Here is a 144,179-nt window from a genome sequence, read left to right as displayed (position 1 = left end):
CTATGGTTCTTAGCAGGTGGTCAGTTACTGCCGTGGGCCCTATTGTTGTAGGACTGAGAGGTACCTGTATACAGAGGAGTTGGGAGGAGAGCAGACTCCCACTTATACATGAGATCATTTCAGTAGTTATACCCCAGCTGAACACTATGTACTGTACCATTGATACATTGAAAATGGAGGAATGAAAGGCTTATGAGAGAAATCTCTTTCTGCTACCATTGGCATGGAAAGCATATTGGGAACATTTCAAACCACAGCATTTGTAGATCTACAGTAGGAGCACTATACATGTTGATTAATATTCAATTGAAGAATCCTTGAAAAACACAGTATGCCGCAGACCACACCTTCACTAGGTGTATAAACCATGAAAGGGGTTAGTTGCTAGCATGTACTGAAGCAACATAGCAACAAGACCCACTGAAGAAGCATAACAGAATTGCAAAATGACCTGTCATTCTTTTTTCTTGGCCCTCTCCAATAATCAGGTGATGTCCACACATGACATATTCTCTTTCATAGCATATTAACATTTTGATACCATTCAAAAATTATGACAGGAAAATTATGGTGAAGCCAAGGACTGGGAAAGTGTTCATTAGAAAATGTCAAAGTGCTTCTATTTGCAGTTCTCACAGATTTCCCTTTTATTTTTTCCAGAAAATTAGGTGCACTGTTTTCACTGGAGACAAAGCAGAGCAAATATGGCTCCAGGGGTTGCCATGTTGATAAGGTGAGGTCAATGCAAGCTCCTAATCGACTTCAACAGCTTATAGCAGTCAGCCTCTGGGTATTTCTGCACAGAAACATAGCACTGCAATGGAAGTAATAATTCAGTAATATCTGGACTGTGGCCAGGAACTGATGGCTGTGAAAAGCTTCCAAAACAGAAGAAGAATGTTAAAGAAGAATGGGGAGCATTACAGTGATGCATTGATACTGTACTCTTATGAAGGATTGGATTAATTAACTTCAATACAGAATAAGTGTGCAACATACAGTACATAGAATTTTTCCCAAACACCATCCCAACTGTTAGTGTCAAATGTCAAATGTCCCAGTGATTATTTATCATTTACTGTGACTGTAAAAAATAACAAAGTCACTACAGTTCAATGCAACTTGTAGGTATACAGTACAAACTAGTGAGGCTCCACTATGAAATAGAAAAGAAAGTTCCTGAAGAAGCTTGTGGGCTTGCTAAAGTTCATAAAGTTAAAAGATGGTAGATGAGAGTGTAAATGTGCTTAATGTTTAAAAAGTCTAAATAGTATCAAAACTCTGAATTGAAGTTATTTAAGTGGAGTCAATCTACATTGTAAAGCTGAATTAAAATTTCAAGTGGATACATTTTGAAATGTCCCCATTCTGAGCAAATGGCCATAGGAATTAATGGGATTTCACGCAAATTCGAGTTCAGCTCAAAAAATATATATAATGATTTTTTCAAGCAACTGAAGTTACACACAAAAAAGTGGTGGTAAAGCCATGAATAGGATTCTATGCCTACAGTACACTTTGTTAGTATAACAATTCGGAATGGAAGTTCTTTAAGTGGAGTCAGTCTACATGATAGATAGTTCAGTGGAGTGGGTAGAGAGTTGGTTGGTTAAGTGGTTGAGAGTGGTAGTTGGTTGGTTAAGTGAGTTGGTTTGAGTGAGGTAGAACTGGTTGCCAAGAGAGTGCATTGCTGTAAGAATGTGTTCTGTACTGTAGGTCTCCTGCTGCTTTTATTCAAGAGTTCTGAAAGTTCCATGGCAGTTGCAGTAATAATGGGGCTCGCAGAATGTTGGCCTAACACAACATACTGTTTTTAAGTTTTTGAGTTACAAAAAGCTGAATATTTTTAAAAGCATAAAAGGTTTCAAAAAGTTGAATACAAGCAACTCAAGTTAGACATCTGCACATAGTAAAGTTGGATTGGTGTAAATAGTTTAAAAGCTGTAGGAGGAATAATAATAATAATAATAAGTGAAAGTAAAATAAGTCATTGAAATTTTTAGTAATTAAAAATGTAGTGATTTAAGCTCAAATATGCAGCATGTACTGTACAGCAATGTGATTACTGCATTAGTAAAGCAAATCTCTCATTTCATGAAGTAATACATGAAAGGCAGCATAGTTTGATGATCTTTTCAGATGGAGATGAACCCATTTGGAGATGGGTCAATCATTAGATTAATCATCTCCTCATGGCCATGTTGGTTTCTGTGTGAAAATTGTACTGATTATTCTATTGCTGCGTGTTCACTGCATACTTGTTATTGCAAATGGTGGAGGAGAATTTCAGAACTAATAACAATTAAACTGTTACAATTGTATCAGTTGCCCGACATGTGTCAGAGATAAAATACGTATGAGATTAAATGATTACACTTTACATGAAGTTGCTCTTAAGCATTTGTAGTAACTGTGCACTGTGCCAACGTGTAGATACTATTGTGTTACTAACGTAATGGCTGTTTTATTACGCACGTATAGATCAAATACCAATCAAATAACCTTTTTCAGTTTTGTATCTCAAAAGTCAATGGAGGAGACATTACTAGATCAATAGTGTTAGACACCAGAATATCACATTGTCCCTGATGTTACTGGCATGAACATAGTAAGTCAACAAGCATGAAGAACAAAATCTAAGGAACATGACCTTGATTATAAAGACATTTTTCAATCAATACCTGGTCAAAAACATGTCTATGGGATGGATGTCTCAACCCTCCCCTCCCTACAACAGTCTTTTGTAATCTGGATCAGATCCAAGAATGGTGCATCTTTACTTCAACTGTGACAGGATTGAAATAAAATCTCTCTATCGCAGATGTTGTTGTCTCTGATTCTAGTGTGCCGGCGGGAGAGACATATTTATCTGACATGTCGTCTGACACTATAACTCACACAGTACAGTAACATGTTAGTTATGTGAAGACTGTTCAATATTGTCGGACATTTTTGGAGCATTTTCCATCAGCAATCTGTTTAATCCCTGCCTTCGGTGAGGTTTGTAGAGTATGTGGGGTGGTGTTTTTTTTTAGTTTTTTTACCTCATCATGAAATAGTTCAATTGAAACCATGTCTTAATTTATGGATAAATTGTGGAATGTGAGAGAAGGGTGAGTGGTTGCACTGGAGCTGTGGTGGGCAGTAGAGCATGGGATGTCAACACCGTATATGAGAGAGAATCCATAATGTTGAACAGCTGGTGAGAGCCATGGTGAATCTCATTAAATAACTACAGTATTCTTCTCATCTGAGACATGCTATAGTGAAACAGTTCCTGGAACCACATGGAGATTTACACAATTACACATTTGCCCTTGTTTTATGAGTAACTAGAGGTTAGGAATGTAAACCAGGTTCTCTGAAGGAGATGAGGGAGACCCCTCAATATGGGACACGAACTCTGTGTACCTATTTGCTGAAGATCCCTATTCAATCACGTTAGGTACAGGTGACGCTTGCAGGCAGACAGCCCCACCTAGCGCCCGCCCTATATATAGGACCTAGAAAGCGCACCCATTTTATCCAGCGAATCACTCTTCACAAGCTCAGGGCATGTTCTCCTACAGAGAACCTGGATTACAGTTGTGACCTGTAGTTCTCTTTCAGTCGAATCAAAGCGCCCTGATTGCCTGCTCCGAACTGGAAACCTGGATACAAGGATGTACCCTGTCTACATCACACAGTCTCCAAACCAGTACTGAGGACAGTGTGAACCACAGAGGGGGTGGTCACATCCAGGCTGTAAAACCTTTGAAAGGTATGTGGAGAAGCCCAGATGACTAAGGCACATCTCTGAAACAGAGACACCCTTGAAAAGGGCTCACAACGCCTACAACCCGCAGGTGGAGTGCGCCCAGACGCCCAAAAGGGGCTACAATGCCCAACAATTCTAAGCAATTGCCCCTACAATCCAACGGGAGGGGCGCTGTGTGGACATAGCCCTACCTTTGGCAGGGTTTGCAAAGCAGACAAACAACTGATCACAAAAAAAAAGTGACCAGTATGGCAGCTTGGCTGCGGTACGCCATGGAGATGACTTTGGGATCGAATCGAGTTAGAGGACTGTGGCCAGCACTAGTAACAATGTCTTATAAGACAGCATCTTTACATCAACAGTCTGAAGAAGTTCGAAGTGGTCACTAGTGACCATTTCAAGAACCAAAGACAGCTCCCACGAGACGGGACACACTGTCTGACGACCGGACGAAGATGTCATGCTCCCTTCATAAAACGACTGAGGAGGGGGTGCATCCCAGTGGCCCACCAAAGCCTACGAAGCCTATGTGGCATGCCGAGATACCAAAGCCTACGTGGCATGCCGAGATAGATCCATCAGCTCAGGATGAGGGTGGAACAATTGGCCCTGTCCTTGGGACAATAAGTCTCTGCCAAGAGGACACATAGAGCAGCTGGGCAATCTGCAACCTCCAAGGTCTCCCAGGCCAATTCGGGTCTATCAGGAGCAGGGGCAAACCGTTCACTCTCACTCTGTTGAGTGTGATAGGGTTTAGGCCTACTGGAGGGAAGGCATACAGGAGTGTGCATGGCCACTGATGGGGGAGTGCGTCTGTGCCTAGCGGGCCGCGGTGATCTGTGATAGTGAAGAATAATGGACATTGCATGTTTTTCAGCGATGCGAACAGATCTAAGGTTGCCACACCGTAGCATCTCCAAACCTCTTGGACAACCTGTGGGTGTAGTCAGCCATTCCCCTAGAATTTCCCTGGTCTTCCTTGCGATAGTAAGTCTGCTCCTGTGTACAGCTTTCCTGGCACTTAGTGGCCCTGAGGGACAACAAATGTTCGCTGCCCCACGTGAACAATCTTCATGCCACAGACAGGAGTTGGAGGGAATGCATTCCTCCTTGACGATTGACATACACTACTGTGGACTTATTGTCCGTTCTGACCAGGACGTGATGTTCCTGCTGGAAACAGAGAAAATGCTTGAGGGCTAGAAACACTGTGTAGAGCTCGAGCACTTTTAACAGACCTGACCAAATGCAGCTTACTGGGCGTCCGTTGTGTAACATTGAAGTAACACATGTGTTGTTACAACCCTTTACTCGAGGACTCTTCCCATGCGGGAGCCCCGGAGCCAGAGGGACAGGTCTCTCTACCACGCCAGAGGGACAGGTCTCTCTACCACGCCAGAGGGACAGGTCTCTCTACCACGCCAGAGGGACAGGTCTCTCTACCACGCCAGAGGGACAGGTCTCTCTACCACGCCAGAGGGACAGGTCTCTCTACCACGCCCGAGGGACAGGTCTCTCTACCACGCCAGTGCTGCTAAACACTGTGTGGAGACGAGCACTCATCGTTGTCTGTGGCGAATCGGCTCCAGTTGGAGTGAAAACACCCAGAGCTGGAAGTCTTGCATGTGGAGGAGGCCAAGCTGAACAACCACAATCGATGAAGCCATTAAACCCAAGAGCCTCAGACACGTGTGGTGCGAAACCCACATAGCTGTCCAAAACACCTGCAGACACCCTGACAATGCTGTGGAATGGAATTGTATGAGCAAGCTTTTGGCACAATTCATTGAAGCCATGTGATAGCAGTATCGCTGTGTAATCCAATGCCTATGCCTCAGAGTCCACGTATACAAGCCAATCATCGATATATGCGAGAATCGGACTGCCTCTCCGCAATAGGGGGACAATGGCGGCTTCAACACACTTTGTGAATGTCTTTGGGATCAGGGAGACACCGAATGGCAGAATCAGGTATTCGTAAGACACTCCCAAGTGGGTGAATTTCAGAAACCTTCTGTGTGTCTGACAAACCTGGATGTGGAAATACGTGTCTTTGAGGTTGACCATTCTAAACCATCGTGGGACAATGGGTTCCAACGAGGCCTTGTGTGTAAGCAGAGAGGTCTGGGGTGTAGAAAGATCACTGAGTATCTTTCGGCTGAAGTCGAAGGTGGAGGGAAGAGGCCTCATGATCATGACCTGGTCAGGGAAGGGCCTCTTCAGGGAAGCCTGCCCTCTCCAAGACTTCAAGACTTCAAGACTTCAAGACCTCCTCCCATACAGCCAAGAACCTTGGGGTGATCCTTGACAACCACTTATCCTGTGTGGCGAACATCACAGCGACAGCACGCTCCTGTAGATTCTTTCTGTACAACATAGAAGGATACGTCCATTCCTCACCAGAGAAGCAGCACAACTTTTGGTCCAAACACTTGTGATCTCTCACTTGACTACTGCAACGCACTCCTGGCTGATCTCCCTGCCTCCACCATCAGGCCTCTGCAGCTCATCCAGAACGCTGCCGCCCGTCTGGTGTTCAATCTCCCCAAATTCTCCCATGTCACTCCCTCCGCTGCACCCTTCACTGGCTCCCAGTAGCAACTCGCATCAGATTCAAGACCCTGGTGCTTGCCTACCGGGCGGCAAAGGGAACAGCCCCTCCCTACTTGCAAGCAATGGTCAGCCCCCAAACCCCTGCCCGATCACTCCGCTCTTCCACCTCGGCTGGCTGCCTGGCACCGCCGCCTTTACGTGGATGCAGCAGCCGCACTACTCGGTCACGGCTTATCACCGTCCTGGCACCCCACTGGTGGAACGAGCTTCCCACTGCTGTCATGACTGCAGAGTCACTACCAATCTTCCGCCGTAAATTGAAGACCCATCTCTTCAATTTCTTAGCGGTCCCCCCTAAAGACCTCTTCATTCCCACTACTCCCCTGTACAAGTTTCTCTCCTGTTAAAAATAAATAAATAAATAAAAATAAAAATAAAAATAAAAATAATAATAATAATAATAATAACAATAATAATAAAAAATATGTTTTCCTTCTTCTAGCATTGTGACTGCCAATGGCCCCTGGTCCAAGCATTGATTACTTTTTCTTATGATGACTGATGGATAGATGATTCACTTACTGAAACAAATGTATTTGTTGTAAGTCGCTTTGGATAAAGGTGTCTGCTAAATGCCATAAATGTAAATGTAAAATGTTTCTCCGAATGCGGCCGGTCCTTGAAGGGAAGGACAGTGGTGTATACCTTCTTATCCTTTTTCCTGGACTTCAGGTCACCCAGGGCCACCCCAAACAGCCCAGCCGTGTTGATGGGTCCATCGAGGATGGCCCGGCTCTCCCTGTCAGAAATTCTGGACTTATTGTCCCACCACAGACATGATGGTGTGGGTCACGTGGTCCGCAAGGTCAGTTTTTCCATGTCGACACCTGCTCCTGGGCCCTTGGCCTCAGAGATGTTGTGCACCAGCTCTGCCAGGTAGACTGACAGAATTGTGTTAGCGTTCACCTCACAGGCCTCCTGTGCTGCAGAGCAGTAGATCCAGTCGTAGGTGTAGAAACTGAACTGGTCTATGCTTCTGGGTGCGGCAGAGGCACCAGCCTTCGGGTCGAGATATAATAACTTTAGGAATTATCATCGAGCTAGCAGGGGTTCAAACAATTCTAAAGAATTGCAAGCACACAAGCTAGCTATCAACCTTCTCTTGTTAGCCTGCTAACTCAGAGAGTAGCAGGTGTGCACAAGGTGTAAACCATTGAATTTGGCTTACCGAATATGTCGATATTCTGCCCCAGGAGAATCATAGGACTCTCAGTAGAACACAGTAGCAGACTGGCCATCTGAAGCACCGGGAAAATTCCTGGTGGACTGGTCGATCTGTGGGTTTGAGACACAGCCCACCGGTCCATCTCTCTTGGCGTATCCATTCCTCCTATCGCGTGATTGAAAAGGGGTCTTCAGCAAATAGGTACACAAGAGTGACTGAAAGAGAACTGTGTCTGACAGTTTCTTGGTTTCAAGATATGTTGTCAATACTCTACACTAGGCTGTATTAATGTGATATTATGCACTGTGTGTTTGGTAAAGTCAAACATGACAAACATGACATTGTCAAAGAGATAGTGGACAGACCATGTGAAACTGAGATTAACATGTGGGCTGTTCTTTTCTGCAGGGTGTCTAGAGGTGTCACAGCCTCTGAGAAAGGTACTGTGGTACTCAGCAAGCTACTGTACTGACGGTATCTTAGTGACACTGTAGCACCAGAGGAAACAAAGCCATTCAGTTCAATGATCTGTTGTGACATCATCAAATGTTATCTATGTCAGATGTATATTCAGTATATGGAAATGAGAGTCCTGCTTCTTGGATAATATAGTGAACTCATATTAACCAATCAAACACATAACAATGAAGTTGGTGATTAAATATGTACTATTTTTTAATCACATAAACTAAAGTATATCCGCTTAGTGAAACATGCTTGAAAATCCATTAAATAACAGTCACTGAGGATCGATAGAAATAGCCTGGGAATACTGCATGAGTAGAGCGAATAAACAATGATAGCAATGCTGTTATGGGCTATACAAACTCTTGTCAACAAGATAAGTTGTTTTTGCACATATTTCCATGGCTGAACATTGCTCCAGGCTTCAGTCTCTCTGAGTGTGTATTTTAAGATTCATTATATCCGTACCTGTGGCTGGCTGGTGTTAACACCTCTAAGCATGTTTTGACCTGGTGTGTTTCGGGACTGCTCAGCAGGCTGAAAAGAGAAGGCCTGGGGAAAACATAGCAGGGTCCATCTTGTTGGATGATGCAAGACTGAGCTGTCACATTGATGATAGGGTGGGGAGGTGAAACCAAAACCACCCAATTATCACATGACCTATACTGAGATTAATAGGTCATTATGTGTAGATGATTGTCTTACTCGATAATGTATCTTGTGACATAGTGGATGCACTGCACTTAGTATATGAACCAAAGGTTTTTGGATGGATACTATGTTGTATACGAATGTGAATATGAGTTGATATCAGCTAGGACGAATCACACTGAAAATAAAAGGATGCCCCATTTGTCCTGCTGCCTACTATTCCTCATCAACCCACCAACACCCAACATGTCAACATTCTGAATCAACTCTGCAAAAAAACAGATCTAATGAGTTTAAGGGCAGGACCTGTGCAGAACCCAACCTAAATCTGATACAGTGAGCCCCAGAGTAGCAGACTACACTTCCTTGAACTGTCAGTTCATCCTGCACATCCTCACATTCTGTCACACAGGCCTGGATCCCAGCCAGGCTTCAAGACAGAAAAAATAGGAAAATCATCAAAACATGTCAAGGACTCAAACCGTTTCATCATAAACTCTCAATTGGTGGAGCGCCTTTTTCAACTTTGGTGATAATAAGCACTTTCCATTCTGGCTCATCAAGCGTGAGCAACTGTTTAAACAAAGCTGAGTTTTCTCAGGTACCTGTCTTTAGGAGGGGGAACTGCTGTGTGTTTGAACTGTTGCTCTGTACTGTTTTGCATCACTGAATTGAATTTTTCTGGGTATCACCCTGCTACCTGACCCACTTTCTCTCCTTTGTATTTCCAATATTTATATATATATATATAAATATATCCAAGTGATATGAAGGCAGATAAATAGTATATTATTCTACCAGAGTTAATGGAGTGAATAGCATTTTATTGTGGGAATCTATCAAATAAAGGTCTAAATTCTGGATAACATGTCTTTATGGAAGATGTCTACAATTGGTGGTGAATGAGGTGACTTTCCTTTGTACAATCTCAGTGAAATGGATCAAGTTTTATCATTAGCTTTATTCATCTTGCATGTATTGAATGGTATATTGATTGTCTGCACATACTGTATTATATTTAAACTATATTGATCATTATGATTGTCCCTCCTCATTTGTTTTACAGCCTTCGTTGAGGTAAAACAATTTACAGTAATAAGGAGATATTCAAGTAAACAGTCAAGTTGTGCTTGTACTGTATCAAGAGGGGAATTGCTGCTTGTTGTGGTTTGTGGTTCTGTGGTTTGTGGGTTTCTCATTTTATGAATAAAAGGAAAGGTGACTTCAAACATGGCCATATTAAGCCCTCTGAAACTGAAGTTGTGAAACTGTTGTTTGAAAGCATTTTGCTATGTATCCTGTAAAAAACACACCAAATACTGTACATAAATTTATTTCAGTCTACAAATGGCAAAATGTCCATGTAACAGCTGCACCATCACCTTGTTCTGTGTTGCTTGTATTAATCTCATGTGCTAATCTCATGGTTTACCATATGTACAACTCCAGACATTATTATTCAATATGACAAACACCCCCCTTAGAAAACAGTGTGAGGAACGAGCCATGTCTAGGCAGAATCATTTGTTCAGGTGGCAGTGACAGGCTAGTTCAGTAAAGTAGCTGTGACATCTGGCCTGGATCTGCCTAATGAACTAACACGTTCATGTTGGCACTAGTGAACACACCATTTATTAGCAGGCCTGGAACACACTCAGGGTGTACTCTATTTGTTAATGACAACAGGCTCCAGATGACAATACCTCTCAGCATGTGTGGAATCAAGTGCTGGAGTGCCGTGACTTTCTCATGCATTATATGGGTGGAAGGTGATGCTATATTTGACAGCAGGACAAAATACTTAAACAATAATGTGCATCATCCTTCAAAACAAAGCATACTGAAGCAAATCATGTTGAAACTAATTACTTTTAATATTATTAACACTGGCATGAAATATCCATTTCTAAAGTTTGAGCTCCTGTGTAGAAATTGAGCACAGCATAAAGTACATTTTAACCTTAAATAGTTAACCTTCAGAGCTTATCACTTGCAACACCTCATGTCAGAATGTCAGAAACCTAATCCCCAGGCTATTGCACACCGCGCATAAAAGCCTGGAATAAAAACGACTCAAACCTGGCCTTAATTGGAATGAATTTACTGAGTATTTGTTATTATTTGATGAATTCAGTGAAAGGAAAACATATGGTGGCAATTACAATGCCACCTACTATAGCACACCTGTGGCTTAGAAAGCCTCCTGCTATTTAACAAATAGTAATTGGTCTCTTCTTTATTTTACTGTTGTGATCGCCTGCAGCTCGAAGCAGGCTACAGATAGAACATAAGATAAATAAAAATGGATTGCATATTTTTTTCTCTCTAACCAGTAGGACTCTTAGAAGACATTTGGTGTAGTCTGGTAGGCCTATTTCAGGAAATATGGCAAAACATTGTAATTATTATTTTTTCTTTTATGGAAATCACACCAATACATGAAGGTGACACATTAAACATTTTTAAACGATTGTGTAATGAAAGTGTTGAAGAGAGTTCAGAGAAATATGTGAACTGATTGGCTAAAACTAAGTTCCAAACCATACATTAATCTCTGACAATCACACAGCTGAGAAAGGGGTGCTGGGAAGTTGGGTTAATTTATACAACCTGATGGCTTTTCAAAACAAAGAACATGACCGACATCTGTCAACTGTAATTCTGTTAGTTATTGTATATAAAATGAAAATGGGGTATACTGTTCTTAAGTAACTCACTTTATCGTTAGATTAATTCTGACAAACCCTTTTATAAATCTAACAAAATGCTTGTGACTCTTCCTGATACTATTTTCCATGTGTTCCATTGAGATCTTTAGGATTCATTACTAACAAAGCCTTTTTATTGTCACAATTTTGAATGTCACACCAAATGATATAGTGTCACACCATAGGATGAACCACAGCACACCACAATTTGTCAATGCAAAAATGTGTATTATATACATTTAACATTCAAACAAAAAGACACACTAATAAAGACTAGTATCACTTGTATAGTATTGCCTGGTAAGTATTGTTTACTGCTTACATCTGCTGAATATTAACTACTGGTAAGTATTGATCACTCATATGTCAGGTAAGTATTGATTACTCATAACTACTGGTAAGTAAATCAGTCATATCAACAAGGTTGCTGAACAGTGAGGTTATTTCTGCTTTCATAAACATTCATTTAAAACATTCATTTAATACAGGGCATAATTCATTCTAGTAAATGAGTTAAACAACAACTGAATATCACAAGTTAATGATATCTTTCTTGTCATGTCAGCTGAAGTTTTTGTGTCTGTGTGTGTTCACACTTCATTATACACCCACCGGGCACTTTATTAGGAACACCTGTACACCTTCTCATGGTGGAGGTGGTGTAATGGTGTGGGGAATGTTTTCTTGGCACACTTTGGGCCTGTTAAGACCAATCAGTCATCGCTTGAATGCCACAGCCTATTTGAGTATTGTTGCTGACCATGTGCATCCCTTCATGGCCACAATTTACCTCTTCTAATGGCTACTTCCAGCATGATAATGCACCATGTCACTAAACAAAAGTCGTCTTAAACTGGTTTCATGAACATGACAATGAGTTCAGTGTTCTTCAGTGGCCTTCCCAGTCAACGGATCTGAATCCAATAGAACACCTTTGGGATGTGGTAGAATGGGAGATTCACAGCTTGAAAGTGCACCTGAAAAATCTGCAGGAATTGCGTGACGCAATCATGTCATCATGGACCAAAATCTCAAAGGAATGTTTCCAACATCTTGTGGAATCAATGCCACTAAGAATTGAGGCTGTTTTGAGAGCATAGGGAGGCCCTACCCAGTATTAGTATAGTGTTCCTAATAAAGTGATCAGTGAGTGTACTTAAGGCAGTCGTATTTCAAGAGCGTGGCAAACCGACTGCATGGCTTTGGTTCTGATGTCTTGATGGTGGTGATGTCAGGCTGGATTTCCACTTCATGGTTAAATGAGTTTTCTGGGGATGAAGGCATTAAGTTCATTACCACTTGTAGATTTATTTTCTTTGTCCTGTATTTTAACTGTGCATTTCTCCATAATTCTCTAAGCTTTTCTCTTTGTGATGGTGGAAGAGACTTCACTCTGAATGTTTTGATTTCCCCTTTGAGTTTCTTCTCTTTGTATCTGTTAACAGAGAAACAAAACAGTGTTTTCAAATATTTAAATACATACCCAATAATTAGATTAAATTAATTGTAATTAATTGACATTTGCACATGTTGCACCACGGCATATTTGACCCAGGTCTGCCTACTATTCTACCAATAAGTTTAACAATTCTATTTACTTGGTCTTTTTCTCAGGACTTCCTCTCTCCTTGCAGGATCTGCGTTTAATCTCTCCCTGTATCTCTGTGTTCTTTCTGCACTTTCTACTGTATGTGCCTCAAGCTGACAGAACAAAAAGGAAGCATGTGTGAGTAAGTATGACAAATGGAGTAGGTAAATATGGATTAAGTGTGACAAATGGAGTAGGTAAGTATGGATTCCCCTGAATGGAGTTGGTATACATCTTTTTTTATGTGATGATAGACAAAAAAGGGTTAAAAAGGACAAAACATACATTAAACTTAGCTATTAGTTATAAAATACAAGAATGAATTGAAATACAAGAATGACACCATATGAGGTGTTATGCACTTAGCACAACATTGGGCCTTGGAGTTATATGTTAGCATGCTAACAGCACACCCACTGCAACATGGCAACATAGATTTAAATCAAAAAAGTAATTTATCTTTGGCATTTTTATGTAAAAAGCGTCACTAAAATACACTGGGAAAGGGTACTGAAGTGGAAGTGCCAAAAAGATTTGATTTATTGAAAAAATTACAAGAGACAACTCACTTCATAACCCTTCCATGTCCTTCTGAGATGTTTTCTGTACTTCCTGGTTGAACAAGGACCCCTCCTCCCCGTTTAAATATCACAAAATAGTGTCACACCATATGATATCCATTTCTGGGACAAAATCTTTTTGATCAGAGCTGACTTTGAAAAGAGCAGACTCACAAATAGACATCTGTATTATCATTCTGTACTTTATTGAGGAAAATTGCATTTATTTTTCTTAGTTTTATTCAAGTTTAAACTTGAATAAACTGTGAAACGTGCTTGGGATAGTCACACCATATGAGCTTTTTCATGTTTGGTTGAAAATTGTGAAAAGGTGAGTGATGAATTGCATGAATGTTCAGTATGTTCATATAAAGCAGCATGTTCTGAACAATATAAAAAGGTTTTTTGACAAATTTAATTTTTATTTATTTGTGTTTGACGCTCGGAACCAGAAAAAGGCCATGTCACGTCAACCACCCACATCAGATTTTCCATAGGGATCCAAGCAGTGAACTCCTGAGGAAATATTTATGGACTACATGGCTGCTAGAGACATACAAACTACACACAAGTTTGTAACATGTGACAATAGCCACATATCACAAAGTTACGTGTTACAGCTTATCTGCGGGAGCAAGGGAACTATAATTATGTGGTGTATTACAAGGATATCCACACTCTTCAGGAGTCAACTTTTAATGGCTAAAATAATATGGAGAATCCTCGCAAAAAACGATGGGATCCATTTTAAAACACATTAATAAACAGCCATCGGAAGTGTGCGGATATCGGCTGTTAATGCACATGCTGTCATGCATTAATGCTTACTGATTATATTCCTCTGTATAATATAGCTTTGTCTCTGCTTTAACCTACTACTGACATGGCAAGAACGCAACTCAATCAAAATCTGCATGACCCCTTGTGGAAGTGAAGTGATTTCTGGGGTACACTGCAACTGAGTTCAAGGTAAAACTTCAATGTGCTCTAAACCACAGGTGCCAAGGACACAGCAATCACAATTACGCAGCTGTCAGTCTAAATTTGTACGCGTTTCAGTTGGGTTTAGACAAGAAACTATGCTAAGCTAGCTGACACAGCAATAGCATGTTTTTTTTCCTTTGTTCTGTTTCTTTCCTCGTCCATACAGCAGCATCGCAGAAGATGGAAGAATCAACTGTTCTTCAACAGAGGAATTACATTCACTGTTTTCTGCCTAAAGTGGGGACATAGAAAGAAAGAAATGTTAACAGAACACTGAAGTTGAATTACAGTTGAGAAACATCTATCACTTGAATGTGAATGCCTCAAATAAATAAATAATACGGCCATCACTCTCAAATAAAGAAAATAAATTACAATTGAACACATATCAATTTAAGACATCTGCAGACATATCAACAGTCATATGTAACCATAGTATTATGAAATGCAATCCAGACAGTTGCATACTTCACATCAAGAAAACAAATGCAGCAAATGAAAAAACATAAACAACAACCATATGATTTGCATATGCGAACAGAGCATCCTCATATCTTTTTGTATTGATTGTGAGTGTATATGGCAGTTAAAATTGACATGAGAGTGTGTTCTTTCACCTGGCGAGGTGGACTTGTCAACCTGGACAGGGAAGATGCCTCACGTTCAGAGAATCCTCAAGTGTATCTGAAATAGATGAAAAAAAAAAGCTTGACAGTCTGGGTATAGGAGAAATGGATTTACTTGGTTAACGGTTTTCCTGGTCTGATTTAGTGTTGGGTTTCAGTGTATGTGAAATAGATGAAAGAGAAAGCTTGACAATCGTGTTAATGGTGTTATTTATATAGCTACAGGCAACTTAAACCATTGGCCATCCTATGTAATTTGAAGTGTCGAATTGTGTCAAATGTCAATTAACTACATTTGGAGTTAAATAAGTACAGTATGTTGATTTCTCTAAATAACATGTTGATTCTTCTTGATTGCAATGGCTCTGGCTACTCACTCCCTTTACACCCTTCCCTGCCTCTCTCTGCCAGTCTGCTTGGTGGAGGTTGGCATGAGAGAGGGGTCTTCCTTGCATGATGAGCAGTCACCATCCATGCCATGCAATCAACATCTGCCAAGCTCATTTGTGTACTGGCAGGACTAGGAGGCTGTGGCACCAATCGTTGCTGCAACAGTAATTCAGTTTTCTTTTCTCTATCTGTGAGATGATCATGGAAAACAAACAATAATAGAAAATAAAACCATTTCATGGGTAAGCCACTCAGCTGTAAACTCAGCAATTGGTGTGCTTATTAACTTGTGAGTGAATCTTTTTCTTGTTAATACGCCTGCATCTGCTCCAGCAATCCTCCCTCTGCATAGCAATAATGCATTAATATGTGCCTTTAAATTAAATAACGGTAAACTATTACTACACTTTATGCTGCCTTTTATCATGCAGGCTATGGTGTGGTTCTTGCAACCATCTTTGATTTCTTCACAAATCCTCAGATAGACTTTGCCAAGCGCATTGTGTCGTGTGTGAGGGAACAAGTCACTGCCAAAGCCCCTCTGCAAACAGATGGGGTCATTGTATCACTGTCAAATGTTTTGATTCTTAGTCAGGTTGGATTAATTTTCTCTTCAGTCATACTTCTGCAGACTTCTCCTCGGTTCTTGTACGGTTGAAAGTCTTATAGCTCATTTCCAGTGGAGAAGGAATGTGTTATTTTCCATATCAATATTATTGTAGTGCACACAGAACATGAATAGGCTAATTCCTAAATAAACTGTGATGACAGCATAGGCATAGATATTCTACATTTCACCTGAAGTTACGTAAAAACCAAGTTGCATTTCAACATGGATCCATTGTATATGGGTCCTTATACAACGGGTTGATCAAATCAAGCATTGTGATCGACCTCATCGCGTTTTTTAAAACGTGTTTTTCAATAATGAAAACGTTGCTAGACCTATAGACGGATTCTGGCAATAATGGATTTGTCATTTATGGTTGCTACACAAAAAAACTGGCCCAAACTACAGTGATATTTCATGTATTCCAGAAACATCAACCAACCTGCATCCCTAACTAAGGTAATAGTTTTATTAACTACTTTTATAGGCGAGGGGATAAACCCATACCATATATAATGAAAAAAAAAGCACTTGCAAAATTGTTTGTTTGCAGAATTGTTTCGGTCAGTGTAAACCTGTTGTATAAAAGCAATAACACATGAGAGGGTCTGCTATATCGAGGATATCAGAATGGCTGTGATGGTACGACCGCATCACAGCCATTCTGATATCCCAGGTTTACACTGACCGGAACAATTCTGCAAACAAACAATGTTGCAAGTGCTTTTTTTGCTTAAATAGTGTATATTGGAGTATTAATTATATAGACTTTTTCCTAGGGCATATTTTTTATAAATGTGAGGCACCTTGGTCTCTGACAACCGCTTACATTGCATCTAAAAGAACAATGACTAATGCTATTGTCTTTGGGAATTCAGCTCCGGTAATGAGTCATTGGTAATCTGTATGTGAGACGGGTTTTAACAATGGTGCACACTTTAAGAAATGTACACCAAAATTCATAGCAGGCTTGGGGATTTGAGCCCTTGGCTCATGTCAAGCTGGCGACATGCTTGTTATGAAAATGGATCTGAGAGTGCTTTTGGCAAAGACGGCATGAATGGCACTGGCAGTCTTCTTCCCCCAGCTACACAAATCACTCCCAGTCACAACTACAAATAAACAGCCACCATGCAAATGTGCTCTGGAGGACTACTGAGGACAGGACACAGAACACACCTGCTGGGAGCCAAATGGCTCAGATGCTCCGAAGATGGCTTTCAATGTCAAGGACGACAGATGACAGTGAGGACGACAGATGTTTATGAAGCCAATGTCAAGCCTAGCGTATACCAGTAGGCAGAATTTCTTCATGTATGTAAATTGAATTAAATTTGATGTAAATTGACTTGGTTGAATATTGAAACAATTTATTGTTCACCATTCACAGCTTATGTTAAAACAATATCAATAGCAATAGTATTTGTATAAAGCAAAACTAAGGCTATGCCTTTACGCTAGCAACTCCCAACAGTTTATCAAACAGTTTCTTAGTCATTTATGTACCAAGGACACAAAATCAGAAAATTTTCCAGCAGGTGTGTGCAGCCCAGATACTTACCAGGCTCATTTGCACAACAGGCTGATTTATGTTGGTGCCCCGCACTTCTGATTGGCAAGAGCACCTTCCCCTGGGAAGAGTTCACTGTGTGTTCCAATATAGAGAGTTCAACAACCTGAAACAGAAAAGGAAACAACATGTAAGTGGTGATGAACAAATAGGAAAAGGGACACACCTCCGGAAACATAGGGAACTGTGTTCAAGTGTTCTAAATAATGCAGCTGATTTTCCTACAAATGAACAAACGTCTCTCATTGTACCCTCTAAAAAAAAAAAAACATAACATACATTTGACATTTTACACTACTGTTCTTAAATTATTGGCATTTTCTTGTTAATCTGGCTAAAGCTAAAACACATAGGTTGATGGGAGATTTAAGACTGAAGACTACCACTAATCTGATCTGCACATCTATCATTAGATCACTACCTAATAAAATCAATTCATCAATCATTTTCTACAATTGCCGACCAGATTAAAAGGACACTTTTGGATTCATTACAACCACAACACTAATCAGCACTTTACATCAATCAACACTACATTTAATTGTCTAGTAATGCTGAAATAACACTATTACAGTACAACATTGTTTAAACCATCTATGGTTTAAACATGAGCAGCTTTGATATGACATAGCTAAGGAATTGAGCATTATTGGATAAGGAGCAGCACTTACCATTTAAGTAATGATGCACTAAACCATTTGGAAGCAATATGGAGTTAACTAATAATAATTGACTCATGAATTTCGCCCACCAAAGGCATTTTATGGATGGTACCTTTCACTTATTTGAAATCTGCAGCTCCTAAACAGCTACATGTGCAGTTGTTATCCCGCAGTGTTAAAACCCTCCTGAATTCAATTACAGGATCAGCAAGCTACTTTTCTGGAACTGCGCTGTTGAATCAAATCATTTAAACACTCAATTCTGTGAAATATATTTCTATAAACAACAGCTTGATCTCTTGCATCTGTTGTACTTGAATCAGAGATGGATAACCAACTTATTTTTATGAATCCTACTGCAGGTAATGATACTGGAGCTTCACTTGTGTGAATGTACAGTAGTTTGTAAGAACGTTTTAATGGGTGCAATGTTTATCTATGAACTGTTTTAGTTGAGAGAACATTTCTGTGTCATATTAGCCCACTACTCTGTTATCTTCTAAGCTGGAAGAGTCACTTTTTGTGAATACTTTCATCGATTAATATGGATCCTTTCTGAAGACAAACAAGGTGCTAAATACTATATGATTTACAAAGTTTGTAGGTGACAAGGCTCTACCAGGAGCGTGACTGCAAGATAACAAAGTTGCCACCTGTGTGGCACTGATTAGAGAAGTCTGCCAGTTATATTTAGCAGGCTCAAAGCCTGGATATGTCAAACCTGTCTGACCACATAATGCCGTCCTATCGCTCTCTGGGCTCAAGCTCCCAGCTAACAGGGGACACAGATATATACTACCTCAAACATCCAGCTTAGGGTAAAGTTGTCATTAGAAAACTACTGTATGAAGATAGTATCCTGCGGACTCCATAGATGCTGATCTTTCTGTCTGTTGCTGATAACATCTTTCTTATTACGGCCTGCAATTTCAATTAAAATCATGCTGCAGCAAGATAATAGCGAGACTGGAATACACACAGGGTTACTTCTTAAAATGCATCTAATTACATTTAATTTACATTTACATTCCATTATGAAGTGTTACATTACCTAACCTGTCTATGTCTACCTGAGTTTGAAAGAGTCTCCAAGTTACGGCAACAAACAGTACTATAACAAAGTCAATGTAAGAGTGAATTATTCATGATCCAGTAATAATATTTTATACGTTGAATAATCTGTTTCACACAATCTGAGTCTATGACTACAAACCATAGTTGGCAATGGGTCACATTTCAATAAACGTCTCTGCAAATGAGAGGTCAAATTGCAAGTGCTTTTGCAATCAACATACATTATAGAGATGCAACTTCTCAATTTCAAAAGTTAATGATACATCTATTTACTTTGACTTGTCTTCATCAGGATCAGGGTATTTGAAAAACATAAATGACAAGAATCATCTTAGCTCCCCACTAAATTAGTTATCACTGCATATTTATTTTTACACAAAAGTTGTAAGAGACCCAACCTCAGCCTTAAGGCATTTTAGGTGAACACATTTGCACTAATGTTCTATGTATGACCTTAGGTAGGGCATAATGGGATCATACTATGGAAGGTGGTTGTAATGTGTGAGCCAGATGCCAATAAATCTACTAGCATGCTGTAAACTGCAGGGGATTCACGTCAAGCCAGCTGGCCCTCAATACTTGAAATCCCCTCAAAAAGTAGAGGTTGACAGCAATGAATTCATTAGGACGGAATATCAATCTCAATAATTACCTCCCTTCCATGTTGATAAACATCAGTCTGTCCTTTAATCTCTTAAGGAAGGAATCTCAAGGAAGAGATGATTATAGTGACACGACAAAATGTATAGTCAATAGAAAACAGTTACCCTGCTGATATTGATGCAGCTGTTCAGGGTAGACATCATTGTCTTACGACAAGGTGGCGTCGTTCCTAAGAGACGCTCTGAGCCTTGACCAACAGTGCAGACGGAGTCATGCTACCTGATGTGAGACAACAGGGTAGACATCTCTATATTTCTATCAATGGTCATGTCTCTTATCAAGATTTAGGAGGCTTGTTAAGAATAAGCAACCAACAAAAAAACCCAACAAACACTTAAGTTTACTGTACCTAGATTGCAATATTACAGTCTAACTTAGATATGCCTTGCTTTGAATTTGGAGAATGCTGTGTAATGTTTCATTGAACTGTTAATTACCCAAATGTCCTAAGCATTGCGGTAAAAGGGCTCAGTTCCACTAGAGCACATAGTCCCAGAAGACCGGCATTCATGTGTGTAATTAATCTGTATATTCTATCCAGCAGGACTACATCCTTCTGCACAGACTTTACCTTCAAGCCAACCCCTTAACCGCTACGTTGTTCTGCTAAGTATGTGATTAATTGTATTGTCTTAAGAAACCCAATTTGCATAATAAGTAAACCATGGCGGTATAACAGTGCTTTGAAAAAAGGTACAACATTTTTTGTTTAACTTGTTGTTGTTGGAGGTATGCAGGGTTTTCTACCATTACTATGCTATGTGTTTTGTTTTTTCAGATAGTGTAGCTAACAATGAGCAAGAATATGTCATGTTTATAGTATATGTAAATGTGTTTTATGCTACAGTAATGTTACTTTTTAATATGGTGAATGCAGTGTGGAGCTGTACATGCACTATTCTAAATGTTCAGTGTAGATCCATCGAACAAATAGTTCAGTTTTGACACTGCCCAGAATTAAATATCATGATAGAATTAATCATTTAAAAAATTAGAGTGGCAACAGACAAGTTTCAGGTCTCTCAGCGTTGCTCCCTGTCTTACTGACATATTTGATCTAGATCTACAACATTGTATCTTCTCCCCTCAGGATAATGAGGGGACTGAAAATAACATGCTTGCCAACAACTTCAAAGCACTGTATCATTATAGATTGCTTACTCATGCAACTATTGGATGCCAAATTACAATGTCTCTAAATGGAATTGTACCACTAGAGAAATTATTTACCTCCAGAATCAAACCTTTAGAGATATGTAGACAGGTGAAATTTGGTTGGCTACAGCATTGTATAACATGGAAGGTATCAACTCACCTCTCACACTCATCTTCCTATAACACAGTTCAGACAATATGCTACACCTGTAGGGGGAAAGAAATGTGATTAAAGCTTGGACACATTTCACGTGGTATCAAATACTGTATAATGAAATACAAATGTGGCAGACAATGGAAATACAATAATCTTAATTCCTTAATGATTGCATGCAATGTGACATAATGGACAGTAAACACAGAATGCTAAAACCTACAGTATGTTACTGTCAAAAAAGTAAACCAATTCGGGGTGGGACAAAAGCCATAGAAATAGGACAATTTCAGTTCTGAGGTGCTACTTCATCTTTTTGTTTTCTGGTTATATAGCTGAGTTTAGCTTGTAAGACATTAATATCAGTTTTAGTGTCTTTTATTAATTGTTGGGTTATCTCTTTTTACCGTAATTTTGATGAGCCATTTTTGAAGTCACTAGTTAACATTAATTAGCGGTTTTAGAATGGGGTCTGGGGTCTTATTTGGGGTTAGGAAGGACAGGTTTACTTTTTTAAGTGTAAGTAACTTTATTATTTATAATGGGCAAACGCAAAATTAGAGTTATTATTAGGGTTACCTGCTTAATGTTTAGTCATCCTTTGAATCCCGTGATCTATTCTCTTAATAATCGTCAGCCTTCAGGTCTACTAGTCACAAAAGAAAATTCAGATCTCTAAAAGGCTTTCAGCTGTAATATTTAAAGCACTGGAAATTACTGTACAAATGCAGCTTTCTAAGGTTGAATAACAGAAATGGGAAAGAGAGATAGCAGAGACACTGATGGGTTGCTGATAAAAAAAACACTGCAATCTAAGTGTATTCCATTCACTCAGCGATGACATCAGAGTGTGAATACCTACAATATTCACATACTGTGTGTTGAGTAATCGAGGCCAACTTCAAAGATTGAAGGCATTTAGACAATATTATGGTAATATAGGGGGACTTTTCTTACCTCTTTTATCTCCATATCATTCTCAGAGACATGCTAGTGCAAACAAGTCAATCAGAATTTGTGCTTAATAAGGTCAAGCTATAAGAAAATAGGTTAAAAATTCATTTATTAGTCTAAACAGTTGCTTCCAATTAACATATTATACATTTAATATGACTATTCATGATCCAATGAACAATTTAGCACTGACTTTAAAATTGTTTAACAAATGATTCTTTAGCGTGTTGATGCATGTAATCTACTGATGCACAAACATTACGAAAGACAGTCTCGAAATTTCATTTTGTGTGGATTTCCTGTATCAAAACATTTTTGCCATTACTGTACCTGAAACCAAGCAGGCATTTAGGGCTAGAAACAAGTCATTCAAATGTTTCTGTATTTACCAAACATTTTCAGTTTTATGAACAAGTTATGGCAAAACAGATTTACCAATTTATGGCCACCTATTTAGAGAAGCTTCTGAACACATGGTGCTTTATGTTCTTTTTATTATATGTTTAATGTACAAATACAGGTTAAACACAGAACAGAGCACTGGTAGTGAGCTACATACTGTACATAGCTGATTGCTTTCAACCCAAAAAACAAAATTAAAATTAGTTTTACAAGACCAATATCTAACATCATAACAAATATTAAAAAAGAAGTTATAAACTTGGTTAACTTCACTCAGTAGTAGCAACCCATTATTACTCTTATGAAATCAAAGTTCCCTAAGGGGTCAAAAAGCATCAAGTTTTGTGACAACTTCATGCTTTTATATTTAGAGTCAAACATTATGGACAACCAACAGCAGCATTCCAAATGCATGGTTTATTGAAATACAACTCTCTTTGTTATTATTTTCTTTGCTCATTGTTCTGAAAAAAGAGTCCATGTTATAAAAAAATCAAACTGCCTCTACTAAATGGTTAAGGTTTATGTACTGTATGTGGTTCCTTGTTGAACAGGTCCTGAAAGGGGAGAGGGTAATTTTTGGTGAAGAAATTGAACAATCTTAAGGTTGTCTTATGTTGGAGGTCACAGATGTGGAGCACCTTCAATATCTACCATAGGGATGTTCTCTGTAGCCCCCCCGTGAGAGCCTTGTTGCTGGGGCTTTGAGACTTGGACGGGATGTGGTCCACTCCTCCTCTGTAACAGGCAGTTTAGAAAATGCATGTAGTCAGATTATACACAAACTAACTATCTTCTACAATCTACTGCTAACTGCCAGATTTTTTTTATTTTTTTTTTACTAAAAGTCAATGTACCCGGAATTAGCATGTTTGAAATTTCCTGCCCAAATGATCCCATTTGACTCAATTGAAACGACTTTTAGATGATTTGAACATGACACTTTAAACTTAGGGTACACTGATTTGAATTGTTTTTTGGTTAAAGATCAGTTAGTGGTTAGATCAGTGTCAGTTAGTGGTTAGTGACAGGGCCCAGATAAACAGAACCAAAGTGTGGATTGATGTCTGCCCTTGTCCATAGACTCCTTTCAGGGTAAGAAACCAAATATGTGATTTTGTAATTTGGGTGAACTATCCCTTTAATGCAGTATTTTAGTTTACTACTGCACAAACATTATTCTGAAAACTGGACCCAACATCAGCCTTGGGCAGTCTGCTTTTTTTTTTTTGTATCCCAGACCACCCCATGAAGCATTCACAATATGTAGAGTACACCCACCCGAAACATCCTCCTGTCTGCCTCATCCTGTGGAGTTACAGTATACTTCACATGACACTTTTAGGTGCATAAGGCAACTAATGTTGAAAGAGAGATTTAGATTCAGGGTTTCCAAGAAACACATTCTTTGCACCCAGGAAAAATATGATCTTGGATCAACAGCCATCATTGCCATTAGATGTAGGGGAGACCAGGGGTGGTTGTAACACTTTTCACCTTTTTGTCAATTTCTCAGAGTTTGTCTGAATTGCTATATTCAAAATGTGATATAAACAACTTACATCTGTCTGCTACAAATTGGTATATATATTACCTCTTTAAAGCAAACAGACAAGGTATGGCATTTCAAATATAAGGAGTGAACTGTTACAATTTACCCCACCTCCCAGGTTAGTTGGAACACTGCTTGGGGTGAAATGTAACATTTTCAGAAAATGCATAAATCATAACCTGCAACTTAGCAATACATGCCTTCATTGAGCATTTGAACAAATATCAGAAGACCATTGTCATTTTGAACACATTATGTAGCACTATTCTTAACCCAGAACCTACTTAACTCACAAACCTTATATATAATATATGCCATTTAGCTGACACTTTTATGCAAAGCAACTTACATTGCAGTGAGTGCACACATCTTTCAGTATGTATGGTCCCAGCGGGAATCGAACCCACAACCTAAGCGTTGTTAGCACCATGCTCTACCAACTGAGCTAAAACAATCATTGTTCTATAATCATGTGTGTGTGCATGCCCAAAGAAAGTCAAATTCACAGTTGTGAAACATGTACACTTTGTGGGCCAACAACTTTGTGTGCTTCAAAGTATTGCACCCTCACTTGGAATAGTCACCCCAACCTTAGCAAACATTACATTGCTCCATGTTGTAGCTTAATGCTCCAACTTTATCATAGACAACTAGCATCAAAGATATCTCCAAAAACTGGTGATACACCTGATATAAAGTTGGTAATGCTTAGTACAACGTAGCCGTGACAAAAAAATATTCCTAAAACTTTCCCACCTCAAAAACAGATTTTTGCCAATAAAATGTGCAGTGTTTTACAGACACTTCCCTGCTTGCACATGGGTTCAGGATAGCCCAAGTGTGCACAGTGAGTCACATGATTCTAACTTCCTGATTGGAGATATTAAGAGTGTTAAACACTCTTAAACTGTCTTACAATCATCCCTGATCTCCCCAAATATGTTCAGAACCTCATATTCAATTGTAATTGCATGGTATACGGAGTTGAACATGAGTTAGTGTAATAACAATTGCTACTGTATGCTATTACAAACAATAACTAATGCTCTATGTAACAGCATGTTAATACAATGTTGTTTCAATAGATTAATTACAGAGCTAGTACACAGGTATAGGGAGATTGTAATGTACTGTAAAGCATGACTGAAAATCCTCCTCCTGATACAGTAAGTATTGCACCATAATGCCTCTAGCCAGGGACATGCATGTCCACAGGAGCCTTTTGAGGCACCTATGTTCTACTGTAGGCACCTATGTTCTACTGTAGGTACCTATGTTCTACTGTAGGTATGTTCTACTGTAGGTACCTATGTTCTAATGTAGGTACCTATGTTCTTCTGAGGCACCTATGTTCTACTGTAGGTACCTATGTTCTTCTGAGGCACCTATGTTCTACTGTAGGTACCTATGTTCTTCTGAGGCACCTATGTTCTACTGTAGGTATGTTCTACTGTAGGTACCTATGTTCTACTGTACCTATGTTCTACTGTAGGTACCTATGTTCTACTGTAGGTACCTATGTTCTACTGTAGGTACCTGTGTTCTACTGTAGGTACCTATGTTCTACTGTAGGTATGTTCTACTGTAGGTACCTATGTTCTACTGTAGGTATGTTCTACTGTAGGTACCTATGTTCTACTGTAGGTACCTATGTTCTACTGTAGGTATGTTCTACTGTAGGTACCTATGTTCTACTGTAGGTATGTTCTACTGTAGGTATGTTCTACTGTAGGTACCTATGTTCTACTGTAGGTATGTTCTACTGTAGGTATGTTCTACTGTAGTACTACTGCTTTCACTACAGTAAATTAATTACATGGGTTCTCTGTCCACTGTCGGCCCAACACTGGGATCTGGCTCAGACTCTAGCTCCCTTTTAGGAGTCAAATTACATAAAGAGCACAGCACTTTCTGTGCTCTGCTACACAGAGCTCTGGTTCTATGTCACAAAGTGTTTATGGAGCAGAAAATTAAATCATCGCCCTCTTGGTTTTTGTTTCGTCCACACTTCAGCACCCTAGTGCACAATTCATCGTGCTGAAAATGAATGACTGTACCGAGCCACAGTGGAAAGCGGCTTCAGAGGGGGAGCAGAGAGCGTGGTGCCAAAAGCAGCAGCATCCCTGGTACCCAATCTAATCCTGAGAGGGCACATGTTCAAAAGGCAGAACACTGGCTGAACGTCCACCTCCACTTTTACAATAGGCATGGGCCTCTGGGCATCAACTGGCAGATTCACCAAGCGACTAAAATCCAACTCTGTAGCTAGCCAGGCAAGGTAGAATGGGCAATGCATACAGGAGCTCCTCCTTGGACCTGAATGGTCATGCCTGGGCCAAAACCCTAAGGCATATTCCTTTATCTCTCAGCTGTGAAACATTATCTTCTCTATGGAGAGAGATTAAACTGCCAGTATTGTTTGGTGCCATGGCTGGTGCCACGACTGTGTCACATCCAATCTTGGCAGGTGGCTCGTTTAAGGAAGGTGGAAGCCATTTTAATGGATATGGATTGGTACTGTAAGAGCCTTGGTTGAGCTCACATGAATATGATCATCTTTGAATAAAGGGTCCTCTTTTGCCTTTTAATTAATGCCAGCTAGCTCAATACCTGTTCAAATTCAAGCCACTCCTCCGCTGTAAGCAATAACAATTCATACAAATGGTATTATGAGGCAAGGAGCCCCTCAAAGGTTTCCTTCAAGAGTGGTGCATCTTCATTTCAGAGCATCAGAACCAATATGAAAAATTACTAAAATGCTAATATGTGTTTACCATAATTGTTATAGGCTTCGTCATTGGTTCCATGGCCATATTCGTAATATTCTGAAATGCTGCAATAAGAAAAGAATTACAATTTAAAAAAAAATGTAAGAGCCAAATAGGAGCGTAATACATTTGTCTGTTCTAGCTTTAACATATGAAAAGAGCAATGGGTCTCACATTAATGGATTACAACTTAATAAATAGTAATGTACAGTACTGTAGGTCTATGCATTAAGGCACAGAACTCTCTAGAATTGTTAGATCTGAATTACATGAATTAATGACAAGTCACTGACCAAACCTTTCCACCCAATATGATCCATCATCATCATCATCATCATCATCATCATCAATTACAAAATATACTGTATGACCCAAATCTCTTTTGAATGTTGAATGATTATTTAGCCTATTATTGTTATATTTCTCATAGAAGAAATATAACATAATTTAGATACAGATATGAAATGGATATCTATATTTTGGTGGAAATATTCCAGATATGAAAACGAATCATAATACAGCTAATACTGCATGGCTAATAAACAGACGGCTTATGATAATCAAATATACTGTAAGAGGATGGGATTTGAATAGTGGAAGAAGAAAAACTTTAAACAAATTAAACAGCTCTTAATCTAGAATACTCTACTATACTCTACTATGAATGATTTGTAAAGTAATTTTCATTTGAAATACAGGAAATATGTATGATATTGAAAAAGCAAAATTTCAGAGTAAGATGCCTGTCAATAGGAGGTTGTCTCAAATAATGTAAAGTTATATTATACAGTGGTACCAAGTATGTGCATATGAGTGCCATTGAGTTTCCATACTCAATCAACTGACCTTGCAATAAGAATAAGAAAATATGCATTGTGTTAGCGAAAATTACCTCTTTGACTGATTGCTGTAGTTGTCCTCATAGGCATCATAACTCTCGTCGTCATATTCTCCATCATATCCATCATCATAACTCTGCAAAATAAAAAGTACTCTCCTGAATTCTGTTGGCAGCTCCAAAAAATCATAGAAGTCTAATTGTTTAGGTTTGGTACATTTAAAAAAATCAATGCTTCGTTCCATGGGGAAAATATCTCTATTACACACACCCCTTGAATAGGAGAAGTGACAGCACTAAATCATGTCCAACAGTGACTATTGATTAGGGTTTGCAGGGCAGTTGTCTTACCAGCAGTGTGTATTAGACACTGCTAACCTACTGTATGACCTTGATCCAACACTAAAACAGGACTGTGCTATTAATCAGAAAATATTGTAATCAACACTGAGAAAACAGTAAATCCTCAATGCAGACACATTGCTGGTCTAAGGTGTACACACTAAATACTCTAAGGTCGGGCAACAAAGTGGCAATAATTCAGCACATCTGCTTCCCATAGAATGTAAAGCATTTTGTAGAGCATTCTGTACAATTTTCACATGAAGCACCTTCTTAAGAAGTGCCTTAAAAATGTTTGTAGCACATTATAGACACAGTTATGAAACATTATCAAACTTCAATAAAGCGATATGACACAACAAGCTGTGATACATTGTGAAAGGGCCTATGCCTTGGTGATTGACAAGTCTGATATGGATACAACTGTTGTTCAATGTCAGTTGTTTCAGAAACTGTCCTCTTACTTGTAATGGATGTTGTTATAATGTACATTAAACTACAATGGCTTAATAGACAAAATAGAGAACTGGAATATAGGCGAATCATGTCTTCCTTATTAAAGAGACTACACATTACAGCATATATTATAAGAAAGACATCAGCTACTGAGACTCTTTGAAAGTGTGCTAATCCTTTGCTGTCATTCCATGTTTATTTTTGGCCCTATCTCCTCTGTCACATTTCTGAAGGTGAGGGCTTTTTGTAATCGTTGGATCTTGCTTATTTAAAGCATTTTGATGGTGTTCAAAGTGTTCATTTCTGTCATAATCTCCCTGGTCTAATCCTTGTACTCACACGAAAGCTTGCCATCGCAAATCAGAGTCTCCAATCCCAGTAAAATAGTTTCCTGTTCCTTTCAGTTGATTAACAGCTCACATTTCCAAGGGATCTTTTTGTGTAAAACTATAAATATAACTATTTAGATTCAGCCGAAAATAAAAACTAATCTTTGTGTCAATACAAAGGAACTGGTGACACTTCATCTGTCATCACTTCTGCACATCACAATACAGCTGTGAAAAAGTGTAATCAAATAAATAAAGCCACAGTTATTATCGTTTTTTTTAGAACATAACAGCAAAATGTAATACGTACAAAAATGCTATAATTTTCTAAAGCTACCTTATGACAGACATTATCTTAATATAACTTGAATAGTTTTAATAATTGCCTTCACAGCTATGTGTATAGGCTACTCTTAAAAAAGGGTGGTACTGGAAAATTCAGTACCTTTGTTGAGAATGTGTGTTAATAAAAGTGTAATTCCCTTTGTAGGTGTTGTTGGTTTTACACTGTGTTTCAGTAAAGCATACTGGCCTAGCTCCATATTGAGTTATCAATCCCCCGCCCCCCCCCCCTGCATTGGGCTCATTTACGGCTTTATAAGTATGAACATGGATTTGACTAAATTAAAGTTAGGGATTATGTCAGGGATTAAGTTGTTCAGAGGATCTAATGCCACTTCTGCTCTCTATGAGTCTTTTCCCATAATGACAGGGTCAGAGGCCTCCATATCTCACTAATTGACCATTTTGTTAGCATTCCCGCCTGACAAAATGCCACCTCACCTCGGAGCTGAAATGTAAAACAGCCGGAGGAGACTGTTAGGATCATGTCAGTATGGGAACGACTTCTTGCTCAATTCTAGTTTAACATGTAAATGCATTGTTAAAAAAATTCTGATTCTGTGTTCTCTGAATGTTTTACATGAGATATTATGCAGCGACAAATTGTTTTCAAACATTTCTAATATTGTCCTGTTTTCGAATTCCCGCCACCATGAAAGATGGTTTGAAAGGGATCAATACTAATGTTGAGCCTCAATACTGCCCTCTGACCACTGAGCCGATATCACTTATCCTGAAGTACAGTGTTGTTTACACAGCCGCCGCTCTTCACCTTGCTGACCTTTACATGGACCTACAAGGCACTGTGCATAACTAGTACGGCCTTTAGATAATGAAGCTTGATTCTTATATTTCAACACTCATTTGGAAAACCAATTAACGCTGCTCCTATTGAGCAAGCAGGGAGGAAATAAATCAAGTGTTAACACATGGGTGGAGAGTCTTGGCTCAGTGTAATTAGGACAGCAAGGAGCTAAAAGCCCTCAGCACTACGCTTCGTTATCAATTGACAACCTGTACGTCCTCTGACAGAGACTGATCTTCATAGAGGGCTGCCTCTGAATACCTATCCAAAAAAGAGAATGGAGGGAAAATTAGACTTGGGATCCTTTGTCTTTGCTGCACTCCAGTTTCTGTGGTTGAATTGACTAAATTCTACTCCTTTGTCATTCACCCATCCTTTGGGTCCACTTGTCATGTTTATTGCAGGGTGTGAAAAGCATACTGTAATAAAAGCCCACAACGTTTTCACAAAGTTTGAAATTTAACCAACTCAGTTACACTGTCTTTGTCTCCGCTGCTTTGTGATAGTGAGAACCTTGTTCTGTAACATGCAGTGACATTCAGTTCAGACAGGAAACTCTCTCAATGCTTACTTCAGCTGTCAGCCAGTTGGAATGCCATTGGTCTTCTTAGTTGACCATGCACCATTCAGACACTGACCAACATCTCAATATGGTGGTCGACTGTATCTAAGCTGCGGTGCAATATTATCTCAGTTCACCTGCTGCAGCTACAGTAGTACTGTACTGTATACCTAATGTCCTTGCTGCCATTGTTTTGTTTCCCAAACTCTACCCAACCCTCAACCTGTTCGGTTCTGTGTCTGTCAGGGGATTGTCTGATTGCACTCCCTGCCCATAACTTTGTCTTTAGCCATATTATGCTTTCCGTGGGCAGGGGACACCTTGCATAGCAGATCCTCAAATGCCAAGACCATATTTATAAATATGTATATGTTCAACACATGAAATGGGTTTATGGAAGAGACTTCAGAGAATGATGTTTTCAAACATTAAAAGGTAAGTTATATTAGTTGATGGCAAAACAGTGAGTAACCCCCTGCTGTGCATTTCAAATATAATACAGTAAACATCCACATCCACATAACAAAGACTTGAATGCATAGGCCCTTAGAGAGCACAATTATCAAAACCAAATTGGCTTATGGTTGTATCTGGTTTCATAGAACATTAACGAATAAGCTGTATTGGCACATTTGTCAGGTTCCTTTTATTTTTGTAACTCGTTCAACAGAGGCTGTCAGGAATGCTTCAAATTACAAATGGCTTTTGGGTATTCTGCCTACTTCTAAATCAGTGTATGAAATTATTAAACAATCTACTAGGGTGTATGTCTTACATCTGTTTTATTAAACAGGGGAGTTCTACATGGAGAATCCCATTTCCATAATTAGTTCACCTCACAAATGTGAACTCAGCAGTGAAACCAAGCCTATTGTTAAAAAGCAATTACTCCCGGTGTGCATGCTATCCTTAAAGGTAGCCCAAGAAAAGCAATTCTGTTTCATTCCCATGGTGTTCTTAGAATGCAGGATTGCCTCAGATCAATGCAAATTTCACATTTAATGGTAAGTGTTTACAAAAAAGCAACATCAATATCTATCTTCACATTTGAGCAACATCCAACACATTGGTTGAACTATTAGAATTTCACATATCTTTTCTATCCATGAAATAAACCATAAGCAGAGAGGAATTTGTTCCCGATTTCTACAGTGTGACCTTCTGCTGTATTTTCTGTTCTGGGATAAATATATTTTTTTTCTTCAAAGCTTCCCCAAGCCCTGTGCTTAATCACATTATGGTATTCCCTGCACAGCATCTGTGGGGTTGCAGTGTTCAGGTTGAAGACCAACCAATTCAATAGACATTTTTCATTGTTATGGTGATTTGTATGATTTGTGGTCTACCAAGGTTGGAGTTTCCATTTGAAGACATAAGAAACATCATAAATCTAGGTCGTGATCTGGGTATGGGTCTTGGCTGATGGACAAGACTGTTCAGCTTGGTTTAGATCTGAGTCTGGGGTGCTCCAGCATTGTTGTCAAGTGGACTGGCTTTGACCCTATGTCTTCTATGAAGTCCACATCAGAGAATCACAAACGTGACACCTGCCAAGACGTTTGGTGACAATTTGTCAGTTTAGAAATAATTCAGTCCTGCCATTCTGGGTTAAGATAATTCACTATCCGCTAAATTACTTATTAAATTAAATATTGCACATTTGCATTTGCTATGAAGTAATTAAATATAAAATAGCCTGATCCCTCCTAGTTGCTTTTGGAGACTTGCTGAAAATAGGGGTTGTTGACAAAAAAACTGGGAAAATAAATGGCTTTAGCTATGCTGATCCACAGAAGAGCTGTGATTAACTGGATTTCTACAAGTTGATTTGTCGAAACAAAGGAAGAGAGTAATGCCATGCAACATGATGTTTATTCATACTCTGCTACGGCATAAGCCAGATAAATGTAACGGATGCAAGAACAATGATTCAGATGCAAATGGCGAGCAACTCAAGTTAATCACTATGATACAAAACTCAACAATGGCAGAATTTCTGTGCTGCCAATTGCTGTCACCTTGTCCATCACCTACATATACAATATTGTAATTATAGAGCAATCCCACCCCCCCACCCCCCGCCCCCCTCATGTTGCATTGCAGCTGTGAATCAATACTATCCCCTAACAGGTGCGATTATGGTCATTGTCACAGTATCAGTTTTATGAGGCAGACTGACAACTTGACAGAGTCCATCAATCACTACGGCCTCTGGAGAACTTGCTGTTACTTGATGAGCCTGCTCTACGTTCTTCATCTTTATTCAGCATACACAATGTCTTCACAAAGACAAATAGAGGGAAGTAGAAACAGAACAATACTCAATAATGCTTTTTTATCATGTTCCACTGTGTTGTGAGCTACCCAGGATCCTTAGTAGAGGGAGAACAACCAGTGAGGAATTGCAGCATCCTGTAAACTTCAGAAGAAAAAAATACCCTGACCCGTTATATGGAGAGGTCTTGATACACTCTCAAAAGAAAATTGAGTACTGGAGTAGAGGATATAGCAAGGTGAGATTTGTGGGGAGAGAAATTGTGAAAAAATGTTCAGGACAAACTCTTCATTCCATAATCCCCTGGTATCTGTCTCCCGGTTCCCCCATCCTCTACCAATCCACAATTACTGGGAGAAAAATGTCCATTTTTTTGGGACTCCAGAAATACACAGACTCTCCATCAGAACTCAATTCGGTTTGGTAATGAGACTCTGCTTGTGCATTTCCCCATGCAGACAGGCCAATCTGTGTTGCCAGCACACATGGGGGCTTTGCATATCAGGAAAGCTCTGTGGAAATTGACTGGTGAAAATGTTGCTTTTTTCATTAGGTTGGAATTCTAGTTCTCCTTGATCAGCTCTCACAATATAACCTTGAGGGTCCTCGCTATCTGAGGGCAGATATATTCTCATTTCAAATCTTCAATACTTTTATCTACAGTATATGTCTTATAAAGATTCACGTTTGCCCTTTAGTTTGATAATGTAGCATTAACAAGAGAGGAGTGTTAGGCTAGTTTCATACAGCAGAACAATTCTCCATAAAGGATGGGATGGAGTGGACCATGTTTTACAATCTATAATCTGCCCTTTTATGATCTGCCATCACTGTTTAATTCTATTAACCTTTGGTAAATAGAATAGTGGCATTTTCCTATTTACTTCAGCAGATCTCAGTTCATAAACCTTAACTGAAGTGGAACTACTTGCTAGGATAGATATCCATTGACATTACCATGTTTCTGTACAAGGTTTTCAGTGTTGATTGTTACTGTAGTATCCTTCTCCCATATACGTTAATACCAAATGTTGTCAATGGATCATCTCCCACAACACAACATTGCATTCCCTGTTATCTATCTATAATTCAATATCAAATATTAAAAACCAAATGGCACATTGAGTATTCTAGTCATGATATTACAATATGTGGGGTTGACTTACGTAGTCATCGTATGATTCGTGTGTGACTGGTAACAGTGGGGGTCTGTATCCTGGGGTCCCCGTCGTCCCCCTGGCCCGTAGAGCTGGCACTCCCCTTGCTAAGGTGGCGGCTGGCAGGGCGTTCCGTGTACCTCCTGTCCCCCTGGGTGCTGCTGTGCACCTGCCGGGTGGAGGAGGTGGGGCTGCACCTCCACGCCCCCTGGTTGAGATGACAAAGCAACAATAATGACAGATTAGATAACAGCCTGACATTACATGTCATTTACATTACATCATTACATTAATGTCTAATCATCTTGAAAATAGAAATTGTCCTTCATTATTGTATTACACAGCTTATTGATTGATTGATAGTGTATGTTTATGATGTAAGAATAGTTTGAATTAAACAAAGATGTAACTTGTATGTATATAGTACAAAACATATTATCAACATCATTATGGTATTAATGGCAGAATACAGAATGGCAGAATCTTTTTACATAAGATACTGTATAATATGATCTCCTATTAACTTCAAACAACATACCTACAATGGTATAGCAACTTCATCGATCAAACTACTAATGTAGCATATTTGCAGACCCACACGCTTGTTCCAATCTCTGCAGATATCACAAACATTTCTTCAGCTGGTGGTGGTCACAAGCTTGAGTGTGCAGTGGAAGATAAGAACAACCCAATTTGGCACCCAGACAGATGTTGTAATGATCTGGAAGCAGAGCAGTGCCCTCATATCGCTTTCCTTCCAGACAGGCTATGGACGCAACATTGTTATTCACATGACTCGCTGAAGCGCTGCTACCTACATTTGTAGAGAATCATGAACTCCATCTGTCTCGCACCTCTGTCAGAGAATGCTCAGGCTCTCTATGCTTGCCAGCAGCGAGGGTGGCTATAATTTTCAGGGTACACTTACAGTTATTTGACTGTGCACACAACCTGCACCAACAGTCACAGATCAAAGGCAAATGCGCCTGGGCTCTGGTATCTGTACAGAAATTAGAGAGCGGATGCTGTCTTCTACCAAGGTTTTACTACCTAAAAGTGCCAGAGGAACACCACAAGGAGTCCAGGGTGGATTTAAGGTCATAAAGCTATCTATATCTGGAGATATCCAGACGTTTTAACACTAGCAAGACAGAGTGGGGGTGAAGACACGGTGTCTTCTGGTAGATCACTCACTAGGTACTGTAGCAGTCCATTATGATCCAAAAATACAAAAGACTCTAAGGAGAGTTATAACCACATTACGGGTGCATATTTTTCATGGAGATTTAAAGTAATCGCTTATCGGCACAGCATAAGGAGCAAATCAGGGGATGGACGTGGTGGTGGTTTTAAATTGGCAGCATCACATACCAGGGGCTGTATTTAGTTCTATTACCACCTGAGGTACTGCAAGCTGTCACTGCATAGTCACTGCTCTTGAGGGACTGTCAAACTGAATACATGGCTGGGGTTGACTATATGAAATATGAATTATGGAGCTCCGTCATGTCTGAGATATGAAATATATGAATAATACATGGCAATGAATAAGTTACTTTATGTGCGTGAAACAAAAGATTAAAGATGAATTAAACAAGGTTTGTTTATGAGAAGCAATAAAGCAAGCCCAGATTTGATTATTATCATTGAATCATACTGATGTAAAAACACACATTTGCAGGAACAGTTTCTTTAAGCTCTCTCAGAACAATGCAATATCACATACTGTAATAATTTTTTATACCAGACCTATTTGTGCATTTGTCAGGGAATAAGTCTGATGTATTGAGTATGTTTACAACTGAACAGAAAACACTGTATTCAACTATTTCATTTTTATTTTTCCAAAATGTACATCAGTGGCAGCTGGTGCAGTTCAAGATTAGGGAGGACGTTTTCTTTTTTAATGAGTATGGCCTTATTTCTATTACAGCATATTGGGTGACTGCAATCATATTCCATTCACCCAGCTCAATGTAACATTGATAGGTTTAGGCTATTACATACCCAGCCTGGGCATGATACTAGAATTTGCCCACCCTATACCCAACATCATAGCAACCTAGTTTATAACGCAGGTGCGCAGGAGACGAGATAGATAGTTATCAAGGTGACAGTGACACATTCAATGCCGCCTTGAACACTCTTTTCTAGTTCTTGAACACTCTTTCCTAGTTCTAGAACACTCTTTCTTAGTTCTAGAACACTCTTTCCTAGTTCTAGAACACTCTTTCCTAGTTCTAGCGGATCAGATCACTCGCCGCACACAGTTCACTTTCACAACAGCCACATACAGCATCATCACTTTGCTTGTTGTAGAATTCCTTCTCTCATTCACGCCAAAGTCTCTTTAAAGAAAGCCGGTTTACTCCGCCGCCATCATCGCCGCAAACTTCTCAAAAACTTCACTCACACCACAATTATAAGGATTAGCAACTTTTCCTACACTGAAGTGTGTAGAAACATTTTGTGCAGTCATTTGATCATTAAAAGTAGCTGTAATGGCAAAAAATGCACTTTATATGTATCCCCACATGGGACTCTAACAAAACCAATAGTAAATCAAGGGAGTGGCATATCTCTAGTATATACAATCAAGCACTCTTCTCCTCTCACCTTTTCCCTGCGCCTGGGAACTTCAGCGTACAACAGCAATCTGTGACCAGGCGCAAAACCTCTCCAATACCCGCTACACAGAATACACTGTTGTAACCATATTAACGACAGTAACTGAGAACTAACATGCTAAGAACTAACACACAATTCCAATCAATGTTTACAATCACAGAAACAACAAGCAGTAACACGGCGGGCCCCAGTGGCAATTAATTAACAAAACTGAAAGCTTACCTTAAAGAACAAAAAATACAATAAAACAATATTACAAAAATAATGAATAAGACATACATTTTTAATTCTCTCTCTCAGTATCTCTCAGTATCCTAGTACCTAGCTACAGGGAACCATCTGAGAACCATCCTCGAAGTTGCTCATTTTCCAGCAAAAATTCTAATTGAAAAAATAAAAACACAATGAATGGGGCTTAACGGAGCAGCGAGGAGAGTCTCTTCAACCAGCAGTTACCATGTTCTACCATGTTCTACCATGTTCTACCATGTTCTACTACTTCAGTTACCATGTTCTACCATGTTCTACTACTTCAGTTACCATGTTCTACCATGTTCTACCATGTTCTACCATGTTCTACTACTTCAGTTACCATGTTCTACCATGTTCTACCATGTTCTACCATGTTCTACTACTTCAGTTACCATGTTCTACCATGTTCTACCATGTTCTACTACTTCAGTTACCATGTTCTACCATGTTCAACTACTTCAGTTACCATGTTCTACCATGTTCAACTACTTGGGACCACTGTTGAGACTACTTCTATCTGAGCCAATACATTTTTTTCCCTTTGAGCTGTTTGAGTGTGTTTTGTGTAGCAGAATCGATTTACTTTTTTTGTTTTTGAACAGATTTAATTTAATTTAATTTAATTTAATTTAATTTAATCAAAATTCAAGGGAGAACCATCCTCCTCTTCCTCAATGGACCAGCCTCCATTGCTGTACATATTGTACATATACATAGACACATACATACATATAATATACATACTTTCATACATGCACACACACATAAGTACATATCCCGGATCATCACCCGCACTAAATCATCTGACCACATCACCCCTGTCCTCATCCAACTTCACTGGCTCCCGGTACATTACCGCATCCAGTACAAAAACCTTCTCCTCACCTACAAATCCCTCCACAATCTAGCCCCCACTTACCTCCGTGACCTCCTCCATGAATACACTCCCTCCCGCTCCCTTCGCTCAACCTCTGCTGGACTGCTAACCATCCCCACGTCATGCTTCAGCACCATGGGTGCCCGAGCCTTCAGCTGCTCAGCACCCAAGCTCTGGAATTCTCTCCCCCCACACATAAGACAGTCCGACTCCATCACAACATTCAAGTCCCAACTCAAAACCCACCTGTTCAAACTGGCATACTTTCTATAAATTGGACACTCTGCACTTCACTTGTTTTTATCTAAATGTGTTCTTTTTAATGATTGATGTCATGCTTTTGCTTTTACTTCTCTTCTGTAAGGTGACCTTGGGTGACCTGAAAGGCGCCTCCAAATAAAATGCATTATTATTATTATTATTATTATTATATACAGTAGCTTCGGAAAGTATTCAGACCCCTTCACTTTTTTCCACATTTTGTTGTGTTATAGACTCAATTTAAAATGGATTACATTTATTTTTTTTGCCATCAATCCGCATGAAATACCCCATAATGACAAAGCAAAAACACATTTTTAGAAATGTTTTTTTATGTAATTGTATGAAAATTGGAATACAGAAATACCTCATTTCCATAATTATTCAGACCCTTTGCTATGACACTCTTAATGTGTGCTCAAATGCAAAAATGTCTTAAACAAGTTACCCAACAAGTTGAATTGAGTCCATCTGAGTGCAAGGTGATTTTGGATATCTTTTGTTTTTATAGTCTCTGGTTTGCATAGGAATCAATTACACACTGTGTGGATTAGGCTATCACTACCAATTTAGCAATTTAAAAAAAAATGATCCTAAGAAACTCCCCAGTCCCTGCCGATGACAAACATACCCATAACATGATGCAGCTACCACTATTCTTCAGATGAGGGATGTTGCGGAAACTGCATTGCATATGCTGGACTTGCACTAAACTTAATGCTTTGTAGTAAAACCAAATAAATACATTTACAGCCACTTCAGAGATACATTATTTTCCTTTAAGGGATTCTTTTTAGCAACTTGGTTATAGACCAATATTATAGAGAGACTGAGATGATGTTGTCCCATCGACTGTGCTTTTTCCTCTCTGCCATTCAACTTTGTAGTGTACTTTTTGTAAGTCTCCCCAGGCCTCAGGGTAGCATTCCTGAACAGCTTTGTTCCTCTACATTTGCTCAGTTTGTAATGACAAAATGATCCACAGTGTGTAATTGATTGCTATACAAATTTAGAGACCCTATAAAAACAAAGATATTCATTCCAAAATCACATGAACTATTATCCTTGCATTAAGACTCAATTAAACTTACTGAGTGACTTGTTGACATTTTGGCGTTTGAGAAAATGTTAAGAGTATCATAGCAAAGGGTCTGAATACTTATGTAAATGAGGTATTTCTGTATTTCAATTTTAACACATTTGCAGAAATTTCTAAAAACATGTTTTCACTTTGGCATTAAGGGGTATTGTGTGTGGATTGATGGCAAAACAATTAAATGTAATCCATTTTAAATCTAGTCTATAACACAACAAAATGAAAAAGTGAAGGGGTCTGAATACTTTCCAAAGCCACTGTACATACATTTTGATATCAAAAATAGAAACAATAGCATATGGTGATACTAAATAAATGAATCAAATAAATAATAATAATGAGGAAAAAAGAAAAGAAGGGGAAGAGGATGATAAGGGAGGGAGAAGGAAGGAAGGGGTGTCTAGACAATTATAAAACCATGACTAGAAGTGTTATGCGATTCAAATTCACAGAACAGAACATTTCATTTGACGAGTTGAGTTTGAGTGTTGTTATGGATTTTTTTTTAAGTATGGTGATTCCGGCAATTGAGATATCCAATATCTGTATCTAAATATACGGTAAATGCACGTAAAAATTGTCTGGGGTGGTGTACTACTTTGAATACTAGTGCTAGGCAACTGTAAGATGTAAATAGAGTGGAACATCCCTTTTAGTGTGATCAATGGCCTGTGTAACTGAGTTGAAATGGAGACCAACAATCCAACAGATTGATAGTCAATATTGCTGGTCAAGAATTGTCCAAAGTGAAACAATAAAAACCTACCTTGTGGTTGTCGTTGACGCCAGCCGCAAGCCCCGCCCCCGTACACTCCTCCCTCTGCTTGTGTCGTCTGATCCGTTCAAGTAGGAGAGCTCCCTCAGTTGCTCCTGTCTAATCTCGTCATTGTAGTCCTGTGGGAACAAAATACAACATGCCTCACTTTAAATAAAAGAGGAGATTTGTCTTCCAACACCACCAGATGCTTGCAACTGCAGCAAAGTCACCATTATTCAAATTCTCTTGATATGCACAGGAAATGTGTGATTAAATTTAAAATGTAATATTCATTAGAGAATGTTATGGTCCGAGTTGTTTAGGGGAATGAGTCTCAGTACACTGACAGATTTTAGAACAGAGAGGAGGGAACTGGGAAGATTAAAAAAACATTATAGGTGAAATATCTATGTTTCCTACTAGCACTGTATAACAACTGTACAGTAGCTATTGTCCAACAATCACATTCATAGGCAAACAGACTGTAAAATATACATACAACTGTAGGAATTCCAAAACTGTATTGAAAATCAGTCTACCACATAACCTTCACCTACTCAGTCCTTTCTGATAGTCATATTGAGAACAAGGGAAGCCATTTAAGGCCATTTGTCCATATGCTGAGACAGGGTTGTTTTATGAAAGGCCATGGAAATTGGCCCATATTTTGCTTTCGAGTGGGAATATTTCAGCCTCTAGATTTTCTCTGCCAGTCATTGAACATGACAAGGATCTGAATCACAGGGCACATAACAGAGTGGGTAAAGCATATTTTATTATCTTGTCAGTGCCTTAGACAGATAAACAGGTCTCATTTCCTCCAGCCACTTATCCTCTTTCTGTTTGTAATGACAGCAAGGCAGAAGCAAATAGAGGCAGCATGTTGAACGGCAGCTTTGTCCTTTGTCAGGGATAACATCTCCATACTTCTACACTTTTGATTGACATGGTTGTAACACTCAATTAATATATGTTGTATTAGCACTGTGAGTATTTGCAGAGATATAATGAACACAGTCTGTGTGATAGACAAAGTGAAAAGTTATGCTCTAATTTTCAGTTTCCTTGATATGACTGTCCTCTGTTTAAACTGATACAGGGCAATTTATGGGCAATGCAGAACAGCCAAACTCAAACTGATTATAAACCCATCTGTGCATGACAAACACAATTCAGTAATTTAGACACTCCCCAGATAAAAATTTATGACTACTGTATGAAGGTGAGGTTTATTTGTCAAGACAATACATTGTCCGCTAATACTGTACATCTACAGTATATTGTTCAAGTCACGTTCATACTATAGATGGATTGAATGTATCAAGCATAATTACAGGTAATCCTCAGTGTGTGTCAGAAAAGAAAAACATGAAATCGATCCTTTCATATCTAATTTTGAGAGCAGGGTATGAAAAAGGCATTACTCACAAGCATCCTACTTGATTCATAATACATAATACATGCTAGCTTGAAACAACCTTATGGTGCGATGGACACTCTACCAGTGCTCCTAATTAGAAATTCTACACCGTAGCTATGACACAACAGTGTTTGGGCTTGTAAAAGGTTGATGTTTATGAAGGCCTTGAGGCAACGATTTGAAAGAAATCAACAGGGAGGAATACTTGTCAAGACTATTGAGTCTTTGTCTTAATACGTAATCTGACTGACATCGAATTTAATCATATAACCATAATGAGTGAGTGCTGTGCAAGTGTTGACGCATGATGACTGATATGCTTCAATGTGCCTCTTTTTCTTTGTACCCACAATACAACACAAGTGACAATGACGTCACATATTAAACCAATACATGACATCCCTCTTTTTCTTGGAAATAAACTTTCAGCTTACAATCAATTACCTTTTAACATGTGGCCTGTTTTCTGAAATGTTGTATTTCTCACCACTACTGTTTCCTAACACAGTGCAATTGTATATTGTATGTATTTCGTTTAAAGACATCTTACAAATATGTGGCTTTTCTTTTCAAATGAACAAAAACAATTTTCACATTCAAGCAGTAAAGTCCTTTTTACTTGACAACATCATCAGACAGTCTTTGACGTGCTCGTTTGACCCTTTGAGGTCTGGCTGAATTTGCATGTCTGACATGTTAATGTCTGTGTGTGGAGCCTGAGTTACAGTGGTGTGTGTCAAAGTCCAATCCACTGTCCTCGACCTCTTGTGTTTCCACCTTTTCATGGATTGTCTCTTTTGTTCCGTTTGCTCTATATTTCTTTACAAACGTGGTGTTCCTTGAGTAGCATGCTCCCGCTGGAGATTCAACAACTACTTGACTTCCTGTTTTTCTCATAACCTTGTGTGGCATGGCGTTGAACGGAGTATTGAACTTGTCGGCTTTGTCTTGCTGTAGGAGTACTGTGTCACCCATGTCGACCTCTGAATATTGTGCTATCCAGCGTGCATCCACATACAGCTTGGATTAGCCTTTTTGCTCTGCATCTCGATCACGTACATCCAGATCTGTGTGTGACTATGTGTCGACTGGCAGCTTTCCTCTCATTTTTCGATTCAATGTCACGGCATGACCAATGCTCCGATACACAGTCACAACTGTCCCAGTTCACGTTTCCAATCAAGTGCTTCTGACTGAGCTATCCTAATTCTCTTCATCAATGATGCATTTTACCGCTCAACCTCTCTGTTGGCCTGAGGCCATTTCAGTGTTGTTTTCAGATGTCTGATTCCATTGTTTTCGCAATATTCTCTGTATAGTTCACATTTTAATTGTGGCCCATTGTCCGATTTCCAAGTAACTGGTAGTCCATGTCTACTGAATATTGCCTCAAGACTATCAATAACCTTCTCTGTGGTTGTGGAGGTCATGATGTCATATTAAAATAATAAATAAACTACCACAAGAATGTAATGGTTGAATGCCAGGGGCCCGTAAATTTATAGCAATGTCCTGTCAGGGACTGTCTGGTAGCTGTGGGTCTCAGCAGTTCTGGTTGGTCGGGTCTGGCTACTATCTGGAAACCGTGGCACGCTTTATAATGTCTCTCGGCTGCTCTATCAATGCCAGGCCACCAAACCTTGGTTCTGAGGTGTTGTTTTGTTCCCACTATTCTTAAGTGTCCCTCATGAGATAGTGAAAGTGCTTGCGCTTGTAGAGCCTGGGGTAGCACTATGTGTGTTTCACGAAGAACCAGGTATCCTACTTCAGATAGTTAATTCGCTATTGCTGCTTATGTTTTACATTCTCATAATGTCCATTTGTGATTGCCTTACATACCTCAATGAGTTCTGGGTCGGTAGCAGAAGCTTCCTCTACCTCTCTAGTAGTGTTTTGGGTGTCATGTTCACAGCTACGAATCTCACATTCTCGTTTTAGTCATGTAGATGCTACTCCTGTCTTGCTGTCTCCCCCAGCAGTTGTGACAGTGGATCTGCAATGTTCTTGGAAAATGAACCACTTTAAAGTAATATGACTGTAGCCTGAAATCCCATCTCTCTATGCAGGCACAGGGTTTAGGGCGGGGACCGTATATTACCTCCAATGGCTTATGATCTGTCACCAACTCAAACATACACATATGGATGTAGTCTCTCACAAGCCCATACAAGACCTAAGGCCTCTCTCTGTCTGAGAGTACTTACATTCACAGTCTGTTAAACTATGGCTTAAATAGCACAGAGGCACCTTCTACCCCTGTCGGTCCTGAACTAATACTGCTCCTAAACCTACAGGACTGGCATCTGCTATCACCTTGGTTGGTGCCTCCTTGTCAAAGTAGGCTAGGGTGCCGGCTTTGGCCAGATCTGCCTTGAGAGCGTTGAAAGATTATTTCTGTTCTGATCCAAAGAGTGTGTTTTCCTTGTCAGGCGTTGCAGTGGCTCTGACAGTGTTGCAAACTGTGGGACAAATCTGCTGCTGTATCTGACGAGTCCGAAGAAACTCCTCACCTCCGTGGCGTTCCCTGGTTCCCGGGCCTCCGTCACAGCTCGCACTCTCTCTGCTGTTGGTCCGATGCCATTCTCTGACAACAGAATCCCCATGAAGATCAGTCTGTCCATGTTAAACTGCCAGAACATCAGCTATTTCATGCTGGTACTGCTCACTGGCTGAAGATACACTAAATATCAGTCTCTTGTATTTGTACACTCTGTTGTGCACTGCATATATTGTTATTTCACGTGACTCAGGAGTCAGCTCTAGCTGGTGGTAACCCAATTTCAGATCTAGCTTACTGAATATAGTTGAGCCATTCATACCTTGGAGTATGTCATCAACAGTAGGGATAGAATAACATTCCCTCACTATTGCTTCATTTGCTCATCTAATGTCTAAGCATAATCTAACATCATTGTCAGCTTTTGGTACAATAACCACTGGGTTTACCCAAGGGGTGGGGCCATTTACAGGTTAAAAAATTTCCTTGTCCATCAGTTCTTTCATTTTGGACTCTACTGCCCCCCTGAGGTTGAATGGTATGCACCTAAGTGGCTGGGCCACAGGTTTTACCTCTGGGTCAATGTACAAATTAACCTGCTTTGTTTTCAGTTTTCCAACTCCCTAGAACACCTCTGGATACTGCTGTTGGAGTGATTGTTTTATGTCCTTCACAGCTGAGACATTAGCTCCTATTCTCAGAAACCCCACTTTCATGGATGCCTTTTTTCCAAGGAGTGGTTCTCCATTATCGTTGCTGGTTATCCATTATCCTGCTCAGATCTATTGCTAATCGTGATTTCACATTTGAATCCACCCTTTTACAGTTTTCTTTCTGTCTTAGGGACAAATAAATGACACTTAATGTTTTCTGTCTTTAGTCTATCCCATGTATTTTCATCCATCATGTTGCTTGTTGCACCAGAATCAGCTAACAGTTTCAAGTTTAACCCCCCCCACACAAAAGTTATCTTAATAACAAATGCAAAGTAATTTTGTTCTTCATCATTATTGACATTTTGAGTCTTTGAACCCCTTAAGCGCTCACTTTAGAGAAATTATCGTTTACATTGTGACATGTATGTCCACGTGCGGGGCTTTCGGATCCCTGTCCATCTGTAGCTTTTCCTTTTGGTTTTACCCTCCTCTTTGTCTGTTGGTTTTCCTTTTTGAATAATGTTTCCCTCCTTTTTGTGACACGATGAATAGTCTCTGTCTCCGCCTTCGATGTACATGACATGGCTGACATTTGTTCCTCAATAGTCTCACACTGCGAAGCCAGTACCAAGGCGCGGGCAAGCGTAAATCTGCATCCTTCCTCCAGTAATTTTCTGCACACATACTCTGATGTACATTTACTCAAAACAGCATCCCTGATCTGGTTGTCTGCAACCAGACAAGGTGTTGTCTGCACCTAACAAATTGTTATTCGGTCTCACCTGATTTCTGGGTTAGCTTGTAGAAAGTTTGGCGGGCAAAAACTGCGTTGATTTGTGGCACGAAATACAAATTCAATGCGTTGATCACGTCAGTGTAATCCGTTACCTCCCCCGTATTCGATAGAGTTGAGCAGATGTCTTGAACATCTGGTCCGGCAAGGTTCAGAAGTAGAGCTCTTCTTTGCTTGGTAGCGTCCGGAGAATCAGCAGCAAGAATAAGTGCTTTACCGTCAGTAAACAGTTCAAAAGGCGCTAGTCATCTCGTCCATCTTGTACCTAGCGCAGTTGGTTCGGAGTAGCATGCAAAGTTTTGAATCCCGGATTTTTCCATTGTGAGTATACTTGAACAGCTAGCTAACTAAAACCAGTGTTTCGTCCCTCCTCGCCAATGTTGAGTCTTTGTCTTAATACTTAATTACACTGACATCGAATTTAATCTTATAGCCGTAAAGAGTGAGACAAAAGGATGACTGCTGTCAACATTTTAGTGTTGTAACAATACCGTCACATATTAAACCAATGCATGACAGTACTTTTGGAGTCCATGTTATAGGGTCTATCAAAATGGCTGAATTGCAGCTAGTACAAGAAGTACAGGTGCAATCAAGACTGTCCGTAAATGCTTTGCAATCAATGCCTTGCAAAGACATGTTGGCTAAAATTGGATAGGAAAATAAATGTATTCAGAGATGAAAAGAAGTAATGCCGATCCTAATAGGATCATTATAGAGGGTATTGGATGGCCAAGCGTCCTGAGTCAGAACTGAGTGGCTAATGCATTCAAGTGAACCAGGAGGAAACATCTTTGGATCATCCAGAGTTATCCTCAAAGCACTTTACATTCCTCACATTAGTTATGCTTCATTTCCAGTCTACCACTAACAAATGAATCCATGATGTTGGCATCTGGCGACAGGAGACTACACATTTGTTGTCATTTTCATATTATTTTCATCTGCACTTTCATCTGCACTGCATAAATGATTCATATTGTTATTATGATTATTATACGATTATTATTATTATATATATATTTTTAATTATTATTATTTTACATTAGTCAGTGTCCTGGCACACCCTTGTTTGGGTCTGCCTCAGCAAGGTACAGTAGGGAATCTCTCAGACTGTTTCCTCTCATTATGACTCTACTGCAGTCAATACTGCTGATACAGATAAACCTGCTATCGACGCTGCACATTGTACTGTATGAATCACTGCTCTCCTGATACTAAATGGCAGTATGAATTGCAGTATCAACTCACACACTTAATGGTCTTTTTCGCAGATGTCTTCTGCCCTTTGGTAAAAACCCTCTGGATCAGACGACACATTCTGACTACCATGACATTTGATTAGCTTGCCAGGTGGGTTTTGGAATGTGTCCATTGATCTAACCTGTCAGATGAATTTTAAACTAACAGGATCTAATGCTTTGGCAGGCTTTCATGTGTGTGGATTGCAGAACAAATTCCAAGTCAAGTTTTAGATACTTTGGTTGTCCTCAATAAAAAACATGGAAAGAAATACTTCACAAAAGATCCAACAACTCAGCAGCATTTATGCATTCTCTGGAGACTACATACTGCCTCTTGTAGATCTTCACCCAGGAGACATAAGGCAAACAGTAAACAAATATTGCAGTACTGTACATTCCAGGGGAGGTTGGTGGAGGTAGAAAACGGAGGAAGGACTCATTGAAATACATAGAATGGAATGAGGAATGGTATCAAAGATGTGATGACCTTCCTCTGATTTCTACCTCCACCTGCCTCCCCCGGTACATTCTAACTTGACCAAAGACAATACTTCAAGGAAAAGAAATACACAGGCATTCTTCTTGACATTCTCATCTGGTTACCAGGGAACAAAGTGGAGAATTACATAGTCCTATAATCTGGACTGGGGAGGATATGACCTGCTCAGTGCTGATGCTGAGATATACCTCTGGCCCTAAAGCAAAGGATAGAAACGGTGGTGAAAGCCCTTCGGCAAGGAGGGTGGAAGCAGAAGGATTGCCACAAGGAGACTCTTATACAGTGCCTTTACCTGAGGGATTTGCACACTTGTAAAAGCTTTATTAATATTTACAGCACGCCTATACAGTATGCACATTAATTACTGATAACTGCTCAAGGCCCTGGCGATCTTTGGCGAAGCCTTGCAAGTTGTTCCATACTGAACTTGTTAATTGTGGAATACATTAAGTTTCTTGTTAGCAAGAGGGGGAGTAGGGATCAAGCACAAAGCAAAATCTGTATTTGCTTTGTAATATACTGTAGCAAATGTACAGTATCATACTGTAGTTATCCTTTGCATTGTAAATTAAGTCAAAAATATGTTTAATTGTCTTTCTTGCAATATCTTTTGGGCATGTCCAACATTCAATTAGTCAGTCTAGTTTTTTATCACCTGCTTAACCCTCAATCCTTCAATTACATGTGAGAGTGCAAATAGGCCCTGGTAGAGCAATATAGGAGAGCAGAGGTGAAGTCTCATCTCCGTGTACAACTCACAATTACCCTCAAGGAATTAGAGTAAATTGAATGGTTTGAACATACTTACTGGTACTAGAAATTTTTTAATCTCCTCCAAGGCATGGCTCATGCGGGAATAGGCCTCTCCAGGTGGAGCAAAGACTTCAATTAAAACATGAAGATCATTACTCAAATGGGCGTACTTGGCCTCCCCACTTTTCCTTAACTCTTCTTCCTGTGAAAAAAAGGAAATCAGGTCAAATATTATTGCCAACCAGAAGAGAAAAAGGAAGTAACAAACAGTACATGCAGTATGATAGAGATATCAACTGAAGCATGTGGTATTTACAAGAATTTTGTGTGGCCCACAGCTGCCTGGTAATAAATTCAATCTCATAGCATGTTTTGATTGACTTGCTCCCATTATGGAGGAAGACTTCCTTATTGCATGCCAGACTATAGCCTTTTCTCAGTTGTTAAGAACACGACCCCTTGCATCCTCTCCTCCATCCTCCTTGTGTCCTACTGAATCCTTTGGAGGATCTACGTTCCTTTCCTTATACTCTCCTCCAATGTTTTTTGAGGATGAAGCGAGTGGAGGACGGAAGAGAGGAGAGTCGTGTTCCTAACAATTAAGAAAAAGCGTATCAGACTCTATCCACCCACTGCCATTTAAACAATGATAATGTGGTTGAATCATTTCACGAATTTTGGCTCATGTTATTTAAACCAGACACAGCTAAGTTGCATACATTTGTGCATGACTCAAACCACTGTAATTACATCCACAAAAAACAAAAGTTAGGACTTGGGGCCCAAGTTCTGAGGGTAAGACAAACTAAACTGCTTTATGAAATATGGGATAAACTTTCAAATGGGATGGTAGACAAAATATTTTTAATTTCACTTCATTGAGTGACCAATTTTTGTGAATGATGGCATTGCTACAAAGAAATACTTCAGCTGCAACCCATCTTGTCGTGTGACCCAGGACAGCCTATTCTGAAGCACCAGTCACCTTTCAGAGTACCCTGATTGCTAAAGGTCGCCATTTACTGTTCTTCAGAAAGACGCTAATTATGCCAGACTACAATACCTTCTTATGCTGATTTCCTTCTGCTCTGGCTCATATTAAAAAATTGAAGAGACTTTGGTGTGAGGGGATTCTCACAGATGGTCTATCACTGATTCACTCCCACTTCTTGATTCCCAGACAGAGCTACATGACATGAACACTACATGTTATGTATGACCAAAGACAACATTTTAGATGACCTTATTTGCTTCCAAGGTGAGGAGGTACTTCACAACACTCTGAAACTCGTAGCCTCCGTCAAGGGGAGGTCACTATGGCGCTAAAGGCAATGGGGCAAACTCCCTTAATGAGAAAAGGTCTGATCATAGCTAGATCAGGTAATGACATAAACGTTGATAAGCCGTGCTCTAAACAGACAGAACTGGTTCCAACAATGGCAGTTGGCTTTGAAGTACAGTACCAGTGGTTAACTATGTTAACCACTGGTACTGGTTAACATAGAGTTAACACTCTATGAGTTAACACTCTCAGAAATGACCGTTTTCTGTCCAAAAGATAATCATTTCGAGAGAAATACTATGTGCTATTGTGTTTGAGTGTATGGTAACTAAAATCTGACAAATGGATAACATGGGAGGTACTTGCTTGTTGACATCAATAGACAGACAACATAAAGGCTTTCCTGAATGAAGGAGGAACTCTTACCTGCATAACATTTGTTCTGTATCATGGATGAAAGTTTTAACTATCCTTTTATGCCAATCTGCAAGCAAAATGTTTTGTAGTTTTTATAGCCGAGCCTATCTTTCAGGGTTTTTTAATTAATTAATTAATTTATAAATGGTGAAGTGGTTCAATCTTAGTACAACAGAATCCTTTTAGAAATTACAAAATGACATGATTTCACAGGGAGTTTTTTCCCCTTGAGATGCACTCCAAGGATATAGCAAACTAATGGAGGAGGGGACAATTGAAGTTGAGGATAAGCAATATGAATGGGTCAAATGGACTGGTACAACTACAGTACAGTAACGTTTAAAAATGCTTGAAAGATAGTTTGATGTGCAGTATTACATTACATTGATTATTGTTTGGTTTTGATCTATAAGTAGTGTCTTACTGTGTATTTCACCAGATTACAGGGTTATTATCTGATACAATAACTGTGTGAAAATCATCATGTGTTTAGATGCTGGTTGTGTGTTGCTTTTGTGTGTCTACTGTTACACATAGGATCCTGTGTGCTGCTTGTGTGCTTTGCCTTTTGTGCTCTCGGTGTTGCTTGCTTATATGTTGCTTATATGTTGTGTTACTCTGCAGATGTTTACTTTTATGTTGTTTTAAACTGTGTTGCTGCTTTCTTGGCCAGGCCTCCCTTGAAAAAGAGGTCTCGTCATCTCAATGGGACTCCCCTGGTAAAATAAAGGTTAGATAAAAAATAAAAATAAAAAATATGTTTTCCTCTAAAAGGGACTTCCTTTATTACAAAAAGCCACACATCTTGGGTGTGTTTCCAAGGAATACAGTTGATGCAATACTGTTACTAGCTATGTCTACACAAATATACAGTACCAATGACTAAAACCACAGATATACAAAAAGACTAAAAATCATTAAACTCCTTTTTCTTAGTTCAATAAAATATGTTATGACCCAGTTTTTTTACAGTTGCAGCTACTCAAGTGCCACATGCCATAGACCCCATTTCTTTGAGGATACCCAGTTGGCACTGTGGTTGTTCTTGTTATTATTAATACAGCAGGAAGTTGTGCAATTTGATCTGGGATAATTGCTATACTGCTTTATATTAGCCGCTTTGCAGGTTCAAGGATACAATAAAGTGAAGGCTTTTGGTTTTCTTTTATGTCTAAATAATGTTCAATTACTTGATATCTCATATGCATAGATTGTATTGTTCTCTCATTTTAGCAAAATAAAGTCCTACATGTATAGTATGCTGTGAAGTAAGACATGAGGAAAAAGTGTAAGACTTTACAGATATACTGTAACTAACTGGACTGACCTTTATAACTGTGGTACACACACCCAATGCAATGCAAATTAGTGAGTCTTTCAGAGAATTACGTTGAAAATGCTTCCATAATACTTTCAGCATTCATTATGCAGCTTGTTTGAAGAGAAAAATTGCTTTCATTGCAAAATGTTCCTCAAAACCAAACAACATCCCCTGACTTTAAGTAACTATTAACAGCACCAAGCATAAATAGCTGTTTTGTCTGCCCATAGATTCTGAGCAACAGGATCTCACACTAAATTTGTAGGAATTCATACAAAAAGCAGAACACTCAATGCCAGCAACCCTCCAGTCACCAGCTCACATCCAGATCCCTCCTGGAGCGGGGATCGAACCAGCAACCTTCCGATTGCTGGCCGGCCTCTTTAACCTCCAGGCTACCTGCCGCCCCGTTAATTTCTTAACACTGGCCTCATTATTCTATATTAGTAAGCTTTTTTAAATGTACATTGTACACTGGAGATAGTTGGCAGCAAATGGAAAAAACATAATTAATTTCACTTTTTGCTATCTCCATATGAAAATTACAGCTAACCCAGGTTGCAGGGTCCACAGACATAGAGTAGAACAGTGGTAGTCTCTCTAGAAATCAATTTACATTTACCTGGTGTTAAACAAGAGACAGTAGACTTGTCTGAAATCCCAAGGCTAATTATTCATGCACATATATGCATGAAATATTCACCTTGAGTTGCTGCACTGATGTTGTTCATATGAAGTTTTCAAAATTAACTGGTCCAGAGTCAGACCTAATTGATTGTTCTGGCTAATATATGCAAATGTATGCAAGCACCTTTCTCAATAATAAAATAAGAGATCTAAGAGCTAGCAACATCAATGTGTTTATACTCAAGGGCTGATGATCATTGATGTTATCTTTCACAATCTACATTTGGAATACCGTCAATGCAGACCAGAGACCCGTCAAACTGTGTAATATGGAAGCAAGAAGAACCATCTCTCTTGAATACATAAATCAGCTTGCAAGTAGAGGGAAGGGAAAACATTGTGCATGGCGGCACATTAGGGTGACCAATAGCGTGACAAGCTTTCCTGCATGGAAAAATAATCAGAACGACGCAGATCAACACCAGTGTGTCAGTTACCATCACTGTGATGGAACAAGTCAGTGACAATCCTCAAGGTATAGTACTTACTGTATCTTTCTGTTTGGAGCTGAAAGGTGACAACATTTAATCATAATGTTGCATGGATGTATCTGCAAGGTTACGCAGTGTTGTGCTCATGAATAAAGAATGAACATTTGATCAGTTCTGACTCGAGAGGAGTACAACTTGGTAACACAAAGACATCCTTCCCTTGTTATAAACTCTCTATTGTACTTTGCTTCATTGTTTAGGTCAGGAATATTTAGTGTGTGTGTTATTACCCAGTCAGCAGAGAAATGACGGCACAGATCTGGCCCACATCTGTTTTCTACCGGAATCTGGATGTGGCCCAGGTACATCTTTATTCCCCGGGCCAGAAGTGGGCCGCCTCTGGCTGCCATTCCTGAGCCTTATCTTTGCCATGGAAAGGCCAGACCTTGGCCAGCATGTGGATGTGGCCCCAGGTCCCAACCACACTCAGACCAAAGATGGCCCAGTAGCTATAGGAACATATCAGGGCCACATTCCTTATACCAGAGCTGGCCCACAGCAAATTGCCAACTCTAAACTAGGGCTGGCCCCCCACATTTGGACCAGGTCTGGCCCATATAATAGTTATTATATACTCAGCCATATGTGCCACCACAAGACCAGATCTGGCCCACAATTGTCTGCTGACTGGGTATGTGGTACAAAACAACAAAGATAGGCAAAATGTGTATTGGTCCTTGGTACTAGCTAGGAGCTTGTTAAAGAGAAGACAATCCAGTTCTCCATTTTTAACACTAGCCACTTTTCAACAGCGGTGCCAGTGCGTGCCAAGGCTTACTAGCGTCCAGCTAGTGCTTAAAGCCCGGTGCTTCAAGCGTAGTGAACAAGCTTGTTTGAATTTCCACAGCTGGGCTTTCTAGTCAGCCCTGTAGTTGATCTCCAGTTTACTGCAGTTCGTAAGGTGGTGAACTATAGAGGAAACACTAGCAACACACGTCAAATAGACTCAGGTTACCCAAGTATTATTTAAATTAATTGGATTGTGTAGCTACAGCGAGCTGTAACTTGGATTATGCTTGCCACAGTTTGCTAGCCAACTAAAGCACTTGAATGATAAGAAAATAACACCTCGCTCTAAACCGATGAGAACCGATTAGGTTTTAAGCACCTAATAGGCCCGAGGAAATGGGGTTACTGAGGTTGTAGGGCTTCAGGTTTTTTTGTCATCCCCTGTAGATGTGTGGCCGTGTAGCCTGGGCTAACAATAGCTGTGTGACTCTGTATAGGAGTACACTGAGACCTCCAGTAATGACCCTAGCTACTTGGGTCACCCAGCCCTTTGACTTTATTCTCTGGGCTGCCGCTGATCCTGTGTACAGGCTCAGATAAGGCTGGTTTCAGGGGACCACGAGTCAGGAGGATGAATAGCTTGGCCGAGAAGGAAAATGCTCTCTATGTAAAGGCCTATTACATTCAGCCTGGACCTATGAGCTAGATCATAAGGACATGCTGTGGTCTGGTACCTCTATAAAACCTTTAATGAACCTCTTTATTTTACTTTCTTAAACGTGTTTGATCAATATGATTGATTTATTTCATACATAATTCAGATGACCCCTATAAATATTTTTGAGCATGTGTGAATTGAAGTAGTTGATTGATGTTTTATAAATGGTGCAGTATGTTTTTCCATTAAAGGTAATATCATGCAAAAATCAAATGATTAAATTCAGAGGAAGAGTGCTGATGTCATACCTTTCCTTTGTCCCTCATGGAGCCTTTGCCAAGGATGGACATCTTTGCTCCTGTTTCCTCTTGTAATCGTTTCATGGAATTGCCCCGTGGCCCCAACAGCTTCCCAACAAAATTAAACTGCAACAGAGGAAAGGAAAAACAATGTTTCTAAAGCAGCTTCATTCTTGACATCTTGCAATCATGGTCCCTAAGAGTGAATGGAAAATTACTTTACATGTTGAAGGAGAAAAAGATTAGTGAATAACATTTTTTTTTATAACGATAACAATTTTTTTAATAAATCCATTATATTTGGAATAGCTGAACTGAATAAATGGCTTGTAAGAAATACTTGCAAAAAATCTTCATCATTGAGGCTTGTGTGCTGCACAACACCAAGGTGAATAGGTTTCTCATCTGAGGTGCAACATAAGAGGGACTTCACTTATCCACTCCATCCTTTGTTGAACTATGCCCTAGCCAGTCATGTGTCTTATTGATGCTCAGGGTCATCAATGTTGTTCTGAGAGGAAATACAACATGTGCACAAGCCAATAAAGTTCCTGGGAATGTTCCAGAGGTCACAGCCTGGATAAAGTGAAAAATAATGAGTTTCCTTCCAATGGGAAATCAAGTAATACTACAGATTCTACAGTAGATGACGAACTATCAAATGCCTGCCTTGGGGCACTGGCTAACATTTCCCACCGACTGTGAATTGGCTGTTGTTAATAAAAAGTAGCCCTATAGGTTATTACTTTCTCACTATTATTCTCTATCACTGTAAGAGACCAGTTGTAACCATCATCATGGTTGTGACCCTCATCAAGGTGACCCTTAATACCCATAATGGGCAGTCATTTAGTTTATTAATCTGCTGATTAAAATATGTATTTTATATATATTTATATATTTAGGACAGGCATGCAATGACACCAAAAAATAATATCAATTCCTCATGCGTAAATCAGTAATCCCACTGCCAAAATTCTGCAGAGGTCCTCTGTTATTCTAATCTCTGGAACATCACACCAATGTTTCCCTAAATTAACTGCTTTCCGCCAGAGCTGAACAGTTGGTCAACTAGCCATTTAAACATAACGTGGTCCTCAAATGATGACAACATTTTCACAATGCAAGCTCTCCTACTAAAGTTCTGCCGCCAGCTGTGTGCAGCAGCAACTCCAGACTCTCAGGCAAATGACTGCATGCTCAGCTTATCTCCTCTCTTACATCATGAATGAGCCCTACTGTACAGGTTTGGATTAAAAGCAAGGGATATGGAGAAGTGCAGCATCACCAAAAAGTCACCATCTTCCATCCCTCATCTATGAGGTGAATGAGTTAAGGACCCTGGTGGTTGTCTGTTTTCTGTGGGGGTTGCTTTGACAGGAATATCCTACAGCTGGCTGGGAGCCCTTGAGCAGATGGTCGTGGCGGCTACAGCAAGAAAACACTCGCTGGGCGGCAGCAGAAGAGTGGCCTGTTTTCATTAAGCTAATGAATGTCTGGAGCCACTCTGCGGCTCCATGGTGGGCAATTTGGACTTTATAAGGGGCATGGTTCAGTGTTAAATGAGGTTTGAAATGATGCAAGCCGCCCCCTGCAGTCCCAACACCGATAGGCCTGCGGATGTTAGAAATGGGGTGTTGCTAATGCAGCAATTATGAACTGGGACATTTTTAGACTTGTAAAGAAATACTGCATTAATGAGAGAAATTGATGGACACATTTTCTTTGAATAAATACAGTGCGTAGTATATGCCACCAGGTTGATAAGAGCTTCAGAGAACAGTAGACCACTACATTTCTCAGAAAATTCTTAATTCTGCATTCCTAATAGTATACAGTACATTATTCCATTTGTGAAGACATTTAACATTTAAAACTACCACAGATAGAATTACATGATCAGAATTTATCATTTTAATTCCTGAACATCTAATAAAGCTATTCCACATAACTACAAGTATCAGGTAATATTGTATCTGTGCAGCTGGCATGAGCACAACCAGCAATACATTTTTGTCCATTCTAATGGACATTTGTCTTTCGTCCGTATCTCTGAGGCCATACATGCCAATCTTTGGGATTATAGGCTAAGTAAAGTTGTTCCTGTTGACCATACTGCTTAAAACCCTTTGAATTCTCAAAGTTACAGTGCCGTCGTAAGTATTCAGACCTCTTCATTTTTTTCTACATTTTGTTGTGTTATAGACTCAATTTAAAATGGATTCAATTAATCCACACACAATACCCCAGAATGACAAAGTGAAAACGCGTTTTTAGAAATTTCAGTTAATGTATTAAAATTGAAATACAGAAATACCTCATGTACATAAGTATTCAGACCCTTTTCTATGACACTCTTAAAATTAGCTAAAATGCAAAAACACAGGTTTGTCATGTTCTTACTGTTTTCCTTTTGATTGACAGGAACACTACTACAATGCCAATAGAGTGTCACCTGGCCTGGATTAGGAGAAGAGAAGAGATCTATGTCCACATACCAAGATGGCCAAAAGACTAAGCTTGGATATCTTCCCCTGATTCCTTGACATATCAGGCTCGGTAATTATGATTAGAAGCAAGCTTTTTGCCATGCTTTGTTGATTTAAAAGATAAGTAATTTTGTGAAACAATGTCTGTTCGATATTTTTCAGATCGACCAAGACTTCACAATGTTGTTTGGAGAGATTCGTCTGGGAAGTTCCTGGTGAAATGGCCAACCTTTTTCAGACCCAGTGTTTACTCTACTCTATTTATACTTCACTCCACCTAGGAACGGATAGTGACTTGGCAGCAGTTCTGTTGCTACTGCATCTGCTACCCCCGACCTCAAAAGGCAAGAAGGCTGCAAAGATTGGTGTCTCTGAAGCTTCTTTTATTCTGGCTTCAAGAAGAACTTGGTCCACACACATGGGGACTGTGTTACTCCAAATACTGTTGACCATGTTGAGACTTTGAGCAATAACAATGTTGAACCTTCATGTTCATAGTCAGTCAGTACAGACTCTTCTACTCAGGTTCCTATCGAGAGGAAGCAATTGCTGGACATGTGTGGGTCTGTTGTAGCTCAGTTACAGGCATCGGGAGTTGCAGAAAGCACTGTTCAATCTATGGTTGGTTCAGTGAAAGAACTTGTGAATGACATCCACGCTCAAGCAAGGGAAGCTGTACTTAAGAGTCTTTCATCAGAGACTCAAGGTCAGGACCTAGGTAAAAACATTGAGGATTGTTTTGATCAGCTTGAAATTCCTTTCTCAGTCCTGAACACAAGGAAAATGAGGAAACATGGGAAATAGTTGAGCCTGTAGAGCATCTACTTCAGGTGTGGTTTGATGTAAGCCGAGATGGAACAACTGGTGTGGAGGAATTAAAATATCATTTTCAGTTGAGTCTTTCAGTGCAACATATTGTTGCAGATTTTGTTTAACTAAAAAGAAACAGTTACAATCAGTCTTTTATGAAGATCACCCAGGGTTGATTATTTGGACAAAGGATCTTCATTTGGAATATTGTAATACCCTACAGGAAATGTTGGCCTCAACATTTGGTGTTAAGAAGACATGTGTGCTCAATTAATTGCAGACATGTGTGCTTCAATGCCTTTGAATACATTGTCACATCCAAAGATTAAATTATGGTTACACAGAGCAAAGAAACAGACCAAGTGGGTTGAAAATGGATGACAATAGATATAGTCTTGGTTTGAATGCAATTCAGTCATTTTGGAGAAGCAGTTGACAGAAACAACTGCTATTGGAACCTGCCTATTGATTCAACCTATTGATTCAATTAGTAAATATTGCATTTTCACCCATTGTAACAAACGGCATGACATATTATTTGAAGCATTTGATTTGTGATCACCACAAACTGTTTAAGTTCCAGATAGGAACTTGATTCCCAAACACCACTTTATGATACATTATCCGAGGTGCATTCACAAAATAGGTCCACTTCTACACATATGGTGCATGAGATTTGAAGGGAAACACAACTTCGGTCTGTTAAGAATTTTAAGAACATCACAAAAACCTTTGTAAAGAAACATCAGAATCATTTGGGTTTTCATTGGGAACATGAACAACGGTTTCAGTTTGTTCCCATTAAAATTTAAATGATCAACAGTTTGGAGGGTAGTGAGATTCTAACTGAAATGCTGCATTTAAGTTAATACTCTGATGTTTCCACAACTAGTTGGGTGAAGAGCTATAGAACCGAGTATCAAATTGGGATATTTGTTTGCTCTGGTCCAGAAAGTGAAATGCCTGTTTTCAAGAAGATTATTAATGTGATTGTTAAAGATGACCAAGCTTTTATTTTGACCTGCAATGTTGATACATTGTGTTTTGATGATCACTTAAACGCATTCAGCATTGAAGAGATATGTGATGCATTTACTGTGATATGTGTAGAAGAACTGGTTACCATAGACCTTATGACAGACAGTTTTCAGAAGACACTGATGATAAGAGAACATACATTGTCCCATACTGTCAAATTGTATGACTTGTATTTATGATTTGTATGATACTGATGAGAGAACGCATTGTCACAAGTTTGTCATGTTAACCTGTTAAATGTGAGTCAAGGTAATGCATCTGTTGAATGTGTTGTGCATGTTGATTAAAAGCAATGACAGCAGATTCTGTAGTGTATTTATTTTAGTTGTAAGTTTACATCCTGTAGTGTTAAAAGATAGTTAACTATATTAGAGTAAAAAAAGTAACACTGCAAGAGTTGATTTTGTATTAACATAGGTTGATATCCTACCGCATTAAAAGGTAGTAAACTGTTAGAGTAAAACATTTACTCTGATGGAGTTGATTGTTAATACTTTACACTAGTGTAGAGTAAATGCAACTATAACTAGTGTTCATTTTAACAATTTACAGATTCACAGTAACTCTGTGAAAGTTAAAATGAACTCTGTGTAGTGTGGGACAACACAGACACTTTCTAAGTGTTAAATTTAACACCATTGTTGTCGATTTAACACTTGTGACTTTGCTGTCTAGTTTGGTGAGTTTTCAGAGAAGTGTAAAAATGTTTTCACATTAAATAAGAGCTTGTTTAAAAATGTCAGGATGTGCTAACTGTGTTGTTCATTAACACAATGTTGTAGGAGATGGTTCACTGACTGAGGCAGAGAGCAGAGAATCATCCTTGTTGTCTCTGTTCGGGAGCTTGTTTGCTGGGTGGTTGTTGGGGCGCCTTCTGGTAGGGTGGGGGCTGGGTCAGCCGGAGCAGCTATGTCTCCCCACCTGTTGCAGGAATGTCACTGGGTTGACCTTTTTTCGGGCTCTAGCTGCAGTTGGGCCATTCCTCCCTTTCAGTGGTGAGTGGGCTCTGGAGTTGGCGGAGTCCAGGACGACTGGGGCCTCTGCTATAGGCCCTACCAGTGCAGGCGTGCGGCTCAGGGCAATCATGAGCTCATGTGTGAAAAGCAAATGACTTTTCACATGAGTCTCTGTGACAGAGGCTTGCTCTAAGGGCAGATGGTTTTTGAAGTAGATTGCATTGATTTTTCTAAATGTTTTTACAGATGGCAGGCTGCTACCCACTTTGACCACTCAACTCAGATAGTGGTCCTTCTTAGTCCAAATTAGGATGATTTACAAATCCATTACAATCCATTTACACATGGTAAAGTTTAATCTGATTTGGGACCTTTCCTGAGCCCAATGTGTTTCATACCCCACAATGTCACCAGGATCCCTGTGCCTCAAATGTTTAACATATGGGCAATTCCCTAACATTTCATGAATCATTGGCTTATCTCAAAATATGCTTTGTGGGAAATGTAGATCTCTCAATCTTTGCCATGTTATGTTTGATGAATTTATATCATCAGATTACTTTTCACATGTCAAGGCCCTTTAACACTTTTGACTACTGGTATTTGGCCAATAGCTTTACCATTACGAGATTGCTCAGGGAATTTTGAAGAACCAATTGTGTATTATTGTATCCTTGAGACTCCTTGAGATGTGGGAAACCCACAGTCTCTTGGGTCCAAAGGTCCTTTTCTATGTTCCCATGCCACATGTTAACATCTTTACAATGCAATTAAAATGTAATTACAGTATTAAAGGGTCAATCTTCCTGAGCATCCTTGTAAGCTTCTGTCCTGTATTGCCATGTTATTGTATTGTACATCTTTAATAATACAAAAAAGGGTCAATCTGGGATTGTACATCAATTCTTTTGACTTTTAAATTAATTATGTATAGCCATTGATTCCTGAACAATCTAACTTCTAAATAACTCATGAGCTTAGTTCAACTGTCTTACCAAATCGTGACCCAAAACAAAAGCTTGTTTTACTCCATTGTTTGTAAACAATGTAACCAAAACATGGTTAAAACTATCATTTCCCTCAGCTGTTTACCAGCTGTTTTGTTGTTGTTTGAATCCCTGAATCCCTTAAAGTACAATATAACAACATGTTAATACAACTACAATACTGTTGCACAGGTGTAAGTAAGAGCAACAAGTAAAATGTTACTGTGGCGGTTTTAAAAAATAATGCCTGGGGACAAAGACTCGGTGATATAACTGTGACAATCACTAGAGCACGCTCCATAAAGACAGACTTCCATAAAACAAAGGTGAAAAATTAACAATAACCACCACAGTAATCTCTCCAAAGAGTATCACACTGGTGGAGAATCTGAAGCAAAAGAATGTTATGCAGCACACGAAGCAGGTTTACTTGGCTGTAATCTATTTAGCTTTTCTCACAGCACATTTGTCTGTTGATACTGGTGCATCACACCTTGACACAATATTCTTCATCTGCAACTGACTGCTGTCTGACTCCTTTAAAACATGTGCTGCTATCTGAATAACTGCTCCATTTTGTTAATTGGTAAGACTGTATAGAAAATGAATGCAAGAGAGATTACAGTATGCGAAGACATCCTTAATAGTATTACACGGAACATGATAAAAAAAAAAAAACATGTTTTTTCCTCATGCTTTGGCTGTATGATAGAACCGTTTGTCTCAGTTTGGATTTTGGTTTATTGGAATTTGATCGATCAAGCTTATCAAAATAAAATTGAACAACGTGTGGTCTCATCTCCAACTGTAGTGAGAGCTTTTGGTGAAATCATTATTTAAATTCAACACTAGACTGGCTGCGAATGCGAAATTGGTGGAACCAGGGGCAACAGTGGATGCGGCCACTAAAGCGAGGGGGGGTCCACAGACTGGTGGAAAGTCAACCGAGACAGATTCCGCAGAGTGGCAAAACTAGCACGACACTTCTTTTGCATCCCTGGGATTATTAAGTATTCAAAATATAGCCTTTCAAAATTCTTTATTGCATTTTAAAGGGAACTTGATAATTAGTGATTGGTCTAAAAAAAAGGTTAAGAACCTGCAATAAAGTAATTTAAGCATAAATACTTAAACCATGGAAGGTAAAACACGCATGACTCCCTATTTTAACAGTTGATTGAAAAAAAAAAAAAAAAAAAAAAAAAAAACTGCACCAAAATTCTAATTTTCTCAGATTCTAAATGTTTATTTCGGCCGTCGCCAGGTTAGGGTTAGACGCTAGTTAACTAGCGCTAACTATCTGCCATGCAAAAGTTACAAAAAACTAAACTGTACGTTAGCAAACAAAAGCAAAATGCAGATGAAAATCATAACAAGATTACTGTACCTTTGGAAATCGATTTGTGTCCAGTCATTTTTCATATTATAGCCAATAATCCAGTGGGGTGTGTAATCCAGGGATATGAGTGTAGGCAGGTAATTTAGGTGATAGCCATACTGTAGCTGGCTAGTTAGCTAATGTTTTCATCAGTAGATAATACTTTTCACCAAATTAGTTTTATATTAACATGCAAATCGATTGGTATCCCTGATAACTAGACCAGGTTTATTTCTTGTTTTCTTTTAGTAGTAATGAGTTGTTTTGCTGTCCGATTGATAGCCATACAATCCGATAGTGTGGTTAGGATTCATGACAAATTGTGAAGGTTGATTCTAATATGAAAATAAAGTTTAGCCTCTCATCTTTAAAAGTAAATGAAATTGTAATTAACATTTACCCTTAGATTTTGAGTAATTCACCATTATTTCAGACATTACAGAAATAGAATAATTGAATAAAAAACAACACATAGGATGGCAGTGTGAATATTTTGTCTCACCAATACGCATAAAAACAGGAGGCAACGCCACAGGAAAAGCTTGTGATGAATCTGATCCATTAATGTGTGGACCTACACATCGAGCCTGGGTCACAGGAGGGCAGCACAGATGTTGCGTAAATAAACCAGACATTACAACTGAAGTTGAAAAGCTGACAGGTAACTAAAGCCATTATCCATACAGATGAGAAATAAACCCCACATTGAACACTGCCTAAGATTGAGGTGGACACAATTATTTTTTGTCTTCTCTAAAATCAGCAGTCACACAGTTTTCAAAATATAACGGATACATCCAGTGATGAGATGTCAAACTATGGTTGTATAAAATTATAGATATGGATGGTAGTTATTTGTAACAACCTATAAATGACTGCCTAGCTATGAATGATTCATCCTACGCAGTATCAAAGATGGCATTTTTCTATTCTAACCCTAACCCTAAACACCCATCTCCATGAATAAAAAAAAGGAAAATCCTGAAGTCCTCTGTATTGCTATTTGGTAAAAAAAGAAAAAATGATGCCTGAAAAAAAGTTATGCCTGAAGCCTCTGTGCAGAGAGCAAAAACATTTTATCTATACTTCTGTGTGTATCTCACAAACAGCTTTGTGTAAAACGAAGTAACAAACACAGTGGCTCAGCAGGTTTGCAAAGCACAACCAAGATACCATCTCACAGCTACTTAACTTTTATTTACAATATCCTGTAAGGTTCCATTCAGAGGCTTATCTATGTAAAACACCTTTCAACAAGGTAGGTCCTCCTTTGGGACATTGGATTTCTTTGGCGAGACAACAATGGGATTATTCTATGTGCAGAGCGCCGCTACACCACGATGTAAAGGTCACAATAACTGAAGACTGATAAGCCTGAATCGGTGAGGCCCACAAGAACAAATGTCATTGTGCGTGTGTGATGAGTTGTGTACCTGGAGGAAGGCTGGTTTGGCAAATACCTAAAGGCACCTTAAAAGCAAACACACTGCTGGGAATAATTCAAGGGCAAAGACCTGGGTCTTTATCAGTGTAGGCTGGTAATGCCATTTTGAGATAATAATGTCACATTTTTATCACAGCCACCAGGGTTTTATATTGTGTCTCCTACTGTACCTCTACTTAAACCTACACAGTATCTACTGCTCTATTCAGGAATGTTTCAATACAGGAAAATGTACTTTTAAACAAATGTAACTCCAGCTAAACTTATGGAGAAGAATAAGGACCAACACATATGTCTAGGTAAGATAACAAAGCAGCAGTGTTGCCTATAAGTGTCCATGTATTACACATTTGCAGTAAAGTGTTGTAGCAAAGTAGGTGGAGTTGGAACAGTGCAGATTATAGTTAAGGGATTTTGATTAACAGTTCAGGTGAAGACACTACAACAATTGTGAATTGTATTATTCGTTTGTTTAATGTTTGTTGTAGTGACAAGAAGAGATGGATGCATTGTTTATTCTACAGTACATGGATTAATCTATTACTGTGAGGTAAAAACTACACACAGGATGACCAAAAAACACTCTACATGTATATGACATTGAATAAAGAGGGAGGAAACATTCTTACTCCCTGTCAGTTGTTCATTATTTACAAATCTCTAGTAAAGGCTTATCAAATATGGCTTGGATGTGTGTTCTTCAAAATAGACTGTTTACTGACAATAATAATGGAAAGCAAAGCCCCTGAAAATCCATTCCCTGCCTGGGGGTATTTGATGAGAATCAATTAAATCTCATTAAGACAGCAAGAGGGAAATACAAACAAACTCAAATCAAGCATGAAACTAATATATTCATCATTTTGAATAGGGTCCAAGCCAGGGAAGTCATTGACTACGGTTGTAGCATGGGTGTAGTAGACAATAATGTGCTTGTTTACATGGTGACTGTTTCCTGCATTGGAGCATTGCAGCTTAATTCTCCCATCTGGAGTTGGCTATAAAATGACAAGACAACCGCCAGAAGGGACAATTCCAAGGTGGAGTAAAATACAAAAAAAAGCACTTCCAAATTGGACTGACTGCCTCTTGGGGACTTGTAAAAAGACTACATGCTCTGAAAAACAATGTCAAGTTAGACGAAGCTGTTTATTAGTGAAATGTGCCCCATCAGCAAACATGTCTGAACCCCATTATGTCTTACACTGTTTGTATAACATATTTTCAAAGTTTATGGAAATACTGTCCATGAACGTGCAGCCATGCCTTCATTGAATCAATCAGGTGTGTCAAGCTGTCAATCTAATCAATGGCAATCATGTGGGAAAGTCTCTGAAAACACCTCAATCGATAGTACACAGTAAATAATTGAAGGTCAACACAACTGTAAACCTCTTTTTCAAAAGATGTTCATTGCTTTCAAAATATTCATAGTCTTCTGAAAAGTGATGATACAATCTCTAATCATGACATAAAGGATGAAATATTCAACAATACTGCAGTATAGCGTGTCTCAATGTGCTGACTATGCAACTCTTTCATAGTAATTGTTGTTAGAAAACTCTTTGTCTATGTAATGATCAGTCCCCTTGGAATGCCCTGGCTTGCTTACTTTGCAGTGAGTGCACAGTAGGGACAGTAACTTTTCTGCTTGGGCATGGATATCAGATGTTAAGACTTATTCTGTATGTCTATTAAGATTGAACATGTGTTTTAACACCATTCTGATTCTGATTCTGATTCTAACATGAATAAAAGGGGATACTTTAATGACTCTCCCAACTATAGAGCACTAATATGGCACTGTGAATGATGGATTAGGGTACTCAGGTGTCTGTAACACTGCAATAACTGACAACATTCTCAAATCTCTCTAACATTTGATATGCAGTGGGGTCTGATCATGATATTCTTTATAAACCAAAATAGTGGACCAATAGGAACACAGATATCAGTTAGTTAAGAACTGCAATCCCATAATCCACAAAGAATGTAGTCAGAAATCAGATAACTGTTAGAGGAGGTACAATTCCCTGGATAGATAAAAAAAAAAAGATTTGGCTAAAATACTGATATGTCAAAAACTTCAATCATAAGAGAGGTTGGTAGACTCGCTACCCCTCCTAAATCTCCACATGTAATATTGGTGTTTCCATGGAAACCATATCTTTGACATTACTAGATAGTTATGTTGGTGCTTCCATTCATTTCTCAGACTTATATCTGTGCTCTAAGGCTTCTGGTGCCTGTGTCAGCAGGGACTATATTATTCATTGGTAGCTGGTGGAGTCCTATAGTAGCATACCAAAAGGTCGGGCATTCTTAGAAAGATCGACTGCAATAACCAGCACAGTATCAGTATCATTTACTGCTAATGAGCGATATGCAGAGAAAAGGTAGGCCAAATTAATGAAGTTTACGTAGGTTCAGTCAAGGCACTTTAAGGACAAGGGCAACTGGCCGACGGACAGCTGTTTCCATATATGAAAGAAAGCAAACACATCACATGTTCATGGGACTAGGCTTAAAAGAGCCCAGTAATGCAACACTCCACCATGGTTAAACAGTGTTTTCACCACTGGCTATGCAAGTTCATTTTGGTCATGCTCTTACTGTCATCTAGTTTGGGGTTCTTTGTCAGCTCAGTAAGGTAACCTTCATGCACATTGTGAAAGTACGCTATCAAACTTTTGGCTTGCTTTCGTCTTTAAACTTTTGTTTTTCTTGCTAATTGGGTGATCATTATTAGAAGTGACCATCTGTAAGATTTTTGCCTAATAATATTGCTTTTTTTCCTACTGAGTGGTTTATGGAGAGCTGTGAATGCTTTCTACGGACTGACAAGAGTGTTCCTCTTGGGTCTATCTGTTTGACTTTACGGGTGCCGTAAAGAATTGTGTAGACTCAACTATTGTACATTGCTATCTTGAATTACCCACGATATCTACTACTATCTTGCAGCTCCCTACCTCGCTTTGGCAAGGCCCAAAAAGAAGATCGCCTCTATCCATTTCAGCTATGTGCAGGTTCTTGCAGGGTGAGATCTGTGTGTTTACACGTAACCGTAGGCACAACAATGTGTACTGGTTGGGAAGTACGTAGCAAATAGTTATAAGAGCTTTCATCATGTTCTTTAGCTCATGTGGGTGTGCGGTATAATTTCAGTGTTTCAAAGTTTTGGAGTCTTTCTAGAGTCAGAAGTGTGTGTGGCTGGTGTTTCTAGCTTCAACAAGTAAGTGTGGGTTTAGGGTTGCTACTGCATACTGGGTGCAGTTCAGTGGTAACTTCGGAGCCAGCTCCATTAACGAGGAGTGCTCAAGCTCTGTATGCAGCTAATTTCTTACCGAACTGGCTATATCAATATGGAACCAGTGTTGGTGTAACCTTGCGTAGCAGTCGCATCTGTAATCAGATAATTTGCCTTAAAAATCTTGTATCATCTAACGGTCTGATGGTCTTTGGCTTGCAAATATTTTATCTAGCTATTGGTGAAAATTGTGTTGAATTACGGCGTCTTTTTCAATATGGAGTTAGTACATTAGTAGCTATTGGTGCCCAGATTGTCTCTTTGATCTAGAGGTGATAGCACAAAAAGGTTAAGGTTCTGGATAAACGTTTTGCGTAATTGACATGTTCTCCTCTTTTATGTAGGGGCGCTACATCTTCATGGGGGACGACATGTTTACTGTGCACTCGCTATCATTGCACTATTATGTTGGATGCAAGGTGTCGTCAGACATGTGCTAGTCCTGCATGTTGACGTGGATGTCGAGTTGCGATGCAGCTCTTCTATTTGTTTTGGGGGTCCTAACAACTTTGGTTCAGAGCATGGCGAGAATTCCCTCTGCTCAAGGTGCCTGGACGCTGGCCTGCCAATGCCTTTCCCCCTTTGTGCTATGGTTAGACTGGTTAGATCATAGACTAAACATACATACATGAACATACACACTTCACAGTCTGTGACGTCATACATCAGCTTCTGTGAGGACAGATGTATTCCAACACGCACCAGGGTGAGTTACAACAATGACAAGCCCTGGTTCACAGCAAGACTCAAACAGCTTCGTTTGGAGAAGGAGAGGGCTTTCAAGAGTGGAGACAAGGAAAGGTTTAGACTGGCTAAGGACACGTTTGGCAAGGAGATTAAGGAGGCCAGACGACAGTACTCAAAGAAGCTAGAACAACAGTTTGCAGCCAACGACTCCTCGTCAGTCTGGAAAGGCCTTCGAGTGATCACAGACTGCAAGACCAAATCCCCCCACTCTATGGAAGACCTCAGACTTGCAGATGACCTGAACGACTTCTACTGTAGATTTGACAGACAATGGAGCAGCCCTGACTCTGACCCACAAAACCAAACCTCCCCCACAGCTATCACACCTCTCCTTCCCAGCCTGGACAGAGACACTAACCTCTACAGCCCCCTCCCCCCCATCGCACCTCTCTCCATCCAGGAGAGAGACGTCAACAAACTGCTAAAGAAACAGAACCCCCGCAAGGCAGCTGGACCAGACGCTGTCTCCCCTTCCACACTGAAGCACTGTGCAGACCAGCTGTCTCCAGTGTTTACGGACATCTTTAACACCTCACTGGCTGAATGCATGGTACTTGCCTGCTTCAAAACATCCACCATCATCCCAGTTCCCAAAAAGCAGAGGACTACAGACCAGTCGCCCTGACCTTAGTGGTAATGAAGACCTTTGAGCGCCTCATGCTCACCCACCTCAAGGCCATCACCAACCCCCTCCTTGACCCACTGCAGTTTGCCTACAGAGCCAACAGGTCTGTAGACGACGCAGTTAACATGGGACTTCACTTCATCCTACAGCACCTAGACTCCCCCGGCACCTACGCCAGGATCCTGTTTGTGGACTTCAGCTCATTTAACACTATCGCCCCAGTTCTCCTCCAGGACAAGCTATCCCAGCTGAGCGTGCCTGAGTCCACCTGCAGGTGGATCACTGACTTTCTGACAGACAGGAAGCAGCAGGTACGGCTGGGCAAGCTTGTCTCTGAGCCCGGACCATCAGCACAGGAGCCCCACAAGGCTGTGTGCTCTCTCCTCTACTCTTCTCCCTCTACACCAACAGCTGCACCTCTAGCCACCCTTCTGTCAAACTCCTGAAGTTCGCGGATGACACTACCCTCATTGGATTAATCTCCAACGGTGATGAGGCCACCTACAGGGAGGAAGTTGACAGCCTGGCTTCCTGGTGCAGCCAGAACTACGCCCTAAAAACTGTGGAGATGGTATCAATCTGGATACTTAAGGCTGTTTTGGTCTAAATGGATTCTCTATCGTTTCAGGAGAAGCCCAGCCCCAACCGCCCCCCTCATCATGTGTGACTCCCCAGTTAACATTGTGGAGTCATTCAGATTCCTGGGGACAATCATTTCAAAGGACCTCAGGTGGGCGGAGAACATCACCTCTACCATCAAGAAGAACCAGCAGAGGGTGTTCTTCCTGCGGCAGCTGAAGAAATTGAACATGCCGCAGAAAGTGATGGTTGAGTTCTACACGGCCATCATTGAGTCCATCCTCAGCTCATCAATCACCATCTGGTTCGCTGCCTCCACTGCCAAGGACAAAGGCAGATTGCAGCGGATCATTCGGTCAGCCGAGAAGGTCATCGGCTGCAACCTGCCATCTCTCCTGGACCTGTTCCACTCCAGGACCAGTAAGAGAGCAGGAAAGATCATCGCTGATCCTTCCCATCCTGGTCACAACCTCTTCCAGAGACTTCCATCCGGCAAAAGGTTCCAGTCAATCAAGACTAAAACCTTGCGCACCTGAACAGTTGCTTCCCCATGGCAGTGGGGCTCACAACCAAGCCCCCTGCCTTTCTCTGACCCCCCCCCCCCCACCCTGTCACACAAAAAATACACTGACAGACAATTATTTAACATTATTCTAATTCTAAATGTACATGCCCCACAACCATTTCACAGCCTCTACCCTCATTGCCATTTAGTCTCACACAGCCTACAAGATGTATTGTTCTGCTGCTCTTTTTTGTAAATTTGTAAATTTGTTATTGCTATTTTGTGAATACTTTGCTATTTTGTAAATTACTTGTCAATATTTGCTATTTGTTTTTTATGTCCATGCACCAACCTCACCAAGTCAATTTCCTGTATGTGCAAATATACTTGGCCAAATAAAAAATAATTCTGATTCTGATTCTGAATTCTGATTCACTCCTTATGCATCGGCGCTGCCACCTCAGTGGCATCAACCTTCAAGGGCTACCTTAATGAAGATGGCACAGTCACATACACAAGCACGCACACATACTCTTCCAGGCACACACACACACATACACACATACACACACACACACATACACACACACACACACACACACACACACACACACACACACACACACATACACACACAAACACACACACACACCTCTCCTCAGCATCATAAGAATGTCAAGTGGATGGAATCAAAGTACAGAGTCAAGCATAAGCACTGAGTACATATAATTATAACATGGAGGTGCGATGGAGTGCAGCAATTAACAGCCTGCTTTACAGGCCGATGTGTCGATGTCCTCAGCGGTTGAGTCATGTATGATATAGAGACGTGAAGGCAATGGTTGCAATAAACAGCGGTACTGCTGTTGAATTTAAGAGAAAAGTATGAGATGAAACAGTTACTCATAGCAGGTGGTGGCTGGGTACTGATTGCGTAGTAAAAGAAGAATGACCAGGCAGATCTCGATAATGATCCATGGTGGGTCGCAGATGTGCTCTGTGAACTAGAAACTAGCACAGAACCATGATGTGGTATCTTGACATCCCCTGGTCAATCCTGAAACATGTGCAGGAAAGTGGTGATGGATTCACGGTAAACACATAGTTCACAAGGAATATTCCCATGTACCAGATAACGTAGGTAGAATCTGCTTCGCAAAACATTGTATGGGTGCTGACGAGCTTAGAGTCAAGAAGCAAAATGCCCTCTCTAAACTGTAAAGCATTTTGAAGACCCTGCCCTATAATACGGATGAGAAGGACAGCGGAGAGGTCGCTGTGATACATGGGTACACATCATGCATGGGTACACATCATGCTAGAATGATCCCCGTCTGATCCAGGTGGTAAAACCATTCGTCCCCACACTGAAGAAGGTGCGGGGGGACTCCTGGAGGGTCACCCTGCTAAGCAGCTACCAGTAAGAACATGGACACATAGTTTTAGTTTCACATAATGCTAGAATGGCCTCTGTCTGATCCAGGATGCAAAAGTTCAGAAGAAGGTGCAGGGGACACTGGGATGGTTTTCTGATACACTTAGGTCACTTAGTTACATTTGGTGTTTAATTTCAGGCGGGGAGCAGAGTGGAGACATCCAATTACGCCAAACCTAATGTATTACCATTTTCATTAACCCTTTGACGTGTACGATCAAACAGATGATACAAGTCTAGGTCCCTCAAGCAATGGTGTGATTTGAACACTTGATTAGAACGTCTATTTATGATTGACGCAACAATCAGCATTGAGCTGACCACGCTGTTATTTCACATAAACATTTTGCACAAATTATGTCTTTACAACTGTATGTGAGCAATACATTTCTTTATGTATATGACGTTCACAGACGTAGCAACAGCATGACATAGTCCTCATCCAAATCTGAAAATGTAGGCTAAGGCTGCGTTATTCCTAGCTCTGGAGGAAGACTGATCTTACAAGCAGGCTAATTAAGCCACCTCTCGGCTGACAGAAACCATAATATAAATCAGTTTACAGTGATTACAATTCACAATGTATCACATTACAGGTGAGCTCACTAGTGATCAAATGTATTGACTAAAGCACTTTCCAGAACTTGAAAATAATCTGACAGTGGTTATTGTTTGTGCGCGCTGTTAAAATGATTTTTGTTTGGGCTGTCAGTGTTTTTTCACAGAAACATTTTGCACAAATTATAGGCCTATACAACTGTATGTCCTCAATGTGAGCAGTTTATTTTATTGATGTAGACATCCAGATACTGTGTGTACAGAAGTAGCAACAGCATCACACAGTTCTCATCAAAAGTGGAAAAGAAGTAGGCTAAACCTATACGTTATTTGTGGCTCTGGGGAAAGTGAGTTTATTTGAAAACTGTATAATAACACTAGTAAACCCAAAACACAAGGATTGCACAGGTGTAATATAACATATTGATTGATTGTCAGATACCTTTCAAAACAAAACATAAGGTATTTGTCAGTGTGCACAAGCGTAGGCTGCCGGCTAAATGGCCGACTGTGACACATTCTCTGCCAGCTATTTTTAGACAATTATTTTTAAACAAAACAACATACAAATATCTTCAAATAGCCTATAAATAACTAAAATACCTATTTAATTTTTAAAATAATTTTTATAACATACAAATAACTTTAACTTACATCTTCACAATGCAATGCCACCAGCTGGTTGCGGTCAGTTATATGCTGCTCTCAACACTCCAAAAGAGGCCCCGTTTGTTACTGTATTCACTGTCCTGTGTTTTTCCGCTTGCGTGAGCCTTGATGAGAATTGTTGCTTTGCTACGCAGTTCTACGCAGTTGTTTGGTGCGGTTTTGGTGGTTTATTAAACTGTTGGATTTGTGCATTCAACTTTTGCCTCCAACTCGTATGTGGAAACATTACAGTATTATTATTATTATTTTAATTATGGTGAAAACCGGGACAATTTGGTAGTGAATGTTGAAAACCGGGACATCTTAGTCTTTTACAGACAAGGCTAATGTGTGTCTTGTGCACCCAATCAAAAAGAAAAAAAAAATTTGTTCAGCCAATGGAAAAATAGCACAGAAAATACTAGCACCGTTTCTAAATTCTGATTGGGTGGGCCTCCAAAGTCGCCCACTGCCCACCCCCTCATCTCGTCGTGTTCAGGCACAAACACACACAGACCCGTCTGCTGCAGAGTGTCTCTCGGAGCATGCCGAGGGGGAGGGGTGTTGCCATGACAAGTATGAACTCTGATGGCTCAGATTGCACACACACAGGGCAAAGGAAGTAAAAGCACACACACGGTCCCCTGCTCGTGAAAAATCAAAAAAAAAAAAAAGCATAACCTGCTCTAACTCATGTATGGATTGGAACAAATTAGTGTTCTAAATGTTAGTTTAGTTTTCAACACAGGAAAAGCTTCCTTATACTCCTGTAGGTGTTTACACACAGTGGACAGGTCTGTTTCATTTGGACATTTCTTGACCAACATTGGTTTTGCAACAAGAATTTCATTTTTCAGACTCACGTCATCTGCCGCAGTGCCAGCAAGCACATGCAGAGGGCGCAACAAGGTGGAATCTAGAAATGCACTAGATTTGGGTACAAGACTGGGTATGGCTGTCATTAGGTCTACATTCTTCTTGGAAAATCTGTTTTCCATTTCCTGATGGTGGGATCATCAGAATCTGTATGACCCAGAGTTGAGAGCACAACACTTTCACCAAGGTATTTACTCAATGTTCTCCTTCTCTTTGGAGAATTTGAATCATCCCCAGCAGGTGCCTGAGAAAGCTCTGTCCAGCAAGACATTTACGTGACACCCAGAATGCATTGAATGATGACAAATGTAAACAAACCTGGATGACTGCGTAAACAGTTACTAGCATCTTTAGCTTATTATGATAAGTACAACCTTGAAAAAAGTATTTTACACACATCAAATGTGTCCTTTAGAATGTATGCATGAATCGGAATAAATGATTTGTCATCAGTATTTGAAAACATGTGAATAAGACCATAAATAAAGAAATGATCACCACACAAACCTGTCAGTGATTTCTTTTTTTGGCGACACCGGCGAGTGCCGGTGTCTTGGGCTGAATACATTTGTCGGATTTCCAATACAGGCAAAATTTAAGATAAAGTTAAGCTATACAAGGTAGACCAACCTTTATAGCCTACTGAGGCAATGACATCCAAAATGTAGCGCACAGGGCAGATGCATATGACGCAACAATCAAATTCCAGAACAGCAGCTGTATATTCTGTGCAGAAAGAACTTATGCTGGGGGGGGGGGGCTGGAAATGCCTAGAACGTATGTGCGAAAAGGTTCAACTTATCAAGACGACGTAAGTGTCTCGACTGAAACAGAATTATGTGTAAGTGTAAAAAATACATATTGTGTCTGATCATCATCCAAAATAGCAATGGAGCATTACAGATTTTGAGAAATATATTTCACTGGTCCCACTTAATGAGGCCTTCATTAACCTTTCATAAGGCCTACAAATATCCTTCACAAGTCATTTATAAGCAAATGCTATATAAAGGGTAGCAAGAGGGTTATGCCACATTTGGCAAAGAATCAGATATTAGGATAACACCTTTTAAGGTGAATAAGCTTATATACTGTATGGTCTGTGAAGCACCAATGAAAGTGGGCCTTATAAACATTTTATACAGAGTTAACAAAAGCTGCGATCAGTTTAGTCAAGTCACGTTCCCAGACACTTCCGCCTGAATGCACGAAAGGTCTGGTGGACCAACATGTTAAACTTGGCCTTCATTAAGCCAATAGAAAGACCACTGAAAACGGACAGCGCATAGACATTGTCTTGGTCGGCTTAACCTATCGACCAATCATCTCCAACAACACCTTCCCCCTAACCCTCTCCCTGTTTACATTCCCCGGTATGTGCTCGCCTACTCTGCAACATGGACATTTCAGAAGAAGTTTATGATGCAGTTCTGTTACGAGTGTGCACACAGTAACATCAATAAAGGATGTACAGAGGATTTGTTGAGAAAACTAGTCTTAAAAGAAACGTTTTTGCTTGCTTGCTATCGGGTTATGTCAAAATCTTAATTTACTGGACATGTCCAACACTGTACTTCGTGATAGCCGAAGACCATCACAATGAATGGCCAGACAATCCGATTTTACTAGTGTTATGTCCTTTGCTGTAGATCATGGAGGATCAAACCAAGAATTTGCAAGATAAAGGGATACTTGCTGCGATCGCTGGCAGACTTGAACACCAGGATAGTAAGATGGCAACATGAGACTTGAGGATAGTGTTTGGCTCACCGAGACCTTCGAAACCTTCGACAACGATCAATGCCAATTGCAGAGCCTTGTGTTTCGTGACCATCTAATTGGAATCACGGTGGATGAAGTACACACCATGATTCAATGGTTTGTATAGTATAGTAAAGTATCGTAAGTAAGGTATTGTTATCTACTGTATATATCAGTTTGCAATTATACTGTTGAATAGTCTTCTTCTCTACCGGGTATTGCAGCAAGTAGGCTTCGTCTATTTAATAATGCATTCGTCATTTATCTTGACTTTATCATTCTTGACAGCAAAGAACATAGTTAAAAATAATTAAATGGTATTATCTGGCCATGGAATTGGTGGTCTGTTTCTGCATGACTATTCCCACTGGTTAGACACACTGGCTGAGTCTGGGTTAGGGGACACAACTGGATATTTGTACTTGCTATTGTGGTAGTTTTCCCCACAAGCGCAACACACATTGACCACAGATTTTGAGGGTGTATGAGTTTTTCTCCACGGTGAAGCCATTATTAGTTATCTTGCTATGTCCTTTGTGAACTAGCTGGCTAGTATTGTTTTTCTGCTTTGAGCCCAAGGGGAATGTTTTTGCTAACACACCTCAAGTTCCTGCCTGGGTTCTGCCTCCATTTGGAGTAGTGTAATTTGCTCAGAATTAAATGATGACAAATACTTCACTAGAATTCTCCCACTAGGGCCAACTTTGAGTGGTTGATATTCCACGATTATTTGCGCTCTACGCAATATCTTGGGGACAAGGTTATCTTTACACAAAACTTAGCCTAAACTTATTTAGTCAAGATGTCTCCACGGACACTGCTGTCCAAAAATACAGTAACAGGGCTGATCAGTTTGGCACATCTGAGAAGGGGACTGAGAACAGCCTGTACATATTTATGCAAATGCACAAATTAAAATCAACCCACTTTAATGAGGACATCAAAGGAACGGCATGCAATTGGAGCTCCGCCTGAGCAACTGGAGAGCTGCTCCTCCTCGGAGACAGACTCACTTGGCTTTCTTAGAGATTTGAGACTAGTTTAGTCCAGGAGAACGGTCCCTAAGCAAGGCTTGATTACTCTCATTGTGATCATCCAAGAAATATGACACTCACACAATTATAAACAGAAACAGATTATCAGATATTGGTCTGTGTGTCCATATTTTGTATTTTTTTCATGTGTTGCTGATGCAGCCAGAATGTTGGGAAAAAGATGTTCAATGACATAACATAATATTATCCCATCCAAATGAACCTCTAAAGCATATGTATCTAGTTTGAAAATAATCTAAGGTATATTCTAGCTTTTGATTGTGATACATTTTCGTACTTCAAGAAAATACATGATATCATACAATGACACAAAGGAAAAACAGAAACATTTATTATAATAATCCACTTGTACACTTCCCCTAAAAACATCCATCATATCTTTACATTATGTCCATAATGTAGGTGCTGTCAAGCCTCCCTCCTTCAGCACTCTAAATCTACTCAGGAACTATCACAAGGATGAAAATGAGGGAGTCGCTGGACACAGGTAATTAGCAGTTGAGTGTCAAGAGTTGGCACATAACAAATCAAACTGGATGATGCAGCAGAATTTCACCTTAGCAGGGTGTGTTTGATGGTCACTTCTCTGTCTCTGGGTCACACCCTCCCCCTCCTGACCTCTGCACCTGTCTCTGTCTCCCAGCTCCAATTAGCTAGAGGAGACAGGACCCTACCACAAAGCCAAATCACTCTTACAGAGAATTCACCTCTCACCAGGCCTCCTGTCAGGATAGATTTTCTCTAGTGAGCAGTGACCACTTTCTCTAGTGAGCAGTGACCAACTATATATAAGGCTTTATAAACCTACATAGATGCTTTACAAATAATTTATAAAGCAAATGTCATGCTACGTACATTATGGGTGGTAAAAGAGTTATAACACATTTGGTAAAGCATTAGTTGTAGGGACTTTGATTATTTGATATGTGAAGCGTCTAAGCTGGCCTTCGCTGATAATCTTGGTTGCCAGCAGCCATTTGCTAGAAGTTTCGCCTCTAGTCACAGGTGCCAGAGGAAAAGAACAGTATTCTGTAGTATTAAGAAATGATTCTCTTATTTGAGCTGGTGTCTGTTTATCTCGGATGACACGGTCAAAACGATTTATAGAGTAAGTTCATTTCCCCACTTGTGAGCATTACAAACCTCTGCCTTTCATTGAATATTTAAGGAGGAACTTACTGAAAAAAGCACCTATCGAGGTCAGCAGTATTACTTAACTATACAAAGTATTATTGAACTGTAAGTGATATACTTAAAGGCCAGAGACTGGTATCAAAAGACTGATGTTTAATAAAGTAAAATCCAAGCCATCACTGAGCAGAAAGCCCACCAATTTCGACGAAAGATAGATCCCATTATTTTTTATAGAGGCTACTGTATTGTTCTTTTACAGTACATTGTACATTTGTAATACAGTATTTACTGTAGATACATTTTAGGGTTATTTTCTTGCTTTGTTGTCTATAAATGTAGTTGCTGTGGAACAAATCAAAGAATATGCCCTAATTTCAGCACAAACTGGTGATTTCTATGAGCTGTGCTGAAAAGTAGGGCAGAATTGGAAAGTTTATTCAAACAACTACACTGAATTATATATTTTTCGTGAGGTGCTCAGAGGGGCACTTCAGTGTAAAGATATTCATTTAAAAATGTTGGTTTAATTATTGTAAGTCTAAAAAGGTTCTTCTATTTTCAGATGTGCATTTTCATACGTTTGCCAAAGCTTTCCAATTTGTGTCTCTTCAATTCCCATACTGAGGTAAATCTTTGGTAGTTTTAGAAACATTTTGCTTCATACTGTATAAACTGATTTACTGTCAACCCCTGATAAATGCAATGGAAAATGGGACTGTGGACTATGAGCATACATTCATTAAGGATTTGTATAATACTATTTGAATAGGGCCTAGTGAACAACACTGCACTTAAAAAGAATTAACGCTTATCCAATATGAAATTATCAGGAGTTTTCTGTGTTTTGTCCTGCTGTAGCTACAGCACCTTCATGCCTTAACTATACTGTTGATGACTGCAAGTGAGTGTGCATAATAATTGACAAACACATTGGATGATGACTCATGACTGAATGGCCTTGGTGAACATGTCTCATAGACAGTCAGCACTGTTTGCCTGCAGGTAGACAGGGACAGCAGGAAACAGGAACTACCGTGATCCCATATGAATCAGCTAACATCATATGGTCTTCTTGTCGTGCATAACATACCCACCATCTGGGGCTAGACATGGTGGATAGGACCCTGGAGCATTCCCATACAAGAGGGCCACAATCTGATCCTAAGGTCCACAGATGTAAGGGACCACAACACTGGGTGAAGAGTCCTCACTCTTGGCAGGGTAAATCATTTACTCTTAGCCCCAAAGATGGCCTATATGGTCTAACACCATCTGTGTCTTGGACTCATCTTTAAATTATTATGAATTTGCATGTAGTCGTTAAGGCATTGATAATTTAGCTGTTTCTGTTTTACTAAAAAGGTGATTCTATAGCTAGAGTTTAATCATAGTAGTCCATGAGCCAGGGGGGGGGCGTTCAGTACCATTTGGAGGTACGATGTCTCATAGTGATTTTTTACCCTAGAGTTGGGCATTGCAGCACTCACAGCTTTCTGTGTGATATCACTCTTTTTTTTATCCCTCCATCTTTTCAAAATTGTTCTCTATTTGTTGTCATTTGACACATATTGTCACCATAAAACAAGTTAACACATACAAAATACCATCAAAACATATATCATTGGAAAGCTTGGAATAACAGCTATCAACCAGCAATACCTTTGAGATGCTTGGGTTAAATGACCTTTGACCTGTAATTCTGTATTTCATGTCGGAATCTTTCGTATGAATGGCTTTTAAACGAATTTTTTTTTTATCCTAAACTGTTTTATACTCTTAGTTCTAAAAGCTGATTAGATTATCTATTAAATTATATATAATAGGTCTAATACTTATTGGCTTGTAAACAATTACTCTTAAGTCTAAAAGCTTATTGGATAATATTTGAAATGGTATCTAATAGGTCCAACATCAACCACGTTTATTGTTAGAAAACACTAATTTCAACTTCATTTAGAATGCTGTAAGCTTTGCATAAGATTCTACATTCACAGACTAAAATGATTCCTGGTAACACTTTACAATAAGGGTACATTAATTAATGGCATAGGAAACAAGACTTAACACATTCACAAAGCCTTGTTCATGCTTAATAAAGGCAGTAACAAATGGTGTATTACAGTAGTTATTCATGTCAATAAAAGGGTGAAATCTCAAATCGTCCTTTATGGCCATTGGTATGTGGAAATTACTAAGTATAGACGTAGATCATTCTCGAGATACAAACAATTATATTTTTTCGGTTTTACCACTGAGTCTATACTATTTAGTGGTTCGATTTTACAGTCAAGTTACACAAGAGGTGTTCAAGATTGACATTAGCCTACTTGTTTATAAGGGGAGTAATTGTTACTTTAAGAGTGGGTCACCTCGATTGGTAATCCCTCCTTACAAATTGTTGAACTGGCAAAATACTACAAACCCTCACCACTGGGGTCCCCCAGGGCTCTGTCCTAGGGCCCTTACTGTTCTCCCTCTATACCAAATCTCTTGGCTCGTTAATTTCCTCACATGGTTTCTCTGACCACAGCTACGCAGATGGCACTCAACTCTTTCTCTCTTTCCCCCCCTCTGACTCACAGGTGGCAACATGTGTCTCTGCGTGTCTTGCAGACATTTATACTTGGATGTCAGCTCACCACCTCAAGCTCAACCTCAACAAGACTAAGCTGCTCTTCCTCCAAGGGAAAGCCTGCCCTCTCCAAGACTTCTCCATCACAGTAGAGAACTCTACTGTGACCTCCTCCCATACAGCCACTATCCTTGGGGTGATCCTTGACAACCACTTATCCTGTGTGGCGAACATCACAGCGACAGCACGCTCCTGTAGATTCTTCCTCTACAACATCAGAAGGATACGTCCATTCCTCACCAGAGAAGCAGCACAACTTTTGGTCCAAACACTTGTGATCTCTCGCCTTGACTACTGGAACGCACTCTCGGCCAATCTCCCCGCCTCCACCATCACCTTCAAGACCCTGGTGCTTGCCTACCGGGCGGCAAAGGGAACAGCCCCTCCCTACTTGCAAGCAATGGTCAGCCCCCAAACCCCTGCCCGATCACTCCACTCTTCCACCTCGGCTGGCCGCCTGCCACCGCTGCCTCTACGTGGATGCAGCAGCCGCACTACTCTGTCACGGCTTTTCACTGTCCTGGCGCCCCGCTGGTGGAACGAGTTTCCCACTGCTGTCATGACTGCAGAGTCACGACCAATCTTCCGCCGTAGATTGAAGACCCATCTCTTCAGGCTACATCTTAATGGTCACTCCTAAAGACCTCTTCACCCCCACTACTCCCCTGTACAAGTTTCTCTCCTGCTAATAAAAATAAATAAATTAAAAATCCTTATTCTAGCATTGTGACTGCCTATGGCCCCTGGTCCGAGCATTGATTACTTTATCTTATGATGACTGATGGATAGATGATTCACTTACTTAAACAAATGTATTTGTTGTAAGTCGCTTTGGATAAAGGCGTCTGCTAAATGCCATAAATGTCAAATGTAAATGTAAAAATGTTAAAGGAGCAGGGCGTAATTTGTCGGAAATCAACTCTGGCTACTGTGGAGAAATTTAGTTTGAAGTTCCAAACAACAACATCCTCCATAAGAATAATATAAACCCCAAAAATGGACTTGCAGTGTTGGACATTAGCTGTTGTGTTTCTGCCTATGCGCACGATTCAAAGAGGTAGCCACCAGAGAAAAAAAGCTAAAAATCAGTGAGTGCACTCCCTTAGAACACCCCTGGCCATAACAACATGTTTGTAAACAAACCGAGTATCAGGTACGACACTGAAAAAGTCATTTTAGAAAGCATTTTTGCGGGACCAAAACAGTTTTCATAAATATTTAAATGTTTCTTTCAAGCGATCTCATTCCCTGATCACCATTGATTAAACCAGTGGAGGCTCCTCAGGGGAGGAAGGGGAGGACCATCCTACGTAGTGATTTCAGAAAAATAAAAAAATGTGAAACATTTAAAAAGCTATCCTTTTTAGATACAACTACACTAAATATATTAATGTCACCAAATACCTGATTAAAACACACTGTTTTGCAGTGAAGGTGTAGAGTAGTCTCAACAGCACCCTCTAGGGTAGCGCCATTTTCCGTCCTCCTCAGGCTAAATTCACTTCAATACAAAACCTAGGACGCTTGTAGTTCTCACCCCCTTCCATACACTTACATAGTAATTATAACAACTTCTGGAGGACGTCCTCCAACCTATCAGAGCATTTGCAGTATGAACTATCATCTTCCACATCCAATCAAAGGATCAGAGAATTAATCTAGCACTGAAAGCATAAACTACAGCTAGCTCTGCTAGTGTACAAAGCTTTCGGTTTTATTAATTTATTTCCACACGGCCCACTGGTGTAACTGCTCGCTGTTGCTCTCGTGATTGTAAACATTGATTGGAAATGTAGGTTACACGCATTAGTTCTAGTTTCTTTCCAAGGTTAATATGGTGACAACGTAAACTGTGTAGCGGTTATTGTAGCGGTCATGGTATAGAGATTTAGCTTGGAGAGTTTTTCTAGAAAGTCGCGGACTTGTAACCCAAACCTTACTGGTTCCAATCACGCTGGGGACACTACTTTTTTTATGCCTTCCCCTATCCCTAACCCTAAACTTAACCAGTCGAAGTTAATGCCTACATTTAATTAGTCAAAGCTAATGACTAAATTTAACCAATCAAAGTTACGCAAATCGTAATTCACTTAATTTACACAATGCATCCTAAATTGTTGACGTATCTTATGTCAAAACAAGTCAAACGTTAGTATTACAATCCCCCAGATCGTAATAATTTTTAGATAGGGTAGAGTGGTGATACACATACAGGATGATTTTCAAACAGGCGCGAGCAGTTGCCCGAGCCCAATCTGAGGTTTGACCCTTGTTGCGCTCTTGGCCAATTTTCAGAAGTGATGTGATGCGCAAACACCTCTGCGTTCCACCTGTATCTGACTCGCAGAGAAGGGTGTGTCGTCTTGAAAAAATATGCTAATACGGTATTCGCATAGGGTAGGATGTTGCGCACTATACTTGGAGAAAAATACCATTTCAATTGCTTTATTGCTAGACAAAGACACTACCCAGAAAATAGAATATATATATAATAGAATATATATATATAATAGAATATATAGGACTCATTACAGTTCTGTAGATGCTTTAGATGCTACCGGTGATCAAGTAATCAGAAAATACATTTGACAATCACGCCATTCTGTATTTAACACTGGGGATCGGGACCAGAGCTTTTCCAGTGCTTTGCATTCCAGTGCCAACCGTCTCAATTAACTGCTTGATTTTGTCATCTACGGCATTATGTTTTATAGCAATCTTTGATGCAGTAAAATTAGCTTTTGCTTTTGAGACAATTGGCAATGGAGCACAGGAGGAATGGTTTGGACTCATTACTGGTGCGCTCAGTGGATGGTGAAGGTTAATCTTAAAAACAAAATAACATATTAAGCCTATAACCAACTAAAGGTTCCATACCATATGATGCTAAGTGAAAATAACAAACATTTTATAGGTTGCTCTTACGTATTATTCATCTGGATTTTGAGTGACCCCTCCATACCCAGGCCGTCGCTGGCCACTATAAAGCCTTTCCTTCGCATTTGTTCAGCGTATTGAATGTTTATCTTTAGCTGTTCGTTTTGAATCAGCAACTTTTTTTGATGACAAACAAATTGATTTTATTTCAAGGGTTTTCCCCCTTCCAAGTGACAACACATTGTAAAACGATATGAGTGATGCGCACAGGTTATTTAAATAAGGCGTGTCCGCCTCTTTTGGCGTTCGCCTCCGCACAGAAGTGCAGCATAGAAAGATCTTTGAAAATAGCTTCTCAATACAAAGGCGCAGTATGGGCGCAGGAAAATGTGCCCGTACATCAGCTTTTAAGTTTCTTTGAATCACCCTGATACTATACAACCGAAGTGATTGCTGAAATTAAAACATATTTTAAACCTTGTGTATGATATGTATGATATATTATTTAAAAGGTAATACCATGGCCTTCATAAATCAATAGTGAAATATAGTTTGCAATACAACTGAGCATCTTGCCTAAGCAAATAACAAAGATCAATTAAACATCACTATGAGACAGTGTACCTCCAAATGGTACCGATGGCCAAAATGTGAGGGTCTGCCTCATGGACTATAGTGCAAACAATCAATATCTGAAACTACTGCAGATCTAATAATAGAACAGTGTGGGGTGGTTGCACCGAAATATAGTTTTTTAATTCTAAATCTTTGGACGAGTGGTAGTCTTACCTTCGGGTACTGTTGAACTGGGATGAGAACTCTTTCTGAGAGCTTGATGTTTTGGTTACTGATGACATCTAGGTATTTCTTCACATCGCCGTCTTTTCTCAATTCATCTCCCTCAAATTTTTCAATTTCTGGAGAAAGAGTATTCAAGAATAGATAATTAGACATGTGTGCACTCTGTAAGCTACAATGATGCAACTCAAAGGTTCAACATGCTTATCATCCTTATTATATCCACAGTAATCATCAGAATTCAAGATCAGAGCATGCCTTGCAACTGATCATCCCAACCAAGGTTATCATTTCTAGTACCTAAACGGTAAGATGGGTTGAGGACGTACATGAGTTGTCAGGTCAAGCATACTGTAATAAACCTGTTTGAGTAAAACTGTCATGTTATAATCCTATGGTGCTGAACAGTGATATTACCTGCTTGATGAATTTTATAGCACTTGTGAGACTTGAGTCAAAAGCGAACAGCCATGAAACATTAAGGAGCCTGGAAATTAAGCTGTCATCTGGGCTCCTCTAGGATACCCCTCTGTCACTGGCAAATGAATGCTCAGCAGAATTAAGAATTATTAATCTGCATCACTCTTGTAGAACAATACAAGAGAGACCTGAGTAAAAGAGAGGAGAGGAGACAGGAGGGCCCCTCTGGTAATCTCCCACTAGCAAAGCCCATGCCTCGCCACAAGGCCGGTGCTTGAGAGACTCAGCTCCATCTATTTATACATTTCTAACAGAGATGTGAAAGAAGAAGATCAGGTGAAATGCATCTTATTGGAGTGGCTTCCTAGGGTGAGATTTTGGTGTAGAATGGAGGATGTGTGATATACTGGATTGTCTCTGTTAGATTAACCTATTTCAATAATTAAAGGTAGACTCTCGGATATGATATGATATGGGATATCATAGCAAAACGCTGCCAGAGACTTTCAAAAATGGAAATGTAATAGACTAGAGAATAGAGCATGTTGTGAGAGAGCGAAAATCCAAAGTTAAAAATCCAAATCCAAATCAAAGACATTTCAGAGAAGGGAAGAAAATATTACACTGTAGAGTTGTGTAATGCGATTATGTCGGCCATTTTATGTCTGAGGGTAGTGAAACGAGTGAATGCTCTTGTTCACTACAATATCTTTGATGAAAGTTGCTCTGTTTTTATGGGTTTGACGTCATAACCCAGAGTATACCTTTGAATTCAAAATTACTTGGCTGTGAACAGATATACTGTAATAAACCATATGCTGTATTGCACATAACTGTTGTGTTATTATAGACAATAACCAAACCCATTTATAACAAGCCTGCACAGTTTGGTTTGGTTCAAAAGAGAGAGTACTTCAAGTGTTCCCAAAAGCTATATTATCTGAAAATGGGAACATGAGACTGCATTACTCTAATACTGCAATTCAGGTTTTATCGGATCAAACCCTCTGTGTCTCAATACTGTGCCTCTTGTGGTCCAACTGTTACTGAGTAAAATGGCTTTTAGGGAGAGCTAAATGTGGCTGTACATAGTGTATCCACAGTGACAGCCAAGCTAAGCGTATAAAGTCTGAATTGTTGGCTCAAGTTCAGTCTTTGTAGTTCCCTGTGTGGCAGTGCCTGGTTGAAAATAATCAACTCATTATGTTCTGGTTTATGTTTCATGCTATTGGTGCTGCAGAAGTTGTGATTCCTTGAAGTGACTTTCTGCACATTAAATACTTAATACTTAATGATCCCACTATTATTTTTTACATTCTTTTTTGGCCTCTGAAAAACATCAACATAATTTAATTTCTAAACAAATGACTCAATTCAAGATAAATCAGGTAATATTGGGATTAAGTTAGATAGATTTATCAATTTCATTGAATAGATAGTGAAATCTTCTAAAACTTCTAGAAAATTCTCAGTAGCCTAATGTGGGTATTCAGCTGTGGGTTTAGGGAGGTTTTCACCAGATTTAATTGAATGGCCCTTTCGAACATGACAGAATCCCTTTGATTGTGTCACTTGTGCTGGGGAGATTATTTGGATTGGAACACAGTGCCTGTTCAGTTCTGTGAAATTCATAAATGGAGCTAAACTGAACTCAAAATGGGAGATACTGCTGGTGTGTGACTCCTAATAAGAAAATGCCTCCTAATAATGAAGGGTGTGAATTTGATCCACTTAAGCCCACTGTCAGATTGTGTGAGGGTTTTGTCTGTAACACCCCAATTATAAACTGTATTTAGATATGCAACAGAATAGGAGTAGATCTTTCCTAACTCTACTGCAGTGCTACAATTCGTATGTACTGTACAGTCCTAGGGACAAGATGAAAATGCACTGAGGTATCTGTCAAAACTTTGAATCTCCTCCAACAACACATACTCTTAAATGCCAACTTGAAAGGGTTTCCAGGGAGAACTGTGATCTCTTTTCTGACCTGTCTGACTCTGAATGGAGCAATCCACAGCACAGTGAAATCAGAATTCTTACTCATGCCGCCAACACCTGCTACTGTGTACACCTAAGACTGCTTACTGACCTTCCAGGTGAACTGCTTAAAAGACCTCTTAATCCCCAACATCTGCTGATTGCATATGCTCTGGCTGGCTCTGTGACACCTGCCTTCTCCAGGGTACATAATAAAGTAGCCAATGACCCTTGGCTCATACTAAAATTTAGCTTTCAACTATTTCAATCAAGAGCATGCTAAAATGGCAAAGGCAGTTGTAAGAACAAGTTGAAACAAAAGCCTCTAGATATTCCAGGTTAATTCTGCTTCTGTCCCTGTTACCTCCAGCATCACAATCTAAATACTGCTGACATACATGTGCATTAGAAACAAGTACTTGCCAGTGTAAAACACTAAGCTGTAGCCAGTCAAACAATTGGAGCACACCCATAGAATGGTTGACGTGCAGCATCCCAACTACATTCCTAGAAAAGCTGTGAATCACACTCTTTGTGTGAGTCTGTAAGACTCAATGTGTCACATCCAACCATGAATATGTATATCTAATATCCATTTCAGACGACAGGGAGTCAGAGTTCACTGTATTCTGTTTGAGTGTGCTGCATATTAAAGTGCTCTATCTTCCTTGGATCTCCTATACCTATTGGAGGTCATTTGTTATTATGGTACGTCATCTTTGGGGGCACATTACTGAATCGATGTAATTGACCCAGAGGGAATGGTATTCCAACCAGCCTCATTGCATAAAACACAGCAAGAACTAGTCATACTGCAGTCACCACATTTGCTGTAGATCTAAAGGCTGAGGTGAAAATGGATTCACAAAAGAATCCACACTAAAACAGATTACAGAACCAAAAAAAAGAAATCTCAAGGTCAGAAATCTGAGATAGTATGACAACATTTATTACTCCGCAGTAAGTACAGTAGAACAGAGACACATCATAGAGGTAGCACATCATTACTTTGGAATTGTTGTGGGTATAAAGGGCTGCTTTCAGGCAACTTGTTTCATATTCTTATTGGATGGAATCCTAACTCGAGATCTTTGCATGCAACTATGACATTTGCTCAAATCTTGCTTTGAAGTCAATGGGAAATTTGAGAGATGATTTGATTTACGCATGCAGATCTCGATTTAGGATTCTACCCACAGTGAATAAAGGACTTTACTTGTATGACTAAATGGAGAAAAGGGTATTCTTGAAGTTGCTCTCTCTCTCTCTATCTCTCTCTCTCTCTCTCTCTCTCTCTCTCTCTCTCTCTCTCTCTCTATCTCTCTCTATCTCTCTCTCTCTCTCTCTCTCTCTCTGCATAAAAAAAACAACCAGGAGAAATCCACAGTGCTGAATCCTTGAGTATGCTGGTCGACAGATGTCAGCACAGTGGGGTTCTTAAGCCATTGAGGTAAAGTTATCTGAAAACTGACATACACTAATTAAGTCAGAGCAGAGACCACATAACTGAGTTTTAGAGAGTACTAGGTCACATAAGGATGTGGCCTCAATCCTAGGATTCATCGATACCTACAAAGATAGCACAAAGATATTAAGAGGATACCAATAGGATAAAATCAAGTTTACAGAGTCTTCATACTATCATACCCTTAATGTGCACAAGATGAAAACATCACAGGTAGTACCCCTGCCAGAGGTGGACTTGAAGCTACATCCATACTTTGATTTCCTGATTTCACAGCACACCAGGAGCCTAATAACAGTGGTGAACCTAACATAACTCAAATCATAGTCTGGGTCAATTCCCAAGACTGATATGACATGCCCTAATCGAAACCTAATGTCTTGAAATATGTTTTTTTTTACCCCATAAATAATACAATGAGTAGTACCCCATCTGTTTCTTTTGGTCAATCACATTAACATAGCTGGGATAGATACCATCTACATCTGTGATCACACCACAGACCTTGGGTGAACTGAGAACTGTGATGACAGATTATCTCATCTGCATCACAAATAGCCATAGTCAGGTGTTTCATCAACATATTTGGACTAGGGAGTACAAGGGGTAAGCTTGTACATGAACATCCATTCCAAGCAGAGAAAATCTCTAGCGCAATCGTTGACCCAAAATAAGAGTTATGCCCTCACACAATTTTTCTCATTGTTTTCAAGAGGACAATTATGATGGCCATTGTTGTCCCCCATGTATTTGCCTAAAAGGGCTCTCAAAATTCATGCTCATTTTTGGTGACTTGTAGGATTAGGGTATAGAAAGTTCTTACCCTAGAATGAAGGCAAGTTAGCTGCAAAACTAAAGAGGACTTTGCAAAGGAGCAATTACTCTGGTCCAATTCACAGGCTAAAACAATTAAAAGACTGAGGAAAAATAAGGTACAAAAGATTTATTTAATCAAGTACTGCATCATTTACATTACAGGAAAAATCTGGGATTTATTTGACCAAGGGAGAGGACTGGAGGCACTGGTGGATTCAGGAACTTGATCCCAGAATCCACTTGTTTAACAAGCAACAACTCACTTTCACCTAATTCTCTCATTCTGAAAATTAACCACAGAGGGAAAACATTAGTTCATAGATAGTAGTTAGTTATTTAGCTAGCTAACTAGTTAACATTTAACACAGATCGCAAGGGTCCAGGGAGCAACTAACGTTATATCTTAAGGAACGGCAAGGAGTCGAAAACCAGTTAATACTACTATAGCTAATTGGTCCCTCCAGCTACTAACATTAGCTCCTCTGATGTTGTAGCTAGCTAGCTGTCCGATTTTGTTAGCCAGCTAATTTTCACTCCTCCACTCAATTATTTGATCAGGTAAGTTACGAATGTTGCTCAACATTTCTCTGGCTAGCTAACAGAGGACTCGATCCAACTAGCAAGATACTTAACAATGCTAACAATTCTTGTTCCCTCACACTTGCTCCCTCACCTCAAACTTTCCAAATGTCAATTGTTACTGATTGGCAACATTTTGACAAAATGTTTACTGTACACTTGTTTATAACTTTGGAAAGATTGTGACATGTGTTTGCAAGGGCATTTATTCAAATATCTCTAGCCATATTTACAAATCAAGGGTTTTTTCAAGGGATTTATGAAAATAATGGTTTACACATACAAATCAAGAGGTGTTTGTGTGGATAGTAAATTATATTTGTGCTTTGTGTCATTACAGATCATTGTACACATTTGTGAGTTGTACTCACTACTTATTTACAATAATATCAGCAGTAATCTAAAGACTACCTTCATGTGCAGTTGCGCATACCATTATAGCATTTGTTTTACACAATGGAACTACTGCATATTCATAATCAGCTCAGTTTCTGTTCTCTTTCTATACTTGCAGATGACACTCATCAGCCATGTGCATCACATCTAGATGCTTCTGAGATTCAGAAGCTTGACAGTAACTAGAATTCAGTCAAGGCTAGGCGGGAACAGGTGGGAAGCAGTGTATCTGTGCAGTCTCAAGTTGGACAATGAAGTGCAATTCTGACTGCACAGCTTGAAAACATGGAAGTGAAAACATGACGGCTATTGAAATCCTCAATAAAACATCTTATGAATTGTTTGAATAACCACCACACAACCATCAACTGAACATATATGTGCAATCAATAGATCTCTCAAATACCATAACGCTTTATATCCTACCAGAGTCTACATTGTGGCATATACGGCTTTTGCTGATTCAGGTGCACATGTGTCAAGAAAACTCATGAAAGCACGTGTCAAAATTCATGATTGGCCATGAAAAGTGCCTCGCACTGATCAGCGCTGGTTGGAAACTGCTCAAAATGTATCTTTTCAAACGCGGTCAACAAATTGCTGGTTCAACAGGATTATACATTATCATGGTGAAAGTCTGAGAAAAGTCAAGGATAATCTGCTCTGACAATGCTTAGCTCTCTCTGTGATCAGGATCACAGTGTGAACAGTATCTTTGATGTCCTTGCTCTAAATTAGGACTCATTTTGCAGTAGGGGATTGAGAACTGAGAACAAGGATATGAAGAAAACTAGAAAACCAGGTTATGGTCATTTTCACAATTATCCAGATCATTTTTTGTTTTTGATTTGTTGCTCTAAAGATGATTCACCAGAGCACTTTATGAAACTTCCCGTACTCTAATTTCCATGAGATAATATCACGGTATCAATTACTATAGGTGATAATATTACAGCTTATTATTCAGCTAATGCCTCCTGATGCAAATGTTGTCCTATAATTACTCATTCATTTTCGCACCAACAATAAAGCAGTCTTCCAGAAATACAGATTATTTACACTCACATGACAGGATGCCAATGATCTTTGGTTAATATGCTTGATCCTGAAAAATGAACATCCAAAATTAGCAGCAATACCAGACAGCTCTCTCTTTTCTCTGAATGTGCAGTTCTCTGTTTTGCTCTGACATTACAGCGCATACTTATCAAATCTTGACAGCCATTTTCTGGGTAAAATAACAAATATTAATGTTTTACTGACAGATTCCATAATGATGTCTTGTGATGCCACTTTAAACCACTGAACCATAATTCCATGATACCTTACACAACACTTTTTGGACACACTGAGGAAACGAAGGAATAGTGGCTTTGAGGTGTGGCAGAAAACTACTCATGTGTAACATATTCCACATGAACATACAGATATGGAATATAGCTAATCCCAACTCTGCATTTACCAATGAATGCAGATACATATCAGCAGATTAAGGACTGTGGTTTATTGATTACCTATCATATACCTACTGTAAGCATATATCATTGATGTATAGTATGTTTGTCATTGTCTATGGTAGCACAAACAATGGCATGTAAGACAACCACTTTAAATGAACAATCACTTTGCAGTACTCTGACCCACTCTACCGACATACAGTAGAAACACTTGCTTCAGTGAGAGGTGCATCTTGCCTGAGAATGTGAAATTGGCCGTGCACACACTGACTCAAAATGAGTACTTATTTTCTCCAGGGCTCTGGCCATCACACACTACACAACGTCTAGGACTATACTACTGAGGAATACTGCTCTACATTGACATAGAACCAGTTCAGATGAATCCAACATGGCAGGTGACCAATAGCTTTTTCAGCATCTTGGTCCTGCCAACCTGTCTCCTCTGGCTGGTATCAGCCATTGCCTGACATGCACAACAAAACACACATGATACTCTTATCACATGCAGCGACTTAAGACAAAAGTCCACTGCCAATTTAATTAATTTGATTTGTGCCATATACAGACCCTTTGTGGAATTCCTCCCATTAATGAGGGAGGAGATATAATCTCCATCAGACCAATAGATTATCACCAGCTAATTATTTCTTGAGTTAATGGAAATTAGCAATCCACACACAAGGAATCTTTACATCCACCTTAAAACACTATTTATACCTGAAAAACATTATCTAATCTTAAAATGCCCTTTGGCTATTCTGACTTTGTATGCATTTTTGGGCAGTGATTTACAGTAACTCATATTTACAGTATAATGCTTACAAACTGTAACACAGCTTTAACCAACATGTGAGAAAACGCTATTGAAGGCATCATTCCAGTGTATACAGTACCTACTTATACTTTGGTCACCATCTCAAAAATGGACTCAAAGGCAGTGGTAATAGTGGTAGCACTAGTTGTAATAGGCTATCATTTCAGTATGTGTAGCTGTGGTTTAAGCTGTGATAAACAGACATAATACTTGTATCAACAATAGTATAGTTAACAGCATGTTTGTACCAAGGTTAGTGGAGGCGTACAATCAAGGATGGCATGTGGCTTTAAGGTCTAGTTGTCAGCCTCCAAACTATATCAACTCTTTTCGTTTGATTAAACTGCTGAACAAGCAGAATAGGCCTCTTGCCCGGGTTTCACTCAATAAAATACAGTTCTGAAAGTCCTCTGATAAAAATCTCTCTGCACATGTTCTAGGACTTCCTTTAGTGCAGAACATTCCTCCACATTACACTGTCTTCTTTTATAATATAAACCAACCTGGCCTGATTTAGTAACAATGGTCAGACCAGAAAATCAGAAAATCCAACGTCAACCATCAGCACCTACATCATAAAAGCTGAGCCCCAATGGTTTGGTTAAGGTCTAAGGCAGCGGTTCCCAAACTTTTTTGGGTAATGTACCCCTAACACACTTTGACCTGCCTGAAGTAGCCTACCCCCTCATGCGTGAGACCGGCGTGATTCCTAGATTAGGTTTAATTGGACTAAATAAAGTTCAATATAAATATTATTTTTCTATGTCATTTAACCATATTGATAATGTATTAATTAATAATTTAACTATATTGATAATGCATTATTATAATACTCATGTACTCTTATCATCAGTTTAATATTTTTGTTATAGGATTTCACATCTTCAAGTATCCAGACAAATTATATAAATACAAAGATCACATTTTATAGAGATACTCCCAATATATGTACCCGAATAGACTTTTGTATGAGAATTGAGGACATCAATGAGAAATTTGAGGTGCCGTTGTAAATGGGCTGGTTTCATGCTATTAATTGAGAGGACTTCGCCGTAGAGGAAACAGAGGCGGCTCCGTAGGTGTGGAGGTAAAACCAAGGAGGACATAGGCCTACTGTCCATGACATTGACGGTACTTTTCAACTTTTCCACTGGTTCACTTGAACAGCGCGTTTCTGTCATCGATCCAAAACTAGGCCTAGTTGTAACTGAAAGTTAGCTGTTACCTTAAATGGTGGACCACTCCGGCGCGCACGAGCAGAGGAACAGGTACAGGTGGCACGAGCAGCGGATCAATGGGCTGGCAGAGGCCAGGGAGACAGAGCAATGCGCACGGAAACTAAAGTAAAAAAGTAGGCCTATGAATATAAAATAACCTAGATATTTCACACCAGTGAACTCAGTTAATTTTTACTGTCTATGGAGATTGAAATAAATGCAACATAACCTTTTTGAAAATATATTTTTCCCATGTTTTTTGTTGCACGTTTTAAAATCTTCCCACGTATTCCCAGGGGATTTCCCTAGTCCCTCGGGGTACAAGTACCGACGGTTGGAAAACACTGGTCTAAGGAATTGTTATCTCAGAGTGCAAGTGCAACTAACAAACAACCAACCCACAAACATATTTCTAAACAGCATATGTACCATCCACTTTGTTTAATTTGTAATGACAACCTGGTTAACAGAATGGTTGATAGCTGCAGTATTAGGGGACAACTGGACACGTTACTGTGCCCTTGTAAAAAGTCTGAAGTTACATCCAAAATATAAAGAAATCACCAAGGATAAAGCCTATTTGCTGAAGTTATAGAGAAGGTCTTTTTGGTTTCTGAATTTTGAATACACCCAAATTGTGTGGTCCTCAATTTCCATAGAAATGAAAAACATGACCTGTAGACTATTCAAGCCTCGGTTCATGTTCAAAGGACTGAGTTTGAGCCAGTATTCAACTTGTCTCTAACAAAGTTTCATTCATTACACATATAACACAAATGCAACACAGATACATGTCCCACATTCCCTATTGGTTAGAAGAACTGCTAACGCGACGAGGAATCGTAAGAACAGGTTAGAGAATAAATACATTAATCCTAAATAATGTGTTCCATTGCACCAGAGTAAATCCTGGTTCAATCTGATCTACAAGGCAGTAAATCCAGAACTGTTAATAGTCTAGTTTATTTGATAAAACCTGCCGTAATGGATCAGTACAGGTAGGCTACCCACCCATTTATTTCCCAAAATACAGTGGGAGATGATGCCTACAGTCAAAGAACACCAACAGATGAAACCACCGAAATATCCTATCATATCTAACACATTGATAATAGTAGGGATTCAGGACTGCCAACATTATCACACATTACCTTCGGCGAGCAGGCGCATTGCATGAATAAAAGAGGTGTCCAGGCTATCTTTTTCGGCCATCAGCTCTGGTAAGTATTTGTCCTGGTCCATCATAGAGTACCTTTCCTGGTCACCGCTTGTGCAGGTGAAACGACAAAAGTGTTAATCGTCGGAATGGCCGGTTTGGTTCCACTTAGTAATTATCTTAGCTAGTCTACCGCAGGAAAAGTCGTAACAAATCACTAAAAATGCACAATATGTTTCACTGGGAGATAGAAAGAACAAGGTGCAAGCCCATCTCTCCAAACCCCGCTCATTCGCGACACTCTCATGGATTGCATCCACCTTAGCTACAGAGGGAATGCCTGTTCCCCGCCCCTCTGTAACAGGATTGGTCATATCACAGGACAGACAGTTCGCAAACAACAAATGGTCTCTACACTGCTATGTTAATGCGATGCACACCGACTATCTCCCACCCTCTGCTTCTGTCTATAGTGCTGAACATCGCTCACGTATGGGAGAATAATAGTGAGGGTAGGCTTAAGTGTAAATTAAACACCACGTCAGTGCTTTAATAATTTATTTACATGTTGATTCAACATGGTAATGCTATGGCAATAACAGCTGGGAGTCTGAGACATGAGGATATCGGTCTGATATTTTTAGAATCCAAAATCTGTGCCATGCGTACCCAGGCTTCTTTGAAAGTTAATTTTCTTCTATTGATAAAGAAAATGTAAAAAAAATGTCCCTCGTGGATTGTTTTGTGGAGTCCTCTTATTTTAGTTTAACTATGATACTAACCGATGGATTTCTTTGCAAGCTCAGGTGACAACCTGTCTACAAAGAGTACTCACTGTAACACACACGCACGCACGCACGCACGCACGCAAGCACACACACACACACACACACACACACACACACACACACACACACACACACACACACACACACACACACACACACACACACACACACAATGTAGCCTAATTAATGATTGAATGGATTACAGATGTATGTGTCAATGAAGTGCCTGTGCGCATAATCATAATCTAATATTGACCTACTACGTATGTTTTACGTACTTTTATTTTCTTTACTCTGAAGGTCAATCTTAATAATAAACATTCGAACATAACAGGTATTATGATTCAGACATTCCCCTTCCAGATAAGTATATGTTTGCTCCCTGCATATTGCCATTTTCCTTTTGTAACCACTCTACAGCCTTCTATTATCTATTTTTTTGTAGACCTTTACTTACTGCTCAGAATAAAGGGGTAATACCTTGGTAACAACATACTGCAGATACATTTCAATACAGTTACATTTCAATTATACATCGTAGAGGAGGAAACACTACAATCAGCACCAATGTGATGAGGGCATGTTTGTGGGAAACATTGCTTTTGATAGTCTTGAGTCATACTTATTTATGCTTTTTGGTTCTCATTCACTTTGAACCATACAGAGCTCTCACAGCCTCTTAGAACAAAGCATACTGTACACGTTCAACAATATCAACGCTAATGATCTCAAAGGGGCAATCTGGGTTGGTACATCCATTTGCTACTTTTACATGATATTTAGCCATTGATTCTTGGAGAATATCACTAACATCATGAGCTTAGTTAAACTTTCTTCACTATCAGAACCCAAAATAAAAGTTTGTTTTAAACTAGTTGAAGGGCTTACTGCAAAGCACAGAGCTAGACAGTTATTTTCTTGCACATCTATTTGTTTCAAATTATATCTGGATTCAGAAAATGTGTAAAGTACATAGTCAAGCAATACTCCAGTTAAGGTTGATTTCCAATTCTCGAGGTAGCCTAAAACAGTAAGTCATGTGTGACTATAGAATTAGCAGCAGACACATTTGTTAAACATGTACTGTAGGAAAGGGTCAAGTACAAAAAACTATACAACAACTATAACAACCATATTCTTAAAAGGAAAGAAAAAACATTTATGAAGAATTTATTGGAACTTTGATCAGAAAGTTATGTCTGTTGAGTGTTCTTTTCTTTTCAGTGCAGAATGGGTCTGCTGTGGTGTTGTTAGTTGCATAAGGTTTAACAATGACCTCAGGATTCCAGCAGACTTCTCAGAAGTTGCTGCTGAAGGAGTATGTTGCAAATACATCACTGATAGTAGAGGAGTACATTGCTTTGTTAAGATATTATTATTATACAAACAGTTTATTGTGAATGTTAATCCAAGAGAAGGATCATGAAAGACAGTATGGTACAAATAAATCACTAAAGATGCCAAAGTCCCAAATAAATTCCTACAGTATGTTAATATTGTTTACCACGTATGCAGTAATATACTGTATATTGGATGGATTCTTGCAGCTCTCTAGTGGCCAAAACATAAAACTGCAAGACTCAGTGGTGAGTCCAAATATGATATTGATTGATTGATGATTTGCATTTATATTGTCAATAAGATGCAGATATTGGCGGTTTCTTGCCATTGTGGTCCACTATTACTCCAAGCTCTGATCTGTGTCTGAGCATTTCAAAGGTGTGGCTACTCTTGCATCAGCATCAAGGTTAACTTTGTCTCATGGTAACGCATACTGTACTGTACACAACAGTATGCGTTGAAAATAAAGCTATCAAACATGAGCTGATTATACTATCCAAAAATTACAGCCCATGGTTATTACAAAGCCAATATACACTCACTGAACACTTTATTAGGAACACCTGTACACCTTCTCATGGTGGAGGTGGTGTAATGGTGTGGGGAATGTGTTCTTGGCACACTTTGGGCCCGTTAATACCAATCAATCATCGCCATCAATCATTAAGCCTTATCCTAGACTAAATTACACTTTTAAACTGGACTAATTTAAATTGCATTTCTCAGACATGGTTTAAAATAGTCTCAGACTTTCCCTAGCATAGATTTAAAAAGTCTGATTTCCAGAAGGAAGATTAGAGCTTATCTAGATCTAAGTGAAGATTTAAATTAGACCTAGCCAGAGCCAGATTACCGTAGTTTGTCAATGGCAATGTTAGGAAATGACCTATGAACACCACAGAGTGCAACCATTTTAGATGTGCGTCTAGTCCAGGATTAAAAAGGCATCATCTGCTTTTTCATTTGTGTTCATGCAAATTGTAGTTCAGGTTTTCTTTGCTTGGCTTCTGTTGCGGTATCATGCTGATTTTTTTCAATAATGGTGTGTTTGTACAGTCAGCTTCAAGGTTTGTTAATTTCAAATTAACTAATCATTTTGAAAGTTTTCATCTCCCTACATTGTTGAGCCTACTGACTTAATTTAAGATCTATTTGTGAGACCTTCCCAAGGTGTCATGTGACAAGTTGATCCAGTGCTCTCCATGACAAACAATTGGAATTTGTTTTCCATCCCATGTTTTAAAGCAACCTCACACAGACCTCTAATTAATCATTACTGTATTTTAGCGAGGGGCTCCATAGTCCAGCACTAAGTAATAAGAAGTTAAGCACTGTTTCAGAAATCCACTGTTTTACTCTTGATTACTCTAAGTAGCATCAACTCTGTCTGGGAAACAGCCCCTTGGAGTTGGAGTATATTACTACTTAATGCCAGTGGAAAATCAAAATCAACGGATACATTTGGCACTACTCATGATTCCCAAAAGCATAACCAAGCAAAGCATAAACAATATAATGTAAAAACAGTTCCCAAATATTCCAAATGTGTGGAGCCTGTAATGCTATCTAAAGGCAGATGTAATTGAAGTCTACATGAAAAAAACAGTGTGAATGTAACGGAAAAGGAGATGATGGATTTGTTATTTTAGCAGAGACCTAGAAAGTGGAAATGCAATAGCTCTTTGTGTGAATTATTAACCAGCACAGTTTAGTGAAGGAAAGAGGATATTAAGGTATGGTCAATTTGAGAACACATGGCTCTCATCGGCTTCTCACTTTGTCTTTACATTCTGACGTTGCGAGTGGTACTCTATGAAATGTTATATTCAGTATAGTGCAGTGAATCACAACACTGCAGTAATGTTAGGGCCATGACGCTGAATTTAGGCTGCTTTAAAATACAGGCCTGGCCTAATAATTCCTGCCATTGCTCTTGGCTGAAAGTGTCATCACAACCAGCTCTCTTTGTGTGCAAGTTTGCAGGATTCAGACAAGCCGAAGCCCTTTGTAAACCACAATAATTTCAGGTTTGCTTCCTAGTAAAAGTGGGTTTAATAATTACCTCTGATGAAACAAAAAATGTGGATATCAGACCTTATAGCGATAATTGAATTTCCTGTTTCAGTACTTCCGACAGCTAAAATACTGTATGTATCAGCAGTTACTATGGTTCATCCATTTCATGAAGAAACAATATAATAAAAGCAATAAAGCATCACAATATAACGTAGGCCTATTTACTAATTGAAAGAATGTGTACACAGTAGGCTATCTTGTTGTGAGTTTAATTAAGTTATTTCATTTTGAACCATTTCCCACATGTAAAAGAACTGCAATGAAAGGTGCAATTATTTAACTTGCCAGGAAATTAATTATTTTTTTCTCCACAAAATGAAATCTGTTAAGCATATTATCACACATAATAAAGGGTTCTGGTGTACAAAGAAAGTGGAAAAAAAAGCTAATCTTCTGTTTCCCTCTCTAAGCCCTGGTGTGCAGTAAAATGTAACTGACAGGTGAAAAGGATGCAGATGAGCCAGTTGTCTAGAAAACAAATCAGGGGAAACAAATTGAAATCAAGATGTCTGTTGTCTATAAAACTAAATTAAGCTGCATATCATTTTGGAAGTAGCATTATAAATGCAATGTGGCTGTTAGGAATGTGATTTGTGACACTTTAAAACAATTTCTGGCATAACTCAATAATGTATTGTTAGTGCTGCCATGAAATAATGTAAGGCAGATTGCTTCATGGCTGTTCTGTGCTGGTCATAAAGAGATATAATGCATATCAATAAGTAAAGCAAATGTATGTGACTGCTTTATCTGTTCAGTCCATTTTTTTATAGCATAAACATTCATGGGAATCAGTGTCAGAGTTGATCAATATCCACTATCTGTCTTAGGCCTACTGGTTATGAAGGCAAGCCATATTTGGTGGTATCTACACAGTGTTTATGTAATGTAATAAAGGTGAAGACTTGTCAGCATTCAGGAAACTTAGATCTGTACTGTAAGAATGACAGTGCAGTGTCTGACAGCAGGCACACATGTATTCGCAGGGCACAGAAGCAAATTAAAGGTCTAAAAAACACCTTCTATTTTACACTATATTATGCCTAAAATGTCCATAACATGTGTATTGTATCACTCACAATATCAATTAAATACCACTATAGCCATACAAATTAGATCTAATCAAAAGCATGACATGAACAATATCAACACAGCATAGAGCAATAACATCAGGATTTACCATTTACCAGTGTAGTTTGTCATTGTTCTCATTCCTCAAGAAAATCCATCAGAATTACAGTAATTTCATGCACATGCACTATTAAGAGATAGATGTTTTTTTAGAACGTGCGATTTATCCTGAGGTTCAAATGACTTTAAGGTGCAAATGAGTTGGAAGTAGCAGAGCCATATATCAGAGGGCATATATCTACTCATACATCACTTTGTGTTTGGATACAGGGTACAACATGCTACAGAGGGGTTTGCAGAGGAAATGAGTCTAGTGTCATTCTCTTGGAAAAACACAAGATTGTATTACCAAACTCATTAGTGAGAACCACATCTAAATAAAGAATCCATAGCTTAAGTGTTTGGTCTCCCAGATGTCTTCTTAAATGCATAATAACTATTTTGATCAATAAATAAGGTCTACCAGGAGAAATACAAAGCCTTAATTCATCCCACTGAGATTGTGCTACCACGAACCCCCAGGACACCTGACTCTTTTAAATGCATTTATTGCACTTTCCTTCCTCTCAGAGTCCCAGTTATGTCTTAGAGATGAACACTCTATAGCCATGCAACATGAATGGCTAATCTTTGTCAGTGCTGTGTAGATTTGTCTCCTTCTCCTTTTAATCTAGAATGCATTCTGTGCAGGGGCATTTTGAGTTTGTAGCACTGAGACATGATTTTCAGAAGCCAAACATTTGGAGTATGTAGGCTTACACAGCATGTAATTATTGACAAAAGACTAAATTCTTTAGGGATGTGTGACATCAAGATTTGTTTTTATCAACCAACAACTTGTCTTTGTATGTATTTGTATAGCCCTTTTTACATAGACAAATGTCACAGAGTGCTTCACAACAAAAACAATACTAAACAATATAAACAATAAATACAATACAAACAATATGATTTAACACCAAACCATAGGACCCCAAAAGTAAGCTAAGGAAAAAACTATAGGGCACAGTGGCAAGGAAAAACTCCCTTGGAGGAAGGACCCTTGAGAGGAACCAGACTCCAGGGGGACCCATCCTCTTCTGGCTGATCAGGTGCTGAACAGTAAACTAATATGGAATGTGGTGTGGTGCAACAGTTCAGGGGTCTATAGTGAAGGGCAACTTTCTGGTGGGACCTGAGTGGGGCGGCAAGGACCAGGCTATAGGGTGGAGTAGATGAATTCAGGAACTTGAGACTATTTTTGAGGGGCTCAGAGCCCCTCAGACAGATGAGCACAAAGAGGACAACACAAGATTAGAGGCTGTTGCAAACTAAAAAACAGATACATTCAACAGTAGGAGAGAATCAGCATATATAAAGTATCGTAAGTAAAGTACACATAAGCGGAATTGAAATCGATTTAATGTGTACTTTATATACCTCAAATATATGAATGTTTTTTTATACCTATTGAAAGTATACTTAATTTGTACTGATGTTGAACTTCCATGTATTCATTGAGAATCTACTTGAATAAAATACTTAATTGTATTTTACATATTACCCAGCATTCCTATCTCAAATAAAACATTTTGTTAACATGTTTACAGTTTGGTTATTTATTGGATTCAATGCTCATTTTGAGATTGGATTATGTATTAACAGTGCTAACCCTAACCCAAGATAAAGTATGTACTATGTACAAGTCAGAAGCCTATGGGCCTCCTTGCTTGACCTGCTGCAAGAGTTACAGAGTTGCATAGTTACATGTCATGTCCCCCTCAACCTCAATGGGACTTCATGTGTTAATAAAGGTTGAATATTAAAAGTAATATTAAAAGTACATCCTGTAAATACCAATGTGTTTTCTGTCTAATTTAAGTGTAATTTTAGTATACACAGAAATATGCTGGTGACACATTATTAATTATTTATTATAATATTATAATTAAACTATAATACACTTCATACTATTTGACAGGTGCTTTGAATGTGACTAAAATTACATTCTAAGGCTGTTGAAAGTACATTTCAGATAATCTTAATATAAGTATACTTAAATATGAAGAGGGCTCAGTTTAACATATTTCAAGTATACTTAACAAGTATATTAAATACAACTTTAGTAAACGTTAAGATGGGTCTTTAATATCAATTAATATACTTTAGTATATTTAAACTCAAGTATACTAGAAATATAATAGTTAAGTATACTTTAAGTATATATTTTTTCCGCTTGGGTGAGGCCCATGGCACATCTAAGGGACAAGGCCAACGCCGCTTACACCGCGTCCACTCTGTCACGGGCCGGCCCGCCAGAGGGACATCAGGTGGGTAGAGGGGGCAGCAGCATGAGCCCGAGATGCGCAGAGCCAGCACCATGACTATGCCTGCACGGTACTGGGCCATAAGCCTGCACTGGGAGGGCCTACAGCAGAGGCCCCAGCCAACCCAATCCTGCACACCACAAGAGCCCACCCACCGCTGAATGGGAAGAAGAACCCGAGATTGGCCCAGGCAGCAGATGTCGCCCCCCCAACCTGTACCAACTTGGTAGAAGGGCCAATACCAAACACCCAGGACGAACCATCCTCGACCCGTCCACCGGCGCAGGGCACCCACAGACAATGACTGTAGCCAGACGCGGAAAAATCCCCAGGGCAACCACCATGCCACATACCTGCATGGGGATGGAACCAGCAGCCCAAAGCCCCAACCCACCAGTGCCTGCTGACCCCCGAGGGATGAGGAATGCATGGAATCACCCCCAACAGCTAACACCAGCCACCAGAGTGGAATTCCTGCATCGGTTGGGGAGATGCAGCTGCCTAGGCCAGCCCCCACACCACCAGAAGGTGCCCCAGTAACCACCCAGCAAGCCAGCCCCCAGGCAGAGACAGCAAGGATGGTTTATCGGTCTCTAAGGCTGGTCGTAACACTGACTAAAGAGATGAGTCTTGAGCCTAGACTTGAAAATTGAGACTGAATCTAACTTCCTAACATGAATCTGAAGATTACTCCAAAGATGGGATGCTATGTCTAATTACGGAGATGAAAGAACACAATTCTCAAGATGGTTTTAATATGTGTATCAAATGAAAGATCAGGGTCAATAGTAACGCCAAGATTTTTTACTGCCTGCTTAGGAGTGAGCGTGGAGCCGTCAAGACTGAGCATCAGATAGGGTAGTAGGTTTCTCTGTTTCTTTGGGCCAAGGATGTGCATCTCAGTCTTTTCCGAGTTGAGGAGTAGGAAGTTTCCCACCATCCACTTTTTTATGTCCGAAACGCAAGCTTCTAAAGACTCCAGCCGTGGTACTTCATATAAAATTGAGTATCATCTGCATAAAAGTGTACACCATGTTTGCAAATAATATTACCTAGGGGTAGCATATACAGAGAGAATACTGAGCCTTGCGGGACACCAAACTGGACCTTAGAGGGAGCTGAGGTTTTCTCATATAGTAGAACAAACTGGTATCTATCTGTTAGGTAGGATCGAAACCACTCTAACGCTAAACCACGCAAACCAACAAGATTCTTTAATCATTCTAAAAGGACAATATGATCAACAGTATCTAAAGCTGCGGTTAAATCAAGAAGTACAAGGACAGACACAGATCTCTGGTGTGAAGCCAGCAATAGGTCATTAACTACTTTGACTAAAGCTGTCTCAGTGCTATGTTGGGGCCTAAAACCTGACTGAAGGGTCTCATATATGCTATTCTGTTTCAGAAACATAGTGAGCTGCTGTGGGCTGCTGCTTTCTCAAGTATTTTCGAGCGAAACAGCAAGTTAGATATTGGCCTATAGTTTTTAAGAGTTTCTGGATCTAGGTTTGGCTTCTTCTTCAATAGAGGCTTAAGGACTGCTACCTTAAGATAACTAGGAACACAGCCAGAAGAGAGAGAACGATTAACAATATCTAGTAAAGGAGCCCCTAGGACCAGTAAAGTTCTTTAACTAGCTTAGTAGGAATAGGGTCAAGTAAACAACTGGATAGCTTAGAGGATGTAATCAAGAATTTATAGAATGGCTAATAATATATCTAGATTCTGGGTTAAGGTTGTTTGTTACTCTGAGCTGGGATATGATAAAAAAAAATCCAGGAGGAGAGGATTCATTTCACTGAATATACTCATCTGTTTTAAGACAAGTTTCAGTTAGTCCTGTCACATCTAATTTATGGTCTGTAATAAGTTCATTAACTAGCCTTAGAAGTAAGCGATCTAATGTTTAGTATGCCCAGTTTAAGCTGGATGTTGGAAAGAGACACAGAGTGCATTTTGCTATCAGCAGAGGGGCAGATTTCTAAACCCATCAGGTTATTGGAACAAGGACCTGACGGTCTATTTAGCTTAATTATACCAGATGCATGATGGGGGACAGAAACAGTCTCAATATGATTAGCTAAAATACCCAAACTGTGTGTACTAATACTATTGGCAGACTCCTCTGAACTAGCAGACTTGGGGCTAAAGGTCTGCTGCCTGGCGTGCACCCGAGCATATCATAGTTAATTAGACTGACGCATCTCTCTTAGCCTCTTTTTGTATTGGTAACAGGTAAAGGCTCAATCTGAATCAGGTGGAACACACCAGCTGGGTCTATTGATTTCCAGCTTGATGTGACTCCTGTGGAAGCCATGAGAGTCCATCTGCGTTTCCATGCTGTTTGGTGTGAGCACCTAGGAACAATAGCCATTGCTGTAAGCGTGCAGCTACCAAGGCTGTAACACACTTATGAGGGTTGAAGATTGAGACTAGGGGTCTAGTGATCTGTGATTAGGGTGAAGTGTTTTCTGTACAGATGCTAATTAAACTTCTTCATCCCCCATACCAGACTCAAGTCTTCTCAGTCAATCTGTGCATAGTTGCGCTAAGCGGGGTTCAGAGACATTGAGGCAAAAGCAATTGCACGCTTGGATCCATCAGCCATTTTGTGGGACAATACAGCGCTGATACCATAGGTTAATACTTTTTCTGAGCTTATCAGCTGTTTTGCGCTCTTGAGCGCTCATTCACTGTCTTTGGACTACTCCCATTTGCTTCCCAGTTGCAGAAAACAGTTCAATGGGAGCAACATGGTGCAGAGGTTTGGTAGAAACTTGTGGTAATAATTGACAAGGCCCAGGAATGAGGAAAGCTTGCTCACATGTTCTGGCTTTGGTGCTTTCAGAACGGTGTCAATCTTGTCCTAAGATTTGGTTTGTCAATTGTGTGTTCACAGTAATCAATGGTGTCCATGAAGAACTGACATTTGCTCTTGTTCACTCTCAATCCGTACTCTACCACCTGTAGGTTTGCAGATGCTTGTCATCATCAGCTCCTGTAACAATAATATTGCGCAGATAGCATTGAGTGCCGGGAATGCGCTAGAGTACTTGGTCCATGACTCTTCCACTTCCATCTGCAGGTACACTTGAGCAAGATAAATATTTGAAAAACACTTCCACTCGCCACTGACACAAAGATATCTTCTATCAGTGGCAGTGGGTACTGTTCAGCATTTAAAATCACCACAGATACGTGTGAGTGTACCAGTCTTCTTGTGTTGCCCAGTCACACAAGTCATCCTTGGAGAGAATGTCTTGATATTCCAAGTGCTGGAGCTCTGCCTCAATCATGGGGCGGATGGTGTACAGTACAGGATGAGCCTTGTGAAACTTGCCTTGTGACAACTGGCTTTGCATTGTCCTCGAGTATGATCTGTGCTTTCATGTGTTTCAGTGTGCCTATTCTGTTTTGAAATACCTGTACCGACTGAGACAGTAATTATGTTAGTCTTTCATCTGTGAAGTGGCTGCTCTGCTTTGAGGTTGCATTGCCTTTATTAACTGCCGGTTAAGCTGGATACTCCTCAGCCATTCAAGTCCATCTTTAGTTTAGTTCCAACTTTAGTTTCACATTTTCTGTATGTGCCCTCCTTTATTACACTGTATGCAGTTGTCTTCAAACCAGCAATTGATGGGGTCATGTTACTTTTTCCCACACCTAAAACATTTAGGGTTAGGGTTAGCTTACATTTAGCTTACTTTTTTTTTTTTTACTTTGATGAAAACATTTGAAAATATTCCAACATCTACGGCCCTATATGACTTTGTAAAAAGGAAAATAAAATGTACACCTCTTTGATTTTTTTATAAATGAAAATATGGTAAAAGTGACAAAAAAAAACTGAGCTTAATGTGGCTAAATTACCTTAAAGAAAGTCGAAATGACCTGAAATTCATATAATGTGCACTCCTTTATGAGGTCTTGCTATGATGAGAAGAAAAAGCCTAAAAGATTTCGAGAAATACTTTTTTTTAAATCAAAAGGAGTCAAATTTAGGCGAAAAACGAGAGCTTAATTCATATTTTTTTCAGCCATTAGGGGAATAAAAGGAGATGCTATGATGTACATTTCAAGTAAAAATAAAATCATTAAAGGGATGAAAGAACTTAGGCAATGTCCCTTTTTGAAAATGAATTGAACCGATTGGGCTTAATGTATCTTAATGTGGCTTAACAGCCTTTAATTGATTTAAAAAAAATCTGAAAATAATCTCAAGGACACCTCATGGTATGACCCTACACCCTCCAAAAGGAAAACAGAAACTGTCATCAATAAACACTATTAATAAATCAAAGATATAGTCAATTGCCTCAGAACTGGCCAAAATAACAGTTTAATATGAGTAAAGGACCTAAAAACAAGTCAGATTGAGATGAAATTCATGCCATTTGCACTCCATCATGAGGACATGATGAGAATAGTAAGTCTAAAGGATTTTGAGAAATATTTTTTAACAATCAAAAGGGGTTAAATTTAGGTGAAAACGAGAGTTTAATGAGGCTTAATGACATAAAATCAAAATGTGAAAATTCATCCTTTATTCAACCATTAGGGGAAAATAAGGAGATGTTATGATATCAATTTCAAGTCAAAATAAAATCATTAAAGGGATGAAAGAATTTAGGTATGTCCCTTTTTGAAAATGAATTGAACAGATTGGGCTTAATGTAGCTTAATGTGTCTTAATAGCCTTTAAATGAATAAAAAAAGGACACCTCATGGTATGACCCTACCAAAAGGAAAACACAAAGCTGTATTTATAAACTCTTTAAATAAATTATTAAATAAATAAATAAAATTAATTATTTGTGTTCCTACTAAATAAAAATGAACTACTTACTTTTAAGTCATTAAGCCCAATTAAGCTTCCGTTTTTGCATAATTATTTTTTGTGTGAATATTTCTCAGAATCGTTCTTCGCATAATACCATGTCCTTATGATGAAGTGCAAATGGTATGAATGTAATCTCATTCTGACTTTTTTTTGTTATTTAGCTACATTAAGCTCTTTTGGCCAGTTCTGGGGCAATCTTTGATTTATTTATTAATAGTGTTTATTATTATTGTTGTTATTATTATTATTATTATTATTATTATGGTTATGATTATTATAATTATTGTGATTATGATGATTATGATGATTATTATTAATTGCCTCGTTAAGCTGTTTTCACGTTAAGCCTTTTAGGATATCCCGGTACAGATATCATTAAAAAAGGAATTAATCCGGCCAGTCCCCACACTGCCGACGGAAATATATGCCGAATAACCTTCTGGCTCCTCCTTTCTCAGTGACTACACTCCTGACAAGTCTTCGTTCTGGAGCAATCGAAACGTGATTAAGGTAATCACCTACATGCCTTAGAGGTGTCGTCTAAATAGAAGTTGGTAGCTGCAGGTTATTATTGAAGTAGCCTAAAACGTGTAGAAAGTCTGGAAAATGACAAAAAAAACTTTTGGTTGGTTTCACCTCAGAACTTTCCTCTCATGGTGTTTTTCCTAAACCCAAAATCGCTTGAGAGAAATATAATTTGTCAAACTGGCCCTGTCTACACTTTACCACTACACAGTTAAATGCGCGCTGAGTATTCGAAAAGATGCACAGTGCATGTGTTCCGATCATTAATAATATACGTATACATAACGGTCTGGAAGCAATTCCGCCACTGAAAAGCGCATAGCTTGCAGCCTATTAGCAAGGGGAGAAAACAACGGTAGGCAAGGGAGACGGCCACATTGTTTTTGTGTTAAAATGCTGGAATAATAGTTAAAGTTTCTGTGTGAAAAGTTTCTGCGCTACAAACTCTAGCCTATATGGCAAACAATAACTAGGTATACTGAAAACCCTACTAAGATTTGCATTCAGTTAAACTACCAGTAATTAAACTAATAGTTGTGGTGCATAGGGGAACTACTCTCCAACACTGCAGTCGATGGCCTACAAAGTATTACATCAAGTGTTAGGCTACTCTATGTCTGTTCCACTGCTGTCATAGGATGAACTACGATAGACAATATGCTCAAAAATCACATAGCGGTATCTGATGTTGATTAATGCTGACTAAGGTTATGGCTACTTTTTGGTCTCTTCTGGTTATTGTATTGTTTGTGTCTGTAGGCTTTGTGAGACGTAAAGATGACAGCAGTAATTGTTGTGCATGGCGGAGCATGGGCCATCCCTGATGACTTGTCCAAGGCATCTGTGGATGGGGTGAAGGCTGCGGCTGTTGAGGGCTTTTTGGCTATGAAGAAAGGACGTAGTACATTGGATGCTGTTGAGTTGGCTGTGAGGGCCATGGAAGATAACCCAGTGTTTAATGCAGGTAAAAGCTTTGCACAATCTCTGCCCTCCAGCAGATCATCAGACACTACTTGTGTCTGGTGGGAGATTCATTTTAGTTTGACAGATGCTCAGAATTAGTGATCATGGTTTTTTCCTTTGCAATTTTCTAATGCATACTGTACTCTCAACTATAAGCTATGGTCATATTCAGTGTTCTCAATAGAGTATGCTGATGGCATTGAAAGGTTGTGAGTAATCATCGGATTACACTAAGTCATTGGGGAGCAAAACAAGACACTTCATTAACACACTCAGCTTGTCAGGACCCATCGCATTTGTGATGGCTAACTGCCACATTAGGTGAAACGCCAGATCCTGTTTAAAGCATTGGAGCGAAATCAGCACTTCATCAGGGGATAATTGTATACACTGAACCAGTCAGGAGCAAGGTCTAATCAATATGACGACGAATGCAATCTCACTTTGTGAGGAGAAATAGGAGCTTTGAATGACCTCTGTGTAAGTTAGAGAAACAGCATTAATACTGTATTATTTCACAAATATTGGCAGCCATTGTAATTCTCCATGTCTACAAATGTCACCAGTTTGAAACTGTGACAAAGAATGCAATACTAGTTAGCCAATAATGATTAATACTTAATGTGGCCTGTAAATATCAAAGGAAAAGGACTACTCCTTTGTGTTTGTTAAGTGATTTTCCTGTTTTTGTTCTGGAGTTGTTTTCATTTAATTCACTTTGTTGTTATTTTATAGTATACAAAGATGCTTTTTGTTTGCTCATGACGCAAGCAATCAATCTTAACTGAGGTTTTGAGGGACAGGGGTTAGGGTTAGGGGTTAGGGTTATTCTTTTGTATTGTTCCATGGCAATCTCTGTCATGTCTTTTGATCATGCACCTACTATGTAAGGCTCTTAGAGAGCCTGATCTCTGATGAATAAGACATTTCATTTTAGGTCATGGCGCAGTTCTGAATACTGATGGAGAGGTGGAGCTGGATGCTATTGTCATGGACGGAAGGACACTGGCTACTGGAGCTGTGTCTTCCGTGAAGAACATCGCCAACCCTGTGTCACTCGCAAGGGCAGTGATGGAAAAGGTTATCTTTTTCTAAGCTTTCTCTTCTTTATTCTTTCTCTCATCTTTGGCAAACAATACATGTCAGTAATGTTCTTAGAAGAGCAGGAAGGCCAGGTATTCATTTGGAGCCTTACTGAAGGCTATGTCCAGTCATCTCTTTTTAATTTTTTTGGAATACTATGACACAGTGGATTTTGTACCTGTTTTGTTCTTCTGCCAGGTTAAACTAAGCCTCTTTAGAAATATTTGACCACTTTAACAGCTTTTGTGCTCCTTTGCCACTCACAAAAGAGGTTTTAATCTGCTAACCAAATATAGCATCTCTCCACTGAGCTGCTGAAAGCACCAGCCACCATGTGAGAAAATTGTCTGGAAGAGGATTAATGGGAGGCAGAGATTTTCCAAAAAACATTTGAAAAGATGTGTAGATTAATCACATAGATTGACCAGAGAAAGGCATGGTTATTTATTGCTACATCACATTGTTAGCAGCTCATGGAAAGTTGAAAAATCATTTCATGTTTATAATTGTTGATGATACTGAAATGTGTCATGGTATGAATACAATTTATTATACATGCCTAGTACCACTGTCTGCCTAGTCACTGGCATGTATGGAAAGCATTTTTTCTGTCAGCTCCTCAAAATGAAAACAATTATGTCAGTTAAAAAGTCATTGCAATAAGGTACTGACTTCAAAGTTACAACTGTGACCTCCATGCAGGCATGGTTATTTCTGTCCTGAAAGCTTGACCATTTCATTTCAGCTATGACTTTAAAACAAGGAATCAAAGGAAAATGAAAAAGAACTGATTTTCAGATTGATGTCGCTCTATTATGTAACATTGAAAATGACCAAAGTGTCCACATTATAAGGAGACTGTTCTGTTGCACATTTTACAGGGAAAAATGAACAGAGGAATTTGGAATATATGCTTTGAGTTTAGAACCTGTAAAGTGGCATCTTTGTACCCGCTGGGCTGCTCTGTAATCTTGTAATGCTGCCAACTAATACCTCACTCAAGATGTTATCTGAAAATGGATGGGAAACATGACTGAGATGAAGGCCTATTACAAAAGACTGACAGCACAGTGTATTAAAATAGCATATTCCATGATTTATTAATTTACCATGACTCTTTCAATCAAAGTAACTGACAGGGGTTATAATTAATTGCTAGGGATACAGATTCTTCTTCTTCTCCCTGCTGAAAACAGCCAAACCCAAGCATACTACAGAGTAGCACTCATTATCCTTCTGGCCAAGTCTTTACCCATCTTAACATAAACATCATGCCATTGCTGTAATTATAGCTTCTGAATATAGCTTTTGTTAAGAATCCAATCTTCCCTTAGTCGCACAACACAATGGTCTTTTCCTCATGTTTCTTAACAACAAATCAGTGCATTATTACCTGGCCTGGCAATTCACACAACACATATTGTGTGGTGTAACAATGAGATTCAAACTGAGATTTACACTTTGAAAGACACTGGTTTGCTTCTGCATTAGCCTTACGGTTATGGTTAAAGATAAGATGCAGAGACGTCTTGTATCACGTAACCTAGAAAACACTCTGAAGCTTCACCTTGTCACTCAGGGGAAACAAAAGACAGAGGCCATATGTTCTGAAAATGGATGATATTGGGCACCTGTCACCGCCCTGAAAGACCTTGGTTCTGCTCTGAACTGGCAGATCTGTTTAACAGCTCTGTATTAAAAATTCATCAGGGAATGATCAATGCAGCGATCAAGCTTCACTGACCCTGTGTTCCTTCCTGTTATCTAGAGTGCACCCAGCTTGACAGAGATAAATGACATTAATAACCATTTTAATATTTAAAAGTTTCACAATAGGACTAATGGTCTTCTCCAGTGTCTCATTACAGGACAAAACAGTGTTTAAACTCTGAACATATAGTACAGTATTTGCACTTAGTAAAGTTTTTGGAGTTTTTGTTGCTCTCAATGAAATAGTGATAAGAACACAATATAATTTATTTATATAAAATACAATTTAAAGAGACTATGTAAATCACAAATTGAAACATTTTATATTGCTCAAAATTGTGTTCATCATTTGTGAGAAAAAAGACAGCACCAGACATATGCCAGAGAATTCAAACCAAAGATAATGATTATCATGACATTGCATTGATATACAGTAATCAGTCCCACAACAACATGCAAGTGTACAGTCAGTGAACATCCTGTTGTTTTCCTCCTTGTCATGTCGTTTTCCTCCTTGTGCATGGCTATACACATATAGAAGTCCTCTGTCAGAAGAAATACCAGAGAAAAGCTGATACATATTAGATTGAGAGAGATAGAATTGCACTTTGGCAAATTGAGGCTCATAGTGGTTATTGCTCCCCCTGTGTTGTATAAGGGTAGGTGTCAGACTGATGCCATTCACACAGCAGGTATGGATTTAAGATCAAATGTGACTCAGACGCCATGGATAGTGTTACTGCTTGCACATAATGGCAGGTCAAGGTGATCTGCCAGTTTTTTGAGCCAGGCTTAATGGTTGGCTTAAATGGATGTGATGCTACATAAGCAAGCACTAATATAGAGTGGCTTTGGAAAGTATTCAGACCCCTTTTGTTGTGCTATAGACTCAATTTAAAATGGATTTTTTTTTTTTTGCCATGAATCCACACACAATACCCCACAATGACAAAGCAAAAACAAGTTTTCTGGGGATCAGGTTGTCATTACAAACTGAGCAAATGCAGAGGAACAAAACTGCCCAGGAATGCTACCCTGAGGCCTGGGGAGACTTACAAAAATCTACCAAGTTGAATGGCAGCAGTGGCATCCTAATCCACACAGTGTAATTGATTCCTATACAAACCAGAGAGTATAAAACCAAAATATATTCATTCCGAAATCACATTAACTATTATCCTTGCACTCAGATGGACTCAATTCAACTTGTTGAGTGACATTTTTGCATTTGAGCAAATTTTAAGTGAGTGTTATAGCAAAGGGTTTGAATACTTATGTACATGAGGTATTTCTGTATTTCAGTTTTAATAATTTTGCAAACATTTCTAAAAACGTGTTTTCACTTTGTCATTATGGGGTATTGTGTGTGGATTGACGGCAAACATTTTTTTTTTTCATCCATTTTAAATTGAGTCTATAACACAACAAAATGTGGGAAAAGTCTGAATACTTTCCAAAGCCACTGTATCTGCTCTGAGGGACATGTCTTACCGTGTATGAGTAATTCCATCAAGAGAGTTGAGGACAGGGGGCCCATCAGATTCGTTTTTGTGTTTGTCTTCATTCCTTCAATGAACACAATTTATTTTAATTAGTTTGGCTACATAGCCAAAAAACTAATTATCAGAGATACTTATTTGTTTGTTCTGGGGTTAGGGTTAGGGTTTGTTCTATACAGCAAGCCTTTTCATTATACTATTCATACACTCATTTCAATTCAATCAACAATAATTGGACACAAATGTTTTGTTTCTGCTTTCTATATCAATCCCTTTGCTCCTGACTTTCTATATCAACCCCTTTGCTCCTGACTTTCTATATCAACCCCTTTGCTCCTGACTTGCTGCCATGGAATGACCTCAGACGGACCACATCATGTTGACAGATAGAGGTGCAAACATTTTTGCTGAAAGCATGGGCATACCAACGGTCCCTACTGACACCTTGGTGACAGAACAAGAGATGAAAGAGTGGGAGAAGAACAAGAAGTATAGTACTGGAGTGAAGGAACTATTCAACCTTCAGAGGTTAGAAACTCAATTAGTATGTTATTTCTATTGTGAAGGTGAATTTCCTCTTAGACCATTTTATAGTTTATTATTAATGTTCAACATTTACTACTTCTATTAACAGTGATTGAGTGTTAAACTATTGATTGTATCTGCTGATATGTCCTTATCCCCCCCGATTTTGTTGGAGCTGATACTAGGAATCCATGCCAAATTTCGCATTTCTAGGTTGTACACTAGCCAAATTGACCTTTCTTCCTCCAAAGATGATGAATAGCTGTAACTCAAAATCACATCATAAAGGCATTATTCCCACCACAAGTATAGAAATGTGCAACAACTACCCAAAGATCATATCTAATGAACTTTCCACTCTGCAGACAGCTGGTGTGCTGATGCATATTGCAGAGAAATGAGACAAGTTGACACAGTAGGGGAAGCAATTTGTAAGAGAGGCTGAATGTGAGTGAAGCAGCGGCTGGCCGCTTGATAGATGATCTGACAGTTACTGTGTGGTAATTCGGGAGAAGACTTCACAGCCTTCCCACTGAGTGACATGTTAGAGCTGGAAAACTCTGGATAAAGTGGAGTTATTGTTAAAGAACTCCATTGACTTGAAAATGAATATGCTTTTTTGTGTTTTTTCATTTTTTTTTCATGGAGGGACAAAGAGAGAGAGAGGGACACAGACAGAGTCAGGAAAGTAATGGCGTTAAGCTTGTCTGCAAGTAGCAAACCTACATCATTTCAGTACAAAAGATGCACTCAAAACACAGCTCAAGTATCAGTTTATTGATGAATAGCCATTCCCCCTTCAGGAGATGGCTGATGGTAACGTTTGATGTTAGAATTGTCTGCCCAGACTGCTACCTTGCAATTTTCACGCCCATTTCCTTTCTCACTGTTTTTCAAGTTCTGCATTTATCTGAAGAGTAACTCAGGTAGCCCAGCAATTTTGGAACATCATGACATGGGAGAACCCCTATATTGGAACATTCAGTGTTTTGAGAGACTGTGGGGCACATTGCCTAGGGGTCTGTAAACAAAGTAGCTCTCTTGTAGAGAGAGTGTGGTTATTCCTGTAAAAACCCTTTACATATGATACATATACTTTCATGCTGCTGTTAATAAATAGTTCTGAATTATAGGATGGATTGTTATCAGATTGTTATTAGTTGATTTAATTGATTAGGATTGATTGTCCTTCAGTGCCATTGTCTCACGTCAGATAGCACGACTCCGTCTGCACTGATTTGTCTCATCTTTGAGAGACCCTTCTACTCAGCCATGTTTTAATAGCGGGGTGGCATAATTGAGATTGTATGGCCAGTATGAGTTTGCCACCCTGCAAGACAAAGTCCAGAGTCTCAGGCCGGGTCTGTGAGGGAACAATAGCATACAGGAGAGTGGCCAGAACTGTGCTAAACTCCACAGACCCCCTTGTTGTCACCGTCACTTCCCAGGGAGGAAGGCTAGAGAGCAGAGGAGCTGGGGCCATTGTGGGGTGTAACCCCAACCCCGTAGGGAGGCAGTAAAAATAGTGCGCTGGAGGTGCTAAGTGACAGTTGGCTGTGCTACAGACCTTCATCCCACTCTGCCTCTGCTTCATTATTGATGCTGCCCTGGTGTTCAGGCCAAGGCACTTGGCACCTGGCTTTTTAATACAGATCCCTTGGATCCCTTGAACTCAATTACACCCTACCTTCATATAAGGCTATTATGCAGAGACACTTCTGTGTTTCCTTCTGTGTACCTGCTACCCCAACTTGGTCACAAAAAATGATTATTCGAGTGTTGTATTTATAAAGATAATGCCAACAAAAGTGGCTTAGTGATGAAATTGTAGAATCAATCCGATTCCATCATACCATGTCAGATAAAGAGATCTTCCCCAGGATTCAGGTGTCACACGGTCCATTAGTTTGTTTATGGTTATTTAAAGATTTACCACAGAAATCTTCCAGAGTTACAGAGTTTGAGAGTTTAGTCCAGCCTCAAACACTTTTTAGATTTTGTTTTCACCTGAGCCGATGAGCCAAATCCAACGATCAGTTGTGATTTAATAGAGCAATCAGCGAGCTGTCAGAATTGATTGATGTCTCCCTTCAGGAAGCTGTCGAGTGATTCTCCCCCAACTGGTCCAGACAAATATTCGCTTTTAGGAGTGAAGGTGGTAACCCACTTTGCTGAAAGATTTGTTTGGCTGGTATTTGTTTTGTTTGCCCTTGGCCTACCCTTTCCCATAAACCTCTGATGCTTACACACAAATATAATATGGTATACATACAAGTAGTTATAATTTGACATCTTGTAGGTTGTGTTTGAATGTTGTAGGACAGGATATCTGCAGGTTTGCTCAAAAGTGCAGTTTTTAGAAAGGCAGTATTTATTTAAATGCATCCCCTGTCAAACTTGAATTTTCTTGTCCACTAAAATTGCAGTTCACATTTGTCAATAGTTCTTTGTGTCTACAGGAAGATAATAATCAAGTGTCCTTTTCCATTTTTGAAATTGAGAATATGGTATTGAAATTGTACAATATGTCTACTATTTAGTTTGTCTCTTTACAGGTTGATGGGTTTTTTGCACAATAGAGTTGGACTTTGTACTCCATTATCAACAGAATAATATGACTTTCTCATTATAGGAACCATGACACTGTTGGCGCAGTTGCTGTAGACTGTTCTGGTAATGTTGCATGTGCAACTTCCACTGGAGGAATTCGAAACAAAATGGTTGGCAGGGTTGGAGACTCTCCAATCATCGGTAAGTAGCTCTTTGTTTTATTGTTAAACTCAGGAATAAGTCTATTGTTTGGTTTCAAAGAGCCCCAACAGTACCCTAGAACCACTGTTATCGAACAATTTCCCAAATAGGATCGGCTCACTTTCATTATCCCAATTGTTCAAATATGCATTTTATTCATTATATATAATTTTGTTTGTAAACATAGTAAGCCAACCTTCCTCAGTCAATAAGTTTAAGCCAGCCATCCAAAAATGTTTGCTCCATCTGGCTGACAATGAGTAGTTGTTCTATGCACAGCAGTGGAGGCTGGTAGAGGTAGAAATCGGAGTATGGGCTCATTGCAATGTATGGAACGGAATGAGGAATGGTATCAAACATGTGTACAGTATGCTACTGATATTGATATTGTGTGCTACCAGTATATACTTTAGATAGTGCTGTTAACTCATCTGGCCCCTCATCTGTTGAATTCATCCATCAACTCATCTGTTCAATTAAACTGAATGAATGATTACTTTAGCAATGATTTTTTATTTATGTTGATTTAAAATGTTCCTTTCCATTTTATCTCTTGTGAGGCTCTGGTGGGTATGCAGACAACCACAGTGGTGCTGTATCCTGCACTGGCCATGGAGAATCCATCCTGAAAGTCACCCTGGCAAGACTCATTCTCTTCCACATGGAGCAGGGTAATTTATATCAGAGCACTGTGAGCTTCACAAACCCATGGTCATTAATTCCAAAGTTCTGTAAATTATTGTATTCTATAGAATTTGTCATATTATTGTGTAGTGAGAGGGATTCAGATACAAAACAAAACTGTTTTCATAGTGATGTTGATAGTGATTTTTGATTGGTATTTTGGATGTGGAAAAACAAGGATATGGATGGATTTCATGGCATTTTAAACAAACAGGTACGGGATGGAAGAACTCTACTATGCTTGTCATGGCATTTGAAGTGTCTTGACAGATATGAAATACTGCACCAGTTCATCCATACCAATTGAGATTTGTGAAAGTAGACTAGGATAAGTTAACCTCATTGATGATTGCCAATTCGGGGGAATCCTCAGGTTGAAACAAGAGACTTGTTGGGCTGGGTTTAGAGGCTGGTGAATTATGATCAAAAATATTTTATACCCTCACTTCAATTAGCAACTGGGTCTCCTCTTGCCAGTGTGACATGATGGATTGCCAGGTCCTTCCATTGTTGCAAAATCTAATTATTCTTTAACAAAAACTCGTATGCAAACACAGTTGATTGTCAGATTTGATATTGAAAGGTGGAACTAATACACTGCCAATTACAGACGTGTCACAATAGGAATTGCAAAATGAATAGTTAATTAGGTTACATTCCCCTCTTAATAGCTTCCGTTAATTAAAGCAATTTTGTGATTTAAATTGTTAATTAGCAGCTTCCTTCCTCTGGTGACTGTGAAACTTTAGAGGACTTAAATCATCTATTGATGAAAAGAAAAAAATGGATAAGAGGCAAAGCTCTAAGATTTTGCAAAAAGTAAATAATAGTATCTGGCTCACAGTGCTGAGAAACTCTTGAAATTGTAATGGAGTGGAGTTTTTTTAAGTATGTTTTGTGCTGCACTGTACAGTAATGTAGATGGAGTGAATTATACTGCTCGTTCATTAAAATGATAGTGTTTATTATAGTTTCTTATATACTCTAGTCATGTAAGGTAATGTCTTCTGCTCAATAATAAACACCTACTATTGTATTTCATGGCCAAGTGATGCTGGTGTAGGAGAGAAGACAGTATAGCAAGCATATGTTCAGTATAGTATGTGGTGGTATCAGATGAGCTCTGATTCTGACAGGTTAGTTGTCCTTTTCAGGGATGGAGTCATACATGCAGACGGGTAAAATGGATGGGATTTCCCTCATGTAATTCCTCTTCAGTGTGGAGAAATGTATGTATTTCAACATTTCTCAATAGCAGGGGAGGCTGGTGGAGGCAGAAATCGGCGGATAGGCTTGTAACGTTTGATATCATTCCATGCATTACAATGAGCCTGTCCTCTGATTTCTACCTCAACCAGCCTTTCCTGCTCAATAGGCCCCCTCCATTGTGTTGCTATGAAAGATGTTTATGAGTAAACCCGTGACATTTTTTGTTTTGAAGTTGTGCTCATTCGTTCATCCCAACTACATCCCAACATTGCCACCCGATGTGGATTGCCACAGTTCACCGGGTATAATGAGTAATACATTTACATACACAAACATCAGCTTCTGTATTACCTTTTTAAATGAATGCAAACGCTATGAAGTTTTGACATGCCTATTGCCAATGATTTTAATTGGTGAGCAGTAGGAGGAGGTGATTAAGCAAACTGCAGCTGCAGTTGGCTGATAATGAGGCAGTGTCTGTGGAGGGGTCAGTGGGGGCTATTGTTTGTTGGAGTGTCCTCTGGTAATGACAGAGGGAAATGGGAGGAATGGCAGCTCTCCCTCTCCCTCTTTCTCTCTGTGAGCTGTTTCTTTCTTGGTCATATGCACTTCCCACAGCTACAATGCAGTTCCATTAGGCTTTGAAATGTTTTAAGTGCTTTACAGGTAGTCTGGCTTTCATAACAATGTGTTTTGTCAGTGATGTCAGTATGGCTTATGTTTTATTCAAATCAATGTAAAACAATGCCACCTGGAAATATAGGATGTAGTTGTGCTATAGACGCTTTTCATGTCTGCCTGTAAATGTGACAAACTCGATTGCATGGACGCGACACAGCGATGTCGCACAAGTGCTATGTTCATTAGTCAGGTTTACTCTCTGATTTGTATTACATCATGATATGGTGTATGCATGTGACAAACCTCCTCAGTATTTTCCTAATCTTTTTCTCTTTAAACAGGTAAAAACGTCCCAGAGGCTGTGGAGGTCTCTCTGCGCTACATGGGTGATCGTGTCCATGGGGCAGGAGGTGCCATAGTGGTTTCCCAAACAGGGGAATGGGCAGCTAAATTCACTACAGAGCGAATGGCCTGGGCAGCAGTGGAAGGAGAGGTTTTGTGGTATGGTTTAAAAACAAATGAAGAGTTTAAGGAGACGTTAATACAATAGCTGCTATATTTGTCTTTTTTGTGTGTGTGTTTTTAATCAAAAGTGCTTTTAGTTGGCTAAGCCTTCCCCAGACAACTTAACCTTAACCACTCAAAGTTAATGAGCGTGTTCGAGAGCATCGGTTTTAAGCGCTGATGATCAGCGCGTTTCAAGACCTGTGGCATGATGAAATATGTCTGACTTGCTCAAAAATGCAGACTGCTTAAGATTAAAAGATCGAATTTTGCAGTTTTTGGAGCGAGGCGCTGTGCAGCCCCACAGTTGCTCCTCACCGACTGCATGCAGTTGCTGGTGCCTTCATTGTGGGAGGCATTTTTCATGACCGATCATAGGAATGTTTATTAATGTCTACCTGAATAAGGAATAGCTCTATATACCACGATTTGTACACTGTGGTAGAATATAAATGATCATGGCATTTGAGAGATCTATTGATTTTACATGCACAGTATGTTCAGTAGATGGTTATGTTATGCGTTGGTTATTAAAATAATTCATAGAACGTTCTATTGACGATTTTATAAACAATAGCAGCCATGTTGTCACTGCCATGTTTTCAAGCCATGCTGTCAGAATTTCACTACAATTGTCCAATTTAAGACTTCACAGATGCACTGCCTCCTGCCTATTTTCGCCTGGTCTTGCCCTGTTTTCTAGTCGGTTTGGCTTTTTAACTCATGCTTAATAGTGCCTAACCACCATGTAAGTCGAAGTACTACGTAGTTGTGTTGCTAATGTAGAGCATTTTTGAATATATATATATATAGACACACACACACACACAAACACACTATATATTATTTTTAGTAAGTAGTGCTTCTTGGAAGATTTCACAGTACAGTAATGTGCAGATGTGCATGTTATGGTGACCTTGTACTACTGTGCCTTGTATTGTTTCTGCCTGTATGTTTTGCTAGGAGATTGTTGGTATTACTTGTATTAAAAAATGGGTTGTGACATCATTAAAGCAATTCATTAACCAATCAAAGATATTTATGTTATTACTCTGATCAATAGACTAGTGTCAGTAATTACTGGTAGCAGGTTGGGGCTCTGGGGCTCCGGGGCTCTATGTTGATTGAATTCTAACCATTACAATAACTCTGAGATAAAAGGAAACAGAGCCTACAAAATAGACTACAATCATAATTTCTTCATGTCAGTTGTGCACAGGGAAGTCATTTGGCTTAGTTACCTTTATGGCAACATTTATTTAACCTTTATTTATCCAGGGAAAACACACTGAGACCAAGGTCTCTTTTGCAGGTGCACAATATAAAACAACACAGTAAATATAAAACACAGTAAACTACAGAATAGACACACTAATTAATGCCAACAAGAGCCTCTGTGAGTTGGTCCTTAACCAAGGACTTCAAATGACTGTGTGGGACAAAGTGCTCCAACTTCAGTATACCCAGCAGATAGTTCACAGTAGCTAAAAGCAGTTTTTCCTAACTCTCTGGCCTTCGTGACACATTAAAAGTAGCAAGCTCTGAGAGCACATCTGTTCACCACTAGGTTGCCATAAAAGCAATGATTAGAATTATAAAGAACTGCTTTATATACACATACAATCCAATGAAAAGCCCTTCTTCAAAGTCAAAGACTCCCAACCCACAGACTGATACAAAAGACAATGGTGGGTTCAGAAACTATCCCTAGAAATGAACTGTAGAGTTCTGAGTCTAGAGTCAAGTGCTTTAAAAACGGAGCCTGCCGCGTGCATGTACATTTTCACCATAGTCGAGGACGGGGCGTCGTCAGGACAATCTTACTCCTATTCTCAAAGGTGAAGAATGATTATTTATATTATTTATTTTACTTATTTATATACAAAAAACAATTTTAACTCTGAAAATATTGATCAGTTTTTCTACAATCCAAATACCCAGGTACTTATTATTATTATTATTATTATTATTATTATTACATTTGGGCTCTCTTTGGTCACTGTTATCAATATTACGGGATGTAGAGAGAACTTAGTTTTGTCCTCATTCAGGACCAGCTTAAGATCTACAAGTGATTTGAATAGAATTAAAACATTTACATTTACATTTATGGCATTTAGCAGACGCCTTTATCCAAAGCGATGTACAACAATACATTTGTTTAAGTAAGTGAATCATCTATCCAACAGTCATCATAAGACAAAGTAATCAATGCTCACACCAGGGGCCATTGGCAGTCGTAATGCCAGTAGGCTAATATATATATATATATATATTATTATTATTATTTTTAAATATATTTTGTTAGCAGGAGAGAACTTGTACAGGGGGGTAGCAGAGGAGAAGAGGTCTCGGGGTTTGGGTTAGTATAGGGGGGGTAGTGAGGGTGAAGCGGGCTTTAGGAGGGACTGTTAAGATTTTTTTAAGGGTTTTCACTCTATGGCGGAAGATCGGAAGTGACTCTGCAGTCCTGACCGTTGTGCGAAGCTCATTCCATTCCATGCTGGTGGTCAAGAATTACCTGCTGAGCTAGGCGGGGCACATAAGTAGACAACAGTATCATCAGCATAAAGATGTAATTTACAATTGTTCAAGTACAAACCGACATTATTTATGTAAATGGTAAACACCAGTGGACCTAGAATTGTGGACTTTGTGGAACACCTTTATTAACATTGGGAAAACTAGACAATTACAAATACATTGAGTTATATCCTGCAGATCATTTTGAAACCAATTACAGGCCTACTGATCCAAACCAATGGCACATAACCTCTGCAATAGGAGGGCATGATCAAAAGTATCAAAAGCCTTAGAGGTCAATATAAAGGGCTGCACAATGCTGTTTCTTATCCAGAGAGATCACAATGTCATTTATAACTGGGGAAGCAGCAGAGATGGTGCTACAGTATGTCCAGTCCTAAAACCAGTCAGATGCTATATATAAATATATAAAAACCATTTAAAATGCTATATATTGTTAAAATTTACCTCATCTGAGAACTGATCAGGGACTCTACCCCCCTTATGAAGAGGAAGTACATTGGCCACCTTCTATACTTTGGGAATGGTACCAGAGAGAATTGTCATGTTAAAAATATGAGCCAGAGGTTCAGCTATTAAAAGGGCAGAGAGCTACAGGAGATATGGATGAAGCATGTCAACCCCTGTAGATTTTTTACACAACTCATCAAACATTTCCTTAAACACAGGTGAAGAATATAGGGTCATTGTTAGCATGAGGGGCAGCTATCAGGCCATCAGTCTGATTACCCGTCTGATCTGGGATATTTAAATCATTGTTTCTTTCCAATTGGTAGCCTGCAGAGATAAAATGTTGGTTAAAGGCGTAACTTATTATTTATTTATATTTTATCCGTAATGACGTTCAAATTTGATCAAATGTGTTGAGGGAAAGGAACTATTGCGTTTCAGTGATTTAACTGCTTTCAAAAATGTTGTTGGGTCCCAACCAGAATCAGAGAGAGTTTAAATAGTAACTTGATTTAGCCTTCTTAATCATAGCAGTACATATACTGTATTTCCTGTAAGTATTGTAGCCATCATGGGCTATATCAGCATCAAATACTGATTTGGTTAACCATGTCTCCTTTAAAATAAAAACATCCGGGTTTGCATGAAGGATTCAAATGCTAATAAAGTCCATTTTAGAAACCCCTTACATTCAAGTGCAATAGGCTGAGCCTGTGCCGTGATTTGAAATCAAATGATGTCTCTAAAACGGATAACTCCCCACTAGCATTTGTCTCTGTACTAAATTGGATTGGTACCAGTACAAGGTTGTTTACAGACACATCATTTGGTCTGTCTCTTGAATGAGGAATCAGATTTTGGTAAGAGACAAGAGAGAATGGGAGTTATAGGATCTTTTTAGGGCCAGTATCCTTACCAATTCATTTTCTTATGGATTTTCTGATGTTGTCTCCGATAACATAATCAATGTCTAAACCAAAGTGTGTGACCTATGAAAAATCATATCATTTCAAACATACAGTCCTGTTTAGTCTATGGATACTGTTGCCTTGGATACTGTTACCCCTTGTCCTGATCTTAAATAGATTATCTCCAAGAATAAAGAGAAAAAGGCCATGACATCAATATTAATTTTGCCTCCTTGATATGCCAGATGATTAAAGTAGAGTAGCTCATACTGTATGTTCTTTATTCATGTATTAAGGGGGAAGGGGATTGATTATGGTTTGACGATATGTAGAACATAATAATCCTTTACATTCACATGTCTGGGTGCTACAGAAACCTTTGTTGGCCATCTCCCCAGTTGGCCTCCCTCCACCACACCTTAAGCGACTGATGTGCATCTGTCCCAAGCTACTTTCTCCAAGGCACTTGGCCCGTTCTCCTGCTGTCATGCGATATGTGCCACTGTCCCCCAGGCAATGCAAGCTGTGCAGAGCCAAAGTATATGAATAAATAAAGGATTTCATAGTCCCATCTAGCCAGATCATGGGGGGTGGGAAATGAAGGTGAAAATGTAAGCAGACGGTGGACCCCAGACCACATGGGGCTCACATGTAATCTCACTGAAAGCATGGCCTGAGTTGGTGGAAGAGGTAGTATCCACAGTTTTTGTGTGATTGGGTACCTCCCTCCAGTGGGTGCCATATCATAACCATCATGTCTTGGTGAGTTACTGTCTATAATCATACTGTAGTTCACCTCTGGTCTCCACTGAGTTCTGGAGAAGGCTGGGGGCTGCTGTAAATCAAGATATATTCACCTGTAGAAGTATTTGTGGATAAACCTTGACAACTATCAATACTGCAAAAAGTGCATAAAATCAGTAGAATAATCCAAAACAGCTGCCCTCAGCAAATCACTGCATGAATGCACAATTCCTGTGATTACAAGTGTGGATCATGAGCTGTCATTGTGGTAATTTGGTCACCTTTAGTCATAATAACACCTAATCCATTTTACATGGTTAATACATCTGTGATGATTTAGAGGAGCCTACTTACAGTACAGTACAGTTTGTGTATTGTTCCCCCACATCTACAGTAAAGTACAGTTTGTGTATTGTTCCCCCACATCTACATCAAAGTGTATGCAGTGTGTGCATTATGCATGAGGCTTTGCATACTTAGTTTTTAGTGAAAAATTGTGCAAGTTCAGCTATATGCAAATGTTGTTTTGAATGTAAAGTAAAATAAAGTACTGTATTAATTGATGTTATATGGCATTGGCTACAAATTCATCATTTGTAATACAATTTGCACTATTGATTGACTGGGGAAAAAAAGGATCCTTTATAGGACTGTTTTTCATGACTTCTTTCTAAGGTTTCTTGTCATGGCATGAATTTGTATGGAATCTTTTTCTCACTATGATATGAGCTTCAAGGCAGGATTTATAAGGCTATTGTCTCTGAAACAAGGTCTTTGATAAATATACATGAATCTTAAACCATCATTTCACATTTGATACTGGATAGCAAATTGAAATGAAAGCATTGTCAAGGAATTGGACGTTGTGGACCTGTCCATTTCCACCTTTGAATTCCATGCTGTTTCTATCACCTCCCCTGTCAAACTTCACATTGTTGTTATCTATCGTCCTCCAGGTCAGCTTGGCCACTTCTTAGATGAGATGGATGTCCTTCTCAGCTTCTTCCCTGAGGACGGCACACCGCTCACAATACTGGGTGACTTCAAAATCCAGTCGGAGAAGCTTCACTCGTCTGGAGCACTTGACCTTCTCTCCTCCTTCGGCCTCACCCTGTCCCACTCTCCTCCCACTCATAAGGCGGACAATCAGCTCGACCTTGTCTTCACAAGATCCTCCCATACCTCAAACCTCACTGTTACCCCTCTTCCGGTTTCTGATCATCATTTCGTATCCTTCTCACTCTCTCTCAAATGCTCACCCTCCCAGCCAGTCTCTACCCACACTGTATCCTCTCGTCGCAACCTGCGCACCCTCTCACTCACCCCTCTCTTCCTCTGTCTTATCCGCCCTACCCTCTGTTGTATCCTTCTCTCTTCTTTCCACTGATGCAGCTTCCTCCACCCTCCTGTCCTCTCTCTCCTCATCTTTCGACTCTCTCTGTCCACAGATCTCAAGGCCGGCACCATCCACTCCTCGCGCTCCCTGGCTGTCTGAAACCCTGCAAGCTTGTAGAATAGGGCTCCGGGCAGCTGAGAGGAAATGGCGAAAATCTGGCCTTCCTGATGATCTTCACCCTTATCTCTCTCTCCTCCTCAACTACACCTCATCTGCATCAGCTGCTAAAGCTTTATACTACCATTCCAGAATTCAATCCTCTGTCTCTAACCCAAGGAAACTGTTCTCCACATTTTCCTCACTCCTCAACCCTCCTCAGCCCCCTCCTCCCTCCTCTCTGTCTGCCTGTCACCTACTTTGAAAAGAAGGTTGATGATATTAGCAGCTCCTTCCATCTACCTCTCACCAACAATGCTACCTTTCATCCCAAACCCACTGTGCAACACCCAGTCTCTGGTTTATCAGATTTCTCCCCCCCTCTCCCCTGACAATGTTCTAAAACTGGTCACATCCAAGTGGGCAACCAGCTGCCCCCTTGATCCTATCCCCTCCCCCCTTCTCCAATCCATCTCCAAAGACCTCCTTCCGTTCCTTACCACTTTAATCAATTTCTCTCTATCCACAGGATCTGTCCCAGCTGCCTTCAAGACAGCCAAGCCTCTTCTCAAGAGTCAAGCCTCTTCTCAAGAAACCAACTCTTGACCCGTCTGCTGTCCATAACTACAGATCGGTATCCCTTCTCTCCTTCTTATCTAAAACCCTTGAACGTGCTGTCTCTAACCAAGTGTCTAACTACCTGCTTCAGAACAACTTCCTCGACCCTCACCAATCCGGCTTCAAAGCTGGGCACTCTACTGAAACTGCTCTCCTCGCTGTCACGGAGGCCCTCCACTCCGCTCGAGCTTCCGCCCTCTCCTCTGTTATCATTCTTCTGGACCTGTCCACTGCTTTTGACACAATAAACCACCCGATCCTTCTCTCCATCCTCGTAGAATTGGGCATCTCTGGCTCTGCACTCTCCTGGTTTGCATCCTACCGGCCGATCGCTCCTACCAGGTGACTGGGGGACCCCAGTGGTTAGGGCTCGTGGAGAGGACAGCGATCCTCTCCACGAGCCCTAACCACTGGGGTCCCCCAGGGCTCTGTTCTTGGGCCTTTACTGTTCTCTCACTATACCAAATCTCTCGGCTCTGTAATTTCTTCACATGGTTTCTCCTACCACACCTACGCTGATGACACTCAACTTTTTCTCTCTTTCCCCCCTTCTGACTCACAGGTGGCAACACGTGTCTCGGCATGTCTTGTTGACATTTCGGCTTGGATGTCAGCCCACCCCCTCAAGCTCAACATTGACAAGACTGAGCTGCTCTTCCTCCCAGGGAAAGCCTGCCTCCCATACAGCCAAGATCCTTGACAACCACTTATCTTGTGCGGCGAACATCACAGCGACAGCATGCTCCTGTAGATTCTTCCTCTACAACATCAGAAGGATATGTCCATTCCTCACCAGAGAAGCAGCACAACTTTTGGCCCTTGACTACTGCAACACACTCTTGGCCGGACTCCCCGCCTCCGCCATCAGTCTTAACAGTCCTTCCTAAGACCTCTTCACCCCCACTACCCTCCCTGTACTAACCCTAACCCCAACCCTTGAGACCTCTTCACCCCCACTTCCCCCCTGTACAAGTTCTCTCCTGTTAATAAATAATAATAAAAAATAAAAAAAATATAAAAAATTGGTGTTACGACTGCCAATGGCCCCTGGTGTGAGCATTGATTACTTTGTCTTATGATGACTGTTGGATAGATGATTCACTTACTTAAACAAATGTATTTGTTGTAAGTCGCTTTGGATAAAGTCTGCTAAATGCCATAAATGTATATGTATGAGTGAGTACATCAAATCCTAGAAATAAACAAGTCTGCTTAAAGGTAAATGAATCTCTGGCTTTTGGCACTCTGAGAGATTGGTTATATGGATATATACTGGAGAGTGGTTATATGGATATATACTGGAGATAAAAATGATTAAAAAATTATGTAGAAAAACATGTTTCAAATAATCATTAATTTTCAGTCAATCTATTATGTAAGCACCGTCTTGTGGGCTCTCTAGTTAGTGTTATTTTTTGTGGTGTATATTCTCATTTTCTTGCTCCACGCCTTTTACGCACTTCTGGCTCTGCACTTTCCAAGATTGGTATTCTAATGTCAGCCAAATACTCACTATTGTGCCAACTGCATGTTTTGGGTGGAGAAACTCATCTGCACCTTGCTCGTACCGGGTTGGACCCCCTTTTGCCTTCAGAACTGCCTTAATTCTTTGTGGCATAGATTCAACAAGGTGCTGGAAACATTCCTCAGAGATTTTGGTCCATATTGACATGATAGCATCATACTCTTGCTGCAGATTTGTCGGCTGCACATCCATGATGCGAATCTCCCGTTCCACCACATCCCAAAGGTGCTCTATTGGATTGAGATCTGGTGACTGTGGAGGCCATTGGAGTACAGTGAACTCATTGTCATGTTCAAGAAACCAGTTTGAGATGATTTGAGCTTTGTGACATGGCACGTTATCCTGCTGGAAGTAGCCATCAGAACATGAGTACACTGTGGCCATAAAGGGATGGACATGGTCAGCAACAATACTCAGGTAGGCTGTGGCGTTTAAACGATGCTCAATTGGTACTAAGGGGCCCAAAGTGTGCCAAGAATATATCCCCCACACCATTACACCACCACCACCAGCCTGAACCATTGATACAAGGCAGGATGGATCCATGCTTTCATGTTGTTTATGCCAAATTCTGACCCTACCATCTGAATATCTCAGTAGAAATTGAGACTCATCAGACCAGGCAACGTTTTTCCAATGTTCTATTGTCCAATTTTGGTGAGCCCGTGCGAATTGTAGCTTCAGTTTCCTGTTGACAGGAGTGGCACCCGGTGTGGTCTTCTGCTGCTGTAGTCCATCTGCTTCAAGGTTCGACGTGTTGTGCATTCAGAGATGGTCTTCTGCATACCTTGGTTGTAACGAGTAGTTATTTAAGTTACTGTTGCCTTTCTATCATCTCGAACCAGTCTGGCCATTCTCCTCTGACCTCTGGCATCAACAAGGCATTTTCGCCCAGAGAACTGCCGCTCACTGGATATTTTCTCTTTTTCTGAACATTCTCTGTAAACCCTAGAGATGGTTGTGCGTGAAAATCCCAGTAGATCAACAGTTTCTGAAATACTCGGATTAGCCCGTCTGGCACCAACATCCATGCCACGTTCAAAGTCACTTAAATCACCTTTCTTCCCCATTCTGATGCTCGGTTTGAACTTCAGCAGGTCGTCTTGACCATGTCTACATGCCTAAATGCATTGAGTTGCTGCCATGTGATTAGATATTCGCATTAACGAACAGTTGAACAGGTGTACCTAATAAAGTGGCCGGTGAGTGTAGATATGCACATTTTCATCTGATATTTCATGTTCCTGGTGCTGGTGAGGCTGCATCAAGTCCACCAACACTATTTGCCAGGTTCGAAAATGCATCTTTTTCTATCAGTACTTTATGGATGACGGTTGATTCAACAGTAGGCTACACAGGTGATGAAACATTGCTCATGTCATGGCCATTTGTTCATAATTGAAAAACAAAGCAGCATTGAAATAGCAAAGCAAGCAACCCTTTTCTATGGTAGAGAAGTTTCACTTGTTAATGGTAACCGCCCCACTCCCCTTTCTCTGCTGTGTGATTGTCAAGATTAATGCATGGTTTTGAACACATTATTGGGCTGAGAAATCAGATAAAAACTATCATAAACATATCCAAAAGAAAAAAAACACTGGTGTGCTCAGCAATCGCAAATGTCCTAGTAGGCCAAGGAAGACTTCTAGAGTGAATGACTGAAGAATGCTCATCATAATTAAGAAAGAAAACAAAAAACGACTGTCCCACAGATCAAGAACACTCTCCAGGAGGTAGGCGTCAATGTGTTAGAGACTACCATCCACAGAAGACTTCACCAGCAGAACTACGGAGTCTACACTGCAAGGTGTAAACCACTAGTTAGCAAGAGAAACCGGATGGCCAGATTACAGTTTGCTAAAAAGTACCTAAAAAAGCCTGCAGAGTTCAGAAAAAAAGGTCTTCTGGATAGATGAGACAAAAATTAACATGTACCAGAGTGATGGCAGGTTTGAAGTGTGGAGAAAAAAAGAAACTACCCAAAATCCCTGGCATACCACCTCATCTGTGCAATATGGCGGAGGGGGTGTTATGGCTTGGGTGTGAATGGCTGCCACTGGAACTTGCTCACTTGTCTTCATTGATGATGTAACTGCTGACAGCAGCAGCAGAATAAATTCTGAAGTGTACAGAAACATCTTGTCTGCTGAAGTACAAGCAAATGCTTCCAATCTCATTGGACAGTGCTTCATCATACAGCAAGACAATGACCCCAAACATACTGCCATAGCAACTACAGAGTTTTTCAGGGCCAAAAAGTGGGAAGTTCTAGTGGCCAATTCAATTTCTAGATTTAAATCCAATTAAACATGCATTTAATTTGCTGAAGAGGGAAAAAACAAGCAAACCTCAAAACAAACAACAACCGAAGATGGCTGCAGTACAGGCCTAGCAGAGCATATACCCAGCATCTGGTTGGGTCAGTGGGTTGCAGACTTCAGGCAGTTATTGCAAGCAAAGGATTGTTGACCAAATACTAAACATGGGTGCTTTATTTGGACATTATGATTTTTTCCAATACTTTTGGAGCCCTGAAATAGGGGGAGTATGTTTAAAAAATGTTGTACTTTCTAAATGGTGAAAGCAATCTGAAAGAAAAAATAAACATTGAATTGAAGCTGAGACCTGATAATAACTCGAATTTGACCCGATAATAATTGTTTGACGTCTAATCCAAACTGTTGGTTAGTATAGAGCTAAAAAAAAGAGAAAATGCTTCCTCTTTCCAATACTTATGGAGGCCACTGTAGTTTTCAGTGTCACTTCAACAAATGACCATGAACGATGTTACATTACCTGATTAGCCTACTGTTGAATCAACCTTTATGCATAAAATACTGATAGCAAAAGATGCAATTTCGAACCCTCCAATAGTGTTGACACAATGGCACGTAATGGGCTGACTTTAGAATCCGTGGTCACATTAAAAGCACAGATCCGCGCGCATAGGGTGGTGCACAAGAACAAGAGAGTCGACTCAGAGAGAGAGCAGAGAGCATACATTTTTTTAAATAAATAAATAATACATTTTATGTAAAATTTAAAAAATGCCTTTTTGGGAATGCACACTTGTAAGTGGAAGTTTGTGAAATACACAAACACATTTTTCTTGAAAAATTGACTGATTGATAAGAAAGCACTGAGTCAAACAACAGTAGAGTATACCTGAGTATTAAGGATTAGTAGAGTATACTTGAGTATTAAGGATTAGTAGAGTATACTTGAGTATTAAGGATTAGTAGAGTATACTTGAGTATTAAGGATTAGTAGAGTATACTTCAGTATTAAGGATTAGTAGAGTGTACTTGAGTATTAAGGATTAGCCACATCTGATCTGCGTAAGGCACCTGGATCAAAGCGAAAACAGTTGTGCCTGCACAAATAATAACTATGCATGAGTACGTATTGAGCACAAACCAATAACAATGTAAAAAGATAAACATAAGTAAACAAAGAACTTTGACAGCGCACTGTAAGCTTCTCAAGTGGATCAAAATAACTTAATTCAGATAGTAGTGATAAAAAGAGCTACATTGACTGATGATCCTCGACAACAATTAATTAATCCAATTCTATAAAATGTTTGCTGGAGTCACTTAGGGATCGATTCACAGAGATCTACTTGAGATTTTTCTTTTGTCATTTTCAGTACAAATCAAACCTTTTGTGGTGAGCCTGTCCAATGTGTGGCAAATTAGCAAGGACTTCAATATCTAGTTCATCATGAAGCGTTACTACAAACTTTTACTATTGCCATGATATAAATTGTAACTGAATCATAAAATGTTAATGGGAATGACATGATTAATAATATCAAAGCGGTCAGTCAGTATAATACATACTGGTGTTAGATTGACAGAGGAATGAAACATCCGAAAATTATACCCACTAGGTCAAGAAAGTTTTTTTGTCTTATTCATGCCAAAAACCATTTTCCTTTGCGCTTTGTTTTGACATGTCTGTTTACTTATTGTTATTGAGACATTTCCTTTACATTAATCTAGACATAGATTAAATAAACAGGCCTAGACATATACAGGGTGATTTTCAAAGGGCGCAAGCAGATACGCGAACAAACTGAGGTTTGAGTTATCGCTAATTTTCTAAAGTGACGATATGGTGCGCAAACACCTCTGAGCCTGGATCACAAAATATGCTAATACCATATTCGCACCTCACGCCTCAATTTTGCACGTACAATTAATGCCCATACGGAAAAGTTGCACCAGGGTTCGGTGTACTTGTAAAAAATGTCATTTCAATGGCTTTATCGCCAGACAAAGGCGCTCCCAGATATAATATATAATATGTAGGACCTGTTACAGTTTTGTCAACATAATCTCCAATGAAATACGTTCTGGGGGATCATTTCTGCAGACTCAGGAAATACGGTCTGGGGTATCGTATTATTTGCCTATACCAGCATTTGACCACCTGTTTTAACATAAAATACGTTGCGTAAGAGTTCCGTGAATTACGACTTGCGTGGTGGTTAGGCAGTATTAGGCATTAACTTTGAGTGGTTAAGGTTAGGGTAAGTTGTCTGGGGAAGACATTAGCAAATATTACCATAAGCAACAACAATTAGCAAAAACTTGTGTCCCCAGCGTGAATTGAACCAGCAACATATTCCTTTGTCTGCAGAAACTATCCCCAGAACGTAAACATTTGGAGACTGGGTTGAGTTTTGTAGATGCTTTGATTTTACCGATAATTTAATAGCATAATCAGAAAATATACATTTGGCAATCACGCCATTCTGGATTTAGCCTTGGGGATCGGTACCAGAGCTTTTCCAATGCTTTGCATTCCATTGCCGACCCTCTCTATCAACTGACTGATTAAGATCTTAGTCATGTTTAATACTAATCTTTGATGCAGTAGGCTACAATTAGCTTTTGGCTTTGACACTATCGGCCATAGAGCGCAGCAGCAACCACTTTCTTTGTGTGAGGCACTTGATGAATAATCATTAATATGTTCTTGACAGGTGTGTTCTGCATGAATATGTAGGCTTATGCCGCAATGTGGAGGCTGGGGGAAAAGAAAGATGTGTAGACTGTAGTAGGATATACATCATTACAGTATTTGAGAGATCTATTGATTGTACATATACTGTATGTTCAGTTGATGGTTGTGTGGTGATTATTCAAACAGAATTCATAGGACGTTTTATTTAGAATTTAACAGCCACCATGTTTTCAAGCTGTGCAGTCATAATAGCACTTCATTGTCCAACTTGAGACTGCACAGATACACTGTTCTCACCTAGTCTTGACTGAATTCTAGTTGCATTCAATTTTGAAGTAAAACAATCCCAATAGCATACTGTTGGTGCAGCTTGGGTTGCGCAAGTCAGCTTTTAAGTTTATTTGAAAATAAACTTCCATCTAAATCTATGTTCCAAGTTTGATTATTGCAATCACATTGCTTTTAAAGGGCTAATCAAACAACAACAACAACAACAACAACAACAACAACAACAACAACAAAGAAGTCACCCAGACACCTTTTTAGTAAACAGCTAAGGGATGGGGCTGAAGAAATATAAGGACTCTGAAATTCATAGGCTGAGCTATGGATGGAAGGACTGACCATCCATGAGATCAAAATAATTGTTTAAACCATGTCTTAAGGCTATTTATAGAGGCACTGTATAATGTTTTTTTTAAATTATTATTACAATTACATTGCTTACAAACATGTTATAAAACGTATGTTTTGGATTCTGATTATGTAAGACAGTTGAACTAAGATCATGAGTAATTTGATATATTCTTAATATTCTTCAATATATATTAATAATTATTTATTTATTAAATAATTAAAAGAATGTTTATAGCTACCAATCCCAAAGCCCCTTGAAGTGAAGGTAGTTTAGTTAGGCCTATTCGTTATGCCCTTCCCAGAGCAATGGATTTTAAAGCTTCCGGCCGAGTCCCTTTCTCAATTGTTAGAAACTTGATTCCTCGCGTCATCTCCTCCGTCCTCCACTCGCTTCCTACTCAAACGCATTGGAGGAGAAGATGCTCAATGCTTTTTGAGAAGGAAGCGAGTGGAGGACGGAGGAGAGGATGCGAGGAATCAAGTTTCTAACTATTAAGATAGGACCTATAATTTGCCGATAAAGCAATTTCCTTGCCTATGATGCCCTCCAGTGGACAAACATTGCCAGACTGGGACGATGCAGTTTCAAAATATTCGATCGCGGCCTTCGCACTATAATTTCAGCCTCACTTTTACGTCTTTGGAGGGAAAACACCTGTAGTCTGGATGGATTATGACCAGTATATATGAAATCTTGAAAGCTATTTTACTAAATCTGATGGCAGCTGTCAGACAACACCGCATGACAATCGAATAGACACGCGTGAACAAGCCCACTGTAAACACGAGCCACGTGACAGCAAACGTCTCTTGTCCGAATGGCTTTGCAGCGGGGGCGAATGGCGGCGGAGCTCAAGGAAGTATCGGGGATTTAGCACTGTGTGGTGCCAGAGTTAATGTAATTGCTCGGAAATGTACAGGCGTTGACAGAAAGGTAATACGTTAGTGCCATTATACATTGTGTCACTCACTAATTCGGGTGGATGCATTTCTTAGAATATGAAACTGAGGGGGGCGTGATCATTGCTTAGTATGTGCTAGCTATCTAGCATTAGCAAGCTAATTGCTGGCTACAAACAAACCTGCAGCGGCCTAAGTTACTGTCTGCCAGCTCATCGCTGCCATGTTACAGTAGTTAACAAACTACATCAGCATGGTTTATTTTTGTGTCCTTAATAAGGGTATTGGGGTTGTCTTAAAAAAAAGTGTAGTTGTGGAACCAAACACCTCATAAACTTCGCTATTGTTGCTAGCTTCCCACCAGTACTACTACTAGCAAACAGCTAAAATGCTGTCACTCAGCCTCAGGCCTTCACAAGCTTGTTTGCAAGCTAGCTTGCCAGCTTACCACTAGTTACCCAACATGCAGCCTTTACCACTGTTATGTACTTGATCAGCAAAATACTTTATGCAACGATTAAACCACTGCAGTGCCGTTTTTGTTTTTGGCGGGGGGGGAGAACAACCATATTCCCCTCCCAACTAACTAACGGTTTAGTAAGCTTAGATATAGCAATGTTAGCTAGGACAGACATGCATTGCTAGCCGAGTGACACTGATTGGATTGTTTGTCTGCAGCTACCCTGCACCTGTGTCTGCCTCTCAAAGTTTAGTGCCATTCTTGCAACGTGTTAAAAAAACACTTATCCATTCAATGTTATTGTGTTCATCGATTCGTTTTAGATATAAGGAGTTTAACACGTTCACGTTGATTGTGTTTGGTGTTCTGTAATGAAGATATCAGGAGTCAGTCATCACAGTAAGTAGCCTACAGCTGTGGAACCTCATACATGTAACGTTAGCATGCCAGCTAACCGATGCTGCTTTATATTTGATAGCTGTAATATTAGCGCAATTGTTTGCACCAGATGTTAAACATTTTTCGAGTAATCTACATTGATTAGCAGTCAGTCTTGTTATATACTGCTGTACAAGAGCGGTTTCACATATGTTATCATCATGTTAGATGAAAATGATTGCATTGAATGAATTATGGAGTGTAAAGGCAATGCATTTTGTCTCTGTTTTAATCTGTAGTCTGTTCTTCTGTTCCTGCAGAGCTGACAGAAAGGCAACAGCATTCATGGATATAGTTGACACCTTTAACCATTTAATTCCCAGTGACCAGTTGGATGACTCCTTATTAATAGGCCAGAACTTGGAATGTGAAGCGAGTAATGAGTTTGGAACAGGTCTCAACCAACTGGGAGACTCGCTAAAGAACATGCTAAGTGACAAAGATCCCATGTTTGGATCTGCAAGCTCCCAGTTCAATCTCCTAGATAATGATGACACAAACTTTCAGATTGCTGGGTCAACAGGTATGTGTATAGGAAAGTAACGCTATTTATTTTCCCACTTTACTGACCAAATGTAATAATGTGAATTCAGTTAATGTGCTTGATTATTTATGTATCAAGCTGTTGTTCTTGTCCTCTCTAGTTGCAGATCTTGACATTAGTGGAACAGAGAGTGGCCTCAACAACACTGGTGAGGACTTGACTCGTTCAGCAACCCCACGAGTCAAACGACCAGTTGGCAGACCCAAGAAACATGCAGGTGTAGTGACTCAAGGTTAGTTGTTGTGTATTTTAAGTAGGCTTAATTGCTGCGGTCTAATTTGTTTTCTTTTGCTGTTAAAATGGATATGCATAAGCTGGACCTTACATAAAAAATCTCCAAAATAACTTGCTTATGTCATGCTAAATTCTAACTATTTAAACACAATAGCCTCTGATATGAAGTTGCACCAGAGATGCATATGCAGCAGGGATGTTAACGTGTAAACGTTTAAAAGATATAGAATTCTGATCAGTTAGAGAAAATCCCTAAACAAGAAACTTTTTTAAAACCAGGAATGTTGTCATGAAAAAACATATTTTTAAAATAGGAATAACATAACAAGTCTCATTATGCTAACTGAATATTGCCCCCCAATAATGCAGTCGGGTGTCAGTGTATTTTCTTGTACGTGCACACTCAGATTCCCACTCGAGCGCAATTCACAGCCTCTCTGCCGCCCAGTGCAGATTTACTTGGTGAGGTCTGTGTGCTTGTCCACCTCTCCCCTTGAAGTGAGCTGAACAGAGAGAATGATGCTCACAGCAGAGGTAGCTGTATTCTGCTATTTCCCTATAGGCCTAAATTCGCCATAAAACTACATTTTGAGTCCGTTTGCGTTGCTAAACTGTCTTTGATTACTTAAAGTGCAACGGCATATTTTCCTTGTTTTCCCCGAATGGCGAGGCTGCCACACCGTTTCACTAATCACCTATGTAAAACTGGGTAATCGGTGGTAGGCATAATGAATGAAAATAGCCTATTTTAACATCCCTAATATGCATGCAATTAGCTTTCTATTCATTTAAGATATAACCATTGATCAGACATGAAAGGCTACTATAGGAATTGATGCCACACTTTTGTTTTAAAGGTCCAGTATGTAACATTGAAGCGTTATAAAAGCTTCCTAATTGTTGTAATGAGATCTCTTGAAATAAATATTCATTTACAATTCATTTACAAATGCTGTTTCGGTCAGAAAAAGTGCTTTCTAAAATGTAGTGTCCTGACACTCGGTTTACCTGACACTCGGTTTGCATGTAAACAAGTTGTTACTGCCAGGGTTGTTCTAGGGGAGTGGACTCACCGACTTTCGCCTTTCTGTCTATGGAGGCTGCCTCTTTGAATCGTGCGCAAATGCAGAAACACAACTGCTAATGTTCAACACTGCAAGTCCATTTCGGGGATTATATAATTATTAGGGATGTTGTTGTTTGGAAATTCAAACAGAATTTGGTGGTGGCCAGAGGGGGCAGATTTCCAACAAACTTACACCCTGCTCATTTTCCTTTTTATCTGAATCTTGTTCATATCCACAAATTTGATGATGAAGCTGTTCCTTTCTTGAAATCTGAAATCAGGACTGATGGTGATTCTCATTCTCTCAAATGCCTTTTCTTTTTTTGTATTTTTTTCCAGAGGAAAGTGCAGGCATAGAGTCTTCAATCAAGTCGATCAACGCCAAACCCCCCGGAAGGCCTGGAAAGAGAGTGGTTATCAGTCAGCAAAAGCCAGTACTGATAGAGAAGGGAGCTAGTGCCTCTCAGGTGAAGAGAGAGTTGACCCTCGGGGGCCGGATAAACATCCATGATCTTGAACTTGGACCTTGGTTGAATCCTGTCGTTGTTTTAAGGCGGTTGACTGTCACAGTTGGTGGATTCAGAATTGAGCTACTTCCAGGACCCTCCCATACTTCTCTCACAGAAAACGCAAATGCGGACCAGTCTGTTTGCCTTGAGGATGGCTTCTCATATGGTGGGGTTATGGAATATGCCATGGTGCAAGATGAAGTTGTCAATGTGCAGAAACTGACACCACAGACTTTTGGAGGTTTGGACACTGCTCAGACCCTTGTGAAGTGTTGTGGTGATGACCTTCCCCTTGGGTTAGGCCCTTATGTTAACCCTAATGATGTTCAGGCTGGCAATGAGGCAGTCCTAGGCAGTTTGGCAGAGACCAAACAAAACGACCAAAGTGATTCTCAGAAGCAAGGTCCAGTCGGGGTGGAGAAAGATGCCAGCAAGCAGGTGCACAACAACAAAGTCAGTACAACTAATAACAAAGATGGTAATGAGCAAAGGATTCCAGCCAAAAAGCAACTAAATATGAAGCAGGCACTATCCTCAGTCAAGAATAAGCACTTGGTTCCAAGTAGACCAAGCAGCATGGTGAAAGGACCCCAACATGTACTGTCAAAGAAGATCCAGAGTGGTGACTTACAAAGTATCAAAGCCATGACAGGAAAGCAAGTCATTATGTCATTGAAAAGGCAATCAGAATATGGGTCAACTCAATCTGCCCACAAAATACAGAGAATGCAAGATGGACGTCCTGTGAAACTGAAGCCGAAATTACCAGACATGGCTCGTTCCCCAGTCAAAAAAACTTTACTGCCTGACAGCCGTCCTGGTGTGCAACAGGGGATGTCTAAACACCCTCACTTGCACGTTGGACCCAAACCACAAAGTGCACACCTGTCACCTGGTAAACCTGGCCAGCCACTAAAGGAGACACCTGAGGTGGAGATTGGGGAGCAAGAGCAGTATAAAGTGAAGAAACCAGAGAAGACCCTACAAAAACAGAAGAGTAGAAATGCTAGCAGGAGCATCTCTGTGGAAGAACCTCAGTTGTTCATCCCTGATAATGCCCCTGTTGTGAAAAAGGAAACCACTGATGAGGAACCTGCTAACAGTGAGACTGTATGCGAGCCAAGCAAGAGCTGTGGATTATGCAAGACACACCATAGCAACAGGTAGGTCTCTGCTTTTTACTCTAACTAAGATTGTTAAGTAACAACATAATCTTGAATTATTATCTCCAAAATCAAATCCCTGAATGAAAAGAATGAAAGAAGAGCAGGTGCACAGCTTTACAATTGAAACATCTATGCTGCATTGAGAGCACATGTTGTCTCAGCATGTCTGGACACTAAACAACACGGCTCTGTTTAGGTTCATGGTGGGCTGTGGTCGCTGTGACGACTGGTTCCATGGCGACTGTGTGGGCCTTGACCTGTTGAAAGTGCAGCAAATGGAGAAAGACGACCAGGTGTACATCTGTCTGAAGTGCTGCTCTAAGGACAACACCAAGGTGGAGCCTGATACCCAAGAAGGCACTGAGACAGAGGACCAGCCCAAGACAGAGGACCAGCCCAAGTCTGAGGGCCAGGTCAACAAGCTACCTCTCAAGCGGAAACAAGGGTCCCCACATCCTGTCACGTCAGGGGGAGTTAAGCCATCCAGAAAAGTAAGAGTCATTAGTGTGCATGCATTTATTTGAACATAGCTGTGTAAATGTATGTTTTAGATATATCAAACTCCCCTTTAGTGTCATTAAAATGTGCATAAGCTGCCAGCAAAAATTGTTTTGGTAACATTGATTAGCATTTTCCTCTGAAAATGCCTTGCTTCTTTCAAGCTAATTATTGGTTTAATTTAATGATGCAGATTTTGTCCTCTTCAGCTAATTCAGCTGATATTTATCATACCCAGTGTTACCACCATACAAGGGTTTGTTAATCTTTTTAAATTACTCTTTTATCTTATTGCCACTTTACACATGGGCGTATGGTTACCATGATGTCCACACCATTGTTAACTCAATTGCATTCACTCTTTTTCACCATTGCCAAGACATTTATATTTTGCTCACTCCTCAAATACCACAAATGTTAAAAAATGTATCTACACCTTTTCAAATCAGTCTTAGTTATTAGATGTAAATGATTTTTTTTACTAAGTGCAATATATGTCTATGTTTTACCCTAATGTAGGACTCTGTGGAAAGAAGGCAGTCTACAGAGATCAAAGAAGCAGTACAGAAAACTGGTAATTTTACTTTAGATTTCACACAGTATGTTGTCACAGCGCCCCCACCTGCTTAGAGTTGGGAATAACGTCTGTTATTCTGTCCCAATAGGAGTGCAAGTAAAACAAGACACAAAAAGCAAGGTGTCACCTGCATCCTCAAAGAAACCGTCTGTGGAGCAGATCAGGAGGAGTGTGCGTGATTCTCTGAAGGACATCCTCCTGAAACGGTAAACATCCATTAGGACAGTCTAATGGAGACCTCTTCTAGAAACCCCATAAATGTTGGCCGTTGCACCATATGGTTTGCTTTGATGTCGACTTAACATGTTCTGTTTTCTCAAGGACCAGACAAGGTCTCCTGTAATTGTTTTTAAAGCTTAGGACTACTATGTGTCTCTGTCAAAGTAAAAAAAATGTTTTTAGGTTGAAGGAGTCCGACCTCAAGGTCTCCACAGAGAAGGTAACTGAAGTTTCTAAGAAGACTGAAAGAGAGCTTTTCCACTTCTACCGGGACACTGACAGCAAATACAAGAGCAAGTACAGGAGCTTAACGTTCAACCTCAAAGATACTAAAAACAATGTAAGTTACTGTGTCATAACAATTGCAAAACAAACACCTGTCTCCAATAATGCACACTGAGTCAAAATACATTGTATGGTTTATATTCAGCTCTGTCATATCACTGGTTCGAGCAGAAGTTTGGCAGCAGCGGTGGGGTCTAAACAGAATAACCGTGGCCTCCGATCGTAGCCTGTCTCCAATACACACTGGGTGCGCTCTTGGGTTAAAGCAAATAAATGCCTGGGCTACTAAAATACATTTTATGTTAACATCATAAAACACAATGGACTGGTTTCTTGGACCTAGATTAAATCTAGTCCTAGACTAAAAAGTCCCATTGAACATGTGATTTAGTCCAGGACTAGGCTCAATCTGTATCTGGGAAACTGCCCCTGTATTCATCTATGAACTTTAAATGACTTGTTTTTCAGGTTTTATTCAAGAGAGTTCTCAAAGGAGAGATTTCTCCAGGCCATTTAATTCGAATGAGCCCTGAGGAACTAGCCTCCCAAGAATTGGCTGCTTGGAGACAGAGGGAGAATCGACATGTAAGCAACTCCCCTTCCTTCCCTGAAATAACTAAGCTTTGAGTAGTTGACAGCATATCATTTCGAAGATGCAAGTAACATAAGTAGTTGATTCTATTAGACACTACTTGTATTGTTATTTTGGTTATTAAAGGAGCAATCTGGGATTCAAACAACAACAAAGGGGTCACCCCGCCACATTTTTTGGTAAACAGCAATTCATAGACTGAGCTGTAGATGAAAGGACTGACCATCCATAAGATCAAAATGATAGTTAACTATGTTTTGAAGATATACAGTGTTTGCTTACAATTACGTTGTTTACAAATAATGGAGTAAAACAAGCGTATGTTGTGTTCTGACTGGGTTAGACAGTTGAAATAAGCTCATGAGTCTCATGAAGTTATATTCTTCCAGAATCAATGGCTATTTATCTTGAATTTAAAAGGCCAAAATGGATGTACCAATCCCAAACTGCCCCTTTAAGGTCAAATGCTTCCAAAATAAGACTATTGCATTTGTGACTTCAGCTTGATATTGTATGCTAAGGTTATTGCTTATTGTGCGTTTGAATCAATAATGTTGTGTTTTTGCAGACAATTGAAATGATTGAAAAAGAGCAGAGGGAGGCAGAGAGGCGACCCATCACCAAAATCACCCACAAAGGGGAAATTGAAATTGAGAGCCAAGAGCCTGTGAAAACACCTGAAGTCATAGAGGTGGAGGTGAGACACAGTTCACACCATAGTCTGTGTTCTACACTCATTATGAACTCAGAATCTCCATAGTTGTTGTTCTCTATTGTATTACAGTTAGAGCCTGCTCCCAAAGTTCCTGAAGTGCTAGTAGAAGCCTCTGAAGAGAAGACAACTGAGACCATCAAGATTGTTAAAGATACAACCAACCTGCACAAGTCTCATCTGTTTGACCTACACTGCAAAATCTGCACAGGTTGGCCTTGATTGTTACTAGTAACACCCAGATATTGTTTGAAATTAAAAAACAGCCAATGTTACAAATCAAACTAAAGACTACAAAACATGTGAAATACATGTTTACATTTTTGTAGGCTAAATATGAAAATGTATATTAAGAGAGAACACCCCTTCAAATTCAGTTCAGCCCAACTGATATCATGAATCTCTACAGCATTATTACTTGTGTTGTAATGTCTTTGCCTGGTCAGCATGTTTTAAAGTTTACCAGATTTATTTTTCCCTTTGAGTAATAGATTTTTTGTTTTGGAAGGTCGTATGGCTCCACCTGTCGAGGAGGCTCCAACCAAAGTTGTGAAGGTGGCCACCACTGTTGTGAGGAGGCAGTCCACCATGGAGGGAGAGACGAAGAGCATGCCCTCAACTACAAAGGATGACAACCTCCACCTCAGTGTGTTAGAAGAGAGCCTCCTTAGCTCCAAATATGAGGGGAGGTATGTCCTCAAATTATTTTTCTTGTATGATTCTTCTATATGTAGGGTCAGGATAAATACAAAGTAAAAGCGTCAATGTTGACAAACTCTGGTTCCTCTGTAGTAAGTATACTGCAGTTGCAGGGTCATTCTAAAGCTATGTGATGGGATTTCTTTCAGGTCAGAGTATACGAGTGGAAGAGTAGACGAGGTTGCCTTCCTCGCCAACCTGCAGTCTTTGTGGAGAGGATTTGTGAACATGCCCGCAGTGGCTAAGCTTGTAACAAGAGCATACCCAGTCTCAGGTGTTCTGGATCACCTGACTGAGGTAAATACCACAGAACAGGATTTCCTTCTCTTGTGGGTTCACTGTGAAATGCAAATGGCATATTAAACTAATACATAAAGTTATAAAGCAACTTGAAATACTTATGAGGCTCACTCTCATCAGGATCTGCAGGACAGCATTCAGGTTGGTGGAAGGATCACCCCACAAATTGTGTGGGACTATTTTGACAAGATTCGTGCCACTGGAACAAAGGTGAGTTTACACTCCTTTGCATTATTAGCACAAGTATTCCAGACAACCTGTGCATGAACTGTGGACTTTATTTTTTATTTTTTATCTTCAGGAGGTGTGCCTGATTCGCTTCTCCCCAGAGACAGAGGAAGATGAGATCTCATACACTCTACTCTATGCCTACTTTAGCAGCCGTAAACGTTTTGGAGTGGTTGCCAACAACTTAAAACAAGTGAAAGACATGTATCTCATTCCCTTGGGTGCCATCGAAAAAGTTCCACACCAACTTGTTCCATTTGATGGCCCAGGTAACACCAACATTCTCTTCTTGTTAGTATTGAAAGGAATTTAAATAAGCATGTTTTTTTTTTATTATCCATACTTTGATTTAATTATGTGTGATTTTATAGGATTGATTTATATTGACTTCGTCTTTTTCTAGAGATCTAAATTTTACTCTGTAATTTTACAGGATTGGAAGCTAACCGTCCCAACCTCCTCCTTGGACTAATCATCCGCCAGAGGCCTAAGAGGGACTTCTTGCCTGTGGACTTAAATGAGACGGCAAGGTTTATACCAGAGAGCAAGCCCCAGACAGTTCCTATAGAAAATGCTGAAATTGCCCGGGATGAGGTCAACTCTTATCTGACTTCACTTAGTGCAACACATACAAAGGAAGCAGAGGAACAGTCTAACACAGCTGAGGATGTTGCTGAGTCCAATATAGACTCCCCTGAGAAGGCATCTTCATCGGACGAAGGCAATCTCCAGGAGTCCAATAAACCACTACGCTTTCTCCCTGGGGTTCTGTTGGGTTGGGGTGGGGAACTGCCACCCCTGCCAGATCTGTCAGGTAAACCCACACCAGCAAATGATGACCCTCAGAAGACCAAGGAGGCCTCCAAGGCTGATGGAGCAGCCCAAGGAAATACTACCAAAAGTCCCTCAAGTGCTTCAAGACTGGAACGTTTTGTTATTAAGAAGAAAGAACCAAAAATTGCCAAAGCAGAGCTGACATCGGCCAGCGCAACTGAGAAATCTAGCTCTGACGACTCATTAACAAAAGAAGATGTGAGTGTAGTTAACCATAGCATGTCCGTCTGTCTGAAAGATAAGCCTCCAGATGTTTCAACTGAAGCATTCCTGGCTGGCTTGTCAACAGCTCCGGTTGGGAGTGAGCCTAACAGTGCTATCTCACCAAATAAAGGAGATTCAGTGAGTGACAATGACAAAGCTAACCAGGAGAAACCTATTTTCTTATGTCCTATGGCCTCATCCAATGTTTCTGCTGAAGAGAGCCCATCCACCTTTTCAACATCTCAAGCTGTTTCGGATCAGCCCATGAGCCTACCTAAACCACCTCCAAGTGGAATCTTGAAAAAGAGTTCTGCATATTCCAATGTGACTGAAGAGAACAGAACAGAAGTGGCACATTCAGGTACCACCAGCCATCCAGCTCCACAGATTCAACAACTAGTTCCTGTGTTGAGCACCAGAAATTATCAACCTATGGCAGCTCAACATGGATATTTGTATAAGCCTCAGACAGACTACAGACCCATGGAAGAAGTCCAGAGCAACAACACCAATCCCACTAGATCCCAGCCAGATCATCTAGTTCCCCCAGCTGTATACCCTCATCCTGACCATGGACCACAAGCAGCTTCCTATGCCACACCACAATTCCAGTATCAGCCCCAAGTAGCACCAGCTATTCCTACTTTTAACAATACTACACCCTTCCCACCCCAGCAGCATCCTCCCCAAGTACCTGCCAACTTTGGTTATCCTAGTGTCCCCCCACCCATGATGTTCCATGATGATCCACGGAATCACGGCACACAATGGCCTCAACCTAGTCCTACTCCCCTGAATGCAGTGCCCGGGCCACCGCTTGCTTATAACACTTTTGCTGAATCATCCAACCCACCACCATTCACAATCAAAGAGGACAAGGGACCAGACCGGCTCTACAGTGACCCCTGGGACAGGCAACCGCGGCATCCAGACGACAGCCATAAGGAGCACAGAGATGAGTATGAAAGGCACAGGCACCACAGTGAGTCCCATCAGGGGAAGAAGAGCAGACGCCATGACAGCGACAACGAGAAGGAGCGAGGGAGGAAACATGAGCACAGCTACGAGGACAAGCACAGGGAAAGGAGCAGGCACCACGGACACTTGAAAGAAGACCGCCATGGTGAGAGAAGGAAAGAAAGGCACCACAGTGATGACCACAGCAGCCGCCAGAAGGACAGGCACAGACACAGGAGAGACTCGGATTATGACAAGGGGAGGCGAAGTTCAAAAGACAGTCATTCATGATCATTTTTTTTTTTTTTTTTTGGCCAATTCCTATAAATGTAATTTTTTTATCACAGTTATTATATTTACAATACAGTAGAGCAAAATGTTTCAGTAGGATTATTAACACATTCAGAAATCGGGTTTCTTAAAACCGATAAGGCTTTGAGGTGATTTTCAAGTTTTGAATCTCATGTTTTTCTAATGTCTGTTCATTTTTATTGTATATATCTTTATTATGTATGTCATACAATGACATGCTGCACTGAGCATAAATGCTCTGATATGTCTCACAAGTGGTTTATATTTTCATTTGCATGAAACAACATGAAGTGCAAGCATGGAGGTATGAAATGCACAGTTGGGTGAAGATGCTGAGAGTACTCAGTTTGACATGAATGTAATGCAGCTGAGGAGAACTAACCCTTGAGTGGGACAAAAAAACAACAACATTTGCCGTTAAAGCAGCTTCTATTCTGGTTTTTAAATTTTATTTTTTAAACTGCTCAAATGTTTTTTTCTACTTATTTCTATTGACAAATATTGTCTCTGTACATTTTGGCTGGTCATGTACATTAGAAATCAAGTGTGCCTTCTGCACAGTGTGTTTATGTACAGTTCATAATAAAGCTAATCTTTTTATTGTTGATTAAAGGTTTTCTTTAGACATTTTGATCAAATGGTTGCCTCAAAATAAGTGTTGTACTGCTACCATGTAGTAAGAAAGTGTAAACATACAAGTATAAGCACAAGTTCTAGGAATTCAATCTAGACACTGTCTCAGCTAATTTATCCTAACACACAAGCCAATCATTTTCACAATAACTACTCATTGCCCTTGTAAACATTAAAGCCTTCACTGTTTCGGAGAAAGTGCAGTTGCCTGGGGTCCTGATACAAATGAACATCTTTGAGGTTTCCCATAAACCTCTTTGTAAAGACGTCAGATGTCACTGTTGATATGTTTCTGTGAAACTCAAACCCTCCAAAGTAAAACTGACCCCCATAATTAAGGGCCACATAACGCTCAAAAGGATCTACATCCTCAAAGAGGATCCTGTCATTATTAAGGACCACCTGAGCGATGGTACTGTTCAGAGAGATGGACAAATGATGCCATTTGTTGCAACATAATGTGACGTTTCTGAAGGTAAGTGGGTGGGAGATTCTCTCCCCGAGGTTGATGGCGATTTTGAGGTGACCCTCCTGAAGTCCGATGCCAAGATAATCATCATCCTCATGCTCTGCCCTTCCCATCCACACTATCAAACCTTCATTTGCGCTTGTGGAAAAATTAAAGGACAGC

The 144,179-nt window shown here is 39.7% G+C and overlaps 3 protein-coding genes across 5 annotated transcripts; 2 read left to right on the top strand and 1 right to left on the bottom strand.

Annotated features, from left to right (window-relative positions):
• Positions 1–23,394: 23,394 nt before the first annotated feature.
• Positions 23,395–92,821, bottom strand: khdrbs2 (KH domain containing, RNA binding, signal transduction associated 2; the record flags this gene model as incomplete). Its single annotated transcript, XM_083696252.1, has 9 exons — positions 23,395–23,489; positions 27,078–27,136; positions 27,964–28,046; positions 34,187–34,385; positions 40,058–40,185; positions 47,966–48,112; positions 53,804–53,920; positions 82,424–82,551; positions 92,731–92,821. 9 exons carry the CDS (start codon positions 92,819–92,821, stop codon positions 23,395–23,397), a joined length of 1,047 nt encoding a protein of 348 aa, XP_083552378.1.
• A 13,700-nt stretch (positions 92,822–106,521) lies between these two features.
• On the top strand, positions 106,522–117,339 carry LOC310822556 (isoaspartyl peptidase/L-asparaginase; the record flags this gene model as incomplete). Its single annotated transcript, XM_083694933.1, has 6 exons — positions 106,522–106,708; positions 107,645–107,787; positions 111,364–111,527; positions 114,157–114,275; positions 114,836–114,946; positions 117,131–117,339. 6 exons carry the CDS (start codon positions 106,522–106,524, stop codon positions 117,337–117,339), a joined length of 933 nt encoding a protein of 310 aa, XP_083551059.1.
• A 14,565-nt stretch (positions 117,340–131,904) lies between these two features.
• On the top strand, positions 131,905–143,520 carry phf3 (PHD finger protein 3). 3 transcript variants are annotated; one of them, XM_083695765.1, is made up of 17 exons: positions 131,905–132,115; positions 132,865–132,940; positions 133,240–133,502; positions 133,624–133,755; positions 135,163–136,495; positions 136,695–136,989; positions 137,516–137,570; positions 137,662–137,779; positions 137,976–138,132; positions 138,546–138,662; positions 139,238–139,366; positions 139,430–139,592; positions 139,890–140,070; positions 140,230–140,377; positions 140,501–140,590; positions 140,682–140,877; positions 141,042–143,520. In XM_083695765.1, exons 3-17 carry the CDS (start codon positions 133,265–133,267, stop codon positions 142,892–142,894), a joined length of 5,205 nt encoding a protein of 1,734 aa, XP_083551891.1. In that variant the 5' UTR covers positions 131,905–132,115; positions 132,865–132,940; positions 133,240–133,264; the 3' UTR covers positions 142,895–143,520. The 3 variants fall into 3 exon arrangements, with proteins under 3 accessions (XP_083551891.1, XP_083551890.1, XP_083551889.1); XM_083695764.1 differs by lacking the exons at positions 131,905–132,115; positions 132,865–132,940 and having other exon boundaries at positions 133,028–133,502; positions 139,454–139,592; XM_083695763.1 differs by lacking the exons at positions 131,905–132,115; positions 132,865–132,940 and having other exon boundaries at positions 133,028–133,502.
• Positions 143,521–144,179: the final 659 nt, after the last annotated feature.

Source organism: Argentina silus (genome assembly GCF_951799395.1).
Source record: "Argentina silus genome assembly, chromosome: X".
Lineage (NCBI taxonomy): Eukaryota > Metazoa > Chordata > Actinopteri > Argentiniformes > Argentinidae > Argentina > Argentina silus.
Note: the sequence above shows the minus strand (reverse complement) of the source record. Positions and strands in the feature narration are given on the sequence as shown.

Coding starts and splice junctions, on each gene's coding strand:
- phf3 (XM_083695763.1), top strand. CDS start 133,148: ATGAAAATGATTGCATTGAATGAATTATGGAGTGTAAAGGCAATGCAT. Junction 140,071..140,229: donor AGCTCCAAATATGAGGGGAG/GTATGTCCTCAA, acceptor GATTTCTTTCAG/GTCAGAGTATACGAGTGGAA. Junction 140,378..140,500: donor TTCTGGATCACCTGACTGAG/GTAAATACCACA, acceptor CACTCTCATCAG/GATCTGCAGGACAGCATTCA.